General features: G+C 40.2%; 1 protein-coding gene across 1 annotated transcript; it reads left to right on the top strand.

Annotated features, from left to right (window-relative positions):
• The first annotated feature begins 32,096 nt into the window (after positions 1-32,096).
• Positions 32,097-100,851, top strand: PPARGC1A (PPARG coactivator 1 alpha). Its single transcript, XM_059470335.1, has 13 exons — positions 32,097-32,237; positions 37,262-37,441; positions 67,836-68,030; positions 68,993-69,115; positions 70,007-70,211; positions 74,239-74,284; positions 74,393-74,466; positions 82,272-83,184; positions 83,745-83,849; positions 84,260-84,380; positions 93,521-93,642; positions 94,001-94,152; positions 97,035-100,851. Exons 1-13 carry the CDS (start codon positions 32,190-32,192, stop codon positions 97,136-97,138), a joined length of 2,388 nt encoding a protein of 795 aa, XP_059326318.1. The 5' UTR covers positions 32,097-32,189; the 3' UTR covers positions 97,139-100,851.
• The last annotated feature ends 43,328 nt before the right edge of the window (positions 100,852-144,179 follow it).

A 144,179-nucleotide genomic window follows, 5' to 3' on the forward strand; every position in this document is an offset into this window, starting at 1 on the left:
CGGAAAGATATCTTGCAGACTGCAAGTCAGCAGTTGCCCACACAATTGTTTGGCAAAATCTATTTTTAAAAGTCCATAAATTCCCCAACTAGACAAACCGGGATCTAACAAAAAAACATCGTCACTAATGTACTATCCTTTTAAAGAAAGACAATACTCTCTCCTCCCCTCCTTTCCTCCTGTGGAAAACCTGGCTATTTTAAAGTGTGAGTGCCGAGCGCCTGCGAGGAGCGCATCAGGCCAGCTGCCGCCCTGTGCTCTGGTTTCACGGTGGTTTGCAGCCCCCATTGGTGGCCATGGGCTGGAGGTGCTCCCTGTGCTGCTGAGGGTGCAGGAGTGGGTGGCAGGGGACAGATCCCTGCAGTGACACCTCGCAGATCCCTGCGAGCAGCCCTCTTGGGCGTGCGTCAGCAGGGCTGGAAATACAAACCAGGAAATCAGGTTAAGCCTCTTCACGGTCGTCGTTCCTCTGCGCATCCCCTTCTCTCCTGCTCGCTGGAGTGCGCTACGTGGGAAGCTTTAGCTGACTCTGGAATCCACCTCATAATTTTTTTCACTTATTACAGTTGCAGACTCAGAATGAGTTAAAATTGCCTGTTTTTACCCCTGGAAGAACATACTGTGCACATGAGTCACCTACACTAAACACCCTTTGAAAATATAGCCCCGGGCTTTGATCTACAGGCTTGTGTTATTTTTTCTATATTTTAAATCATTCACAAGTGGTTTTCAGGCTGACCTAAAGGTCTTTTATGCAGAAAATTGTACAGACTACCTGAATTGAATCTGTAGTGCAGAAGATTTTTTAACTCTCTAGCTTTACGTGTAAGAATTTCATATGTGAAAGGGTTATTTGTGCATGAATGAGCTTGCACTTCAAACTTAAACTGTTTATGTAAATAGGCAAATCTTACTGTACATCCTCAGTGCAAAAGTCTCCTTTTTGAATTAACAACTTCTCCCCTCCAAAAAACCTCCCCCCCAAACCTAAAACCAACAACACAGAATGAGAAATGATTATGATAGAATTATGGTTTTCAACTTGTATTATTATATGTGCCGACATTTAGATTCCCAAAGGGACCAATTTACTAATATTAAGTATTCTTGCAATAAATGGGATGTGGTAAAGAGAGCTGCATATATTTTATTTTTTTTTTAATTAAGAGTTGAATTTCAAATGAATGATAGTAGCACTGGAGTTCCAAATGAGTGGGACTTTTTCCTAAACCTCTTATTAATTAGGAATTATCATAAGGCAAAATATCTGCATTAATTTGCCAAAGGGAGAATAAAGATTGGTGTATTGCAGTACTCACAAACTTGTTCTGGTGGTGCTGCAATGCACAAAACTTCTAATAAATTGTGGGAAATGATAAATTTGACAACAGGCAATTAATGCTAATCTTTCCCTTTGCAGGGGTACATTTTATGCTGGTGTTATAAGAGCAGAATTATTAGCTCTTCTACTTTGCTTTCAGCCATACTGCATGCAGCTCTCTGCAGTATGTTGTAGTAATCTATAAAATGCCCCCTCAATATAATGCTTGTGGCACACAAGCACCAAATAGATGGATTTGGGGCTGATCCTTTAGATAGCAGACCAAGTAAGGCTGCTTGCTTACTTTTACTGTCCCCTTTGTAAACTCCTTGTCTTCAGCAATGAGAAGATGCTTTGAGAATAGGTTGCATTGTATTCTTGAGCAGCTCATTGTTGTGAGTCTGAATTTTGGAAGGATGTGATTCATTTTCTGAGGAAAAGAGCTAAACACTTACTGAAGTAAATGGCAGCCTTTTATAAAGCTAATTATTCAAATTTTACTTCATATATAATTAAAATAATGTTGAACTATTGCAGGAAAAAAACCCCAAAACACTCTATAATTTCTTATGGTTATAATGGTGTCTGGTTAGTAAACTCTTGTTCTTCTGAATACCCCATGCATGAAATAGAGCATGGGACACATTCAGAGTTATTTGTGAAATTATCTTAATGCAGAGCTGACATATATCATAAAAATAAATAGCTTAATGTGTTTGTGTGCATTGTGAGTGAGGATTTAATTTTTTTAAGTCCCTATTGTTCCTATTTTTAATTTCTGAGCTGTTTCATATTGGAATAGACCCAAGCACAATGGGAAACAACAATAATGTTTAAGCATTGAAAATTTGCAGCTTTGGTTGGATTTCTATTGCGATTTTAGTTGGTAGGAGAAAAGATATGCACACATATGTATCAGACTTTTCCCTTCCCTTCCCTTCCCTTCCCTTCCCTTCCCTTCCCTTCCCAGTACCAATCTCCCTCCCAGTATGAAGCATCTAGTAAACAAATTATATTGTTTGCTTTGTGTGTATATAGATACAAGGTGCAAAGATACAAAACTCTCAGTGAGCTCATACATCAGTGCTGACAAAGCCCAGTGCTTCCCGACCTGAGCCGTGGGATTACCAGAAGACAATAGGCACAATGTTTGGAGCAGAGGTTAAGGAGCTGGTTTAGCATTATTGTCATTCTTTCCTGAAATTAATTTCAAAACTAATTATAGTGCTTGCTTCTACTATTCCTTTTCTTACCTGTGAATCTAGCTGTGTCTTGTGTATTTTTAGATTATTCGCATTTATATGTACATTTTTTTCTTCTCCTGTCTTATCAAACATTTCCAACAAAAGCCATGTCCTGCTTCATTAGTTAGAAGCATCAATATGCCAAAGGCCCATATTTGTGTATTACTTTTATTTGTGGTTTCAGTAGCAAAAAAAAAATCCATCTATATTTGTTTGTTTATCTTTATATGCCACTGTAAAGCAATTGCTCGTGTTGTCTTGTCTGTCTGACACAAAATGATTCAAGTGTTGCATTACTTCCATTGCCTAGTAGTCACTGGACCATCCAGTGGGCACAGCAAATCATGCTCATGGTCTAGCTCAAATAGTTCAGCTGAACCCCGGGGATCTTGGCATGAACAGTGGGAAGAGGAAATTGCCTGTAGCAGGCTGGAGAGCAGGAAAAAATTCTAGATGATATTTCAGATTATGTTGCTTTGTTTGTGGAGTGCTTGCAGGTTTATTGTATATATAAGAAAATACAAAAGTTCTCGTGTACCCACATGCACACAAATGCTCCACGGCATGCATGGGTAATTTCTTCTGTGTTCAAGACATCAGGATATATCCACAGTTCTCAGCCATTATTCTGTTGGATTCTGATGTTCCCAGTCCAGTGGCAAGCTCTGTATAGCACCCTGCCAGATTCTGCTGGAGCAGTGGGGAGCCAGAAGCTGACCTTCTGTAAGCCCAAGTAGTTCCTTAGACCAAAAGCCTCTCTGGAATATTCTAGACATGAGCTTTTCAGTGAGGGAATTAGGAGAGTTATAAAGGTGTAAGAAGCAGATACAGTCCATTAGGTCTCCCTAGATGAGTAGCTCTCCTCACTGAAGTGGCTGAGGGAGGAGAGTGGAGATTTCTGTAGCAAATCAGAGTTTCTCTGCCAGCAGCTAAATCCCATATGGGAGCATCAGCTGCACTTCCAGACAGGAGTGGAGTCCTGTGGCTGTTGGAGAGATAGTGTTAGTTCCAGCCTTAAGATTGCTGCAACTCCCCACAGGGCTTTCCAACCAAGAATAAATCTGTTATTCTCTGACACAAACTGCTGAAGCTGGGTCTTCCCCATCTGCACAGTGCCCCTTTTTCCCCTGAACACAAATAAGGCATCTCTTGCCTTCCAGAGCTCCTGTGGTTCAAGCAGGAACTGGTATTTTCCACTGGGTTAGGTTCTGTGAGCTTTGCATATTCTTTTCCCTGTATTTTGCTCTGCAGACCTGCTCAGGAGATGGGGGATGCTCTTACCACCTGGACATGGCATACGTGTGGTAGGGTCCAGGACTGCTTGTTGAGTTCTCACCTGCAATGTTGCTTTGCATTTTTTAGCAGTCTTATTTGTGCTGCATCTTAAAAGTCACTGCAGTGCTCACTGTGAAGGTGCCCCATAGACGTTGATACTGCAATTTTTAAGGAGCAAAGATCATTACATTTTTAAATGTTCATTTAGGATTCTGATTTAAAGCCAGAACAAAAACCTAAAAGAATCTAAGTTAAAGGAGGAATAGCTCCAAGCTAGAGTAGCTGCAAATAGTAAATTATACACTTAGTTACATTTGATTGAGAGAGTTTATTGCTCATGTGAGCAAAATGTCTAGCCCCAGGCGCTGTGCAGGTAGTTACTGAGCAAGCATACCACCTGCAGTCATGCCAGAATACCCAAACCCCCTGATACCACAGCCTTCTCTGTCCAGAATAGGAATTGGAGGTCATGCCAGATTGCGTTGCAGTGCAGTGAAGTGGACTAGAAAGAGGCCACCCACCTCATTTGCACTTGTGCCTTACAGTAATAGGTGCCTGAATGTCAGTGGGTGGTGATGAAAGGCTAATTTACTCACCCCCAGTGCTGGGTGCACCCCCTTTCTGCACGTGCAGTGAAGATCATAAAGTCTGAGAGATTGCCCACTGTACAGAGGCCTCTCTGTTATTTTTGTATCTTTTTTTAAAAAATTATTATTTAATCTTGTACGCTCCAGTTGAGCTACATTAATGGATTAGAATACAGCGTGATCTTAGGAGAATTCACTACAATAGATAGATAGTTGGATGGACGGACAGACAGATGCAGGTTTAAAGCACAAGAGGATTTGCATATTTAGTTCTGCTTTACAGCCTCCTTTAGAGAGTGGGATTAATGATCTGCTAAATTATCACAGTTGAGAGTCTTCAGCATTAGTGTGAATGCATATCTTGCTAGAGCTAGTTTTACAACTTTTCAAGAGACATTTACAAATCTTACTGGGGGCAAGGCAGGGAGGGGAGCGGGGGATATCTGGTTGTTGACAAAGCAGCTGGTAACTCAAGGAGAAAAGAGAAAAATCAGAAAACCATCCCTTTTCTGGCATGTCTAAGAGCCTTTCCATCACCCACTGCATGCATTTAGAGTGAGAGTAGGAAGAGTGTTCTCCAAGGACTGTTTGAGTACTCGAGATGCTATGTTAAGCACTCAACTGCAAGTTGGCTTAGAGAAATGTCTTCCAAAAGCATTTATTTGAAAAGGGAAAAAAGAGAATAAAGGCAAGTGAACTTAAGATGTCTAGCACACCTTTTGGTCCCTGATTTTAAGGATTTAAAATGTGTGGTTGAGTAAGGTGTGCTGCAGAGGACTAGGGGCAAATGCGACTACTGTCTTAGACAGCACCAGCCTCATAAACTTCCTTTTGATCTAGCCATTAAAAGAAAGAACATTACTTGGCACATTTCTTGGTTACACATATTGCATTCTTTGGTCCCATTAAATAATAATGAATAATAAATGGCATCATTTGGAACAAAATTCTGCACAGCTCAGTAAGAGAATTGGGCAAACATACCTTCTGCCTCTCATGGAGGGAGATGTGAGTGCATCCTAGCACCCTGCCTAGGGTTAGAGGTCTTAAAAAAAAGCAGGGAGCTGTTTCCAGCCATTTCACTGTTGTGTAACAGCGGTTTTGACCTGCATTAGCTGAAGAGAAAACACATACAGGTTTCAGTTAGGTAGGAAAAAAATAGTGCTGGCTTCGGAGATCACATCAGCAAGACTCCCCACAGTATCCCGACTGTATCTGAGACGGGATTGTTCACAAAAACAATGTGGGAACTGAGGCCACCTAATCTTAGGAAACAAATTTATGGCCCTAGATTTGTTCAATTAAATTTAAGGCCTTAAGAGCACAGCTGGTTTTTGTTCCCTGTGCAGAGAGGAGAACAAGACACGTATATGTCCATAAAGTGATTCAAGTTTCAACTGAGCCAAGAGGTGCCAGTTTTTGTCCACTGACTGGATGCAACCCAGCCTCTATATGTAAGTCTTAATGTGAATGCCCCTTTTCCTTAACTCCAGTACGCAGGAGAGAAGGTATTTACGTAATGCTCAAGGGATTTGCAAGTGCCAGGGAAAGTATGTCTTTCTGTTATGCAGTTTTTCTCTCTGCTGAAGGTGTCTCGCTGGATGGGTGAGAGACTGATCATCATTCTTGGCAAGCCAGGGCCTAATCCAGCCACCCCTTGTCTTCAGGACAAGATCTGTATGAGCAGCAGCCTCTGCAGCTGGCCTGAGCTGACTGTTGGCAGATGGGTACCAAACACTTGCCTTTTTCTCCCTTCTGTGTGGAATGCCCTAGCTTCACCAAGCTTTTTTGGCTTAAAGGGGTTTATTGGGAGTGTGTTAGGTGCTCATGGCAGTTTAATGTTAGAGATGAACACTTATTGAACACTTGGCAGTAAGATTCAAAATCCAGATCTCCTCCTCAGGGGGCAAAACTTGCTGGTTTAGGGCGTACAGGTGGAGTGTTTTGCAATTTATAAGGGAAGAGAAATTTCAGGAAAATAAGGCAAAATACATTTTGGCACTGTTTTTCTTTTAGCCTCTCTCTAATGCTGTGCTTCCCTCTCTTTTTTTTTTCTTCACCCAGTTCTTTTCACCCATTTTACCTTTTTCCTTTGAATTCCCTTCCTTCACACAGCAGTTCCTTTCTACATTTCCTTTTCCTCCCCTTGCCCTTTCCCCAGGCTGATCCTGTTTACTAGCCTGCTCAGCTCATTTCTTGGTGGTGCAGCTGTCCCCCTTGCCCTCTCCAGAGAGCTGCTCCATGCCGTGTGGCCGGGCTGGCGGCTGCTGGAGCTTTGCTGTTTACTGAGATGCACCCTAGCAGAGCCTGAGAGTGGAGCCGTAGGACACGAGCAGCCTTGTGCCACTGGAGCTCTGGCAGGATAACGTGATACTTGTCAAGAAAGATGTCTTCACATCTCTTGTAATGCTGCAATGGATTTCCCTTCATCTCTTCTATAAACAGAGTATTTGTACCATTTCCCTGGTTTGCTCAGCACCAATTTATAGCCTGCTGCTGGATTGGGCTTGCTGTTATTAATTATTTGTACCTATTTAGCCTCCTGGTATACCAAGGCATGATTGTGCAGGAAACTTTACACCCACAAACAAAAAAGGCAACTCTCTTGCCTAAAAAAGAAAACAGCAGACAGCTATTTGGAAAGATCACATTAACTCCCCCTGGGCTGACGTGGCAGCTAAGTGATGAGTAGGAGCTGGTTCATAAGGTACAGAGGAAGTTGTTCCTTGTCTCTGGGGCTGGCCGTGGGCACCTTTTCAGTGCTGGAATGCTATTGCATTTTCCTTTTTTTTTTTTTTTTTTGTATGTCTTTAAAGGCATACAACAACCAGTTCTGTTGTTCTGTCGATGTTTTGTTTATTTTTTTTTAAATGCAATTTCTCACACCAATTTCTCTGCTTCTAATATTTCCTTTCCCTATTTTGACTGCTGCAGTTTGCCCACTTTTGCCCTCCCTGCTGCAGAGCCTTACAGCCTTGCTTTTTTTCCTTGTGGCACCTGCACCCCTCCATATTCTTCGGCCCTGCTCTTGCCTCCTTCCTCCTCCCCAGCTCGGGTCCCTCCTGCTGCTGTGCCTCTCTGCTCCTCCGCTTGGCTGCCTGCAACAAAGGAGGCAGGGGAGAGGCAGGAAGTACTCTTAAAAAAAGGAAAAGTCACCCTGCATGCCCTGTGCCAAAAGTGCCTCTCTTACCCTGCAGCCAGCTTAGAAAAAATGAAAGGGGATGTCCAGAGGGTGTCCCAGCAGGAGAACATCCCCTCTGCAGGGATGGCTGAGGGGTGCTTGGGGGCAGGTGATTTCCCCCTGCCTGTGCAGGGAGGGGGCTCTGACGCCAGCACACCTTGTGCTGGTATAAAACTATCTGAGCCAAAGTTCAGGTGAAGGGCAGCCATGTAGCTGGAAAGTCATGTGGCTCTCATGTTGGTTAGTATGTCACTTTGAACAGCTCTTATCTGATATTATTATGACTAACCCAGTGCTGACAGCATGGAACAGATTACAGGAGCCATGTGATGATTATTTAAGGCATCGCTGAGTATAACATGCGGCTAATATTAACCCCTTCTTTCCAGAGCAGCTCTCTCACCCTGTGAGTGACACCTGCAGCAGGCACCTGCCCTGCCTGGGAGCATTCCCTCACCACACTTACCATGGGTGCTGTATTTCAGACAAGGCTATTTTTGAGTCATTCCTCTGTTTCAATGTGGCCTTGCAGTTCAGAGCAGTTCTCTGTGGTTGCTCTTTTATTATATTTTTTAAAATTTTATTTTGTTTGGTTTTTCTCCTTTTTTTTTTTTCAGAATATGAAGGATCAGTTACGACAGGTACCCGTATTTCATATTTCCTGTGTCAGCACGTGCCAGTAAAATTCAGAAGCCTTTTTGTTTTGTTATGGTTGATCTTTAAAGGTATTAAGAATGACGCTGAAGTCATAGCTGGCAAAATAGACCTCACTGTTCTACATAAATGTCAGCAGCGCCAAGGCAATGCGTTCCGAGCGGTAACAATTCGTGTGCTCGCGGTGAAGGCGAGGTGTGCACACAGACTGTACCCTTTAAACAGGCTGACACCTGCACCAGGCATTTCAAAAACAATGCAAAAAGTACAGTGTTATATAAAGCTTGACTGGCCCTGACTGTTCAGCCACTTCAGAGATGTGTTGAAAGCTGTGTTGTGAGGATCCTGGGCGAAAAAGCTTGGGCTCCTGGTGGGGACTGGGGCCTGGTGTCTCCCCCTCATGAAGTAACATCCAAGGTGTGAAAAATTTAAATTCCACACCTGGAAATCCTGGTCACATGAGTGGCATTACTTATGTGGTAACACAGAGGGTAACATTGCACCAGCAGCTTCTGGAGTAAAAAGGGAAACACTGGTGGGATGGGGCTCATGGTGACCTCCCCACGTGGGCCCAGGCGCTGCTGGGCATGAGGCACTCGCTGTCCCCCTTTGGGGGCCACCTGCAGCCGCCCTGTGCCCCTCCAGCAGGACTCGTGAGCAGGGTGGCATAAATGTATCAGCTTTCTTTTGCACAAAGGGAAGATGGCGGATTATGAAATCAGTGTGTGATTTCAGCATTGTGAAAGCCTTTCCGAGGTTGTGAAGCCAGAGGGAGTTTGGCCGCTTGTTTGGTTGGGAGCCGGGAGGAAGGCCAACAGAAAGGTATTGTGTGAAGAAGAAATCGTGCTGCTCCCCTGGCCCTCTGCATGAAAGCATATTTCTCTTCCTCTCCTGTCTGCAAAACCTTGGAAAGAGAAAAGGGAAAAAGGTGGAGAAAGTCTGGAGCAGGAACACCAGGTAGCAACCCTTCCCTCCATTTCACCAAACCCAAGTGTGATCACAAGCACTACCAAACATGATGGAGACTAATTACAACTGAGACTCAAAAGGCCTATAAGCTTTTGGAAAGGGGCTAAAAATTCCTTAGATGGGGCCCTGAGGACTCTTTTTTTGAATTTAAACTAAAAGAAAGAAAGAAAAAAAAAGAGACAAATAAAAGAGAAACAAAAAATCCCCTTGGCTCTACCAACAGCACATGCACAAGTGAGTATGTTGGCAGAGAGCATCCATGTGGGATTTGTATTGCTTGAGAGGTAGGCAGAATGACACACTGTGAAAGTGCAGGAATGCCTGTGCTGATGAGGGCCTTTGTTCCCTCTTCCAGCAAAGCTGCAAGAGACAGAGCCACCGGAGTAGGGAACAAGTGCTTGAACTGTGTAACAGTAATAATCATACTAGCAGTGACAGTGCTGATTCCCTGTGAGCTTTAGTCAGTGCTTGAACCCATGTCTCAACACACTCAGGCATGCTGGTCACTTAACCCTGCCTATGATGTATGGGAGTTGCTTGGTCTGTAAAACATGACTGATAAATTGCTGATGTGCAGATTTGTGATGAGCTCAGATCAGTAATAGTTTGCATTGCTTGGAGATTCTCTATTAGAAAGTGCACACAAGACTAAATCATTATTTGTTTCTTTTCTTGAGCTGAATTACTCACTTTTGGAAAAAAACTATTTTTCTGCAGATGCTCTGTGAAATATTTGTCCTAATGCTCATTTATCGTGACTGGCACTGATGGAACGGGTGCTGGTATGAAGCAGATGTATCTGTGTAATAGTTTACTTTGATGGCTCCTTTAAGAGGGTTCATAATCTTTATATTTTACCACTGGGTTTGGAATTTTATGCTCCTTTAACAGGTGTATTACCTTGATCAGATGTTTTCATTTTAAGCTATTGACTAATGAGCACATGGCCTGCAGGGATTGATGTGCAGAAAATTGATTCCTTTTAAAAGATTTATTCTTATATTCTCTTTTTATTTAGTGTAAGAGTTCACTAGAAAACATAAATGTTTGATAATGACACTTCATGAGTAAAAATGCAATTAAACCCTTTGTTTCCCTTAGTTTAAAAGTAGAAAGAAAACAGTAGGTATGGGAATACACATAGAAAGATCCAATCTAAAATCAGACAGAGTTTTGTTTTCTGGGTTAACATTTAACAAACCCAGCTTTTAAAATGTTTCTTCTCCACTCACAGACACTATTGTTTTTGTGCACTTTTATCATTCAAAGAGCTCAGGCTATTTGAAAAGGATGTGTACAAAGATTACCTTAAAATGACTCATTGTAAAAGCTCCCTACCTGATGAATTTGTCCTATTGGAATGAACATCTATTTTAATAGAATCCACTAAAAAAGCTCAATCTGTTCAGCCTGTGAGATGGAATGCAGTAGCAGAGTCCTGCCATGAAAATAGCTTGTGTAATCAGTGGAATATAAATGGCAACAGCATCTTGTACTCCCTTTTATGATGGTGGAAAGAGAAGGAATTCAGTGGGCAGCCATATGACCAGGTCCTGCATGACTGAGGAGCTCACATTTTTGCATTGCACTGTAGCACAGTATCTCGTGTGTCCAAGAGGAGGTAAATTGTTCCCATGCCTTGTGACCAGAATCTCTGTCTGGAGGAAGAAGTAGAAGAAAGGACCATTATTTTAGCAGAGGCATCAGAAATCTGTGTGACTGCTGGAAGCATTTATTAACAAAATATTTTCTCATAATTTTTCTCATATTTTCTCATTTTACTCTTCTGAAAGTAAGAGTGGGGAAACTGCTTGAAATAAAAAACTGCATATATGTCTAATAGTTACAGTTTTAAAGCACTGCCTATGCTGACAGAAGAGGCAGGGATACGACAATTACTGAAAGCTTAGTACCAGGATAAATTTAAAGCAACTTTATTCTAGAGTGAGCCTTCTGCATGAATGCATGACTTGTGTTGGTGCCAGTGTGGGTGGCATTTGTTAGATTCTGGAGTCCAGTCTGTGTTGCTGCATGAAATGAGTGTGATGGGGTCAGGTCAGTCCTTGCTGAATGATAATCCAAATCATAAAGCTACTGTAAATGATTCAGCATGGTTTAGTATTATTTTCAGCCAGTGCCCAGGAGAGGCCAGGACTGAGCTAGCATTAAGAATGAATTGTCCATGCTTCCCACTCTTATATAACTGAGGGTTCAGGTCACAGAAAAGTACAGCAGGAAAATGAACACAGCCTCTTTTCACAATGTAGATTACTTGTCTTCCTTAAACAAAGGTTGTGAACCAGGGTGGAGGTTTAGTTTTCAGAAAGCATCTCAGAACTTCCTAGAGAAATTGAGTTATGATTCTGCAAATTGACAGAACTTTTAGGGCAGGTGCTCAACACCCATTATTTCAGCAGTGACCAGAGTAATTTGCCCCATTTTTGGGCATGTTGAGGTTGCAGCTTTTAATTTCTAAGTGCATATAATGTGTTAGCTTAAAGCCAAGAATTCCATTGCAGACAGGTTATTTGGTGACTATTGTGATCTTTTTTCTTTGATCTCTTACTAAGGCACCTTTGCAGCATTAATTTAAGTTGTTGTTTGAGGTCATACTAAATTGCTGTGTTCTTTTGTTGTTGCCCGGAAAGGGTTCTGAATAAGTTACTCATGTAGATACTTAGGTAGTTTCTTTTAGGTGTTAGAAGGCTACAAAAGGAAGGCTGGGATACAGAACTTCAAAAAAGGAACAGACCAAAAGGAAAGACAGAATGAAAGAGAGGGAGAAGGAAAGGAAGGAAAGAAGAGAAAGAGAGAGAGAGCAAGAAAGAAAAGAAAGAAAGAAATAGAAAATGTGCAAAAATCAGAAACCATAATTCCTAATTGTCTAAATTAATTTTTTAGCAGCTACAATTAGGCTGGACTGATGGCTGTGTGATTGCTCTACTTCATTCTGTAAAAAGCAGCAATATTGTAGAGTTTTACTTACATACCAGGAAAAAAATAAAGCAAAGCTCTGTGTGCTTCAGACTTGGCTAGCAAGTCCAGCCAAGAACAGATGGAAACTCTGCCAAGCACTTTTTCATTGAAGAGTTTTCTTGAAGCTTTAAGAGGGTAAGATCGGAGTTTGCAGACGAAATTGCTGATTCCTGCTCAGAGTGCTACTCTCTTTCCTGCTTTTAGGGCCATCTTGCAAATGTGGGCTGGACATCTGGCAAACATAGGCTGGGTTCAGTGGCTGTGTTTGTCTGGACTACTCACGCATAAGGACCGTTTGACTTGGGACTGAAATAAGCATTATCTGCTGGGTTTGTACATGTACTAGGGCATTTTAGGGGTTTTGAAATCTTGGTGTTTGCATTGCTGCAAGACCCTTTCAGCCCGCCCCGAGTAGTAGAAGGTCCCATGTGGAAGGCTCAGTATTGTTCATGTTACTATCTCGTGATGGAGCTTACTCTATCAGCTATAGTGTGTACTAGTCCAGGCCCCACACTTGAGCTTTTCTTGACCTACAGAAGGGTCAGTATCTTTTTTCACCCTAGTTCTTCAGCAGTTATATTCTCTTTACATGTACAAATGTGCTCCTTTACTTGCAGACTTTTCTGTCCTTTAGGACTATGCAATCATTTCAGAGGGGACTGTGTCCTAAAAGACTAAAAAAATTGTTTGTTTCTGGTTTGGGTCTTTTTTCACTCTGTCTCATAAAGAAATGCCATGAAAAAGCCATGAAGATGGAGTTCATTATGTTAATCCCATCTCCAAAAGCTCTGCTGTGCTGCGGGCCTTTGTTGTCAATAAAATGTCAAGCAATGGCATGTACAGCATGTTGTGCAGACTTCAAAATGCCGCAGCTGTAGCACTGCACTCTGCTTTCTACACAGAGCTGAGGAGTATGGGAGGGATTAATATCAGGTGCCCAAAGTGTTAACACTGAGAACCAAAGCAAGAAAAAACCCAAACCTTACCGAGAGTTTTCTTCAGTGTACTTGTAAAAATTGGTTGTCATTCTTTGTAGTTTGAAAGGCATCTGTTTACCCCTGGTTTATCCAGGAAAGCTGGTGCAGGGGTTTGCCTTCTCAGAGGGGCAATATCCTTCCAAGTGTTCATGGCAGTGTAGAGCATAGTGGTGCTAAAATATAGCTATAGCCATTAATTTGTCATGCTTGTGATAATATGGGAAGCAGGTGAAATACCAGAAAGCAAATTGCCTATTTTAATTCCCAGAAAAGAGACTTTTCTTCAGCACTGACCCATTTCATGAAATCATGGATTTCATGCTGTAAAGGACCTGATGCTTTTTTGGTACAAATGTGACCAGTTTGTAGGTCTCCACACCTGTTGTGGGAAAGTCTGGCTGCAGGAAGGTCAGCCAAATACATTAATAATATGACCCTCACCAGCAGAAGCCAACAAGGAAAATATTATGTTCCTGGACATGTATTATGTAGGTATGTTACAGAGACTAAAGGACAGCAACCTTTTTGGTTCTCTCAAGCACTGAAACAGGAAAATTTGCCAGTCTGGTCATGGGATAAGAGAGGAAGGAGTGTGAGCCGATAAACTGCTCCTGACCTAATTCTGAAATAAGTATCACACCTTGTTTCTCAGACATAGTATTCTGAAATTTTTCATATTTTCTTTGAGGAGTATCACCATCTCTTCACACATCAGTGGTGTGTTTTATTACCAAGTCTGTGTTACAGATCAGTTACTGCTGATTTTCAAGAAAAATTAGATACATTGGAATGAAGACTGGCCAGAGTGTGCTAGTAAAACTTTTGAGACCAGTGACTTAGTTTAGGATATAAGAGGGATGAGGGTTGTCATGTGGAAGTAAGAGGGATGATGGATGATGGTTGTAATCTCAGGTCATGTAGGAAGGTCTGACCTAATACCTGACCAAAGCATTTTCATCTCCGTGCTGCTTTCCCACTGATTTCAGTGACCGGGTGGCAGAAGGAAGAGACACATCCCTGTTATTATTTTATACATGTGAGCTCCTGTGGCCCTCCCACTGTATTTGCCTGGCCTGAGCTTTGCCATCTGCACTGCAGGCCAGGCCCTCTGCTGTGTGACTCCTTCCACCTCTCCCTGGAGCAGCTTGCTTTGGTTCCATGTAATTACAACTGATGTCTCTCAAAAAATATTGCATGTTATGTTTTATGTTCCTTTTTGACACCTTATGATAGGGTTTCGTACTGCAAATCACCATGTTCAAAATGTGGAAAGATTGCAGCTGTAGAATTAATTTCATTTGTATTTATCCAGGTGTGGGGATTAGGAGTCAACCAAAATCTATCATCATAAATCCTCTTTGAGGAAAAAAAAGAAAAAGTTAGTATCTGCATCCAGGCTTTCTCTTGTCTTCCAGGCTCCTCTTTATTGTTTCCCTCAAAATGCTGGTGCTGCCAGGTTCCTTACAGCTGTTCTCATTTTGTCTGTTGCTGGCTTGTTTGCTGGTTCAGTAACTATAATAGTGTACCCTCCATCCTTTCCTCCTTCTCTCCTTTCTTCCCGTTCTTTCCTACTTTCTTTTTCTCCAGTATGGGGGTAAACAACTTGAAAAGTACTTTCATCAGCACACAGGAAGGTGTTACTCTTGCAACAAGTTCTGCATCCAGAAATACTGTGACAAAGTGTTTTATCCAACATCATTTTTTTCAGTGTGGAGGCATATTTTCTTGTGTGCAGTATCAACAGAGATACTGTCTTTAGGGCTTGGGGGTGTCACAGGTAGCTCTGAAACAACCTGCACTTACAGAAAAGTAATCTTCTTGGAGGAAGATCTGGGGTTAGCACAGGGAGCCAGAGCTGTTGACAGGGCTTTGGTAGGTGGTGTGGTCTGTTGGGCTAAGTTAGGCAGCAGTACAGGACTTTCTAAGAGTAGGTATGAGGATGAAGAGGTGCTACTTTTGCACAGAGCCCTTGTGACTCAACTGACATTTCTACTTGGAAGAATTCCCTTTTTAACGGTGAGAAATATTTTAGTTTGTCTGCTTGGCCCTCTGTGATATGTTCCTACCTCACACTAATGCCAGTCGTATCAGATTGTTCTAATTATAAATGTGACAACTCTGAGAATTTGGATTTTAAAATCCTGGAGGATTTATGGGATATTTTCTAACTCCAAACCAGAAAAAGTTACTAGTAAGACTTAACCAGGTTAGAAGGTGGTGTTTTAGCCACAAAAGTACCCAGCCCACACCTGGATCTGAGCCAGGGTGTACATCTGCTATATATCTGAGAGAGGGAAAGGAAAGTATCCTATGCTGTGAGATTGGTATCAGCAGGGTCCCCTGTTTCCAACCATGCTCATTTGCTCTAAGTCATGAAATTAATTAATGGAGAAAATTTCTTGTAAAATAGAGCAGCAGTTCTGATTTACATGACTTCTGTGCATTTGCAAGTATTTTTGTCCCCCTATGGCTAGAGCTGTATTAACAGGTTTTGTTCCAATAAATGAACTAACACGCACGTATTAGGCAGAGATCTCAGGGAATGCAGTCTGTGCAACAGCTTTGGCATTCTCTCCCGTTTATTTCTTTGTACCAATGGAGATGCCCCCCTGCTCTGTGCCATATTTCTCCTCCCCCAGCTCAGCTACTGAGCCACCTCTTCAGTGGCTGCAGTGAATCAGCACTTCTGGCAGGCTGGTGCTCTGCCTCTGAGCGTGACTCGGTGCGGCACACAGACCCCTCCTGGTCTGCCTGGCTGCCCTGGAACAGGGCTCAGCCCTGCAGGCACAGGCTTTCCTGCAGTTTTAAAAAACAGCAAACAGCAGATCGAAAAGTTGCGCTGGGTGTTATTTCCCTCTAGGAGGGGAAGCTTTTTGCTGATTGTGATCAAGGGGATATTTGCAGCCCCATTTAAAACACTGTGTGGGCATTCAGGTAATTATTAATAAGTGCAATAAATATACTAAGAAATAAAAGAAAGTTAAGCTAGGCACATTTCACTTGGAAAAGGTGAAACTTATAAGATTGCCAGATGTTTGAAAATTTTGAGAAACTCTCTGAAATAGATGCAGAAAATAAACAAAAATCCAATAACTGCAAGATTGCTCTCTCCTCTCCCAGTGTATCTGCAAATCCTTTTTTAGGTCATGTTACCTAAAAAAAACAAGAGAAGAGAAGGGAGTTCTATTTATTTCATTTCAAGCCTGATTTTCAAACTCAGGAAGCTCTCTCACTCCAAAGAAAACCCCACAGAAGATACTGACGTTCCCTCTGAGTCTTTGGTACTGTTCCCCAAATTGTTCATATCTTCTTCAATTTGGCAATACAGAGAAAGAGGGTGTTTGTAGACCCATTGCTCTGAATGAACAACACTTGAAACCACAGCTAATCTCACAGAACAAGTTGGTGAATAAGGTGTTGAATTAAGGACTCAGAGCATGGCCCATGGGAAAGGATAAATCCTGCTTCACTGGAGTTTGTGGTAAGGCTGCTATTGATGGGGTTGCAGAAGGGCAGGATCAGGCTCTGTGTTTTGCTTTGAGTGCATTTTTCTTAAATGGTAAGGGAAATTAAAATAATTTGCTTCCAAAAATTGTTTTCTCATAACAGAGAAAACAAGAGTACAAGAGCAGTATGCAGCAGGACTTGGAGGTCCTGAGCTATATTTTTGTTGTTTTGTTGTTGAATAATTTTTTTCTCCTTACATTCAAATCGAAACTGAAATGTTGGCTGAAATCTTTCATGTGTATTTTCATGTATGGTTCCATAGGCATTGTTTTCCTTGATTTCCATTAACATAAATAGTTAAATAACTGAGTAAACTGGAACTATGTAGTATTACTTCATCAGATAATTGGTGCTTTGCAGGCCTAATATGCAATATGTTGATTAGTGCTTTTGTTCTATTAAGGAGTTTATTTTTACTGTACATCAAATTTACTACAGATTAGGCTCCTGTAAGCAATTCATTAGATGTCTTGCATGTGGTTTTCAAAGTGATGTAAATCTTGCCTCTGCTTGAGAACTGAGTCCTACAGAAAATCATTGTACAATCTGTGCATGCAAAGCCCGTTGTCCTGAGTGAGACACAGATGCTGGGACTTCCAGGGTTCAAAAAGAGCTCCTGGAATTGGCTCTGGAGTGCCAGTGCTCCCAGAGTGGTCCAGAACAGACTCGCCTACTGTGTGGGTGGTGCAGAGGGGGTGCCCCGGAGCAGAGGTGTGCTGGGGTGCTGTCCATCTGAGATGGCATTGCTGTGTGTCCCTGTGAGACTGCATGTGCTGAAGTGTGCTCACCTCAGCTGTACAGCGCGTTGTGTGAAAGGGCACATGCAGGTGTTGGCACATAGAGTCGTGTGTGAATAGAAATGGAGCCTGTAGTTTCAAAAGTGGTCCATGATCCTGGGGATTGATGAGAAACTTGGTCATCCAGTTATTGCCTGCAACTGTGTACCCTGTGAATACAGCACGTATTCCATGTCTGGCAGCAGGGGCGTGTTTTTTAAGGCGATGGTTGTGGAGAGGATTATCTTTTTTTAGGTTTGCTTTATTAAGCCAATCAGAAATGTTCAAAACTAGGAGGTGTTTTTCCAAATCTTATGATCCCATTAGTTAAACAACAGAGGGAGAAGTGAAGCAAGCAAGCAAGCAGACTACAGAATAAAATGTGTAAATAAAATACAGTAACAAACTTTTGGTCAGGTAACATCTTGCTGAGCAGTCAGATTATTGACTACCCAGCCAGTTCTGCTGATATGACTAACATAAATTCATCTTTGCTGCTTTTTTCACTGATGCCAAAAACCAGAGGAGCTCTAGGAAAGGAGAACTGGATTCAATTCTGGTTCATGAATCACATATTGAATTGTCAGGAAAGGAACAAATTCTGCCCCAATTGCCACTATAACTATGATAGGTTGTACTCGTGTGCCTCAGGGCAGAATATGGTCTGAAATGAAATAGATGAGGTCAAAATCTGTTTTCATTGATCACAGAGAAGGCAGTGAAGCTGTAGAGGCAAATGTGACAGGAAAATATTGTCAGAAAGGCCGTTCCTCTTGCCAGTGATGCATCATAGCAAAAAGAAGGCTGTTTGATTTTCAACATCCATGATGTCTTGGTTGGATTGATAAAAAAATAATCATTCTGTAAGCAAGTAAATTGAACTGAAAGTAAGACCCAGTGATTGACACTGAATTGCAAGATGCCATTTATTTAAAGTCTTTTTGCACAAAAATGAAAGGGCCATTTTGTTTTTGCAGCAGAAAGTTTTGGTTTGGTTTGGTTTGAGTTTTTTTACTTATGTTTTTAGGATCTTGCAAAAGGGAGACAAGGAATGTGGTTTCAGGAATAAACTTCTTTTATTCCATCAGATATATTCTGCAGCCCATTCCATAAAGATGACAATAATAAAAAAGCAAGGGACACAATAAAAGAAACAACTTTCTTTCTGTTAGGGCGGATGGCTTTATAGAATAGATACTGAAGCAGCAAAGAACTGAAAGTGGTTTCTGAGAAATGTTGACCTCCTTTCGTGCCACTTACTGTGAATTAAAGCTGTGAGTGAGAACTAGTTTGGGCATGTGGTACAGCACTTACAGCAACTGCTGCCAAGGAACAAGATTTGTGTTTCTAAGGAAATGCAACAAAAGAAAATGGTTTAAGAGGCAGTGGCTGTCACTGTGTAAAAAAAAGTATCTATTTATGTACAGATAGGAAAATAAAGGTCAAATTGGGTTATTCTATATGCAGGCTACCATACATGTAAACTCTTGTAATGTGAGATTCAAAATCAAACTACTGTGGATTGTGCAGGGTTTAGCATATCTCACTCTGTTGGAGTTTACAAAGTTGAGCTAGCTAAAAGCAGTTGTGACCTGCTCTGTGCCTGTGATTGACTGTTGTTTGTCACTCTTACAGGCATTATTAGTAACAGTGATCTGCTATAGGAAAGGGATACATTTAGAGCAAGGAAACTGGGTTTTTGTGGCTTTTTCGGGCTCCTTTCTTACGAAACCAAAAGGCAAATAACTTCAGCACTTCTAAACCAAGGCTGCCAAACAGTATCACTTACCACTACCTTTAAGGCTATAAATATCTTAGGACATGACATCCACTCACTGATTTGTAGCAAAGATGTTATGAGAATTGTTCATGCACTGCAGTTTCATTAAGGGTTGAAAACTGTAGCAAAACACTGAGGAAAAAATATTGCTATATTTACACAGTGTCTTAACTCATTTTTTTCACCCCTCCGGGGTTGGAAAGGGAACCACCTGTCTCCTTTGCTGATGTCAGACTGCTGCCTGGAGACATGGTGCTATTGGAAAGCACACGATCCTGTACATATTTACACCAAGCTTGTATCTGATTGAGATTGTGCTACGAGACCTGTGAGTTCACAAGTTTCTTCATCATACTCTCATGCATTAAACATGTATTTGAACTCTGGCTTGAAATCCGTGTGATCTTATGATAGACGTATTTATGTAATAGTTAAATGAATGATCATGTGCTCTCCAGCTCCTTTTCCATGCAAATGTAGAGGAAATTGAATATTATAATATTTCAGTGAGATGTCCTCAATAACAAATTACTGTTTAAAATAACCAATATTTGTATGTATATAAATTGCCTAGCAGTTATTTTTGTCTGCTATTTGCATGATATGGAAAAGATTTTTTCTAGCAAACGTTTTAAGCTACTTGGTGCTGCTTTCCTTTTGGAATGATCACAAGGGTGCACATTTAGGGACATATTTTCCATCTGTTTTTTTGAAGCTGGCAAAGCACATAATTTGGAATAGAAAAGAAGTCTGAAAGTACCCATATTTGAACTGCTATGTGTTTGAGCCATTCTAGGAATTCTTACTCTGTAGCAGTCGGTAAAAGTGAAGGACTACATTGTGCCCTTGGGATGCAGTATGCAGGCAGGGCTCAAGGCCAGTGGGAGCCCTTGGGGAATGCCCAGGGGCACACCAGGGCCCTCCTGAGACTTTTGCTGCTTGGTTACCAAGGCAAGAACCTGAAATGATCGGGGGAAGTCTTTGAACTCCACCTGTTTGATGCAGTCCTGTGTTGTGGAGGTTTGTTTGAGGTGGTCCTTCTGCAAAGGCCAGGCTTGGGCTTCTCTTCAAACAGCCTTGAGTGATGTGATGTGCCCGTTGGAGATCCTTGAGTGATGTGATGTGCCCGTTGGAGATCCTTGAGTGATGTGATGTGCCTGTTGGAGAGACCCACAGGGTCTTCTGTGTCCTGCACTGGTGGGCGTGGGGCTGACCTTCCATGGAGAGCAGCACTGGCATGATGGTGACTCTTTTCAGAGTGGGGATCAGCACCTGGTGAGCCGCAGCTCACCTTCACTCCCTCTGCCTGTCTGTAAGCATTGCCTTAGCTCCTCACATCAGCTCACCCTTTTGGTGGGACTGCTTGTTGTACATGGTGAATAAGGGTGGCAGAATCTGGCCATGTTGCTCTGTCAGTGATTGGATCAAGTTGGCCACCATTTAGTGCAGTAATTTCTCTTAGTTGGGCATTTTGAAAGCACCAAAATACTTGAGGACACTAGTTCTCCTGGGAATCCATGGGGCTGGGAACAGCTAGGTAAAAAAGGCTCCAAGAAATGTGAACTGTTGCTGTAAAGCTAAGTAAAAGAGCAGATTTTGGGATAGTAGCATGCCTGGGGTATCAGATTGCCCAAATTAAGTTCTGACAAAAGAAATGGATTTCTTCTTGCTGAGGTCTAGAGAAGATCTAGACAGCACCACAGCTGTTGAACTGCTTATGTCTCCTGAGCAGTTCAAGCACAATTCCCGGGGTGTGGAGATAGTTTTCACTATCAGCTGGATGGGTATTTTTGGCTGAAGACTGTTCCAGTGGGAAAACTCGTATCAGTGGGTGTTGCTGAAGACAGTACTTCTGGATTACTGTGGGAACTAATTCATTGCTAGTGTGCACCAAACTCATGGTGGTACAGGGGGAGATGTCACTATCTCATCTTCCAAGATCTCCTTAATCCTTTTCTTTTTTTTAATAATTTGTGATTTGTTTAGTGTAGTTCTTCAGCGATGATCTACACTGTATGTTAGGGATTTTTTTTAATGGAGAATGGAGATTGAAGGGTAAGGAAAACTGGCCTTCCCTATGCTAGAGACAGAGAAGTTACAGATAGAAATGAATGCTTCAGTCTTCTGTTTCATCCTCATGTGCTAGCACCATTTTTTTTTGTATACTAAACAGAGTGTTCTAATGTATGATTCATATTAATTAGCTTTCTGCAAAGTACTGCACACCTCAACTTGAACTGAACCAGAAATAAATATATTGCCATATATTAACATTTTATTAGTTGAGAAGAAGAATAGGATGAAGGCACCTATGTGAAATCCCAAGTATGAGCTTCAGATTGAATTAATGCTAGCAGTTCCTTGAGATTAATTTGGTTACTATGGGTACACAATAAGAAATAGTATACCATAATGTAAATATGTTTACTGATTCATTTTTGGCATTAAAAACTAAAACCACATGCAACAACAGCTTTTTCTTACTTGGAAGAAGGTGGGTACATTTTAGTAATTAAAGTGAATGTTGCCCTCTGGAAAGTGCCAGTACCCCAGTGGAAGATGAGTGCTGTTCCTACAGAGGATCTGCCCCATCACAAGCGGCAGAACTGCAATACACCAAAAGAGTCCTGGAAGAAAAAATACTACCAACCCAGAAAGCTGCCAGTCTTTTACAGCTTCTCATTAAATATCCCTTGTAACATGATAGCATCTGTTTCATGTACCATTCAACTGGTCAAATGGGAGTTTTCCATCCTTGTGCCACTTCCCATTTCATCGGTATGTAAGAAAAGGAACAAGTTTTGCATTCTAAGATGTTGAAAGCTGAGAAATAATAAAATAATGCAATAGAAATACTATATATTCAGAAAGCAATTATTTTAAGGAGTTTCAGTTTTGACATGGCTAGATTAACTATGAAGCTTTTTGTTTTTATACTTAGTGTCAAGAATGTTGTTAAATACTGATACCACCTCCTAAGAGAACAACTTTTAAATACCAAAATGAAAAGGATGAGCATTAAATATTTTGGTAGATATATTGTGCCATAATGTATACTGTCTTGTTCTTAATACAAGGCACAGTAGGGCTTAATTAAAAAGTGATTGTACGATCTATCACAAACCTGCATTAGGGATATGGATGCCAAGAAAATTAAGTTGAATAGGTGGTGATAATGAAATCGATATTTTATTGAATAGCTTTTATTCCTATGCCTTTGTTTGCTATTCTTGCCTTCCTGTCAGCAGGTAAGACATTTTCCATCCAAAATTCTTTGAAGAAATTAATTTAGTCTGATGCTGTTTTATTTCATTATTTTATCAGTGTAAGTTATTTTATTCATTTTTTTGACAGAGTAAAATGCCTTGACAAACTTCTGACTCCATCAGAGCAGAGCATGACAGTAAACAAAGAAAAGCAAGTCCTTACGAGCTCGTTCCTGCTAGGAGTAGCTAGCCAACAACTGGTACAAGGGTGATTTTCTATTTCATGTAAGCAGAAGTCATAGTCACTCAAAGCCTCCAGGGCAGCCCCACAACTGGATTTTAGTACAGCTTTTTCCTATTCCAGCTCCTAGTGTGGCTTTAGAACCTGCTCAGTAAAGTGTTTAGCATTAGAGAACAGTGAAATATAGCATAATACCAAGTGAAGAATATATATAATAAAGGTAAGTATTTGTACAGCCTGGGCCAAAATTCCCCTTGTTATAACTTCATCAACTTAAATGCTATTGATTTTTCAGGTACCACTGACCTGAAATTGCTGGGATTGTGCTTGGGATGAATTTGACCTATGCTGTTAAGGCCAAGCAGAATCACAGTTTTGAAAGTGTAATGCAAAGAAATAGTTACCGAGTATTCCGCTGTCTTGTAATTCTACACCAGTCACTCACTTCAGTGCACTGTTGCAAAATCTCTTCTTTAGATGGGTAGAACTGTGTCTGCAAGCACTGTAGAAAACAATAAAAGAGCTTATTGTTCCCTTTCATATTTTTAAGAGTGGTGTGCTGCAAACCAGACAGCCTGTGCTTTCTGAACAGAGCTGCCGGGGCAGCCGGCACAGCTTCATTTTCACATCCCCACTTCCTAGGTTCAATGTTGTCAGTGTCCTTTTTGTGGCAAAAATCCAATAGCCAAAAGGGGAGGCTGGTTTCCATGATCTTTCTGCTTGTGTGTCTCAAATGGGCACATACTACATACTGCAGTGCACTGCACATTGCAACTTGCAGCTTGTCTCACGCCTGGGTGCAGTAGGCAACATGGGATAATGTGCTAGAGAAGACAGGCACAGCACAAGGCTCCTGAAAGCCATGAGAGGCATTGAAAGCTTGTGTTCATGGTATGCAGCAGTATAGATATTTGAAAGGTTAGGTTCTGTCTATTTTTAGGTAGCCTTCACATTGGAACTGATCTAAAAATGAAGGGGACATAAAAATTGCACTCTCCTGATTTATCAGGGATTTTTGACAAAATGCATTAAAAAAGCTGTCCTCTGAATCGGAGATTTTTTCTGAAGTGTAGTAGTTCTGTGCTTCTTGTTTAGAAGAGGAGTCTTTATGTTCTTGATTAAAATGCCAGTGCTGTCTATTTCACTCCAAGATCAGCATTTTCAGATTTTAGCAAAGTTAAAGAAATATGACTTTCCTACTTATTGTTTGGGAAGATTTATTCACTCGTGTAAATGAATTTTAAAAAATTGGCAAGGCCTTTTATCTCATATAAAATAAATCTGAAGATAAATGATCTATTCCACTAACATCACCTATCATTAAAGTGGCTAAATGAAAATCAAAATGTGTTGCTATTTAGTGCCTGCTCGCCTTTTTACGGGAGATGAAATTGAGCATGTTTACTGGGCAGGAATTGTCAGCGATGCTTCGATTTACAGCATTGTCCAGGATATAAATTAACAACCACCATGTGTTTTCCCCCACTCTCCCTGGAAGATGGTAGCCCTATCTCCCAAAGTGTACAGCTCCAGCTTGCTGTGCATGCTTTGACCCTTTCTTAAGGAAAACCTGCAAACAATATAAAATTGTGCTGCATTGAACTGAAGTGCAAATATTTTTCCACGTCCCTGTAAACCAGAGTGCATGTGAGAATGAAACAGCTGGAGGTCTCCAGAAAACCCCTGGGGTTGTGTCACACTCATTTCTCCAGTCTATGCAATCTTAGTTTAATAAATTGGTAATAATATTGTGATGAAGTGCTCTTTGGTGTTGGTTTGCTCTTTTATCAGAAGTCTTTTTTTACATAACAACTTGCAACAGAAATTAAAATCATCTTCCATTCTGACAGTTTCCTATTTTTACTTGGTTCTTTGTTTCTCAGAGAGAAGGGAGAGGCTGCAGTGGGCAAAAGGGCATGGTGCACTCTGATGAAGTCTCTGTTTCAGGGTGAATCCTACCCAGTCCTTTCAATGCTTTTGGTTAAATGCATTGCCCTGACTTGCACTTCCACATATGGAGTTCAAAAGAGCAGAAACAACAAATAGTGTTTAATTGAGCCAGATTGTTGGGGAGTTTTACAATGGTAGAGATCCATTTGGACAAACATAGAAGTAGCAAACTCGCCTTATTTGTTGATAGACATGAAGTAGTGAAAGTACAGTTACAGCTCTTTTGGGGAGGAAGCATGAATCTTCCTGGTACCCACTCACAAAATAATATATAATCAGTGTCCCAGGGCAAAGATGTTTAGCAAATACTAAAGTTCTTGGGAACAAAGGTGTCTAACATGGTGATAGCTGATGCAATCTATGTGCTTTATTCCTGTTGTATTCACAGGGGAAAGTTAGGAAAGCCTGAATAGTATGAAAATTAAAAAAAAAAAAAAAAAAGTGGAGGAGTGCCTGCTTGGAACTGTCTTGGTCCCACCATCTGTGATAAGGTCTGATTCAAAACCTAAATCCATTTAAAGATTTCCATTCCCTTCCAAAGGATTTAGAGCAGTCACCCCTTCCAGCTACTTTAACTGCCCTTTTACTTTACTGCATTTTCTCATACAGGTATTGAGGCAAGTGATTTGGATAAAATTAAATTAAATTAAAATAAAATAATAACTCACCCATACCTTTCTGTGGCTAGTTCTCCCATTCCATCTCTGCACTGGCATGTTTGGCCCTGAGTCAGAGGTGAAAGTACTGACAAATTTCTTGTCAAAAGCATCACTGGAGGAGGGTCAGCCTCTAAAGGTTTACAGCTGCACTTTGTATAGCTAATAAGCCCTGGGCTAAATGCTTATCTTCTTTTATTTCTGTTATCTGAACTGGGGATGGAGGGAGGATGACATCTCTTGCCATTTGTGCAACTTTTTTAGATTAATACTGCAGCTCCAAGAAAAATGAATAATTGGGCTTTTGAGCAGGGAGTGGAACCACGAAACCCATAGGGATTCCTCTAGCACTAGTCACTAGTTTGCATATTGCAAGTTAACTGCAATTCATGAAGGGTTCTGGCTAAAAATAACTCCAGGGCTCAGTTTTGGCTGGCAAGAACTACTAGTTAAGAGGTCAGGCAACGCCGATCCTTCAGAAGCCTGGTCTGCATGAGACTGTGGGGTGTTGCAATGAGGTGATGCCATCTCTGCTTGGCTTGTCCTTGGCTGACTCAGGAAAACGGGGTGCAGGGGCTGTGGGGACCTGGGGAAGGGAACCTTTGCTGCAGCCTGGGAGCTTCAGAGGCCAAGCAGTGAGTGCTGGCTGCTGCATGACTGGAGCTATGTTCTCCACTGACAGGAGTTTCCACTAAAGCTCACACTCTTCCACAGGCAGGCACCACCCTACAAAGGGTAACTTGATCTGTAAGTGTATTCAAAAAAATCCCACTAGATGTTTTGTGTGATATCTTAATTTTGTTTGCCTAAAATTGTTGCAGAGCAAATCTGTGTCCTGTGTTACTGAAATCCATCAGATTACTACAGTCCAGAATTATTTCTGCATTAGACTTTATTTTAATATGAAAAATGCCAAGAGCTAGGCCCAAGAAAAAAGGCTGACTCAGTTCCACTGAGCTCTGTCTGAAGAAAGTCATATTTGAAGATGAGAGATGTGTTGGTAAGGCTGTCTGTCATCTCTAGTTTATTAAAAAGAATTGCTAGGAGGCACTAAAACTGTCCACTGCCTTTCTCTCTGTTCCTTCACTCAAAGGTGCTTCATTCACATCGACTTTACCACAGCGGTTTTGTGTAAAACAAGATTTGATTTTAGAGTATTTAAAGGTTACTGTTCTCTCCAGTGCTGTGCTGCAGCCTTGTGTGCTCCACTGCAGTTGCCTTGCCAGTCATTTTAGAGGGGAGACAGCCCATGTCATGGAAATGAGAGATTTTTTTTCCTTCCTCTAGCTACTGTGAGCCTCAGCGTGGCAGAGCACACTGAACTCTCTGCACTGCTGTGGCAGCCAGGGCATCACAGCTCCCCTTCAGGCTGGGAGGCCCTGTCTGGGTGCCTAAATGGCCAGATGGCAAAGCAGACCCCAAATGCAATGTGACAGCTGGGTGGCCACCTCAGTGAAGGCTGGTAACTTTGCAGGCTGGTAGCCCCCATGGTCTTCCTTATGGTTGTACCAGGGAATCTTTTCTGTACCCTAAGATAACAAATCCATGGTGGTTGTTTATAGAATCATCCTCTCCAGCTCTCTCTCAGAAAAAGTCAGAAAAAACTAGATTGACATTCTATGAAAAAGTCAGGGAAGAAGAGCTCCAGGGTAATTCTCTTGGTGCTCAGGGGAAAGGGTGCAAGGTGGATGATAATATGTGTAATGAAAAAGGTCTGGGTGGGTTGTTCCAGAGCTCTGCAGAGTGTTCCAAATACAAGGGGTGTTCCTGAAGCTTCCCCATGTTCTGCCCTGTGTGGCTGAAGCTGAAGAAGACAATTGCCTGTCATCAGAAGGGCATGAGCATTTGAGCAAGCCTGGGAGTGGGAGAGGAAGGGCACGACTTCTGAGTGGGGGCAGATGTTCCAGAGCCCTGAACAGGAATGTTCAAAACCAGTTCCTTGGGTCTGATAATATCAGATATGAGCAGGTTTTGGTCTCTTCCCAGGGACTTTTGTGTGGAAGGATAAGGGAATAATAAGAACTTTATGACTTCTTTTGTTCCAAGGAAATATCAGCAGTGAGGTGAGTAAAGGAGAGATGATGAAGATCTGCAATGGTCTGCGATTTTGATGTGGTCCTGCCTGCTCTGCCAACCTGCAAGACAGTGCAAAACTGGAATCTGTCTCCTTGGCTTGCCTGGGTGTCTGTGCTCAGACAGCAGCACAGCCTCCCCAGGAAACGGATGTGTTTACATGGCTCCGTTTCTCAAACATATAGAGGTCATAAATTTAAAGGTAGATACTCTATTACAGATTAGCCCTTCTGAAAAACAGTAACACCCAAGTGAAAGACATTGTTCATATTCCTTTTAGCAAGTCTGACAAGCTGGATTTTCCTGCAAATGAGGGTTCTGGAGAATGCTCCAAATGTTGGAGAGAAACAAGTGACAAATATATTTTTTACATAATCAGCTGGAGTAGGTTAGTTTTTCTTGTTTATAATGAGTAAGTGAAACATGCTTATAAAGAGGCTGATATTCAGGGAGGTATAAGAACAATTATAAAATTTCTTCTAGTGGGTACCTGTGGGTACCTCTTGCTTCACTTGAACACTGCTGGAAGGTTTCACTACAAGCTTCCAGTGAGAGTCACACGTCTGCAAGCTTGGTTAACGCTGATAATCAGGTAATCTGCACTGATAGTAAATAGTCATAGTCAGGTACAACCACATGAACAAGCAAGTGATTTCCCCTGGCATTCAGTGCTCTTTATTTGAGCCCTCAGTCTGTGGAGGCAGGTGTAGCAGAATTCAGCCTGGTGTCAGTAATGTCAGTAACGCATTGCTGTTTGGAGAAAGTTATTTTGGACTCTCGAATATACAGCTCCTCAGACAGCAGCCCGTGACCCAGAGCTGGGCCAGGAATTAACTTGGCCCTTGAGTTTTTCAGAGAGCTGGTACAGAGGGTTTCTCTGTTAAAAAAACCCTCAGATCATAACTGCCCTAACAAAACTAGAAAGAGCAGATGGCTTTATTCCAGTGTAGAATTACTGCATCAATGAACCCAGAAGTTCAAGGAGTTTGATTCACTGGCTTATGTTATTGAGAGTGTATTCTGGGTAGGAAGAACTGGATAAATAAGGAAAAGAAGATGAGAAAAGGGGAAAAAAGAGCAACAAATAGGATAGAAGTGGAACAGAGACAATGGACTGGAGAACAAATACAGGACTGCGCAAAAAATAAGAGTAAAGATGCACAGAAGGATGATTTTTAATAAAAAATTAATAGGGTACATATACTTTATATAGAACACCATTCACACCAACACGTCTTTGGAGTGCAATTTGCTCTTTTGTATACAGCATTGGCTGATCTTTTTCTGTAATTCTTGGAGAGTTGAGCAGAAAGGGTTGAGTTGATGTGAGAACTGACTTGCAAACCTCATCTGTCTGAAACTCCAGCACTATTTTTATGTACAACTTTGCTTTTCCTTACTCCCCTAGGAAAGTAGTAAACTTATCCAAAAATCAGTGAATACCATAGTTTTGGGGGCAAGGAAAGAAAACATTTCTTCCTCAATGCCATAATCAAGGGACTAATTTTTGGTCACAAGGTCTCCAAAATCAGTAGCTTCTTTGAGAAACCTAAATTACAGGGAATAAAAACCTGACCCATAGCTAAAAAATGTGGGTGAAAGAGGAGGATAAAATGATTGCTGAATTCAGGAAAAAGTCAAGGACAGAGGGCTTGAAGATTTTGGTCTTTGATTCGTGTTTCCTGTTGTTGCAGGCAGCCGTACCTTCCAGTCCTGTTAGAAACGTATCCGGATTTGGGAAATAGTGCCCAAATGTTGTTGGAAGGCTTACCAGAACTTTCTTGAATCATGGCCCTTAAAGAAGAAAAGGCAAAATTTGGGGATTGCTGAGACCTGGTACAGACTAACCTGAAAACAGGGGAAATGCAGTGTGTGAAGAGGTGGTCTGATAAAGGACATTTCACCAGGGCAGATTGTGTCCAACAGAGCCACAGACTTTGTCAGCTGAAGGAGGGTTTCTTTGTATGTTTGTTGTGGAACCAAATATCATGTGTGTATGCGCTCAGATATTGCCCCACAAAAGATGTTTGTGCAATTCTTTAGTGTTGTCAAAACAGAGGGAAGAGCATTGCTAAAGCTTCTCGGGAATGTTCAGAAGACAAGGTTTCCTTTGAGGAAGCAGCTTAGGTGCTGGCTGGGTTTCACAGGCTTCATTTGCATATGTGGAGGCTGTGTGCTTCCAAACTACACCGCCACTGCAGCTGTCTTCCTTGCTTTTCTCCTCCTTGGGGCACTATGCTCAAAACCCACAGTAAAACATGAGAAAAAAAGATCCTAGTGGGTAAGTTTATACTATGGGTGGGGTTGCACACTTCAGTTAAAAATAAATAAAAGTCTTCCCAATCAGTGTAGAACCCTTGTTGAAATCTCAGTCTTTTTTAGTTGGAGTTTTGCTTTGTGTCTCTTCTAGGTAATGGTGGAACTGCCAGCAAAGTTCAAGCTATAATGTGGACAGGGCCATAGAAAAGCTCTGGGGCTCTGTAATTATTGCTTTTGGTTGCTCTGTCTGTAGTGCACTAGAAAAGTTCTTCAATCTCTAAAGCTTGTATGGTGAGAGCACCACTAAGGTCACAGTTTATATTTATCACTTAACTTGCTAATTTGAAGGGAAAGCATTCAAGTGGAAATGTAGAAAATAGAAACAACATGAGCAGGTCACAATATCCAAAACAGCAATATGAAATGTTCCAGTGTAAATACATTTCTATAAAAGGTGTGAATGAAACTTTAAAAAAAAAACAACCCAGATGATGGATTCGGCACAGTCAATGAACACAATTATAAGTAGGTATTGAAGGAGAGTATTCCACCAACCATGGATCCACAGATAATAATTAATAAGAACCAACTGTACTCCAGGCAGGCAGGTGCCCAGTATTATTTCACAGTTGACTGTTCAGGGGGTAGAGGTACTCACCTGTGCCACAGATCTTAATAATTTACTGCAGTTTTTATCATTAAATCAGCATATAATTGGGAAGGAAATTAGTTTGAGGGGTTTTTTTTGTTAAGCGCAAAGCAGTACCATTAATTTACTTATTTGTAGGAAAGGCTTTCTGTAGTTATTTGGTATTTTGCTGTCTTTTTTCTTTTAATTAAGTAAAAACAATGCCATTTTTGTCATCAGTGCTTGGTGAAAATATGACAGTGTGATGTGATTTGCAACTTAAGCACAAACTCAGAAAAATGTACATTTTATCAGGACTGGCAATAATGAATTACAAGGAAGCACAAATAAGCTAACAATATATCTGAGACCTCCTACCATTTCTGAAGGTTCCAGTGTCTGTGGGGAAAAGGCTATTTCAAGAATTGTACTTCTTATTTATTTTTTTTCCTCAGCAAAATTGCCATAGCCTTGTATAATAATTCAATTCATTTAGTCTTTAGAATACTCAAGTTTGCAAATAATAATGAAAATGAATATTCCATGGCGTGGAGGATGATAAGCTATAGTTTTGTAACTTTCACTGGTAGCCCAGCACAAGGGAGCCAGCATTTACATTTCACGAGAATTTTTGCACCCAGATAATATAAAGAACTGCTGCTTAAGACAATAAGCAGGCAGGTGGGGATAGTTAAACAAGACCTTTATTTTTGGGCTTTCTTTCCCTATTTTGGACAACAATTTACAGTTCAGCTTTATCCATGGAATTTGTTGTGTACGCAATGCAAAGGAGCATCGTAACCCAGTTGCACCTGCAGCAGCCCCTATTGTCTGGGAAGGGCTCTGACGGGGAGACAGGTGTTAGCAGTGTGTCTGATTTTCCACGACAAGAGATTTTTAATGAATTTATTTTCAGTGAACAAACGCTGTGTTCAGGTCGGGCGGGTGCACAGAGCGCCCCGAGGCAGCTCACGGAGGCGGGCGGGGGTCGCGGCGGCGGTGGGCAGGACGGAGCAGCTCCTTGTCACAGCCACGGTTTGGTGGGGAATGCACGGAGACAGGGCAGCGATTAAAGAGCGGCTCCAAGTACTGTAATCCATCTGGGAACAGGATCAGGCTTCCTCCTCGGAGCAGGTGAGATAACTGTAGCCACATTTTTTATAGATGCTGAGTCCATGTCAGAGAAACGCTGGGCTGGGGGGTGTGTGGGGGGGCGGGTTGCTGAGATATTTACCGTGCAAAAACTAACTTCAGTTGCAATTGTCTACGAGAAAACCATAGCCTGACCAAAATACTCGGGGTGGTGCAAAATCCCTGAGCGCAAAAAAATAAAAAGGTTGGGAGGTGGTGTAACTTTTGCCGAACTCTGGGACAGCCTCTCCCATAGAGGCGGGGGAGCGGTGCGGGCACGGGAGAGGCGCTCGGGCTGCTCAGAGCACGCAGGCTGTGGCTCGGCTCCGAGTCCCTTCACTTTTTCTTTCTTATAAGCGCAGCTCTGCCTATTGTGTGCTGGGCTCTGGGGGGAAGACAAAGGAAGCAAGCTAAGAGATTAAACAAGATGGGGAGGGATAGGAGCTGTGCTACGGCAGGAGCGGCGTTCCGGGGGTGTGGCGTGGAAATGTGCTTTGAATCGCAGCGTGTTGCCGCGGCCGCCGGGGTCTGAGCGGGTTTTGCGAAGATTTACTTCACTTCAGGCTGGGTCTGCCCCTGGCTGACGTCACGGGCTGGAGCAGCGGCTCCAGAAGGCTGGATGAGTGACAGCCCAGCCTACTTTTTAATAGCTTTGTCATGTGACGGGGAACAGTAGTAAGACAGGTGCCTTCGGTTCACTCTCAGAGAGGGTCTCGTTGCCTGCATGAGTGTCTGCTGCCTGCCTGCCTGCCTCTGGACTGTAGTTTGCCAGCTTTCCTGCCGTCGCTCCGCAGCTGGATGGCGTGGGACATGTGCAACCAGGACTCTGTATGGAGCGATCTCGAGGTGAGCGGAGCGCGGCGTGGGCGGCCGTGGGTGCCGGCAGCCGGCGGGGCCGTGGGCTCGGCGGGGCCCCGGCAGGACGGCCGAGGCAGCGCACTTTGCAAACAAGTCCCTATCTTATCTCAACTCCGCTAAGTTTGCTATTTTAAGGTTACTCTGCGATGCCTTGAGCAAATCAAAGCTGAGCTCCTGTCATCAGTATAGTATCTCCTGCAGTTGGAAACTATTTTCATGTGCCTCCGGCTCGCTTTCCCGTCATATGCAATATTTATGCTCTAAGATATTGATATGAATCGGTGTCTGAAGTGGCATTTCCAGTGGCGTTCACTGGCCTGGTTGGAAAAATGCCATGTTTATTTAGAATAAGATGAATATTTCTTAAAAAAAAAAGTTATAATCAACTCATGGATTCATATTTTGATTCCTTTTTTCACTGTGCTCTGTCGAAGGTTTTTTCCTTGTTTATCAGCTGCAGAATGCAAACACGCACACAGGAATGAATACCCTGTTGTTTGGCTTTAGATGCTTTTAAAAGAGATTTCTGGAAGGAGACGTTTCCCTGCTACTTGTGGTGTTGGAATACTGACGCTGTAGCTAATGCCCCGTAGAGCAGGGTTTGCAGTCAATCTGAGTAATCCAAGAAATGGTTAAATTCCATGTACAGCAGAGACAACAGGATGAACCATGAGAATAGAGTTTATGCAGGACTGTGAACTGCTGCTGCTGCTGCCGCTGCTGCTGCTTGTGTAAAAATAGACGGCAATACATCAAATCCACAGCTTCTGCTGGCTACAATTCATAAAGGAAAAAATAAAAAAGGCAAGCAGCCCCGTGGTAATCTCTGGAGTATAATGTGAGGTTTGAGGATTTCTGCATATTTGCATTCAGCAAAATGGAGCATTACCTGAAAGTTTGGGCAACTTGCGAAGCGAGGCAAACTTTCTTTGGACCCCATGAAGAGGAATCCCAAATGCAGACCTGCTCAAAGGAACTAATCCTCTGGATTCAGGCTTGGAATAAGTGCTTAAAATGCTTCCCTTGGGCAATGGGGGAGGGAAAAACAGGTTACAGGCAATGCTTTTTAAATAAAATGTTCATGCTGTAGGGAGCTGAGCTACCCATCTAAAGTGAACCGTTTCTATGCTCTCCAGTAAATTTTTCCTATCTGGCAGAGCATGTGTGTGGATTCTCAAGTAATTTTGTCATGTTTTAAATATTTGCAGCTTGCCATTGTATCCACAAATTTCTGTTTGTCTATTGTAATTGGTCTTATCTTGTTTTGATTTCTTGGTAAAGTGGAATAGATATGGATAATTCATATGTCCTGTAGCTATTATGAGTCAAGGCAGTAAGTGGATGACTTTCTGGCTCCAAAGTCCTAATTGTTTCTGAGTAGCTGGAGTATCCTGTGGGTTGTTGTCTGGCTTGTAGCATGGGTCTCAGCTGCCATAGCTTCATTTTTCCATCGTGTATTATTCTTAATGCTGCTAGGAACTGATTGAAGAACCAGCTTATATGGAAATAGTGAAGATTTATTTTAATCACTAGAGTTCCTGCAGTAATTTCAAGCTAGTAACAGAATAGATAATTTATGTCAATGACTGTTTCATAGTGCAGAGAGAAAAAAAAAAAGAACCAAAAAAAGAGTTTGATCTTAATATTAATTGTGTGGTGGATGGATTAACTGTGGGTAGGATTTTGCCAGTGTGCTCCTGCATTGCACTTCCTGTAGCAACACTAGCGTCTGCGTGCTGCTTTGGCTCAGGGGATCACCTTTACTGAGCTAAAATAATGCAGGCAGCAAGCACTGGAGGCAGCTTTCATTCTTTGAATCATTAATATTTGCTGTCAATGTTAAATGTATTATATTCTCGCTCACATAATGACAGGACGGCGTGTTGTTTAATAAAGGCCTGCATCACTGTAGCTGATCTGCATCCCCAGTGCTTCGCAGCTTAATGAAGGTGATGTACAGTAAGGTTGTGAAGATTGATAGAGAGAATCCACATGACACATATTTTGTAAAGTCTCTCTTTCCTGAGTTCATCCCCTTGGCACTTTGTAAAACTTGTTAAAAATAAAACAAAGATTATATTTTCATTAATATAATTAATATGGCAAAAGTCCAGTCTTCTTCTTATTATTTTTTAATTTACCTTCAAAGGCACAAAAACAGCCAAAAGGTTAATGGAGAATTATACTTAATTATAATGATTCATTACCATCAGTGCAGTTAAGCTAATTTACTGTTTGCATCTGAACTAAGAGAAAAAAGGTCTGTTGGAGTGAAATAACACACAGTAATTAGCCTTTTGTGTTTAGTGACTGCTTTATCCTCCTAAATGTTACTGTAAAATTAGGGCTATAGTTATGGAATAACTATCATATCAAATAACAGTGGGAAGACATTAAAATGTGTGCTACCAATACAGGTGCACCTGTTACATATGTATAGGCAAACAGCAAATATCAGTGTGTCAGATGAGGACAGTTTTAGGACTTGGAGTGTTAAATCTGGCATCATCCAAAGGCCAAATATAAATTAATAACAGGAGCACTTGCTGCTAATGTGTCTCATATTAATGTGCTCTGTGTGCTCAGAAGTATAATGTCATATTCAAAAACATTGATTTTATTATCATGTCAGCATTGGCAAGGCATATATACTTCATTTCAGCAATTACATTTTTAGGTGACATTGCAGTCTCTATAGGTAAATGGAGGCTGCGATAAGCAGGATTTCTTTTAATACCATTGTTTATGTTGCTTCAAAAGCCCACTGTAGGAACTTAAAAATGCAGATTAGCAAAAGTAAACATGTTTAAGTAGGTGGTTCACAGGGTGAAGCTATTTTTATAAATGAAAGCAGTAACAGATCAGCAGGATACTTTAGAAGACTATGGCATCAGTTATAAGCTACTGACCTCCAGAACACAAACCTGACAATGATGCTGAGAATCTACCTTTTCAGTCAAAAACTAGATTATCCTTTAATGAGATCAGAGATTTTGGCCAAGCATCAAAAAAGGTCATCTCTGTATTATAAGATTGCTGCCAGAAGGTTGTGTCTCGCACTAAAGAAGAGGAAACTGTCAAGTTTTGGGGGTTTTTTTTGTGTCTTACACTCAAAATAATGTTAAAAAATTCAGATAAAAGAAAAAAAGTTAACATTACTTAAGTGGGATTTTGACTTCTTATGGTTCTACGGCCCCTTAAATATAGGAAGAAAAGCAACTGCAATTTCAGAGCCTCGTTTTGCAGCCTCTCAGCTTCCTTGCCCCTTGGCCTACTCTATGATTATCTTGTAGTGTCCTGGTAGACGTAGAAGTTGTCTGGTAAATTATAGCTCACACCAGCTGCACCGAGTCTTTGTGCCAACAGACAAAATCTTTGCTCAGGGCTGCGGTGCTGCATCCAGCCCGTGCACTGCAGACCCACGGAGGTTCCAGGGACAAAGCCATCAATGAGGTGCACCTTCAGCAGCTCTCGCTTGCATTGTTGTTCAAGGCGGTCCTTGCAAGAGTGACACAACCAGCACTGAGCGACTCACATCCATGGGCGCTGTTAGTGCCCTGCACACATCTGCCTTCAGAAAGCGGCACTTTCTCCATTGACTTCAGTCCAAACAGAAGTTGGGAAATCATTCAAACCACCCAGACAACTGACGGGAGCTGTGGAGGTGACAGGATCCTGCTGTTGGCCATCCTTAACCCAGTGCTAAAAATCTGGTAGATGCCCTTAGACTCAGTTGACTTTAGATGGCTTTTAACCATTCAGGTGCCTGTGCAGCTCCACGTGTGCTTTGCAGTGTGCCTGTATCGACGTAGATGTTCAGGGATGAGTTACAAGGATCCGCGGAGCAGTGCAGTAGGAATTGCTTAATTGAGCAGCATTGACATATGGGACTCAGCTATTTGCCAAACTGTTACTACATGTTTTCTATAATTAGGAAATAGTTTTGGTGGATACTCTAACATTTCAATTGCTGTGTTGAAGTGGATGTATGTTATTAATTTTTTCTTCCTTAGTAGGTCAGTCAATACCCTATCTTAGCTTCATACTGGCATATAAAAGGATGCTTACTCTAGGTTTGTTTTTATTTATCCTCACTCTCTTCTTAGTTGTGCAGACAAAAACATTTTGCACTGCTGAAGAGGATTCCTGCAGACTAGACTTTGTTTACTGCCTCAACCAAAATGTTTCACAGACCCTCTTTCAGGATTACTGAATCAGAGGCTGCTAGAAGAGGAAAATCCATTTGGTTCTCTGAGTACAGCTTCTTTCTGGGGATATTTAGGAAACCAGCCAGGATAATAGATGTGTTCACACCAAGCAGGTGAAAGGCTGCATGAACTAACTATGCTTATCACTGAGAGGAGAATATAGGGATATTTCCCGCCATACTTTGATTGCTGGGACCTAATGCAAAACTGGGTGGCTGTGGTTTGTGCATCAGGAAAAGATCAGCATCACTAACCCATACTCTTTAATGCCCATATGGTAGCCACCGTCATGAGTGGCTGTAAGGATTACAGTGAGGTTTCTGTAGAAGTGAAAGTGTGACTGTCTCCAGCTTGAGCTAGCCTCCAGGGCTGAAGGCTGTAACAGGCTGTGCCTCTTTAACCTGAATGTATCAGGAAATGCATGACAGACCTTGCCCAGAGGTATTCATCTGTAACTTCTACCTGCACTGGTTCACTCTGAAAGGAGAATAAGGCCATGCTTTGGCCTCTGCTGTTGGATTGAAAGCTTTGAATATGATAATTATCAAATGGTATAGGGAGAAGGAAGGTCATCTTTCCTGGACAGAGATGTGATAGAGAAGGCAGCTTATGCCCTGCTGTTTTCTCTGCCCCTTTACATACCTATGTTAGAGCTAACAGTGACCAAATACTAGGTGTTTCTTTTCTCAGAAAACAAAGTCAAGCCTAGTGACCCTGTGCCGTGGCTTAATTCTTATCACATGATATTAGTTAATAGATTCCTGGTAATTAATGAAACTATTTCTGTGTTGCTGTATCCTGCAGTGCGCTGCTCTGGTTGGTGAAGACCAGCCTCTTTGCCCAGATCTCCCAGAACTTGACCTCTCTGAACTAGATGTGAATGACCTGGATGCAGACAGCTTTCTGGGGGGACTCAAGTGGTACAGCGACCAGTCAGAGATCATCTCCAATCAGTACAGCAATGAACCCGCCAATATATTCGAGGTAAGGCAAGGTGATGCAAGTGCATGTTGCAAAGTCCTTGCTTGCTTTTTTTTTCTGGTTTCAGTTTTCTTCTTTTTTTTTTTTTTTTATTAGCCTGGTGGACAACAGTTTACTATTTTTCCACCATTAAGAGACAAAAAAACTGCTGGTGTATTATGGGTTCTGACTGGTTCTGTTAATCATCATGATCAAAACCAGACCTGAGATCTGAAGGGGGGGAAAGCCTTAAAAAGATTTAAATGAAACTTGTGGTCTTGGAGAGGAAACAGCTAAAGAGTACCTAGAGCATACTGCCCTGTGGTGTCATGATGAGGAGTTGCACTATTGTCAGCTACAGAGCAAAACAGGAGTTGAAGCTTGTTTGTTGTCTTCCACTTGAATTCCTCGGCAAGAAGCAGAGTGCTTCACAGCAGCTAGCTGATGAGTAGCTGGAACATTTCTCGTAAAGATTTTTACCACTCAGAGCCTTACTGTGCAAGTTACCTGCACACAAATTGAGAGGTCTGTGATTTGTTTATGTTCAGGGGAGAGGAAGGGTGAGTGTGGCAGGGAAGGCAGTGAGGGCTGTCAGTAACTCAGGGACCAGCTCTGCGTTCTGATATTTCATAGATCTCCTGGTGGAGAGCAATCTAAAAGTAAAAGTCAGAGGGTGATAGGAGAGATTTAATTGTTTTCTTTCCAATTGTGCATTGGGGGTTAGGGTGTCTGAGAGGAGGGTTACTGTCTCTTTATCTCTGTCTCGGGTCTTCTTTCTTTTGTTGTGTAAAGCTTTCATAATTCTCCACCTTGTGGTTTCGGGCAGCCGTGCCCCTCCTAAACTCTAACCTCCTTCCCTCCTTGTTGATAGGAGAGGCCATAGATCGTTTACTGACTGGGAAATTGAACAATAAATTGATTAGCTGGCAGGAAGACCTTGTACAAAAGCAAGCTATGGGTGCTGTTTCTCACACACCAAGTAGTACAGCTCCAGGAAGTACAGCTAGCCCGCTGGTTCTGGAAAGCCCCAGATTATCATGGTAGAATTTTAAAGGCTGGAAAAAATTAACTGAAATGGTATAGTAAAATGCTTACCTAGGATGTGATGTCCTGAATAAAATTCTCCTTTCTTTATATACAGCTCTAAACTCACAGTGATCTTCCTGATGCAGATGAATTGCTCTGGATTTAAACCAGTGTAACTGATAGCAGAAACTGGTCTTCTCTGTTTAGTTTCTGTAATTTAAATCCAAGTAACTTGGAATTAATTTTATTTTAATCAAATCAGCTCTGCAAAGCCTTGTGCTCAGGCCCTCTTTTTTTCTTTAGTTGTATAATGTTCCACACTTTGTTTTACAAAGTTTCCAAATCCTGTCTGGTTCTTGAATTGCAGTTGTACTGCCTCAGGCAGGGTAGGGCATGTTGGTGGCGGCAGGGGGGCAGGGTCCACGTCTGCAGCAACTGTGATGGAGACTTGTTTTGCTTTTTTCATCACTGAGGACACATATTTTTTCCACATGCATCAAAAACCAAATGCAGAAGCATTTTCCTTTAGGAAAAGTCAGTTGAAGATGCAGACTTTCAAAGTGTAAGTTCGACATAAGTAATGCGATTACGTATTTACCAAATGTAAGCATACAAATTATTCCAGTAAAACCAGTGGAACTTGGCTTCGTTTCTTGTCCCGTGTGTTACTGCCTGTCTGCTCTGATGGCCACAGCTGCTGAGTATAGAGCTGTCTCAGATAGGTAGTGACTGTTCCCCTGCAGACCTTGTGTAGGAAACAATTCCTGTGCTGGAAATCGAAGTGTGTTGCAAACTGCAGGATGACCAGATAGGCTGGAAGTTAACCTCACTGGGAGATGGTGACAGGAGCAACATCTCATGGGCAAGTTTGGGTCTGTCTGAGGATGAGCTGCCCCGGTGTGAAGAAACAGGGGAATATGTGTGGAGAGACAGGGGCAATACAGCTGGGGGAATTAATCTACACAGCAAGTAATAGGTCAGAAATAATAGTTTGGAAATGAAATATGCTGCTTCTTTCCTGACACACAAATTCTGTTGTTTTCTCTCCTCACACTCATTGACTTCAGCTGCAGGCTGCATTGCTGTCTCATCACAGCTTGGCCCATACTTACCTGTAGGGACAAATTGTGCCCTAATGGTATTTTACAATACTGCAGTGCAAAATTAGACTATTTTCAGCTTTTCAGAGTGTTGTATTTACATTTCTTGGTTGCTTGGCCTAGGAAGATGGGAGTGAAACAGTTATTTTCTCCTGCTGTGCATTAACCCTGTCCCCATTCTCCACTGTGCAGCTGGATACTTTGCACTATTTCCTGCCTCTGCCGCTCAGTAATGTGACGACTGGGGGTGCTCAAGATCAGAAGAAGATGTCTTCTTCCTCCAGAGACTATCTCACATACTCTGTGAGGAACTATTTGTTTTAGCTGAGAGAATGGAAGTTTTTTGCAGTTTCTCATTTGGTAATCACTAGATTTTTCCATATTGATCCTCAATAGCTTTATAAAAAAAGAAAATAATATATTTTTTTGCCTTTTAAAATTTTTATTTCTCTCTTGTCATTGTGAGAGTAGTATGTTTCATCTGACTTAAGCTTCCAGATGAGGCATTGTCATACAAAAATAGAAATACAGCCTATTTGGAGTGGAAAGGAAGGAATCAGAATGACAAGCAAATGATGGGAAGTACACGAGCAGCATTACCTGCACAAGCTGTACAGTACATTGCCAAATCTAGCCTTGAATGAAACACACTCTCCTTTGAAGTATTAATGCAGTACATGTGGCATTGTCTATGTGAGGAACAGTGTCCAAAAGCCCTTTACAAAGTTCCTATCTCTGATGCACTTTTTTTTAAAGAAAGGTTTGTTTTTCATAAAGTGAATTTTCAGTCTTTCTGCAAATCATGTTCCTGAAAGCTCACTTGGGCTGAGCACCCACAAGCTTAGTGGCACTGGGAGTCTCACAGACTAGAAATTATTAATAGTTATGGTGGCAACCAGGAGCCAAGTGAGATAAAGGTCCAATTAGTCCAGATAATATGTAAGTGTCAAGTATAAATCCCTGTTCTCATCCGCTTAGGTGTGATGAGATCCTGGCCTTCACTGGAGGATTAGAGCACACCAATATTTTGCAGACACACCCAATTCATCACTGCATCCTCCTGCTCACCTGCCAGTGTCACCGATACGAGTCCCCAGTCAAGTCTGCACTGCCCCAGCACAGAGGCTCTTCTTACCAGTGTTTGTACTTATGTACATTATGAATTAGGTGATTTTTTTTCTATTCACAGCTCAATCACTTCTGTTTTTCACCTAATTTTGTTTGCCTGTTGCTTGAAATGATGAAATGAAGGAGTTTTTGCCCCTCAGGCTGCTGTCTATTGACACAAGTTCATGTAAGTAAATAGTTAACAAGTCACTCAAGACCAGTTGTTTAGATGGCTTGCTGGACCATTCACTTTTATGATTTGTTTTTGTGAAGAACTAGTCTTTAAAAATTTTGTTTTCAAAAAATGTAATTTGGCTACTTTCAGAAAATCAAAATGGTTAAATTTTCATTCTCAAAGCCAATGCTATGTGAAATTGTGCACAAACATACAACTTGGTGAGCCATGAGTGAGAAGGCTTTTTGTTCATGAAAAATGTTGTCCCTTGAGGCTTCTTGAAATATACTGTACCGTATCATGTAAGATTAGTCATATTTAAAATTATTTATGATCCATGCCTAGCATTATGGAGAGGGAAGATAGCTACAGTGGGCGTTTCTCTTTGTTGGTATTTTTTACAAATAACTCAGCTGATGGTAAGAGAAAATTCAGCCTGTAGATAGGCAATAACCTGTTAAACTACAATGAACCTATGTAAAAACATAAATCTTGTCTTGGGCAAAACACTTTTTTTAGCTTTCAAAAAGACTTCAGAAAACCCACATTGCTTGCCCTAATGCAGGTTTAATTTATTTACATAAATCTATGTTCCAAAGCAATGCTTACAGTGTTTGATGACTTTGTTTTTAATTGTTTTATATAGGTGTATCCCACATTACTTCTCAAGGCCATTCTATGTGCCACAAATTTGGAAAGCCTGAAAAGATAACTAGATTTCTTTGTAGACTGCCAAAGAGGGCTGTATTACAAGCAACGAGAATGTGAGGAGAGAAAGAAATACACAATGCAATGCAGACTGTCTTTCCTCTGGCAGCAGGGGAATGCATGGAGATAAATGATTTCTTATTTATTTGGAAGGGGTTGTATCAGGGAGAAGATGAGTGTTGAGGGAAGCCTTAAACATCACCAGGGTAATTTGCATTGGTTCAGATGATAAAATCCCTCATGTTCTGTGGTGCTGCCAGTCTCTTTCACCATAACAGGTTATTCATTCAAGGTGTGCAGCCAGATTGATTAATGAATTACCAGATCTTGCGTAAAATGACTTGGCCTGACTTTTAAACAACCACCAATGTTTTCTTTGCCAGTCTTGTGACTGGTGTTAATGGGTTCCAGAGAACTGAGCCTATATAGACTTTCTGTAGTAGCCTTCCCTAGCATTTTTTCCACTTTTTAATTTTCTCCAAAACTAGTAGCCCAGGGCAGGCAGTTCAAGGAGATACAATCTCAGGGAAAAAAAAAAAAGACGTAGTAGTCAAATCCTTGATGGCTGATGCCCTTCAGTGCCAAATCAGCATGATTTATCATAGCCATCTATTCAGCACAACAGAGGCTGGAGGTGAGCTGCATGGTGTACCTCACACAATATGCATAACTAGAGCTCTGAACTTTGAAGGAAAGCCTCAGAGCTATTTGCAAAGTGCTGGTGCTTAGTGAATACTAAATTACATTTAGGAAATAGTCTACTGCTACCAGTTATACTTCATTTTTATTCTTGACACAGACACCTAAATCAGAGAACAGTAACATTTCAGAGATTATGGTAGCAGTTTGGGTATGTTCCAACACTATAATAGGATCAGAATTTTAAGGCCTTTTTTATTATTACCAATAGTCACTTAGTTTCTACTGCAGCGTACTTTGTAGGGAATTACAGCTTTTACTAAAAAGATTAAAATGCTATTATGCAAATGATTGCAGTATGTTATTATGTTTACAAATTAACATCCATGGCTCAACACACAAATTAACTAACTATTCCATCTATATTATTAAGGATTTAATAAAGTAACTGTTGATAAAAATGAGGAGCTTGGAACAGTTAATAGGAGCTGATCGTGATTTAACATAGAACTTAAACATTGTGTTTAATGTTCTAGATGGCATAATGGCAGAATAAAGCTTATCAAAGTGCTTGAAAGGACTGTGATTGTGTGCACCACATAGCAGCCTGTCTGAGGCCCCGGAGGGCATGAACAAAATAGCTCTGGGCAGGGGTGTAGAGCATACTGGTGAATCTGGAAGCAGCACAGGACCAAGTCGTATCAACATGTACTTTCCTGCTCTAATAAGTAGGCTTTTTTGAAATTCAGATTCATGCAGATTGAATGTTTTACATGATAAGCACATGCATTTGGGTATTTGGGAACTTGTGTCCTTCTAAAATGCAGCCTGTAATGAACTGGTTTTATGGCAAATTGGATTTCATTGCAGAGAGTATCATTGTATGGTAAAAAAAAAAAAAAAAAAGAGGAAGGCTGAGTTCAGTCTGAGATGACTTTACAAACATTCCTGCAAGTTGCTATTCCTAACAGTTCATAAGAGATCATAAAAGTGAGCAGATAAGAGCTACTGAGGTCCTAGAGAAATGAATGTACAGTATGTGGTTATGGGATAGATTTAGTAGTGAAACAGACAACGTCATAGGTTTAATACAACAATAAACATAAAAGGCAAAAGATGCAGATTTGGGTTAGGGAACTTTATAAGGATGATAAAAGGTAACAGTGTATCATAAAGCCTACTTGTGAAACTAGGAGAAGACCTTCATTTCCAGGGAAAGAAAATAGCAGACACTTGACAAAAGTGATGGACTTTTTATATTCCTAATGGAGCAGTGTCACATTTCTTGTGTGTTTGAATGCATTACCTTTACCGGTGTGTCTGGCCTGACTCAGGCTCTACATCTGCTAAAGAGGAGACCAGCACAATGACATCCTGTCTATGTGGGATGATATATGTAAACGATAATCTATGATTAGCTATGCTGACATTTAATAAGGCTCAAGCAGTAAGTGGAATTTATTTTACTCAAACCAGCTGCTATGTAATTGGAAAGAGTTTATGCAAATTCTCTGTATCTAGTGTTACCAAGGTGGGCTGCTGCTCCTTTTTTCATTCCTGCTTGGACAAACTACAATGCTTTAATGCAAGAACTACCTGGCATGTCGGTTGAAACCTTCAGGGAGGAATGAAGTCCCGACAGAGCAAAAAACCAATTGCTTTGAGAGTTTATTGTATGATGTGTGTGGCCATCAAGGCTGTTCCCCAGGCGTGCAATCAAGAAAATGTGACTGATCCACTTCACAGTCCCATTAAGGAGACATTTCACCTAGAGCAGCCATGGCTTGAGATGCTCACTGTGCTGCTGTTCTGTAGAGCACCTGTGCTTTTTCTGAGAGGGAAGAAAGAACAGTAGTAAGCTAATTAGGTCATTAGATGGATGTCTTGGCCTATGTTAAAACCAGCCCTTGAGGACACTGTGTTACACTGTGTTCCCACTAGCTACAGAGCTAAATATGAACTGGTGTCAGCTGCCATACAAACAAAAATGTAATAGCCTCCTTTCACAGAGGTCATCTTAAATCCACTTTGGTCACAGTCACACTCCACATCTGTTTTAGTGAGATGCAGCTTCTTAAGGTGGCGTTTGGACTTCATAAGTGCACAAACAACCGAGCTATAAATTGCTACTGCTGGAGTTATTTTGAATAAGTGTATACTGTTTCATATTTATAATGGTGAGGCTTCATAATATTCACAGTGAATATATAACACAGATCAGTTCAACAAGCATGAAATTGTATGTTGTCAACTTGTCACATAAATAGAGCCATATTCTAGCTTACGATAATGTTGAACTAAATATTTTCTCCCTGGAACTGCAGAGAGGGTCATGAAAATGTGGGACAGTAGCTCTGTCTTTTGTTAGAAAAACAATCCCAGACATATTGCTAGTGGGAAGTAAATATTTCTGATAAGATTTTTCTGTTTTTTTAATTCCCCCTTGGCTTACCAACAGCAACAGAAAGTTTGCCTTTCACAGAAAAATGCTAACTGGTTAAATTAAATTTATTTCCGTTAATGGTTGTGTTTCTAGTATAACTTCTTTTCTTGTTTTTTTCATTGTTGCTATTTTTGCTCAGTGCATCATTGCTAATTGCTACTAAACGGTCCATCTTAACCCTGGCGTGCTCTTCCCCTGCTGCCCCATCCCCCTTAACATTAACTCTGGCCCATGCCATTACAGAAGGATAAAATTATCACAAGTCTTCATTTAGGAATTCTTTTTCCTTAGTGCTGCTAACCTATTGTGCATGTGTAGGTCAGGAGGAGGAAATTGCACAGAGCATATTTGGTGCAGGGAGAAAGTTTTGGTATTGAATCATGATGAACTGTTTTTTTTCCCTGTGAACAGGGAAAAAATACAAAGAAGAGTTTATGTGGGTCTGTGAAAACTTGCCTATTTGTAGCTTTTGTTGTACTACTGTGGGTAATCCTCAGATGCACTGGAAATTTGCAGCCTTTCTGGAGGAGTGCCCCCTGCCAGCTTTATAGGCCTCTTTCTCCAGTGTCTAATTTTTATTTTGGTAGCTTTGTGCAGGTGCGTACAGGATCCCGGTGCCTTTGTAAGTGGGGCTGCAGCCTTGGCAGGCATGGAGCTGTGACTGTGTGCACAGGCACACTCAGCCATGGAGGATGGGTTCAGGTCTCGGTGGAAATCATCCCCTTTGCAACACATAGCTGGTTGCTCTCGCTGAATTTTCCGTTCTGACACAACAGAGCCACAGTCTTGCTTCGTAATGATTGAGAAATTAATTAGCACTTTGTGGCGGTGATGAGTCTGAAGGGCCATGATTGGAGTTTGCTTTTTACCACATGCAGTAATCACAGGGTTTTGTTTATGAAAGCACAAACCCAAAACCTATTGAGATTTTGGTGTTGTCATGAAGCGTGAGCCGTGTGATGCATTAGAATAATACTTCCATTTCCTCACACACATCTGTGCTTTTGTGCTTTACTGTGAGTAACACAATGGGGTGCTGGTCCATAATGGGTACTTCTAATCACTAAGACAATAATCAGAAGAAGAGTATTTTCAGTGAGGAGCCACGGTGGCAGCCTCTGGCAAGTGTTGTTGCCTTGTTGATTTATGACAGGTTTTAGTTGCCTGAAATGCTTGCAGCCATCCAGCTTATCACACAGAGTTTAGGAGGATCATCCCTTCCAGGCATATTATAGGGCTGGAGGTGTCAAATGGGCAGGGAGAACTTCTACTTCTGGCTATTGCCATAGCTGCTCCTTGAAGGCTCAGTAATACAAAATCTTATCAGGGTTTGGAGGGGCCGCCATCAAACAGTGTGAGGGACTGCACATCTCTCCTACAGGAGATAGACTTGAATAAAAATAGAGAAATTGGGTAAAAAATTTCTCGCCTCTTGTCAGGGAGGTGGTGGTAATGATTATCTGGAGGATTGGGTTGGTCAGAGGGACTTCAACATAAGCTGCTAAAAGAAACAATGGGAGTTTTCTCCGGGAAAGGTAGTTTCTCCTGGAGGACAGAAAATTCTTTCTCAAAGTACTCCAAAACCTTTGCAAAAATTCAGCTTTTCTTCTCCCATGTTGCTGTATAAGCAGTTACATAATGACTCAGGAGGTGCATCAGAGACCTTAGGTAATAAATGTTATGGAAGCGAGACATCTCAGTGGAATTTGTGCTTTGGTGAGAATGCTGCAGGTTTGCACATTTCCACAGGGCAGTCAGTGACCAGACGTGAAAAACAGGTATTACAAGAGTTTTAGAACTCTTCTAGTATTAGGGGCTGTTTTTTGGGGTTATTTTGCTTGTAAATATGTATCACTTGGCTAGGTAGATCTAGTAGTGTTATTCTCCACTCTACCAGGCCGTGTGTGTTGAGACCAATGAACAGGATCTTTGGTCTGTTGGTATCTACTTTAAGAGGGCTTCTGGTTGAGGCATAGGCAGCCAGGTAGTGCAGGTGACAGTGTGGGTGGTAAAGGACCAAGAATGAACTTAGAGCAGGGGAGGGCTTTGCAGAATCAGAGTGGATGAAGTGGGAAGGGATCTCGAGGCCATTTGGCCCAACCCAGCCTGTTCAGGAGCTACATGGAACAAGAAGCTGAGGAAATATTTCTGTGTTCCTCTGCTGCTGCTTCTTCCCTCCTTGAAATTACTTTATTAGTACTGGTAAGGAGTTTCTGATCCTATTTTGAAAATCTTAGCCCATAGTCCTAAGCAACTAAGGAATTTCTTTGAGACCTGCTTCTATATAGCTAGAAGCCTGTTATTGCCAAATGCTAGTTTTCAGAGGAAGATGGGTGGCAGTTAAAGGTTCGCAGTCTGGCCTTGATTTTCATGACAAATTTTCATATAAGAAAACCTACTTGGCCTAATCTTAGTTTCCACAGGTATTGAGCTTGTCCATTTTCACAGGCTTATTGTTGGACTAGTGGAACTTTAAGGTTGTCAGGTTGAAATGGATGCATATGCAATTATTTTCATAAACAAAACATAAGTGCATGCTTCCTGACCTCTGCTTGGAGGTGCTCTGTTAGGCATTTGACCCTCCAGGCGTACACAGAGGAGCAATAGACTTTTCACTTGTCTGGGGGAAACATGCATTTTTAAAATTCTTTTTCTGGCTTTGTGTTTGCTTTGCTGTTTTTTCTCTCACCAGGACTGGTGTGGATTTTCTTGGCTGTATTGACTGTCCTTAAAAGCCCAACAATCACTCTTCACATTAGTATGAAGACATCAGGCAAAACATTGGCAATTGTCACATCAATTGCATCTGGGAAAAAGCCAAAAAACTTGTGGATTTTTCGCCTTAGCACTGCAGAAACATTCATCCATTTCCAGTGAAAGGGTGTCAAAGTGCTTCTGCTTGTATGTGATGGGAGTGTTGCCACATCTTGTCATTTTCTTTGCTGTTGATCCCACTGTCCTATAGGAAGGGTCAGGTCAAATGCTTCTCTGAAGACCAAGTCTCCCATTTGCAGCAGGAAATCTCTTGGGTGGAGAGGATAATGTTACAAAACAGAGACTAACATTACAAACAGCTCTGCTGCCTCTGGCGCAGTCTGGAGCATCACAGACCAATAACTCCTATCATGTCACTCTTGCGGCACCTTATTATCTATGTTTTTCTGTAAATCCGATCTGAGACTGTCATTACCAGTTTCAGGTAGGTGAACACCATCTGGGTGAAATAACCATGTACCAGTGATGGGCTGGAGGGGGCTCTTGTTAGTTAATCATCCCTACCTTCCCTTTGATGAGTTAATTTGTCTGTTGAGCCATGGAGGAGCCCCCAAGAGCTCCCAGGAGCCCCTTGTTAAAATTCTGCCGACAAATGGAAAGATAGGGATGATTTCACTCTTTTTGCTGGAGCCTTTGCTATCTATGATATTGCTAAATCATCCATAATGCATAACTTTCTATGCAATCTTTTTGTTACAGTTCTGGAGGCATATTACTTCTTTGTGCATTTACTTTTTAAACATTGTCACTGGATACCTAACCCTCCTGAAAGTCTCATATCATGAATTAAGGGTAATTTCAGTATTTCCATGTGGCCTTTTAGTAGCTGGCATGGGAAGTTCCTTGGTTGTGATGCTGGCGCATACTCTTTTTTTTTTTTTTCCTTTTCTTTCGTTATTAAACACTGTGTTTATTTACTTGTTTTGTGATAATGCCTAAAAAGCCTGTAGTAGGGGGGAAGTCTGTGTGTACTAGTGACCAGCCCATCCCAGTTTTATGGTGTGCACTTTGAAGTCCTTGGAAGGAGCAAAGGTAATGAAAGAAGAAAAGAGCTGGTCCTTGGGGTTTGTGGGTGAAGATAAACCCAACTTACTTTTCCTTTGGAGGACTGTGAGCACTGCTCTTTAGCCAGATTCCTCTTCCTCCCAGGCAGGTGGAGGCAGCTACGGCCTGCTGAGCTTTCCTAGTCCAGGAAACAACACAGGTTCAGAGCTGCAGTTGTGCCAATATGTTGTGGAACTACCAAACCCAAGGAGAGGCTGCCTTAAGTAGTATATCCCAACATGGAGACTTATTTATCTCCAAACCTGAGATGAAGAAGAACATTAAAATTAAAAAAATTTTAAAAACTCAACTGGACAAAAGCCAGACAGAAGACCAGGAAGCTAAGAAATGCTATCATTTGGGGGATGCTCTAGTCCCTTTGTAACTGGTCAGAGAGGGTGTGTTAGCTCTGATACAGTGCTCTTCAGCCAGATCAGGGTGAGCTCTTGCAAGGCCATATGTATGCCTTTGCATAGTGCTGGTGGCTGCTGGGGGGGATTTATTAGCTTTCACTCAGTATTAATGTTCCTCCTAGGCTCTCTTCTGAGAGAGAGCAAACCTCTCTCTCAGAGGAACACAGGCACACAGAGAAAGTGATGAAGGGATACTGGAGCAGATCTGGAAGAGTGAGCTGGGATCCTACTGGGCTATGAGCTCTGGCTGAAGATGACTGTACTGTACCAAAGAAGTTCTTGCAGAGTTAGTTAGCATCTCTGTATTATGTTTTCAGAGCTGGGCTGGGAAGGACTATTTGGCTACGTCCTGTACAGACACAAATGATTTCCAGGAATCTGCACTCCACTGCAACTGGAATCATGTCAGGATCTCCAAATTGGTCAGTTCAAGTCCAGTATGATCAGAGGTAATAGACCACAGGGGGTTAATTCTCTGCTAGACCATCAGCATCACTTTGCAGAACTGTTCCTGGCATGTGCAGCTCTGTGAACACTGTCCAGATGTACTTGAGCTGCCTTTCTGGGCTCCATCTAGACCCAAGAGGGTTTGTTATGGGAAGCCCCATGATGTGCAGAGGTTTTTCTCTTTCAGGATCTCTCACGAGATTAGACTTGTGAAGCTTTGATTTTTAAGCCCACAGCTAAAGAAGGAAAGAGACATGCCCCTAAACTTAAACCTCTAATAGGTCCTATTTCCTAAAGCATGTCTTTGAAAGTGATGGATGTATGTTCTTAAAGATACGCATGTCAGAATCCTACTAATAAATTGCTTTTGTGGGTATTGGTCTTTCCAGCTTGAAGCATCCAGGAATGCTGCTCCAAGTTGCACTATACACATAGCAGGAACTTCATACTGGACCCTTCCTCTTGATCTCCCATTATTCTCTCCTGCAGGATCACTCCAGCTACCCTCCATCACTAGAATGCTATCTGTTTGCCACAGTTTCTGCCAGCTTGGATTTTTCCTCAAACCAAATTCACAGAGATGACAAAAATCCGCTCATGTGTCTTGTCCTACCCTACACCTGCTTCTGGGAGTGCTGTGACAGATACCAGTTTTATTGTGTGCCAATGTTACTGCTGTGTTTACAGCAGATTTAAGAGTTTACATTAGGCGACAGTGTTACCCTCCAGTTTCCCTAATTCTATCTGCTGGCAATCCCAGCTCTGTGGTTGGGGTGGCTGCCCCTGTCCTAAAGGAATTTGTGTCGATTTCTGCAGGGACAAATCCTCCCTGTGCTAAACCGCTTTGCTGTATTTGCTCAAACTCATATTTTGACAGAGGCCTTCTGTCCACATCCACCAGAAGAGATTGCTTGTTTTCAGATGCACTTGGAGGTAGATGTGTTGGAAGCTGCCTGTACGTGGCTGATAACTGAGAGGAAGCATCTATGTAGCACGATCCATGCCCTTTTCTAATTTGTCTTTGAATGTCAAATCTTTCCTCACTGAGTCAGCAAAAGAAGAGATTCTATAGTAGAATTCATTGCCCTTCTATCCCTTTCAGTAGAGTGGCTAGGTTTTCCCAATTCCTCCCCAAAATCCTTCTTTAAAAGAACTCTTACAAAGACATCCCTCAAATGTATTGTACAGAACTCCATTATATTCTCTAGTCATTTCTGATTCAGGCCCATAATGTGCTGTTATTTCTTAGGATCACCCTCAACAATGCTGATGTATTCCAAATAAAAAAGTAAATAAATTAAAAAAAAATTAAATTTTTGTGAAAATCAAAGTTGTAGAGATTTGGAGGTAGTCCACATTCGTCTTTACCACTGTTGTCCCTAGAGAGTCAACTCTTAAGAGCTGAGAGTGAGTGACCTCTAAAGAGAAAAACAAATTTCATTACAGACTTCTGCATTTCACAGACAGTACTGTAGCATAATGACATGTTTTTTTTTTAATAGCAAAGGAGTGAAGGTGCTCATAGACTTGGAGTGGAAACCTAGAAAATATTTAAATATTTTAATCCATTTGAATTGTTTCTGTGCAAAGAAAATGCAATTCCTGGTGCCCAATTTGTACGCTCCAAAATTGCTGGAAATGTCTTCCTCCTGCTGCTTGAATACTTTGAATATGTGCAGGTGTCCTTTCTGGTTTTTACAGATACTCAACTAGTGAAGGATCAGGGCCTCTTCACCTAGTGTTCTCCTCTGAAATTCAGTAATTGTTTTGCATTGGGGGTAATTGTACCTAGAAATATTAGACAAACCCACTGATTCAGACTCCGGAACTCTTGACTATCTTCCCATATTGCATTCCATGATTTGGTTAGATTATATCTTATCTCTAACCTTCTTGCTTCAATAAACACACAATATCTAAATAGTCTTCTTCCACCTTACACACAAGGAAAATCATCAGCGTTTAATCTGTTGCTGGTGTTAATGGCACAATTCCTCATCCTAATTCCAATTCACTCTGCCTGATATCACACAAATGCCTTTGAGAAAGGCATTTTATCCCTGATACTGTGCCAAAGACACTTTCTTCCTTCGTCACTGCTGTTTGACTTTCTTTGGACTTCATAATGACCTTTTGCAGGCTGTGGTAGATGACACAGGCTTACATACGAAAATCTGTGAAGGAGTGCTGCATCCCAGGCTGTCAGCTCCAAAGGTTCCTGGCAGCAGATCCCTGATCTTGAGCTGCTACTGTAGCAAGAAAGTGTAGTCTCTTCACTAGCAAAGAAAAGAATGGAAAGAGTATACAGTAAAAAACAAGGTAGTAACACAACAGCTTTTTTCTTTCTGTCTTTTTCTGTCTGGCACATTGCAGACACCCCATGCTCTGCCCTCCTGTCGGCTCTGCAGCTTGGGAGCCTTATTCAGTACAGCTGCCATCATGGCAGCCTGGTGGGGAGCAACAAGAACTGCTTTTGTGATTATTTTTGATTCCAAGGGCCATCCAAGTCTAAAGTAAAATATTTTCCTACATAGCTTTGTAGTAATTTGGGAATCTTCCAAGATGAAAGCTCTGCCGAATCGTCAGTTCACTTTCTCCTTCATATCCTTCCTTGGGACAAACAAGTGTGTGTGATTATCTTTATAGGTAAAGACTTACCTCACAGGCTTTGGATGTTTTCTGGTGTAATGTAAGTTATGCAAAGAGAAGGCCTCACTCAAGCAATATGTTTGTGGGCCCTTTGTTTTTCCAAGAGACTTACTGAGTTGCTGTTCTATTATAGCCTCTTCCTCCTGCATTTTAGGGGATTGGCCTGGCTCTTCATGTTAAAATGGATGGCCTCCATGCTCACTTTTGAACTCAGTCATGACTGTGTCTTTTCCAGTGGTCCAAACTTGTCTCTTTTGCTGTAGCCCTGATGTTCTCCCTAACATCCACTGCATCATAGAGATACCTTTGTCTTTCTGATAGAGTTATATCTTACCAGCCTTATTCTGTGTGTCTGTTCACTACTCTCTCTGTGTCAACTTTGTCTAGAAATTTCCATTCTGGAATGCTAGTTTTAAGTGACCAAATATTATAGTGTCATTTTCTGTACAAAAAATGGCAAACTCACCAAGTTCTGTGAATGTACAAAATAAACTTCTTCTTAGCTGTGGACTGTGACTCCAACACTCTTGACAACCAGTTTTTCAGTCTTCTTCTGACAACTAGAAGTTCAACTGAAAGTACTTAGGGATGGGGAATGTGTGCATTGTTGTTGTTGGTGAAATGTGCCCTGCTTGGAAGGCAGTGGTAGTGTTGCTCGCTGGAGCCCTGCTCTCCCACCATGACTATGGCCTACAGGCACTGTGGCCTGGAGAAGCTGACTAATCTGTGAGCATCAAATCCCCTTCTGTAAAGCATGGATTATAATCCTCCTTTCTTGATCTTGTCTGTTTGAACTGTGAGTACTTTCTGCAGATACTTTCCCCTGATATGTGACTGGAGATCATTCAGTGCAATGGGGGTGTTTCCTTGGTAGTGCTAGAATACTACTTCAAAATTCAAATTGCAGGAGCTGGATAGTAGTGTTAATCATCATAATGAAGATGGAGCATGATTTTTGCTGCATGACTGCAGAAGGAAAGGCTGAGATAGATCTCTAAAATCACCGAGTGCATACTTTCAAAGACAGGAGTTGCTCAGCAGCCAGGTGACAACAGACATGCTGTTTATTCAGCAGAGAGGCTGTGAACTTAACTCCTTAGTCAAAAAGAAAACTTGCTTCCCAAATGCAGACATATGGAGGGTTTTAATGGCAGTTGCAAGACATGTGGCTGGGTTATACCACTATGTGTGAGCTTATAAAGACACAGGGTGTATATCTGATGAGGGAATCTGTGAATGCCACCACTATTTAAAAGTAAAAACATTCCTCACTCTGAAAAGCAAGTCCAAGAAAAATTGTGTCTGAGGGGACAGGCTTCCAGCTCCAAGGCAGTTGGATGTGATATCTGCCCAGTAAGGCAAGATACTTCTGTTCAGCTGCATGGATGGCTTTTAGCCTGACCATGCCCAGAGTTTCTGTCTAGAAGATGGCCTTACTCAAGTTGAGATTTGTAAATAATGTTAAAAATTACTCATATTAAAGAGCTGCAAGGGAGGGAAGAAGTACTTGAAAACATACTAAAATGTGTGTCTGAATCAGTTTCCATTTGGTGCTCCTGTTACAGCAATCATCTGGCTGCCAAGACTGGTGTAGTACTGGGGGCATCATGTGGAAGGCAGTGGGCAGGAATCAGTGTGCAGGGGCCCTTGCTGCTTCAATCCTGTGATGTTCTGATCTGAGCTCGTACACTGAGTACCCACAGTGGTGTTATCTGCAGAAGTGCAAAGTCGAGGCAACAGCAGCAGCAGGGGTGTTACACCGCATGACTGGTTTCTGTGGTGATGTCTTTCAGACTGGCTGTAGCACGAGTGAGATGTATGTAAGGACAGAGAACATTTGTGCTTTGCTTTGGAGTTTCTTTTTTTTTATTTGATACCTTGTCATGGTTTTCAGTGAGGAGCAGATGAATGGGTATCCTGCTTAACAGAGCTTAAAGAGAAACTGCTTGTAGCCTAAAAAACACGCCAAAATATCAATTTATGTGTTTTAAAGATGAGGTGGCTTCATTAAAAATTGTAGGATCTTGCAGTTTTACTCCAAAGAAAATACTGCTAACTCCACAGTTCAGCTGGCGGGTATCCATGTCAGACTGTGGAGCTTTAGTCATATGCAGAAGTCTTCTTATGGTACTAAAAATCATTTTGTTTTCTTCTAAAGTCACGGACAAGGAGCTAAAATTGTCTCACTCGAATATGCATTTTTGAATTTCAGAATTAAATGTAATAAAGGAGATTTTTTATTTTTGTTCTCTTTTGATGAGACATGCAATGAGAGAGTCCGGATGCTGCGTTAGAGTATCTTTTGATTTGCTATTTGCTGTGTGTTAAACTTTTATATTTCAAAGAAGCGTTTGTACCTATACTGGGTGTTTGGCAAATCCAACAGCTCATTAGATGTTAACAATAGCAACACTGCTAAATACAAAGGATTCATAGGCAAAGTACCCCTCAGGCTATATCTCTGAGAGAAAAAGTAGCAAATAGAATCAGAAACTAATTAAATAGTCAGCTAAAGCGAGCATAACTTAAAAAAGCTCTAAAACTGCCAAAAATGGAAACATATTACAGTTATCTGCGTTCACAGTGCAGAACAAGTTTGGTAGTATTTAAGATAATTCTCTAGTGCCTGCTATTTTTAGTCCAAGGGTAAGCTTCTCTAAGAGCCTTTCAGCGTTGCATCCCTTTAACCTGGCCTAACAAGCTAAGCCAGTAAGCTGTCTGATTTCCGCCTAACAGGAGGCAAAGAGATAGCTGAAACAAACCATTTGTGGTGCAAACGCTCAGCCTATCTTGTCTTAAGAGCTTTCTTTGTATGGATTTTTTTTTTTCCAAACGTCTCCGTATTAAGCTTGCTTGTCAGAGACTTAAATTGTCAGGCTTTGCTGTTTGGGAATGGTAGAAGCGCAGGAATGAAAGGAAGATTTTATAGACTCAGCCTAATGGAAATAAACATTTCTGCATTGCCAATGGTGAAACCTGATTAGGGCAGTTTAAGCTATTGCTATTGACGTGTCTGAAGAAAAAGGAATGTATGTAGTTTTTCTCAAGGAAGGAGGGGCAGAAATAAAGAGCCTGATTTCCTTCTCACTTACAATTAATCTGTCCTTGTTTAACTCCACCGGCTTTGCCGGGTGATGCTTGGTTTGTGCTGCTCTAATCCAAGGGAGCCAAGCTGGAGTTGGCGTTGTGCTCCCTGTGCCCCCAGCACTCAGATTTACAGCACTCTTTGCCATCAAAACGGGGCAAGGCCAGAGGCATCTGTAAACATTGTGGTGCTCATTGCACTCCGGTGTTTTGGTGCTTCAGGTGAGTAAGACTTGGCAGTATTGCTCATTTACAGGTAGCTAGCTCTTTTTTACTTAAAATACTTTGTGGCGGGGTGTTCTTTCCCCTACTCCTTCATGTGTAGAATCAAGTGCAACCATGTTTACTTTCTTGTCTCCCTGTTTTCTCTTCCTCTCTCCCCTTCTTTCCCCTCCTTACCCCCTGGTCGTGTGTGTAATCCCCATGTATGTTTACAAAACAGGATTTCATTGCTTCCTAAACATGAGTGGTCCCACCCACTCCTCTGAGCCAGCTGAGCAAGGCTTGGACACTCATCCCGGGCTCTTTCCAATCTACAGCTCCCTTCCCCTCTCTATTTGCCATCAATTTGAGTGCTGAAAGAGCAGAGAAAAACATCTCAATACAAAGGGAGACTATTTTAGCCAGGAAAATGTAAGCCATGTTGAACCCAGTGATCTGCAGGATCCCATCTCTGGTTTAGTATTCAAATGGTTTCAATTTTCTTATTATTCTTGGGGTTATGCACATCCTGTGGGGTTTTGGCTGTGCATTTAGCTGCTACACAGGCTCAGGGTATAACTTGTGTTAACTTCAGCGGGGATAACTTTTAAACTGAAGGTGCACTTGACATGGACAAATAATGTCAGTGTATATAGGGAATGCAAGCTCAGCATGTACCACATTGTAGGCAAGATGAGCCCAAGCCACTTTTAAACAGTGTCTAAGTCATAGCAATGTAGTGCTCAGCTGCAAAACTCACTTGGTAAGGAGGAACAATTAGCCCTTGCTGGGCTGTGGCTGGACTGCTCTTAGTCCTGGGACAGGGTGGTGCAGACACACTATGTAGGAGCTGCTGTTCTCATCTTAAGCATCAAAATACATTAAGAGCAGAGGACCAGGTCCCTAGCTAGCATAAATCTGTATAGCTCTGTTAAAACCTGTGGAGAGGCCTTAATTTACTGCAGCTGAACATCTGGGTCTAAGTTCTTTGTCTTTTGGTTACCAGCAGGATTAAATAGAAGTACCCCAAATTATTTATTTTGGGTGCTGTGGCAGCATCTCAAAGCCCAATGGTAAAACAGGACATAGATATAAAAGGGGTTGTGTGAACAAATAAAGAAAAGTCCCTGTCTAAAGGAACTTACGGCCTAATTAACAATGTTATGTAGGGCATTGGTAAGTAAGTACATCTGGACTTGACTGCTAAGTGTCATCTTTTAAGAGGATAAAAAAAATATGCCCAGTTTGATTTTTGCCATTTCTGGTGGAAAAGGGACTGGACAACATGAGTGCCTCACTAAAAAAAATTGCAGTCTTTTACATCACACAGATAGAGAGCTCATGATCAGGGACATGCAGACTTTTAAAAAACTAGCAGAGAATGAGCAATAAATTCAGTCTTGACTAAGGAGTAAATAGAAGAGAGGCAACTGCAGTGGGAACTGTAGTGTGCACCACAGTATGCATGCACTACATAACTCTGCCAGACTGGCTGGGGGAAATGGACATGGTAATGTAAACTAGCAAATTAGTTTTACATTTTATTGTCAACTCCATTTTATTAATAGGATCTGTGAAGACTAGTTGGGAAACTTAGGAAACTTAGTCCAGGAAACTTAGAAATAAGCCAAGGGTGGACACGACCTAGAGGAGACTGCAACAGATAGCTCTTCTGTGATTTTTTTTTTTTTTTAATGTTTCCTGTTTTAAAATCCATCTCTACTTTACCATTCTATTTGCATATACAAAATTGGGTTAAAAGAACAATAAAGTCTTAGCACTGAATGAAACATTGAGGAGATATGTAACTGATATGTAACATAGCCAAGTGTTTAACCAGTAGGAAATTCAGATGCCTCTCCTCATCCTGAAGAGTATTCTTGGTGGTTGTAGAGGTTTACCAGGTTGCGCTGTTCAATCACTGCTTTTTGAGGTGAGGGCTTATTTGCTTGCTGAGAGAGGCTTTCTTTCTATATTTGTGGGACTGTGAAGGTGCTCTGAAGAGCCTGACAAAAGTCACCTGTGGTCTGTGCTGTTGTCCCTATACCTGCTAGGGTGTTTCTTAGTGTGGAATCTGCGCATTCTCATTTGGTGCTTCATTATAAAGGAGTCTTTATTGCTTTCAGCCCAGGACATTTAGAGTACAGGTACCTGAGGTTTATTTTATCTATCTAAACCACCTCTCTAAGTGCCGTGTGTGTGTCAGTCAACACGTCTGCTAGTATATACAAACAAGGAGGACACTGAAGGACGTTGCTGTGCCACCTGAAAATAATGTAGAGCTACACAGGTAAAATATACAGAGAAAATGAATCTTTAGGCTTGTAAACAAATTTTTGTGTTGTATCTGAGTAAACTCTTCTGACCATCTCAAACCAGGTAGCTGCCATCCAGTTAAATTACAATAAAAAATGATGGGCAGTCCAGATGTATTAATGATGTACTCATCCACTCATGATTCAACTGTAAGGAAAACCAGTGCTTTTCTTCCTGTGAGACGTGACTTGTGTTTATCATACCTGTTCAATGGGCATGTGTTAGGCTTGATGAAGCTGAACACGCTGAGAAATTAAAACATCATAAAAAGCGTTTAATGAATTTGATACTTTACAAATGCTAATTTCCTGGTCAAATTAAATTCCAATTTTCTAACAGTAAAAGCACCAGATAGGAGTGTTATTTTGTAGCTTAAAAATGAATTTTTGAGTGTGTGTTTCATTTATACAAAACTAGTCTCCCCGTAAATGAACGAAATTTAAAAATCTGTGTAAAACTCTTCTCTGCTATATTATGTACAATTTTACCTTTAAATTTGTATCTCTTTAGAGTCATAAATCTCAAGATAGAAGTAGGGATGATAATAGACATCCTGACATATCCAATATAATTAAAAGTCAAGGAAATGCAACACTGAGATAAAGAATGAAAAAAAGCGACAAGATAGTGCTTCTTGTTGGCAAAGGAAGAGTCCATACTGACACTCAAGTGCAGTTCTTAGAGATATTTGTCATGATAAAGAGGACAAACAAGTTTTTACATCAGTTACATGTGTGAAATTATCACTGCAAAATATATATAGCTTTTTTTTCCTCCAGGATATGCTATGCTGCCTTACAAAGGTATATGAATGTTGAAAAATCTTATGTCAGTGCATAGAGAGATTAGTGTGGGCATGGACTATAAATCAAGTAAATAAATAAATCTGAGCAAGCAGTGCTTGACTATTTGGACTGAAATATTGCTGACACTGTTGTTGAAAGCTCTGCAACAGGAGAGTACCAAATGTCTTCCCTACCTTATGCGGTACCCTGCCTTCCCCTTCTTCCTTCTTCCTACAGTACCCACTCCGTATTAGAGCTTGTTCAGACTGGGGCCCCAGCTTCTTTAACTCTCTACCCTCCTCTATATTATTTAGGTGCATAATAATAATTAAAAATCCCTGTCTGGGTTGTTGCTCAGGACCTTGTTACAAGCCTGAGCCACTGTCTCTGTGTGAGGAAGGGAGGATGGGTAAGAGGTGCCGTTTGCTGCTCCAAATAGCGAATCTTCTGGGTGCTGAGCTCAGAGACAGCCTGCCCAACCTCTTGCATGCTGGGCTGAGCTACTCATGCAGGTCAGGCTACCTGTCCTGCATCCCCTTGCCCAGATCACTCACTCCTCTGCCCACCCATGCGGCCCCAGCAGTTCTGGCAGACAGGAAACTTCACCTCCAGACCAGCTTCTCTGGCTTCACTCTTGTGCTGTGAAATAAAACTTACAGCCTTTCTTTTCATTGTGGCTCTTCATCAGGCACTTTCTTTCCTTTGCACTTCTGCACTTTCCCTGCTCTTGGTTTTGCCCACCAGAAACACAGAGAGAGTTTTGTGCTTCATTGTGGAGCTCAGCCCAAACCTAGCCCATTGTGGGCTGGACAAGACATGCCAGATCTTTTCGTGCTGCATTTCCTCACCCATAAAGACCAGGTGGACTTTGCTAGCACGGGGCAAAGCAGCACAATAGTAAGTCCATGGTGTGCCTCAGTGCTACAAACGTGAAGGTCCTTTACAGTGTCAAGTCCTGTAGAAATTAAAAAGCTCCCCTGATGAGCTAACTCAGTAAGAAACATGGTTAGAGCATTTATTTAGTAATCAGCAAATTAGTCTATATAGTCAGAAAATGTTGAGGTCCAAACTGATGATAAGATGATTTTTTTTCAAGTGTTTTCTCAATATTGTGCTCAGGATCCAGTATAAATTGAAGAGTGACCTTTTGATATTGAGTTAAATTGACTGTGTTTGCAAAGATTCTGTGGTTTCACTTAGTATAAATTTTGGATATTTGGTATACCACTGAAGTGGAATCCAGCACAATATCTTGTCATTGGTCCCCTTAATATAGTCAATAGCACAGCAGCTTGCTTACAGATTGTTTTTTGTTTTATCTTCTCTCCAGAATCAAAGATTATTATGATAGAGGGGAAGGATGCAGTTTACACAAATCAAATTGAAATGGCTTGCAAAATGTGGATGAATTTTGGTCAAAAGATGTAAAGCATGGGTTGCTAGCTTGATCCTCAAGTTCATGAGATGAGTAAGTCAATTAGTAGCTGTTCAGTTTATTATAAACTTAATTTCCAGGCTGTAATGGAAACTTCTGAACTGCAACAACTTGTTTGAAGTAATAAGAATAAGGTGACTTTGTGGTAGAGGAATATTCAGTAGGCTTTTTTAAACTGGCATGTTTAGGTTAGAGCAGAAAAGTTAGATTTTTCACTTGTAAACGTAGTTATCTTACTGGAACTATGGCAGCATTACTTCCAGTGATCCAAGGACATGATCTTAAAGAAAAGCCTATTTGCAAGTGGTCTGTACTGTGGTTTTGAGTTGTGATGCTTTAATACCAAGTGCTTGACACAGTTTTACAGTGTCAGGAGAGCATTTCACAGAGAGAAAGCAATCTGAGTTCAGTTACCAAGTTGCACATAAGAACTTTGTGAGAAATAAACAACATGCTGATAATGACGAAAATTATTTCTTTTATTTTATTTTACTTTATTTTATTTTATTTTATTTTATTTTATTTTATTTTATTTTATTTTATTTTATTTTATTTTATTTCCATTTTTATACTCTGAAGAGAGGAGGGGGAAAAATGGATGCTACTGGTGCTCCCATCTCCTTCAGCCTGTGGACATTTAGCAGGTCCCTCCAGTGATGCCCTAATGTTCCTAGGAGTGATGCTGGGGATTTGTGCCCCTTTGGGACCTAGCTCTGCAAATTAGGCATTGCAGTACATGAATCGTAATTGTTTAATATTTATATTTATATTATACCTAGAATCACAATATTTATTTAATATCATTTTTGGGGGAAACATTTTGTAGTTGTACAGCTCATTACTTCAAGTCTATATGTAGAGAAATCCAACTGGAGTGAAGCTTTTATGTAAATGTTGGCAAGTGGTTGGTCCTACAATTGAGATATATATTAACATTCCATATGAAGGGTAGTGGGGCTGTTGAAATCAGAAGGCAGGCTCTGGAGTCAAGTGGTCTTTGCCTGCAGGTGCATGTGAGGAGTATGAATATAGCTGCCTCCTTCAAGAAAAGAAAATATCTTGTTTCCTTTCCATACCCTAAAGGCATTTGCACAGGGGTGGTGATAATTAATCCCCATATTTCTACTTCATATAAAGAAATCTGGCTGTAATTTTCTCCTAGTGGGACTCCATTTTGTTTTTAAAGATAATTGATAGCTCTGGACTTAAGCATTTCAATTATGGGAGTGTCTCTTGGGGACCAGACTAACAGACCTTGGAAAAATGTTCTTATGCAAATGCATCATGTGAATTTGTACTGTAAGACAACGCAGGATGCCTAAGCATTTGCAAAGCAATTGAACAGTAAAATAGAAGCTGAGAAAGTTCTTCATATATATAAGGGCATGGGACTCATTGTGAGCAGGTAAGGTGGAGCAAGTGATTCACCACTTGGACCACTAATTCATCTTTGGCCCTGGGTACAGCCAGCTCTAAGTTGAGGGAAAGGTGGCGCTTGCCTTGGACAAGGCAAGGGCATGGAAAAGGCAGCAAAATCAACATGAGAGATCTGTCTGTGCCATGCCATGGCAGGTTGACTGCTTCTGTGCCAGAAGAGGGGAAACTTGGGCTGTAGTTCTTCCCTTTCATGGTCCTTGACTTACATTCTCATTTTTCTCTGTCAGGAGTAGGAATACCAACCAACCTGCATCCTAATCCCTGTACACCTCCTACCCTCCCAATGCTTCTGTGCCGCCTGTGGCTCCTTATCCTCTTGTGCCAAAGCTTGGTTTGTGGGGCTAGTGCTGAGACAGCATCTGCCCCTACTCGTGCATGTTTGTTGACAGGAGGTGTTCAGGGCCTGAGTGGTGTTAATGAGCTTTTCGTGCCTCTGCATCCTTATGTGCAAAAAAGGGTGAATCTGTACCCCTCGTTTCTTAAGGAAAAGACAATCTTAAGGACATCCTTACTCCAAAATTTGTAATTAAGGAATTAAGTCCTGTTGGAAATCCCTGGTGTGCTCACAAGTCAATTTTGTTTGTTTGAAGGTAGAGCCATAATGTATTAGTATTTTTAGATCACTCATATTTTCACCTGGAGGAAAAAAAATATTTTCTTTGTTAATTGTGCTATAAATAGTTCTTAGGCTGATGAGGAGAAATGAGTCAATATGTTGAAATGGTGATCCCTTGTGAGTTCTGGTGTGCACCTGGCTGCTCTGAATTGCTTACCAAGCTGGGCTGCTGGAGTGGTGACAGCTTCTGCCAGCTGTGGATCTGTCCCAAAGTTTCCTGGGCTTTTTACAAAGATGTGGCCAGCTGCCACTGCTCCCAGCTCCTTGGGGCTGTGGATTAATAATGCAGCTTAGACCCTGATCTTTCAGTATGAATCACAGTGGGCCTATATGCTATTCAAATTGTCAGTAAAGAAGCTTCAGAGCATCATCATTCATTAGCTGATTTCATTCTTTGAGATACAGTCAGCAAAAGTTGTGCACGCACTAATCACAATTGAAAGGGAGAGGAGAAGTCACTCAAAGGGAAGATGTTGGAGATACTATTAATATGTCAAAAATATTTTCTAAAAGATGGGCTTGATAATCTTCTGGAATGGATCAGCATACCTGTGCTGATGAAAAGAGCTACAGGATAATCCTGACTCAGGACATCTGCACACTGGCTTCAGGGTTTTCAAGAAGAGATCACAGAAACACAGATAGATGGGTTGGAAGGGACCACAGAGGGTCAGCTGGACCAATCTCCCTGCTCAAGCAGGGCCATCCTGGAGCATGTGGCACAGGATTGTGTCCAGACAGCTCTTGAATGTCTCCAGTGACAGAAACTAAACTACACCGCCTCTCTGGGCAACCTGTTCCAGTACTCTGTCCTTCACAGAGTAAAGAAGTTCTTCCTCATGTTCAGGTAGAAAGTTTTGGCATCAGTTTCTGCCTGTTCCCTCTTGTCCTGTTGCTTGGCCCCCCTGAGCAGAGCCTGGCTCCGTGCTCCTGCCACCCTCCCTCAGGTACTGACAGACATTGATGAGCTCCCCTCCCAGCTGTGTCTTCTCAAGGCTGAACAGGCCCAGCTCCCTCAGCCTGTCCTCACAACAGAGCTGTTCCAGTCCCTTCAGCATCTTTGTCACCCTCCTCTGGGCCTGTTCCAGGAGCTCCATGTCTCTCTGGTCCTGAGGAGCCCAGAACTGGGCACAGAACTCCAGATGAGCTTCACCAGGGCTGAGTAGAGGGGAAGGATCACCTCCCTCAGCCTGCTGGCAATGCTCTCCCTAATGCACCCCAGGGCACCACTGGCCCTCCTGGCCACAAGGGCACTGCTGGCTCATGGACACTTGGTGTCCACCAGGTCCTTCTTTGCAGAGCTGCTTTCCAGCAGTTTGGCCCCAGGCATGTGCTGGTCCCTGGGGTTTTTCTTCCCCAGCTGCAGGGTCCTGCATTTGCCTTTGTTGAATTTCAAATGGCCCCTTCCTGCCCATCTCCCAAACCTGCCCAGGTCCTCCTGAAGGGCTGCACAGCACTCAGGGGGATCAGTCCAAAGCTTCTACCCAGTTTATGTCATCTATGAGGAGGCATCTGAACATTCATCCAAGTCACTGATGAATAAATTAAACAGTACTGGGCCCAGTGTTGAATCCTGGGGGACACCACTTGTGACAGGCCTCAAATCAGGCCCATGCCACTGATTACCACCCTCTGGGTTCTGCTGTTCAGCCAGTTCTCAATCCACCTCATTGTCCACTCATCCAGCCCATACTTCCTGAGTTTCCCTATGAGGATGTTGTGAGAGACAGTGTCAAAGCCTTCCTGAGGTCAAGGTAGACAATATCCACTTGCTCTCCCTTTATCCATCCAGGTAGTTTTTCCATCATGGAAGGCAGTCAGGTTGGTCAATCACGATTTACTTATCTTTAGTGAAATCATGCTTGACTACCTCTGATTGCCTTTGTGTCATCCATGTGGATATAGGTGGCCTCCAAAATGAGGTGCTCCATCACCTTTTTAGGGATCGAGGCGAGGCTGACTGGCCTCGTTGTTGTTGAGTGGGCCAATACTGGGCCCCATATTGAACCTTGTGGAGCACCACTCATGATGCCACTCATGACTCCTTGCCATTTTTGAAGACTGGGGTGACATTTGCTTTCTTGCAGTCCTCAGACACCTCTCCTGATCTCCATGACCTTTCAGATGACCAGAAGCAGTCTCACTATGATGTCTGCCAGCTCTCTCCAGCATTCATTGGTGTGTTGTGTCAGGGCCTATGGACTTTTGGATTTCAGGTTTTCCTAGGTTTTCTCTAACCCAATCTGATGGTAATGACAGAGATTTTAAAATGTTGCATGATTTTTTAAAGGAAGAAAATTTAAGGATAAATTACAGCATTGCTCCCTATATACACCCTAAAGGGATGCCTGTGAGTGACAGCATGGACAAGCTTCTGTTACAGCTCAATCTTTGGCCTCTGTGGATTGCTGACAAGTAACAGGTATTACAGACATAAAATGCTAACCACAGGGTGAGCCCAGCTCCATCAATAGTCAGAATAAGCAAAAGAGAAGGAATCATCAGGGGTAGAGGATTTAAATACCTTTGCGTGGGTAAATTATCAACTCATTTCACTGACCAAAGAGAGAATATCTCTGGAGACATTTTACTGAAGGCAGAAATGCAATTAGATTGTTACACAACTATTACAGTGTTTTCAGACAAAGAATTATTTTTAGTGCTGTAGAAGTATTAAATTATTAGAGCAAAACATGTAAAAGCAGAGAAGAGCACAGTTAAAAACTTTCCATGGTCTTTGGACTCCCAGATGGACTCATGTTTGAGGATTGGTTGATGTTCTTGCAGTTTACCTCTGTTGAATTCACCCATAAAGAGTGACATAAATGCCAGATTTTATTTCCTTTCAGAGCTAACGGCATTCTGGATATGCTGGAAATTTCTGTTGTCAGAAACACAGAAGTGCGTGCATTCATTGGCATACTTGTGTTCCTTGCCTCCTTCGTCTGGGTGAAAATTATAGGGATCAAAACATATCTGGCCCTAATGTCTTCATGCTAACATAACAGTGTGATTTGGAAGTGATGCATAACTGCTTCTGCATTTAAAAGGCAAGTTAGCAACATGGAGTCATTATGCATTGTTTTCATAAAAGTTTAATAATTGCATTTGCCATGCAGCTTTACATTTGAGATTATCCTCTGGTCCTTCTTACACACTGTAGTTCATTTAGGTGGTCTAAATACCTAGGATCTGCTTCTATAAGAGAAGCAAATCCTTCTTGTGAGATCCTGCTTGAAGTTAAGGACGTGGTGTAGTCAGTTCCAGGGAGCACGCAGCACATCCTCTGGCCTTGGCAGAGGTGGGGGTGCTCGGCTCCTCCTGTTCCACCGAGCCCATGCAGCAAGCAGGTTGGATGCCAGTCTGAAATGTGAACTTCTGCAGTGACACTGCTGAAACTGTGAAAGAGCCTGCATTTGGCTATGGTGTTGCTTCTCCCCAGTGCTGTCAACACCAAGACTCAGACTGCAACAGCAAAAGAGGAAGCTGCTGCTTCAGTGATTATTGTTCAGACATTGATGTACCCAACCATCTCTCCCTCTGCATCTCTCCACAGCACCATTTCTGCTGTATCTAATAATTGTGTTTCTTTATAAACAATGATTTAGGACAAATATTTAGCAATAGCATAGTTAAATCTTTAAGAGGTTATCTAGCAATGTCATTTTCTTGACTAATGTGTTCCTGCTGCCATGTCGTTTGTGAATAGACATGTGTTAGCCAGCTAGTGTGCTTCATCTGTGGTGACTTTGATTTATTTGCTCTGTAAATTGGGACTGAAGCAATAATGGAAAGTGACATTAATTGTTTAACAGAGTCCTCTTTGTCACATCCTCTGCTTTCTCTGGGGTGTTTGAATGTTGAAACTTGTACAAAACTAATTGAAATTGCTGTGATGAGGACCAGTGTCCGCTCAACTTTCTGTTCTTGAATGTCAGCGCACTTGAATGTCTGTTTAAAGCATGAGAGTGGAGCAGCTAACAGCAAATATCAGGTTTTCTTCTGGCATGCTATTATTAAAGGAGGCATTCCCTGTTAGAAATAGCAACACTTCCAGCTTCATTGTCAGCTTTATAAGCTGCAAGGCTCAGCAGTGTGCCCCACCAGATGGACTTGCTGAAAACTTTCCTGGTGTAGGGCTGGGGTCAGGCAGCCAAACCAGCCCATGGACACCCTTAGGCTCAAGGGCTGGCTCTCACACCATTCATCCCACCACCTTGGGATGGGGACTTGAAATGCCATTGGGAAAAAGCACTGGTACACACTTTCTTGCCCAGTGTGCCTTTTCTTACTATTCTAGAAGTGACACAGTAATTTTTCTCTTTTCCTCTCAGAAAGTGGCTGTGAAAAGCTGAATTCGGAGCATGGTTTCATTTGGCTCCCTTCTGCCAATTTCATTCTCTACACACTGAATTATCACAGCTGTGTGCACGTCTCCCTAGTATGGTGGAAATCACCTGATACCAAATTTTGGATACTTTTTCTCAGTGGATAAGTGCCTTTTGGCCTTTCAAGTAAATGCTTCTCCTTAGCATTAGCTTGCCTGAGTATTTATTTGTTTCTTGGAGATGATGCCGTAAGCACCAGAACAGTGCTCTGCCTTAGCTTTCTAGCTCAAAGACAGCTTTTATGTTAGAAGCTGTGAGGTGTGATTTGGCAGAGAAGCCTAGCAGGAGCAATTATCTGCGTGGTTTATGATCATCTCTGTTCAGAGTCTGCTAGATAAAAGTATTACTGAAAAAAGTCATGCTAAGGGGATACCCAGATTCACTTGATTATTTTTTTTCCAAAGTGTAACTTGGCAATGTTTTGCTGTTGCTTTTTTTAACTTCTTTTTTTTGCTTGTTTGTTTGTCTTGCTGGTATTATTTGTCCTGCTAGTTCACTTTCTTACTTTGAGATTTGAACTTAGCTGAAATTTTTTCACAGTGGGGACCTGGAGCATGATGAGCTGCTCTGAAGCCGGTGCAGAAACTCCCAATTTGATATCACTTGAATCAGTGAAAGGCTTTTCATTTACTTCAATAGCACTAGGACCAGCCTAGGAGTCCTAGATAATTGATCTGTCAAGATCAATTTCCAATCTCTCTGAAAAATAAATATAATGATTTTTACACAGTTCTATTTCTCAGTTCTAACTCTCAGCACTCAAAAAATCTGTATCTTAATATACAGTAGGGACTATATTTCATTAAAAATCAGGAGGCGCTTAAATTTACTCAATTTGACAAAAAGAACTCTTGCTGCTGAAATAAGATATAAATTAACATTACAGGCACTTCTGATTAGAAATTAATCTATTTTTTATAATTGCAGTCAGAATTTGATAAATGCATACAATAGTGTATTGAGCACTCAAAAGACACAATTTGAAAGGACAACTTCAAAGGCAACCTCCCTAATATGTTTCTTTAAAAGAAACCCAAACAACCTGTCATTTACCATATGAGTGCTGCTGGCTATTCTTACACCAGAATACTCAGGAATAAGAAGCTGTTTTATTTTGGAGCAAGGATTTGCAGAAATGTGGAAGGGAAACCCTTTCTTGCTTACACTGGACCGTATATGTGAATGAAGTTTTCAGTGTTTTTCTGGTGATTCGTTTTGGTGTCCTGATTAGCTGTCTGATTCCTGTAATTTTGTCATGTCAGTTAGCTGGTGTTCAGTGTTGAAGAGCAAAAGAAAAGGACAGCCTGGGCTGACACCATCATTAGGTGTCAGCATCTTAGGCTCATCCTGTAATACAATCCCTGAGTGATCACTTACCATTCCTAACACCTGACAGAAGAAAGAATTGTGGAAGAAAAGTAAACTCGCATTATGCCATGAGTGCAAAGAGATTTCTTTTGAACAGAAATGGATCATTTTATTGTACCTAATTACATTGTCTGAGATTCTGTTGCAGGTTGCTGTTCCAAGGGCCAGTTTAACTACGTGTTGTCTGCTTGTTCACACACAGAGGCATCGTTTTGTTCCTTTTCTCACCTGGTTCCTCTTTTTATTTCGTCCTCTCCCACAGAAACTAGATGAAGAGAGCGAGGCAAACTTGCTAGCAGTTCTTACAGAAACGCTGGACAGCATCCCTGTGGATGAGGATGGATTGCCTTCCTTTGATGCACTGACAGATGGAGATGTGACCAATGAAAATGCCGCTAGCCCCTCCCCAGTGCCCGACGGCGCCCCTCCGACCCAGGAGGCAGAAGAGCCGTCTCTAGTAAGAACCCTTCCTACTGTTTAACAGGAATTGGATGTGCCTCTGGCCACCCGCTGCATGGGTATGATGTAGTCACAGTAAGGTCTGGACTTTTCATTTAGACTGGAGAGGAAAATTGAGTAAAGAACTGAGAATTAAGTGGGGGAAACCACCCCCCACCAAATAGCCATAGGATGATTAATATGGCAGTCTATTAAAAAGTTGTAGAAAAGGTTGTTTTTGAAACTCTTAAGCTAATGGGGCTGACATTTTTGCTTATCATTCTGTTCAGATGAGTCGGGGTAATGGTTCTTAACTCATATTTCATTTCTCGGGGCTCTTTTTGTTGTGTGTGTTTAGACATTATTTTTGGTGATCTCTGAAGAAAGGCCCAATGAGTCTGTTGGGATGCAGGGCTGATTTTGTGTCTTTAACATCGATTTGACCAGTAAGCACCAGCTTAATGCTAACCAGGGCAAAACTGAATCTTGGATGAGGATGTGGGTGAAACATTATATGCATTTTGCTTAGTAAATCTGGTCTGTGATGTGATTCTGTTTCTGCTGAAAGCCTCTTATCACTGGCTTCAGTGGGAACAGAGCCAGATACCTGAATCTTGACACCATATCCATTACTCTGGTAAAGTTTATGTCTCTGTATAGATCAGAGGCCTCTTCATGTCAAACAGATCACTGAGAATTTCATTTTGCCCTGGATTCAGAGATCCATGATCCCTGTCAGTTCTGCTTGCCGCTCAGCATACTGCAGTAAAGGGAGCAGAAATGTGCTGCCAAGCCAGAAGGAAATGAAATCTGTTTACTCTGAGGAATATCAAGTCCTACTTTTTATTTTATTGTACTTTGCTTGCTGAAATTGATATAACTAACTTTAAGTAACTATGCAAAAATGTAGATAAGTCACTTTACTTGATAAAGATGTTTAACTCTTTTCTTTCTACTTCCCTTTCCCTGATGTGTTTGTAGCTTAAGAAGCTCTTGCTGGCTCCAGCCAACACTCAGCTAAATTACAATGAATGCAGTGGTCTCAGCACACAAAACCATGCAAACACTAATCACAGGATCAGAACAAGCCCTGTGGTTGTTAAGGTACAAACTTAATTTTTATAATAAGAGGAAAAAAAAGAAAATGTAACAAGGTCTTTTATGCTTTTAGCAATCAAGCAAGAAGTAGATCTGAATGTATTGTATGTGCTTACTATTTTCTAACTAATTTTTAAAAAATGTGAGTTGTAGACTGGGTTCCAGAAAATCATCTGAGCTCTTTTATGCTCTGAATATTTCATTTATGCCCCTTCTTTTGGCAGAGTTCAGTTGTAGTCACACCGTCTGTTACTCTTACCTACTTTACTGATACACAGAGTAGGATGGGATGTGATAAAATTTGCTGATGGTCTGGTGTTGTTTATGGGTGACTCCAGGATGTGGGACTGCCATTTCCCCAGCTGTCTGAGCTAAGACAAATGACACTGGATTCTTGGCAAAAGATGTATATTAGACATTGGTTGATGGAATGGGGGGCTTGGACGTAATTCTGTTAGCAGACAGTATTAAACAATGTTTGTCTTGCCGTTCAGTGTAACTGAAAACGGGCCATTTAGGAGTACTTAAGAGAGTTGTGAATACTGGGCCCAAGCAATCAGCGGCAAATTAAGGTTTAAACCAGCTTATTTTTTGTTCACACTAAAGGCGCTGTAGGGTCTTGTTAGTTACATGTTGCTGAGTAGGAACATTGCAATGTAGGAGAAATGAAATAAAAAGCTGCATAAATGTAATTTAGGAATTTTAAATGTAATTTTCTTTCCTTGTTCTGCAAACAGTTATTCACAGCTCATAGATCTAGTACACTTAGGCTGAACACTTCATTGAAAATCTCATCTCTTCAGAAAACCTATATCCATTCTGATAAGGTTCAGCTCACTAATTTTAGCTTTACTTTATTTTATTTTATTTTATTGTTTTATTTTACCCTGTTTTAAGACTGAGAATTCATGGAGCAATAAAGCGAAGAGCATTTGTCAACAGCAAAAGCCTCAGAGACGCCCCTGCTCTGAACTTCTCAAATATCTGACTACGAATGATGATCCTCCTCAGACCAAACCAGCAGAGAACAGGAACAGCAGCAAAGAGAAATGCACCTCCAAAAGGAAGCCCCATCTGCAGTCTCAGACAAATCATCTGCAGGGTAGGTGTGGGACTGCAGAATACAGCTTTGGTACCAGCAGTAACCCTGGGAAGCTGAAGTACCATGGTTGGGAATACCCTCAGTACTTCTTCCGTTCTTTGGATTGGTATTGGAAACCCGGCATCACTTCTGTGTAAAGAAAATTTTTAAACTGTATTATGAAGTTAGAATTAGTTAGCTAGATTTAGCTTTTAGACATATATGATCATTTTGTTTATTTCCCCAAGCCTCAGAAAAGGATCTCAGGAAAAGTTTAGCAAATACCACATGGCAATATACCAAGCTAGCTGGAGACAAGTGTAGCACTAAGAAATCATTACGCCTCTAAACAAGTTCGGCAGGTCAGTTCATTAGTGAGCTTCTTTCTCTGTTGCTGGAGTAAAACTGAGGGCATTGTTAACCTGCCACCTAGCCCTTAAGAGACAATAAATAGTGCTCTCACTGCTACAGAGAAAACAATAAATGTGTCATTCCTGTTAAAGCTGGAATGCTGGTTTGTAATTTTATTTTGTAAATAGTTGAAAGTTTAGATGCTATCCTGATCTTTCTCTCTTGTTTTTGGATTTTTTATGGTCAAAACTAAACACTTCTGTTGACTTTTAGTATCCCCTGATGTGTAAAAAACTGGTCTATATTACAAGTAGCTTCTGTGACAGAGATTCAAGAACTTAAAGCTTCCTCTCTCACTTTCTCTCCCTCTCTTTCCCTCTGTTTTCCCACGATAAAGGAAAGCTGTAAAAGCTTACGAACCCAAAGGGAGCTTTTTTAAGTTATTGCTACTTTAAAATACATCTATGTATTGATGTTGGCCTGGCATCTGAAAGGCTTTGTGCCTGCCTCAGACACATCAGTGCCAATCCTGGATGCCTCCACTAAAGTCAGCGGAAGTTACCTGTCTGCAACAGAGATCAGGATGTGACCTTAAATGTGGTGTTTGGTATTTTCAAAGCAACAGCTGTAAACTGTATGTTCTTTCTTCTTTTCCCCTCCCTCTTTCTTGCATTTCAACCTCTATCAAATCTGTTTTCTCATTCTGCACTAGGAAGTATAAGCAAACTTAATAAAAGTAATCTTCCCTTCCTGTCAGTTAATATTGTTCTTGCAGCTGTACATTCTGACATTCTGAGTAAGGGTTTTCTCCATTACGGGCCCAAATTATCTGAACAATATTTCTCATATGAAGGAAATCCAACTGCTCCTAAAGCTTCTTAATGCCAACTGCCACTTCTTCTGGGTGGCTTTATCAGTCTGCTTTCACAGCAGAATCCAGACTGAACTCTACCTGTGAAACCTGGGTCTGTTACTGCAATGGTACTGAAAAACAGAACTGCCAGAAGTTACAGGGGGCTTTATTAACACTGTTGGATGTTAAGGTGGCAGGTGATAAGGTGCATCATGTATAACATGCTCTATGCACGTGTGTGTTATACCCATACAGAGATATATGTGCACACAAGCATGCATGCAGATTATAAAGTCCTTCTATTCAGATCAGAGCTGCTTTTTTTCCCCCAGCTGAGCAATTGTGTAGATTCAGTTCAAAGAGTCAGGGCACACTGAGCTGTGGAAACAACACGGAGGAGAGGTTAGGAAAGTCCAAAGGGACATATAGCTAACAACTGTGCTTAACAGATGACTGTGATTTTAGTGGTCTTGCAGGTGAATTTGCAGGCACAGAGAAATTACCTTCTTTAATTTTCCTGTGCTTTAATTTACAGGCTTCTGAAATGTTTTTTGAGCAAATTTGCCTCATGCACCAATATACAACTTCAATATCAATGGATTTGCATATAATACAAATACAAGAATATAATGCTTTCAGCTTGGACAGTCAATTCATGCAGAATCAACCTTGCAAATTTAACTGATATTTGCAGACCTGCAGTCATTGGTTCAAACATTTAATCAAAGGTACAAGAAAATTGGCTTCTTCTGTTTTAAAAAACTATCACAGTCTGAGATTTTCTTTCAGAGTTAGGGAAAGCTCACAAAGGATAAGTCAAATGTTATTTTCCTTTAGGGTTACTGTTGCAAACATATTGCAAACCCACGGGAATGTCCACAAACACATTCATGCCAAAGATCATCTGTGGTTTTGCACTGAAATTTGCCCATGAGGAAATGTAGTTCTTTTGAACCTTAATGTTTTCAATTTACAGGGACAGGCAACTTGATGTGAACTCTTTTTAATAAAAAAAAAAATAAACCCCACTACAGTAGACCTTGAAACTCTAATAAACAGGCACCATGTAAAATGACAGTGTCTTGGCTAAATATTTACACTATCAATAGCTGTATGTGAGTATGAATCCTTTGCAGAAAGAATGTTTGGTCAAGCTCTTGCCTAGCAATAAGAAAACTGATGGATGTTCTGGTATGTGAACTTCTCAGTGGGAGAGCTCAGTGATATCTGCCTAAAATTAATACATGGGAGTGTGAGATAATGCCTTGGTTCTGTGCCCATCTCTGGCAGATTTGCACTGTACCTCAGTGCTTCAGAATTTAATAAGAGTATACTCTGATATGCAACTATTCTGTGGGACTAATAAGAGCTAGAAAGAGACTTTTAAGAGACGTAAATGGCTCTTACACATTCAGCTTCCTTAGCCTAAATTGGTTAAGAGTGTGCCAATTTTTATTTCAAAATAAAAAAAAAAAAAAGGAAGGACTTTGTATAAAACTTTATTCCAGAGCCTTACTGCAAAATCTGTTTTTTTAAGCCAATTTTACCTCCAGGTAGCCACAGGCAAACATTAGTATTCCTAGATGTATATAAATTGCACACAAAGATGTGTCAGGTTACATTCAGTTTTACTGCACCTGCTGTAATGCACAGATCTGTGACTGTGCTGGACCAGACAAATTACTCGTTGAGGTGCATCTCCTCACTCCAGCAGTGACTTCTGAGGAAGGTGAACCTGAGGTGAACACCTGAGCTTCCTTTTCTCATATGGGGAGGAGAAGAAACAATATGCAGCTTTTGAGAATTAATTTTTTAAAATGTTATATTACTTCAGGAATGCTCTAGAGCATATAAAAGTAATCAATTTGCATATAAAATCCCTTAATGTTGATGGGAGCTCCAAGCCTGTAATGAATATGAAATATGCAGTAGTGACACTCTGGACAAAAGATCTGCAGTGCAGGAGTGTTCAAGGGGAACATTTTGTCTTAAGTAATTAATCTGCAGAAGAGATCCCCTGCTGTTGTTCCTGCTACAATGCTCTCTGTGTTTAAAACATCAATCTAACTTCTGAAAAGTAAAATTTGCAAGTACTATAATTTTTAATTTTAAAGGCATCTTAGTTGTATTACAACATCCTATTTCTTGGCTTGCTCTGAGAAAATACAATTTTGCATGAGGAAAAGCTGCAAAGACTTACATTTTTATAGCCAGAGCTTTGTTTTTTGCGTATGTCGGGATTATAGTGCTGAGAGCTTCAACCCCATTTTTAACCATCTGTGACTATGTCCATGGTTTGTCGTAGTTTGCAGCATAATTTGCAAAAATTTGGACTATAACTGGTTGGACTCTGGCCTCATAGAAACAACCTATTCTCAGTACTGTATATGAAATTGTATCTTGTAAAATTAACTGAATATTCATAACGTTCTGTTACTTTGTAGTTATTCTGCTGCTCTTGTTTCCAAATAAAACGTGAACTGTAGTCTAAATTAACACTGAGAGAAGTAACATTTTCACAGTGTATCCTGTAGAGTTCTTCATTGATTTTTAACATGTACCACTCTTCTTCTGAAAGGTTCTTGTCATTTGGGTTGTGTACTGTATTTCAGAGGTACAGTAATTGATGTAAATAATTGTTGAAATTTAGGTGCCCTTTTAGTGCTAGTGAATAAGGAATTGGGATGAGTCTCTTTATTTATCTATCTGAGATACTCTGAAATGGCAATTGCACTATTAGAGCTTGACTTCCACACGATTCCAATGCCAAAGTATAAAGAAATGTTTGCAGTATACTTTACAGAGTGTTTAAATATTGCATAATTGTTTTCTTTTTTCCTTTAGCCAAACCAACAAGTTTATCACTTCCATTGACACCCGAGTCACCAAAGTAAGTACTAAAAAGTGCAAACATTTATAAAAGGGAGGGGGCTTCAGTAGATTTTGGCTACAGCAACTCCATTTCAGCTTGTTTTTATAAATGTGCCCTGTCTTCCAGTGATCCCAAGGGTTCCCCATTTGAGAACAAGACTATTGAACAAACCTTAAGTGTGGAACTCTCTGGAACTGCAGGTGAGAAATGCAAAATGACTGCTCTTTCTTTAAGCATGGCTTGTGTGTGTTTGTTTACTTTAATATAGCACAAATGTGCTGAGATCTCACAGAAGTCTCCAGTAGATTCACTTCAGTGCAGTTCAGCGTTACATTTTTATCCAGCTACCTGAGAAGAAACATGTTTGAAAATACGGTTCCAAACCATGACAACAGGAGAGCATAATTTCTGAGAAAATATGAATGAAACAATTTTTCTGTTATATTTCTCCATTTCCCCATAGATTTGTGTACAGCTGAGCACCATCTTTCAAAGACAAACCCCACAGCACAGTGTAATAGATGTTACAGATGTAAAAGTTATGTCATTCAGTCTGTCTCCAGGCCAGTCTAGGGCTGTACATGACTGCATGTTTCAGTGCTTTGTCATTTCTAGATTAATACATCACAAATAACAGCTCTCTCCTCTACCACTGAACAACTAATTGTCCCATAGTTTAGAGGTAATTTTTAAAAGTGGTATTCATTTTGTATTCCTGCTTTTTCTTTTTCTTCCATTAACACACTTCACACAACCTCCCTTTATCTTCCTCCTCCTTTCTGATCCCTGGATTTGTACCTTTTGAAGATTTGTAGGATTTTTTAATCATGTAGTGGTTTAGTTCGTGCATCACCCATTTAATCATTTGTTTAATTCGTCTGCTCTTCTTTCTGCTGAAGTCAATTCCTTCAGACTCAGATCTGTTTTATGGCATTCCTCTGAACTCTCTTTTGCCTCTGTTTTCTTCAAGTGTCCTGAGCTGAGCACAAAAGAACACATTGAGCTCCACCTGAGCTATTGCCAAGACCATTTTCTTTCTCAGTTGTGTAATATTGAAAAATAAGAGATGTACTTGGCACGGTGCTTCTCTCAGGATAGCAGTAGGTCGTAAACTATCTGATCTCTAGCATTGTGGGGGAAGGGGTGTATTGCAAAAAAGGTCTTCAGGTACCACAAATTAGCTTGGTGCTCCTGAATTCAGTGGCAGCAGGCCCAGGCTGGGTTTGGGTAGGTACACTGGGCTATCACCTTCTTAAAACCATCATTGTACTTTTTCAGAAATTTTTTCATTAGTTCACCACTAAAACATGAACAGTTTTCCCTGCTGTCTCCTGGGAGCCTGCAGTCTTGCTGCATTCCTCTTACAGCAAAAGGAAGCATTCTTCCTACACATCTTCATTTTGCAAGACCAACATAAACATGGCAAAATTCACTGTATGCAGGAGGATAATCCTATTCAGTGCCAGTAAGTGAAGTGGAGTGGAGTGAAGTGAAGCATGGAGAAGCCTCTTCCATCACTACAGGACAGCAAGTCTGCACAAGGGTGCCCATTTGTAAGCACATGGATAAGTCAGTGCTTAGTGCTGCCAACAGAAAGGGGCAGATGAGGTGACTACAGCAGAGTGGTACAAGCAGCCGTTGAAATCACTGAAGGAAGCAGTGTTTTCTCCCAGCCAAAAAGTCAGCAGCCTGCTTTTCCATCAGCTGACTAGACAGAAATTGGGAGTCAGTCTGACCCCTGGACAATCCTCTGGTATTTTGTCCATAGTGGCAACAGGAATGGTCTTGGTATTGCCAGATTCATTCCGCTCCATCAGCCGTGCACAGAGGAGGAAACAAAACAGCTCTGTAGGTGCTTGGAAAACATAATCAGAACTGGTGCATTAAAAAAGCAACAGAAGCTGGGAAGCAGCACAACTGGCCACATGTGTAAACAGGAATGCTCTACTATGATTCTGTGATTTCTTTTCCCCGCTAGAAATAAAAGAAGTTAGCTAGGAAATAACCTGATGATATTCAGGAATAATAAGAATTGGAGTGTTGTGTGGCCAGGGAGCTGGGCAGTGTTACCAAGCAGTGTACATAATGGTGGCTCTTGGACTTTATGTTGCGCTTCACAAGATTTCAGGAGATGATGCAGTAACTATTTTAATCTCTGCCTATGTGTATTAGTTTTTATTTTTATATTCATGTATATATGTAAACCTCTAAAAATATGCATGTCTTGCTTTTTAAGTAATTTGTACTGCAGTAGTTTTGTATCCTGAGTCTGCTTGTGCTGGAAGCAAAGTATGTAATAGAAACAGCCTGGAGTACTGAAGAACTTACAGCATATTGTGTGTGTGCATGTGTGTGTAAATCATGGCAGAATTGGGACCCATTTCAGTTTAAAAAACAACCAAAACTAAAATAAGGAAAAAAGTAGTGGTAGTAGTGATTAATAATACCTTGAAGTTTTTTAGTGAGAACCCTGGCAACTCCAAATTATATCCAGATAACCGCATTGCTCATTGTCCTTATATAGGGCAGCTTGCACCATACAAGCACTATTTATTATAATTTAAATAGGAGTTACCTTGATCTCACTACTGAATTGAAAAGACCATTAGCAGTGCTGCTTGCACTCTCGAAGCACAAAGTATTTTAATATAAATAGCAACTCCCTTGATCTTTCTGCTGAAAACAACATTGCTTCCCTCACTGATGAATTAACTATAGACCAGAAAAATAAATAAATAAAAACATTTCCCACATGAGCCATCAATCTTCGTCACACACACATTTTGGATTCATGTATCTAAAGTTAAACTGAAGCCATTCTCTTGCCAGTGCTATATCTTGCTTTACAACAGATTTGTTAGTAGTCATGAGTGTAACTTTGTCCTCCCTAAAACTGTCAAAACATCGAATTGTCAAATTACAAGGAACAAATATTTGAAGTGTTTTCATGCCACACATAAGAATGCTTTCAATGCACTGTAAGTGTCCTAAGTCCATTGCTGTATAAAGTCCTATCTCTTGAAGTTGATTATTCTAGTGTTATTCTGAGGAAGCTGGACCAGAACATCATGGTATAGAGGGAGTCCTAGGAAATGATAATGCAGTGAAATGAAATTCCTGTGTCAGATGAGTCTTCTGAGTGAGGGACTCAGAAGATGTGCATCTCTTTTTCCACAGCCATCTGCATTGCCAGTGCCCTCCTTAAAGAGGCTGTGGGCTTGAACCTCTCCAGTGTCTCCCAGATATCTGGGATGGCTCTGTGTCACCTCTTGCCTCTTTGTTAGCAGTCAGAATGAGGGGGCAGGGTGGGGCAGGGACGGAGGGACTGTGCAAACAGACTCACCAGGATGACTCACCTTCTGGAGGTGGCAATGTTTCTCTTGGCAGTCAAGGGCTTCTCATTGTTTTAGACTTTCGATTGTCTTAGACAAACGTCTGAATGCCAGATGTTAGATAGCATGGCTTCTAATTAATCTCTCTCTGTTCCCTGTGTCTTAAACCTTCACACCTAAATACTCAAAGCCACCATTTATGTACACGAAGTTGGTTTAAGTGCTTATGGCTCAATCAGTAACTAGAGGGCTATTTCCACCCTCTTGGTGAAAAGTCTCTAATTTGATACAGATCCCTATAATTTATTGTAGTGTAAAACTGCTCACTGGTCTTGGGGGAAAAACTTGACTTTTCTGAAAAATGGCAGAAAAAGCTATATTTTCTGTCATCAGAAAAGCTGATGTGCACAATCAAGTTGAAGAGTGATTTGGAATTTGTGACCATGGTTGAGGATACTGATAACCTGCTATTTGCCCACCTCTAGATTTGTGTTGCCTCTTACTTGTCAGAAAAAATACTTAAAAATCTGTCATCTAAGAACTTCTTTGACCTCAGAATGATTTCCGGTAAAATGAGATGTGAGATGGAGAGAGTTGTCTAGAAGGACTAAAATCTAGTGAAATATTTGATGTTTTCAGGCATCTGTGTTTATTCTCTCCAGCACTGACAACAGGATTAAACTGAATATTCAACAAGCATGTAGTTTTATATGATGACTGTTTAATTTTATTACATTTTCCGAGCTTCTGCAATTTAGTGCCATAAAAACACTCTTCTACTGAACAGAGCTGTTATCTTGTGGTCAGTTTTTAAAGTGGCCTTAAATAATGTTTCTCTTGACAATCCATTTTCAAAATCATAGGTATCAAATAATTCATTTTCAATGCCTCTCAAAAGCCCAGTGCACATGTAGAAAGGTTCCAGGGCTGTGTTCCCCAAAAGACATTAATTATCAGCCCCCTCAAAACACAGCAAACATCATCAAACATAGGAATGCTGAGATACCGTAGAGATTTAGAAATATCTGTGTCTATGTAAAACAGTAGTGAAAATCAGTCCTAAGAAGTCCAGATGTCACTTTTAATGCAAAGGCAAAGGCACTCCCCCCCCCAATTTCTGCTTATCAACCTAGCTAAGCTAAATGAGTAACACTTTTTTTTTACAAGTTTTTTTTAAAGGGGAGTTTTGGAATGTATCGAAAGTAGTTTCACCCTCCCAGAGACTTTCTGGAAGGAAGTTGCTTGGCCAAGGTGGCAGAGTTGGCACATATGCAAACAGCTTTTGTTGCACAGACACAGGGAGGATGGTGCTGCTTTGGCAGCAGTGCTGGCAATTTGATATATACTGTTTTCTAGCACAAGATCACAGAGTGAGTTCGTAGTGTATAGACAGAGCAAGGCAAAGTGCAAACGTACCATTTACCAAAGCTATTCAATTAAGGAAAAGTCCCTACAAAGAAAATGGTTTTATAGCATGTCATGAAAAAATACTTGCCTTTTACTTTAAAAAGAAAAAAGACTATTTAAGGGGGATGATTGTAGAGTATGTACCACTTCTAACAGATTTGCTGTGCAGAAGTACGTAAGTGTGAGTGATGTAGAGGTACTTGTTTATTATAGAGCACATTTCAATGCAGTAATCATAAATATTGCTAAGGTTGTGCTCTGTTGAAATATGACCTACATACTCTTGATTGTTTGTGTTACGTGATTTGTCTGACACCCATTACATTCTGGGTAATGGCAGCCATTTGTTGCTGTGCACAGCAGGCTCTTTTGACAAAAGAAAATAGGCAGCAATAAAAAAGCTATAGTCTGAATTACATTCTGCACAGCGCTGCACTGCTGAGAGTTTGTGCAAGTGTGTTAACAATGCTCTGAACTGCCTCTTGTCAGCCTTCAGCCTGTAATGGCCATCTGTCCTTCCATAAATCTGTCAAAACCTGCTAAGTTCAAGAGAGAGTACAGAATATACCTTGTACTGTCAATGCCTAAATGTACGCATTGGGGAGAAATCAGTGCGTGTGAAATAATCCAGTGGTTACAGAATATTGTAATGCCACTGATGTGGGATGGTGGCCCTCGGTGGGGATTACCAGGGATTAGGGTGAAGATGAACAAGTGTGCAGCCAGCTGGTTTTCTCAGAATTCTCCATTTGGAGATGGGTCAGGGGGCACTCTGGAGAAGCACTTGGAATGGTGACGTGTGATCAAAACTTCACTCCCTCCTCCATCCCCCAGTGTAGGTTTGTTCAAAAGTTAAATGAACATTTTCCATCTTTTATCTGTTTCTACTTGCCTGTGCACTTCCTGCTTCTGCTGAAATCCAGGAAAAAAGCCAGAATGCCATGAGGAAGCCCTTTCTTAGGCTGTCCCAGCCCTGTTCTGCCAGCAAGGGAAGTGCCAGTAAATTTAGCTCAGGCTGTACTTTCGTGAGGGTTTTTTTGGTACTTCCCCCCCACTTTTCTGAAGATTATTGGGCTCTTTGTCAGGTTTCTGGAAATGTTGACTATATGTTTTACTTGCTTATTTCCAGAACAAGCTTTAAAGAAGTGGAATTTGAAATAAGATTTTATTTTGAATATTGGATTATGTCTGAGGTTTCTTTGCCTGAAATTCTTAAATATACATGTTCATTGTGGAGTGTTTGTATTTTTGTTTAATTCTTTCTTTAAAACTACATCCAAAAACCCAGTAACTAACCCCAGAATTTCTTATAAAATGTACAATTTCACAAGTAAAACTGTAATTTTAAAATTTTGTTTCTAGAAAGTTGTTTACTGAAGTATTTGTTCAATCTGAGCCTGAAGCTTTAACTTTGAAATTATTACTGCAGATTTTTGAATAGGACTGTTCTCTTATTTTAGCAAAAATTCACTTGGTAGTCAAAAATATTTGTCAGTGAGGAGGTGCATAAGGTAAGAAATAGTTAGGCCTGTCTCAAGTGAATTTTTGGGAAGAAGAAAGAGAAATTTGAGGACTTAGAGGAAATAATTTAACCGTGATGACTGCACAAAATTTTTTTAGTATTAAATTTAAATTTGGGGTAACTAATATTTTAGGTGCCATAAACTTTGCCTCAGTTTCCTTGAATTTTGTGGCATTAGGCAAAGTCTTTGCATAGCCATGGGTAGCTCATAACCATTTTTTCCAAACAGAAAATCAAGTGTGTCTCTCACATTAAGTATTCATGCCTTGGTACTTCTATTTTCTTATTTTCTGAAAGAAATTCATTGCAGATAATGCAGTGGGACTCCCAGTCTCCATTTATGCTCCTTAGGGAGCACTGTGCATTGATGGACACTTTTCCTTCTTTACAGCAAAACACTATAAAACTTGTTCCATTTGCATTGATCTGCCGAGCTGTGCTGCATGTTTAAAAATACAAACCAGAGCTCTATGACCATGTTTGAAACACACATTTCCTGTAACTCGTCTGCCCTCTGTTTTCATTCTTGCTTAAGTACTAATGGAAAGCTCATTGCTTGGGCTAAAAGTATTCTTGGACAGCATGAGCATCTGGATTGCTTAGGGATGGTCTGGATTACCTTGGAGAACTCCCTAATCTCTGTCTATTTTGTTACATTTTAAGCCTACATTACTAAATTATATTAGTGTCAATTGGACAGAAGCAAATTTTTGAAACCTAACATACTAAGTACCTTCCTGAGGAGAAATGATTTCCTGAACAGTGTCTGCTTTTTGCTGTTACTCTGCCCTGATGTCTGGGATTATCCTTCGGTAAAGTCTGAAGAAATTCTATTATTTCTGTAGAAAATATTGAAAGTTATATTCTACCCTTGTAAAAATAATGGCAAGATGCTGCTTCAGTTCCCAGGCATTACTAAAATGTACTGTAGTTCTTCCTACAATTTTGTCTCATCACAGTGATACAATCTCTTACAGTTACGTAAATAATCCTGTTAGTTAGCAGAATATTTAGTCATTGAATACTAATCTAATACTAACCTAATAACTAATACTAAGACTTACCTGTTTCATTTTGACTCCCTACTGCATGATTCTCACTGTGATTTAGTTCTAAATGCAAAGGTTCAGTACACTTGTGGTTGTATTATTGTGCATTTGGGTTTCAGTTGCAGAACCACATTTCAGGCAAAATGTATTAATTACACTCAACAAGTGTGTTAGACATACATTCTCAATGGTTAATGAACTCTGGAAACAAAGAGTCATTGCCACTGAGTTACAATGGCTCTATTTCATTGCATTTAGGTTCTGCATCCTTTGGTACCCCTCATTTATTTCTCTTGGCTGTGCTTTTATCCAGGTTCTTCTTTGCTAGGTTCTTTATGTTTTTGATGGTGACAGTCTTTTGACTTTTCATTTTTACATCAAAATCTGTTTTGTATTTAACAAAAAGTCTTTGGAATTTTATCTCTTGATCTTTTCTATCAAAACCTACAGAGAGAGGGGCGGATGTCGTAGAGGAAGGGGAGGGACAGAAATTATGCTGGAGATCGATGGCGATGCATTAGTATTGTTTCTATTGTTGTTACCAGACCTTTGGTATTTTATTCTCAGTATTGGCAGTGTTGAAGTGACATAAAATGGGTCTTGCTTTGTATCTATTTTAAGAAGCACATGAGCCACCTTTATAAACATTGTATGTGTGTTTAAAAGCATTCTGTACCTCCTTTTACTCCCTGTAGGCCTAACTCCACCTACGACCCCTCCTCATAAAGCCAGCCAAGATAATCCTTTTAGGACTTCACCTAAACTGAAGTCATCATGCAAGACTGTTGTACCACCTTCAAAAAAGCCCCGCTGTAGTGAGTCTTCCGGTTCTCCAGGAAATAACCCAACCAAGAAGGGTCCAGACCAGTCTGAGCTGTACACACAGTTTAACAAGACTACCGTACTGTCCAGTGGACATGAGGAGAGAAAGACAAAACGGCCCAGTTTGCGGCTGTTTGGTGACCATGACTACTGTCAATCTGTGAATTCAAAATCGGAAATACACATTAAAATATCCCAGGAACTTCAGGACTCCAGACAACCAGAATTTAAGGATTCTTCACCTGGGTGGCAGTGTCAGATTTGTTCTTCTTTAGAACAAGACCAGTATTTCAAGAAAGAGACTTTACAGACAAATAAGCAGGGATCCCATGGTAATAACAGAAAACAGCTCCAAGACCAGGAAATTCGGGCTGAACTGAATAAGCATTTTGGTCACCCCAGCCAAGCTGTTTTTGATGAAGAAGCAGATAAGAGCAGAGAACTAAGGGACAGTGATTACAGTAATGAACAATTCTCCAAACTACCTATGTTTATAAATTCAGGACTAGCAATGGATGGTCTGTTTGATGACAGTGAAGATGAAAGTGATAAACTATGCTACCCTTGGGATGGGACACAAGCCTATTCATTATTTGATGTATCACCTTCTTGCTCTTCTTTTAACTCTCCATGCAGAGATTCAGTGTCTCCACCCAAATCCTTATTTTCTCAAAGATCCCAAAGGACACGCTCTAGATCAAGGTCCTTTCCTCAACGCAGGTCTTGTTCCCGTTCTCCATATTCCCGATCGAGATCAAGGTCGCCCTGTAGTAGATCCTCTTCAAGGTAGGTACCGCAAATTTGTGTATGATCATTGTAGCTAATAAGACAAACAGGAAAATCAATAAGAAACTTATGGGAAAGAAAGAAAAAAAAGCAAGAAGTAACCTAATCCAGTGCAACTCATTCTATTGCTCCTGAGCTCATTAACTCTGAAGGTTACAGGTTTGCTACAGAAACACTTGTTTCCAATATCCTTTGAATTTGCCAGGTTTACACCTGAGCGGAGGCAGTCAGGTCAGAGGCAGAGCAATTGGTGAGAGATGTACACAACTAACCTTCCCCATTATCTGTGAGCTGCCTGGTGCCAATCTTGCTACAGCCTCTATCAGATGGACTTGACAATGGCTGACTGTCTGCTCTGTGTTAGCCTCAATAAGGAAAATTACTGAAGGGCCAGGAGGGGAGAAATAACTTGAGGCCCCTTAGTTGACTAGGAGATTGCAAACTGTCACTGGAAAATCCCACCGGTAGCTTAGAAGAAATTGTAAGTTCAGGGAAGAGGTAGAAAATGGTGTCAGTAGACTCGAATGGAATGACAGAGGTGAATGTGTTTCTTCCTGCAGATCTTGTTGCTATTGTGAGTCCAGCCACTGTAGACACCGAGCACACAGAAGTTCTCCCTTAGGTGGAAGATCGCGGTCCAGATCGCCGTGCAGTCGCAGACCCAGGTAGTGCCTTCACCCTGCATTTGGTGCGCTTTGCAGCTGTTCCTCAGGGGAGAATTGTAGAATCATAGAATCATTAAGGCTGGAAAAGACCTCTGAGTTCGTTGAGTCCAGCCTTTGGCTAAACACCACCACATCACCTAAACCGTAGCATGACCACTCATTTCTTGATCACTTCCAGGGATGGTGACTCCACCACTTCCCTGGGCAGCCCTTTCCAATCTCTAACAACCCTGACAGCGAAGAAATTCTTCCTGGTGTCCAACCTGAACTTCCTCTGGTGGAATTTGAGGCCATTTCCTCTTGTCCTTTCTCTAACTGCCTGGGATAGTAAAGCATTCAAGAAATTGTGTTTCTAATTTTACATTCACAAATACAGGTGCTTGATTTGATGACTAAGTTGTGTTTCCTAGATATGACAGCTATGAGGAATATCAGCATGAAAGGCTGAAGAGGGAAGAATACCGCAAAGAGTATGAAAAACGGGAATCTGAAAGGGCCAAGCAAAGGGAGAGACAGAGGCAGAAAGCAATTGTAAGCACTGTAAAGATAACTTTCATATTGAAATAGATCTCTGTTTCTTTTCATGGATTCTAATGCTACAATTCAGACTTTATTTCTTTTTTATAAAAATACAAAAATTTGCTTACATGTATTTCTTATATATTTTTCATTTTAAGCAAATATGTATTTTCATAATAATTTCTGCTTTGGTGTTACACTACTAATTTTTTCAGGTTCTATAAATTGCAACTCTCCAAGTTTTTCACCCTAAACAGATCAGAGAACTTACTAGACAAGGGGTCATCCCAGACAGGACATTAATAGAAGAGAACTAATCTATTTCTTATACAGATAAATGAGTGAACCTGCCTTTTATACTGTATTTCACTTACCAGACATACATGAAATAAGGAGTCAGGTGATGTACCAGTTGCTGAACTCTCAGAGTGGCTGTAATTGTCTATACAGAGGGTGGAGACAACAGAACTCAAAACTGGGATCCAAAGACTTGGCTTGAATTATAACTTTTTCAATGTCTGTGATTTGGTTAATTTTTTTAAGTTATTTTTAGCAAAATAGTCTGAAGACAAGATGCAATTTGAAAATGTCACTTAGCACTGGCCCTCTCATAATGAATATGTATTATTTAATTATTTATCAGTGTTCTCTATGAAACAGCTAAAATACCTGAAGCAACGAAAATAACCCATGTGGGGATAAGCAACTGTCTTGGCTGCTGTAGCAGTAGGACAGAAGGAAGAATGGCTATTAAATGGATGGGTGGCTTTTTCCCCTTTTGACTTCCCCAGTGGCAACTGCATTTTGATAAATTAAATTGGGAGCTGCTGTAAATCTGTTGCTGTAAAAGTTGCTAAGCCCATTTGGTGTCTCACCTTCACATTTTGATTTTCTGTGTCCTGCTCTTTCCATTGGGTTGTACCTACACAGCTCTTCTGGCTGTGCTCTGGCTCTTGCATGACCTGGTACAGACCAGGATACTTCATCTTCGTTCCCAGGTTTTCCATTAGTGCTCTGTCCAGAGGTCACCAAAATTAATAGGACTTTTTCCCAGTGACATTAGTGGACTTTGCAGCAAAAGGTGATTTGTCACACGTTTGGCAGCATTTCTCCTAATGCACCTACAGAACCAGGAGTGTGTAGAGATTGACAGAGACTGGCATAGTCTACAGCAATGAGAAGTTCTGTGAGTGAACAGACAACTTTATGGCCTGCTTTTTTTCTCTGCTGCTGTTGTTCTTTGTGAGCTTCAGCAAATCATTTCACTTTTCTCCATTTCAGGTGTCCTATCTGCAAAGTGTGGGTGATCGGTGTATTTTGTATTTTGTAAAGCACAAGATTTAGAGCTGTAACATGCTCTGCTGTGAAATGCAGTGATGGCAGTGGAATAATTTTGTTTGGCTTCAGACAGGGCCATATTTAAGTCAATTGTTGCAGTTAGTTTTAAAATATCTGGCTTCCATCTGCTTAGAGATGAACACTACCTTCCAGCAATTGTAACTTACACTTGCTGTTCTCTCTTAGACCTACCACAAATTAGAGATTCAAGTAGACTTCTGTCATGGGTGTATCTTGCTACTTCTCAATTACTGTACCTTACCCATATAAATAAACATGAATCTTGCTGAGGAGGTAGAAAATTTGATTTAGTTTAAAACAAACAAATATTTGGCAAGTAGCTAATCAAGAGAAAAGGAAAACGAAGGAAAAGAAACTTAAAAAGCTCCAGATATGCTGCATCATGCTGCATTAAAAATTCTAGACAATTCAAAACCAAGATTGAATTTATTTTCTTTCTAAAGTGATCATTTTGATTATAATTAACTTAATTAATTGAATTATTTATTAATAGGCATAAATAAATCAAAACTAAAAATAAATATCAATAAAGAGAACATGGCAAAAAATCTAAAATCCAGTCATCTGTGTGAGTTCTGCAGGAATTGTAGATTAAGTCCAATTAACTCCTTTATCCAAAGTCTATCAGCACTTATACTTTAAAAGTCTGTATTGAATTGTGCCATTTTATACCCTGTGAAAACAGGTAAGGATTAGGAGACAGCAGAGAAAGGGGATCTCTGATCTCATTAATTCAGTGACAAAATCTGTATCTATAATTTCTAGCATTCTCTGCTCTTTTTCTTATGCCTTTTGGTTTATGGGTCTCTTTTGTGGTACTCTTTTCAGTCTTGAGGGACTCAACTCATTGTTCAGCCACAAGAATGTCCTCTCTTTCTTTCCTTGAGCTCTTTCTACAGTCCCATAAATTTAGATTTCTTTGCTCTCTGTATTGGGGAATTTTTTATTTTCTTTCTAGCCCATTCTCGTGCTGCTGGATCTGATTTATGGCCGCATACTTGCAGATGCTGTTAGAAGAGTGGCCCAAAGATTGGGCACTACTAATGCCTCAGTTATTACACAGGGCAGGTGACTTTCTTCATGAGAAGCACTGCTCTGAGATCTCAAGAGTTAGTTGTAGAAAGGATGCACAGTAAAAAAGGAGCAGAAGTTGTGACAGAGCCAAAAGTCATTCGGTATTGTGGGAGTAGTATCTAGAATTAGTCTCTGGGACAATAGGCATGGGAAATCTTGGAAAAAGAAATGAGAAAAAAAAATATTTTAACATATTTTAATCTGTGAAAACCATGTTTGAAGCAATGCCCTCTGATTGTGCAGGCAGCTTGTATTTTGGCAGATGTGAAGACATATTGACAGAATACTGAGGAGAATTAGAAGCACAGGCTTAGATTTTAGAAGCCTGTGCTCCTGCTGGATGGCACAAGCATGTTTGAACACTGCCCCTGCAATCTCACACACAGCACCTTGACTGTAGAACATTCAGAGCTAGAGGCCTGGAATAGTATTTTCCTGTATAGATTCCTGAATTCCTGTCCAGACTTATAACTGTGTACAGGTGGTTTGACTTCAAAAGGTGCTGTGATATTCTTCTCATCTTCTTTTTCTTCTTTCCCCCTCTCCAGTTACTGGAGATTCATTGCCTTTTTTGTGGATTGAGGTCTTAATTTTGAACAGGCATGCCTGAAAAATATGGACTGAGTCTACAAAGTACTTAGAGAATTTAAAAAAATATTTTTCTCATTCATTCATTCATTCATTCATTCATTCATTCATTCATTTATTCATTCACTTATTTATACTTTTGATTGTGATTCCTTTCCTAACTGACCCAATGTTAGCACAGTTTAGTTTGATCTTTTCTTGTTTTATTTCACTGGGTCATGGGGGTTTTTTTAGAATGGATCCTCACTGAACATAAGAATGATGTGCCACCAAGACCTGCTTAACCATGTCAGCCAGATCCTAGTGGGGACACATGGACTATGACTTGAGGAGCATTGCAGGGCAGCAGAATCTGCTTAGTGCTTTGTGGAAACTGGGATCCAACCCCCAACCAAGGCAGACCACAGTGATTTGCTAAGAGGCTTGAAGACCCCTTTTTTCCCCTGATACACTCCAGGAGATTTCTGAATTGTGTGGGCTTTTACCCCAGCAGTTCATCATTAGGCCATGTGGCGAATACGTTTCAAAGCATGGCACTAGACATAGCACATTCCAGTTCTGGAGTCACTAGTTGGTGATTCCTCGGTGATATGGTGCACCAGGGCTGGAGGTTAAGCTGTCTGATGAGCAGCTTGGTGTTGTGGCTCTTTGCTACTGTGCCACTCTGGCCATGATACTGTCTTACAGCACATCCTTCATGCAGTTCATTTACTGTGTGCTCTGGCTGCTGCCAAGAGGTATAGCAAAATCAGGTTATACTCAAGTATAAAATTACAATTAACATTACCAATTTTCATTCCTAAATGCTGGCAGCCTTTATGAGACAAGTATCAAGAGTCCCAGTCCCAGGGAGCTTACAGACATAAAAAGATAAATGTGCTGTGAGGCCACTGTATCAGAAAGAAACACATGGTTTCAAAGAAAATAAATTGCTCTAAAACAGGATGTCAGGAGAAAGGTGGTTTCATAAATGAGTGCTTGCCTTCTCGAAAGTCTAAAACCAGAGTTAGCCTGTAATAGAATGCATTTCCACTTATGAAACATTCAATGTATGTTGTATATTTAGTTTGGATTTTTTTGTTGTTGTTGCTCATCTTGATGGCCTAGATCCCAGATACTCTAATTTTACTGTATATGTTTCTACCTAAATTTTGAGTTTTACTGGTCCATCATTATTTTTCTAGCAGTCACCATGTGGAATTTCTCTGAACTGTTCTGAACAAGATAATAATCTTGTTTGGGTTTTTTTCCCCAGTTTTTGTGATTTTTACTTTTGCCATTCATACTTACTCACAGGCCATACTAATTTTTCTTTTCTCAGTTTGAAGAATTTTTTTCTCATTATTGTTACATCAGAAGCTTAAGCTTTAATGGCTTATCTCCACCCATAGCATTTCTGGTTTTGCAACTCTGTCCAACCGATCCCATTACGTTTTCAAAATGGTATTTGGCCTTCAGCTCCAAGGATAAAAGTCTTCATGGCTTAAAGTCTCTACTGGCAGAGAGGTCATTTGGCATGGGAGACAGCACAGACATGGAGTGTGTACCCAGCCAGACACCTGTGCTGGAGTGAGCAGCAGAGCCTCTACAAGCCCATAACAGAACCCAGCTTTCAAATGCTCACAGATTTCTTCTCTCAGCTTCACATAAAGCATTACCTGGCTCTTGGAGAACTAGGTATGCCCCACAGACATGCAGGCAAAAAATGGTAGGAAAAATGGAAACAGCAGCACCACAGGCAGGCAAAGATAACAACTGTTGGGGCAAGTAGGAAAAAAGACCAAGGGAAAACTAATACATCTAATGGTCTGTGTTTAGTGAAATAATTATGAAATAAAGACTTATGAATAAGGAAGCAGAAAGAAAATAGTTTTGGAGGAATCCTTTGCAAGACAAAAAGATCCTTAGCATCAGTGAAAATTTAGAAGATGAGCAGTTCCTTTTTTGACCCTTAGATGTGTAAGGTGTATCCCAGTCTTGCTTTCTCATATTTTGTTATTCTAATGCTTCAGGATTTTCATTTGACACTTAAAATACTGCTTGTCAGTCCAAGATTTTCTGCCACATCTTTCTATCAATTTTTTTTTGCTGCCATGAAGAACGAGCAAGATTGTGAAACAAGACAGAGATGGTAGGCCTGAGGGAGTTGGCTGGACTTATTCTCTTTTTTCTAACCTGGCAGATCAAGGAGCCACACTTAATGCTTATGATACAAAATAAATAATGTGCACTTTTGGGAGGGAAATATGAACAGGTAGCTTCTGGTGTTTCCTGCAGGTTCCCTCTGCCCATATGTAATTGAAAACAAAAGCTTCTCTCTGCCCTTCTCTAGGTTTTCAAGTCATCAATCATATCCTCTAACAACTGCAGTAAACATTTTACTTATATGCCTATATAGACTTACACATGTACTTTATTATTAAAAAAAAAGGTCCTTAACATTTAGGGATGTGTTGCTATTCTGTTAGGCTTCTATAGCTCTTATTATTAATGGGAATAAAAGGAAGGCATCTCTATGAATATTAATATTCATAGTTGCTTTAAATAATCCAGAGTTAACCAAGGCAAAGACAATTCTGTGTGAATCCTGCATTCTTGGGTATCTTATTCTATCATGGTATTCTGCTTAAAAAAATACTTGAACCCATCTCCTCATATGTGCACACTGGAGGACATATGGTGCATTTCAGCTTTAAATTTGAATTTCCTTGATTTTGCAGGTTTAACTTATTCCCTTAACAGTACTTTAACAGGCTTTTTTTTTTAATTGTTCAGTTTTGGTTTATTACAGTTGTCTTAAAGGGATATTAGAGATATAAAGGTTATTAGAGGGATAGAAGAAGGAAAAATTGCACAGGCATGCAGATAGACTTATGGAAGAGTGTGCAATAGATATTTCCATCACACTGTAATATAACAATCTCCATGTCAGTGAGTGAAACATTATGTTTTTTTCAGTTGAGATGTATTATCTCAGCTAAAGTATATTAGGCAGTCTGCTGTGTTATGTTCTGCTCCATCTGGTCAGTCATTTAGGTTCAATAGCAAGTATCAATGGAATTGTTTCTTATCAAGTGTTTCAGTGCAGTTAAATCCTTGATTTGGTAAAACAGTCTGAAAAAGTAATTACTCTGCATATGCAGATTTTCCTGGTTTTGAAGTTTATGGCACCCAACCATAGTGAAAGTAAGCAGAATTAGAATGTGGAAATGGAAGAAATGCAGATTTCTGTAGCTTGCACTCTGCAGTCCCTGGTTCACAGAAGCCCTGCCCAAACTCCTCTGTCAGGAAGGTCAGGGCTGTGGACTGGGACACAGTGGAGACAGAGATAAAAAGCAGCAGCTGTCTGGAAAGTACCCTTGTGCCCTAAATTATGGCTGCCCATGAGCACAAGTGCTTCTTTTAGCCATGCCAGCTTCTCCAAACTGCACTGTTGTGGCAGAGAGCAAGGGCAGCTTTTGGACCCTGTGTTTTGGAAGGTGTAGCATTTAAAAGTGGATGTGTCTGTCCCAGCATGGTTACAGAGGACTATCAAGGCACTCACCTTGGTTCCTTACATCATCAAAAGAGGCAGTAGTTTCAAGTGTCTAAATTAGATCCTTACCAGGTCCCCCTGATTAAGGAGAGCCGATACATATTTTGGTAAAGCAACCAAGGACTCCTCTGGGCTGACCAGGGACCTATAAGGGACACAGGTAATTCTTTGTGCCATGCCTTAGTGGGTAGGGCTTTTGGGTAGGAATGTTTCATGCTTGAATCTCTGTTTTCTGCAGTTCTAAACTTTCATTTCTCAGGAGCTTCGATTAACTGGATCTTAGCCCCTGAGATTTGTGAGGCCAGGAAAAGAGTCAGTGGAAATAGTTTACTGAATGTGCTAGTAAGAGTTTCTGTTGGGAGACAGATATTTTAGTATTGGCTTCCTGCCGCAGGAATTGTTTATTTATTTTGCATTAAATAGTTCCTGAGAGCAAAGTGCTCTCCTGGGAACAGGAAGACAAGATTTCCAGCACCCCAAACTAAGAATTCTGATGGTCTCTTTATCTCAAATGAATACTCAAACAAGTAAAGAAGTGACATCAATATAATTTCTGATTTTACCTGTGTTTTGGTCTGATCTCAATTGTATTGTCCATGGTCCAAGAGTGACTGGTGCTTTAAGCCTCTGTGGGGACTCATGGAAAAGATACATTTCATGCTGTATCTGAATTGTAACACTATAAACTACCTGTCTCTTCAGGCTAGAATGTTTCTGAGCAGGAATGCAAGTCTATATTTAGGTCCCTAGTTCCTTTTGCATTGCACAGTTGAGGTGCCATTAGCCTTTAGGCACCTCCAGGTTACGATAGTCATGAATTCTCAGCAGTCAGTCAGTGTAGCTCCTTCGGCATTCGGCACCTAAATTCTGCACAAGTCTCAGGTGCCAAAGCTGATGGTTTAAACTGACATTGCTGCGCTGACTGACAGATTTATGCCAGCTGAGAATGTGCTGGTGGTGGATTTATGGGGCTGCTGTGTGGGTGTGTAAGGGATGAGCAGCAGGGCCAGTAGTGCCCGGCCAGAGGCAATCGGAGATAGGAAGGCTGAGCACCCAAGCCTTGTATAGCTGGTGCTTCTTTGCCCTGGTTACCTTAAGGTCAGTGTTTTAAAGATCTCATTTTTCCATTTTATTTTCTTGCAGCTCACTAAATGGCTCTGCCCTCAGAAGTGTTTATCCTAAAATTCATTAAGTGGCTCTTAAAGAGTTTTATAGTCCTTCCCTCATTTCACTGAGCATTTGCACTAAGGAAGGAATGATACCACCACAGCTTGATTGTTATAAAAGTATCTGATGCTTTGTTCCAGGTGCTGAAAGAACATGCAGAAGAGACCCTAGCCTAGGGTCTTCGGTCAGGTGTTTTTTATTCTGAATAAACCAAAAGGCAGTGGTAACTGTGGGATATATTTTACTTCCTGCCATTCCCCCTGAAATGTTTCTTTTAATAAAAGGCATATTTTGGACCCAGTCCTGGTTTCTGCTGGCATAGAGTTAATTTTCTTATTAGTAGCTACAGTAGGTACAGCACAGTATTTTGGATTTAGTATTAATGTTGATAAGACATTGATGTTATAATTGTTGTTAAGTAGTGCTTACTCTGAATGAAGGACTTTCCAGTTTCCCATGCTCTGCCAGGGAGCAGGTGCAGAAGATGCTTGCAGGGAGTGTGGTCAGGACAGCTGACCTGAGGTGGCCAAAGGGATATTCCATACCATGTGGCATCATGCCCATATATAAACCAGGGGGAGTTGGCTGGGAGAGGCAGAGCACTGCTCGTGGATGGGCTGGGTGTTGCTCAGAAGGTGCTGCACTGGTTTCTTTTGGGTTTTATTCCTCTCTCTCCCGTTTTCATTACAATTACTGTCATTATGATTATTACTATTATTATGTCTGTCTTTGTTTCATTTATTAAGCTGATCTTATTGCAGATGTTTCTCCTTTTTCTGGTTTTTCTCCCCATCCCACCAATGAGCAGGGAATGAGCTAGGGGCTGCGTAGTGCTTAGTTTTTGGCAGGGGTGACAATCTTAAAAAGTTTTCCCTCTGTTTAAAAGTATGGATTATGGTGAAACAGGATTGGAGGATGAATCAGCCATTGAGTTTATGAGCTTGTAATGTTATGCTTGTGATGTATTTTGTTATGTCTGTGGTACACTTATGCAATTATTGTGTTACTTTATGCTACTCTGCAAGAAAGATGAGTTTTGCTTGGTATTCTATACATGGCAAGAGAAAGGGAGTTCCTAGTTTGGAAGAGTTTGCAGTCCTGGAGGGGAACAGGTAGAAGGGGTGAGAGGGAAGAAGGTGCAGTAGGATACAAAGGGAAGCATCTGTCAGTGTACAGAGCAGTAACAGCAATCAGTGAACCCTTCCCACACCACCTGACAAATGTAGGGTCACTTAAATACCTTAGATGCTTTCCAGGAGGGAACTATTTCATGTTCGTGCAAGATGCAGTAGGCCTTCCACAAAAGAATGCTTCTATAATTATGCATCCTCTGCACATCTGTGTGTGTCTTTGCATGCATGTATGTAAAGGTTCATCTCTATTACACGTTTGTTAAAAGAACACCTTCCCGGTTGCTCTCTATCAACAGGAAGAACGTCGTGTGATTTATCTGGGTAAAATCAGACCTGACACAACCCGAACTGAACTGAGGGACCGGTTTGAAGTTTTTGGTGAAATTGAGGAGTGCACAGTAAATTTGCAGGATGATGGGTAGGAACTTTTGAGATTACTTCTTGTTTGAGAACTGCCATATGTAAAAAATTATGGCAGTGAGATTACTGGTATGGGAGTTACCAGTATAAGTAAGTCCTGTGACAGATGACATGCTGAGTTCAAAACCTTACTTATTTTCTTTCATCCTTATTTATTAATCTTGCTAGTTGAAATTTCCTGTCCCAGAAATAAGTATTTAGCTGCATGACAGGACAATCATGCTGATAAATGGATGCAGTACCTCTGGCATTTCCACTGCCGGGTCTCCGGCAAGTTCTTGCTTTCAGGAAGGGGTTACACTAATGTGTGTTAACTCTTCTCAGCTTTTGTTCACAACTGTATTTTTCAATGGCAGAGACAGCTATGGTTTCATCACCTACCGCTATACTTGTGACGCCTTCGCTGCTCTTGAGAATGGATACACTTTACGCAGGTCAAATGAGCCTGATTTTGAGCTGTACTTCTGTGGACGCAAGCAGCTTTGCAAGTCTAACTATGCAGACCTAGGTAGGTATTTTGCTCTATGTGAATTGAAATACCTAACAGGAGTCTTGTAACTCATGAGAATTTAGGGTTTGCTTCTTTTTTGTTTACTGCTGATACCCTTTAAATGATTGGAGGGGTGTTGAAGAAAGTGGTTTTCTTCTTACCTGCTGTAAGAAGTTTAAAAGTCTACTAATCTGAGCTGGCTTCTTTCAAATATTCCAAACTGAATATTCTTTTAAAGCCCATTTCCATCATTATCAAAAATAAGTGCCCAATATTCAATAATACATTTCTAAGTTGAAAAGATGGCACTGCAGAAACCTCCCACATGCTTTACTGTTTATTGCTGTAACTGTTTGATTCCAGTACCTCACTTATGTATATGAGAGATAAGCAGAGGATAAAGTAGATGCCCCAACCCAAAATCTTCATTATGATTCTTACTTCGCTATGAGTTCTGTTGTAGATAGGCAGTATTTGCCAGGGGCACTCATTAAACACAATTCATAGTTGCTCAAGTTTGAAAGCTAGAAGAGCTTGTGGCCAAATCTGACCCTTAGTGTGGCAAAAGCCACTGATCTCAACTGGTGATTCTAAAATTGTGCATAAGCATCTATGTGTATGAAGGTGTCTCCTTGCAGGGCCTTCCAGTTGTGATGTCAGAGGCTCCAGCCTGTGGAAAGCTTTGCAATTCTCTTGGTGTTTGAAGTTCCACTGATGTGGGGCTTTATGCATAGCAGTCTCCAGCCCCCAGTATGCTGTGATAACTCCAGTCCCAAGTGTGCATGCTGGCTGTGACAACACACTTGGGTCTGTGTGAGTCTTGCCTGGGCAAAAATCTGTGATTCTGTCCTGTGCTCCAAGTCAGGGTGTGGTGCTTCCCCTTGCAAGGATTTCTGGAGAAGTTCAAAGTCTTCCAGCAGGAATACTGATGTTAAGTATATGTGTAAAGAGACTATGCAGACTACCAAAACAGCCTCTGTAATGTTACAATATAGGATAAACTCACCTCGTATTTAATTACCTTTTAAAATGTAAAGTATTCATTAAATGTTAAACCTTTCCTAATGCCTGTATAAATAGACTAAAGGCATGGAAAATACTCTTTTCTGAATTACATAGCAAGGCACATTTTTGCTGTTGAATCTGTATTAATCAGATATTGTAGATTTTTTAATGAATAAATGACCACAGTCATTAAAATCTCTCATAACCCTGTAACACAGTGCTAATGAAATCTTGTATGTGCTGCCCTCGGCTTTGTACAATGCAGGAAGTGAATGCAGATATATTTTTCCTAACCAATTGATGTCTTTTCAAAATAAATTATGAAGATTGTATGCATTGTTCACAATGAATATGCTATAATTCACTTCAGTGGCTAAACAGATAATATAAAGCTAAGAAAAGGCAATTGACTGCTGAAGAGATACAGGGTTGATGTAGAAAATATAAAAGGTAGCAAGGCATTTGTTGAAATGTAGGCTGATAAAAACAGTAAAACCAGATTAAAGTCTTGCCTTGATTTGACTTATCTTCAGCAATGGAAGCCAAGGTCATCTCTGTATCTCAGAAAATCTGGGGTTTAAAGTAAGTTGTCTGAAGGGAACCCTCTTGAACATTATTCATCACTGGGAGTATTCCCTGTCAACTCTCTCCATTGTGAGAGGGATTCCCAGAGTAGCTGTGAGCAGACTGTTTTCACTTTGTCCTGCTGACAGCTTGAGCTTCTGTACTTCAGACTGCATTCCCTGTATTTCGCCGAGTATTGGATAGAGCAACATAAGGAAATGGCAGGATGAACTTTAAAATTCATGAGCTGGTACCAGGACAGAGAGAATTAATCAGCTTTGGGTTGAGTACAGAAGAAAGAAAACACTTGAAATAGTAGTCAGAAGTTTAACACCTCTCCTCTGTGAGAAGATATTGTCTTAGCAGAACTTGTAATGAACATTTAATGCGCAGTGTGTCTTACAGCGGTAGATGGGGAGTTCTGATTAATTCAACACAAGAAATGGTAAGAAAAGGGCACTCACATAAAGGAGCTGTGACACAGGAACTGGTGAGAGTCAGTGTTAAGCAGGGTTGACTCCAAAACGAAATTCATTGCTTGCAGCCATGTCAATAATTGTACTGGAGTTGTGTGGCCCCAAATGTACAATCCCTCCTCTGTGCTGGGAACAGACTGACGTCCGTGCCTGAGCAGCTGACAAGGCTGGAACAGGTATCCTAGGCGGCAGGAGCGAGCTGGGCTGTTGTTGCTGCTGTGGCTTATCACACACATGTGATGCAGAAAGCTGAGGAGCCCACCTGAGACTGCTCATGCAGCCTTGCAGAGGCCCTGCCCAGAATTGCTCACACTCTAAACAAGCAAACCCAAAAAGATAAATGGAAGCAAACCCAGAGATTCTGGCAGGCGTAAAGCATTCCATAAGACCCCAAGGGAAGGTGGGCTCTGTCCTCTGTATGCTGCTCACAGACTGCTCTGGCTTTCTTAATTTTCTTAGGAAAATTAAGTCTTGGACATGTTATGAAACAGCAGTTGGAAGACAAAGGTGGAGTTTTGATTAAGGTATCTGTCAAGACTATCTGGACTACTTTGAGACCTATATACAAGTGTCTTGGTGCTCAAGTCCTTGAGGAAACTGTTCTGAGTTAACCTGCTCTAAATGTATATGCAATTAATGGTTCTTCCCCACTACTGATGATGGGTACCATTTTTGTTAGGTGCTGCTTCTTACCAGGAATGTCTAAAGCTTCTGTGATGGTCATTGCTAAGCTTTTTCATCCCATAAAGTTGTGGTTGTAAGTGGATTGTTTCTTCAGTGTCTTGTTTGTACTGATACACAGAGAAAAAAAGTAGTTCTTGCCTCTTACCTAAACTTGCATCTTTTGGGTTTCAGATTCAAACTCAGATGATTTTGATCCTGCTTCTACTAAAAGCAAGTATGACTCCATGGATTTTGATAGTTTACTCAAAGAGGCACAGCGGAGCCTGCGTAGGTAACAAGCATGTCATCCGAGGAAAACAAAGGGATGGCGAATACCTCACGGACATCACGTCCTTCAATAATGGACAACTGCAAAGTCGTACTTAGGAATTTCTCCTACTTTACACTCTCTGTTCAAAACCATGGTTTACATGAACACAGCTGCTCGAGGAGTGGAGGGGCAGGGTGCTGCCCAGCAAGCACACGCGTGGCCATGGGTGTCAGCCGCGCTCTGGCGGGGGAGCCGGGCGTCCCTGGCGAGTTCAATGCAAATCACGAGACATGGCAGCAGTTCCACAGAGATACACGTACAACGATGAACTGCAAAATCTGTACATAGTGCATTTTAACAAAAAAAGAACAAAAACAAACAGAGAAAAAAACCCCAGTGTGAGAACTACGGCTGCTGATGTCTGGGGATCAGACACTGCATATTTTTTTTTGTAAAGAAGCTTCTTCTCACGGTGATAATATGACAATCCAGAAGAAACCACAGGTCCCAGAAGCCTGCAATCTGTCTTAGCTTTGTTTTAAGATTGTTCTTTTTTTGGTTGGTTTGTTTTTTGGGTTTTTTTGTGGATTTTATTTTGCAGAAAAGAAAATTAAAAGGCTCAAGCTTCCCTAACATTTTGAAGTTTCATCTTTTAATTCTGACACCCATGTAAATGTCTACAACATTGATCTTCCACAGCAGAATTTTCAAAGCCTTGTTAATGGTCAAATGTGCAGCTTGTTCAGCGATTTATTCTAATGAGCGGACGTGGTGTTACATTATTAATGAGAGTTGGATATAACTATCTGGGTGTGTGCACAGATAGTTTATTTGCTACATTCTCTAAAGTAGTTGAGTATTTACAAATGTTAAATGGAGTATTTTTATTTATGTACATACTGTATGACGATGTTCTTTTTTGTTACAGCTATGCACTGTAAATGCAGCCTTCTTTTCAAAAAACTGCTGAATTTTTCTTAATCAAGAATACTCAAATGTAATTATATGAGGTGAAACAATTATTGTACACTAACATATGTAGAAAGCTGAACTTACGCTTATATATATTTGATTGTAAAAAAAAAAGAGAAAAGCGTGTGGGTGAGGGTGTGAGTGTGTATATGTGTGCATGTGTGTCTGAGTGCAAAAATGCATTATACACATTCATCCCTTCTTTGGTGAGCTTATATAAGAATTTTGTCAAGAATTATCCTAGCCCAAAAGATATTAACCACCTTCTGCAGTATTTTTCCACATTTTTCTCATTGCTTGATTTTCCTTTGCAGTTTTATACACTGAATTTGTTAGGGGAATGAAATTTTCTCATCTAAATTTTTCTAGAAAATATCATAATTTTATGTAAAGTCTCTCAAATGGGTAATCATTAAGAAATGTTTTTATTTTATGTATTAACAGTAGTTTTGGAAATAGAGGTCAAAAATCTTTTTAAAATGCTATTTTGTTTTAATTTTTGTGATTTTAGTTTGATAAAAATATGCTGTGGTACTAAGTACAGTATGATTTTTACTGTAATTCTGTGTCTAAACACTGTTCTTGAAGCCAGTAATCTTTTCATTGGCAGAGTTTAATGATGGTATTTATCTATATTTTTTACAGTTATGCATCCTGTATAAATACCAATCCTTCATTCCTTTGTTTACTAAAGAGACATATTTATCAGTTATAATTATCCTATTTATTATAAATTATGAGATGACTAAAAGAATAAAAAGGCCAGTGGAAATTTTATACCTAGGATGCATGATGGTTGTCAGTTTGGAGTAAGCAAGTGCTTTGTTTGAAAATTCCGCTTTTGCAGAAGCAGTGGGTTGGTTTTGGTTTTTTTCCTTTTTTTTTTACTATGCACTAGCATGGCCTCAAATGTGCCCATGACATTGTTGCTGATGACATTGCTTCTGTTAAATTAAATAGAAATTTCAGGAAAGAAAAAAACCACAAGAGTATAAACTACTGCTATTCTGAGCATCAGAATTTCATCTGAACTCGGAGTCTCTACTGAATCAGCAAAGTTTGGAATTTGCTTGTGAATGTATAGATTTCTTATTCTATTACTCTTTGGCATTCATGACTCTTCTTAAAGGTATGGCACACCTAACTATTTAATCTACCTTCCCACTCCAAATCTTAGAAAACTGATTCTACCCCCATATCAGTGCAGTTGATTCTGATGGCTGCATTCATTTTATCACCAGCATATTGTGTTCTGAGAGATTCCACTGTCTGTCCTGTCGGATGCTTGCTTGATTTTTTGGCTTCTTATTTCTCAGTAGATAGATAGCAATAAAACAAAAAAAAAAAAAGAAAAGAACTTTTCTGGAAGTTCTGTGTTACAAATGTAACATCCTTTACTCTGCATAATTCTTGTTGTTGCTCTGTAGGTTAAAAATGCAGGTATTTTAACTTTGTGTGAATGCCAAACTAAAAGTTTACAATTTTCCTTTCTGGATTTTGAGTATCTTCTGTTGTAAAGAAAAATATTAAAAGCAATAAATTATTTTTAAGAAATCAATATTTAGTATATCATATTATGTGTTCAAGGACCAGATGCATTACCTATTTTGCCTTTACATTTCTGTCATTAAATTTTAAAATGTTCTCTTTTGCCCTAGATTGCTGACGTTAAGAAATTGGTGTGGGGTTTGTGTGGGGGCATTATTTATTTTTCACCAAGCACGCATAATGAAGTGAGTCAAATTTTTTTTTTCACTGGCCTGGCAAACATTTTCATCTTGAAGATGGCTTTCCTCTGTGGATTTACAAATTACATGTGAAATTAATAGAGCTAGGATTGCTGAATAAAGCTATTTGGATCTTTCATAGACACTGTGGTAGAAAATCCATCAAAATATAAACTCAGTGTTTACTTTTCTTTTTTTCTTCCCCTAGAACATTTCAAATTAGCACATGTACCACATTGTCACCAGAGGCAAATTGCAGTATAGCTGTGTGTGTTTTTTATAAGAAGACTGTACTGTTGCTTTCATGCTGTGGTAAGTACCACATCCACAATACAGGTAACAGAACTGGTACTTAGGAACTGTGGTCTTTCCTAGAGCTGTAACTGAGGAATTCCTACAGAATGGAAAATTGTCTAAATACTAATCCAAGCAGAGGGAGCCTGAAGTTGAAGAAAAATATCTGTGCTAAACTACTCTGAAAAGCAGTTAGGCTGCCATCACCAAGAGCAGCCCTGAGAGGAAAGTTTGTGCCTCTGGGATAATAATACTTGGGTCAGTTAAAAAAAAAAAACAACAAACCAACAAACACAACCACACCTCCTTCTCATCCCTTTAGATGTAAGCCTACAGTAGGTAATAATTATGTGTCCTTCTTAATGGCTGTAATGAGAACTTCAATCACTATAGTATAAGATCTGATCTATAAATGAACTAGAATAGCCATGTAATATAATGTGATGATTCTAAATTTGTACCTATGTGACAGACATTTTCAATAATGTGAACCACTGACCTGATGGAGCTACTGTAAGATTTGTACAGTAGGTGAACATATAAAGTTGTGGGTTGGACTATGCTGAACAGGGGAAGTGAGATAGTAGTTAAGCCCAAGCTGGGCTGTTTTCCACCTGCCGATTCTACGTGTACTTTTGTGGTTTAATTCATTGTATGAAAATTCCTGTGATTTTTTTTTTTTTTTCTTTAATGTGCAGTACACATCAGCCTCACTGAGAAAATAAAGGGAAACGAATGTTTCAAATCCATTTCTGTTTCTCATTCTTATTACAGGTTTCCCCCCCCCACAATTGGTTATGTTGTGGGTTTTCTGTTGTTCTTTCTAGTGGACTTCAGATTATTGGCCAGAGCATGCCTGCATTACTGCACTTTGTACAGGGGACAGCATCACCAGTTTTGATATATTTAATGGTAGAAAGTGGTACCTTTCTGCCATGAGTACCCAAGTGCATTGAAGACCTGTGCCATATACCATGTACGAAAACTTTCAAAACATTCTCAGTGAGTTTAAGAGTTATGGTTTGAGTTAGAAGGAGGTGGGTAATGTAAGGACTTTTCTGTCTGTCCATGCTGGATCCCCATGCAGGTAGTAGGGACTGAGAAGTGCGAAATGGTTGGCATCTTCCAACCTAAGACAATAAACACCTGTTCTGGAAATAAGCCTGTCATGAGAGTTTTTCACCAGCCCCTGTCTCAGCAGACAGATCAGGAGGACCAGACAGGTAGGTGACAAGTGTGGCTGTCCTGACTCCTTTGAGGATGACACGGTGTGCACCACATGGGCTTCCACGGCAGCATTGCCACTGGGCAGGCAACTGGTAGGCTTAGGGATGGCAGAGGGTATTTGCACCCCTCTCCTTTACATGCACAGAAATAGGGGAAGAATGGCTGTTGTTTGGTTTGCCCAGGGCTCATTCACAGGTAGCCATTTTACAGCTGCAGGCCTGTTCTGCTGTGACAGCAGCCTTCTCTGGGGACTCACAGCACAGCACCATGGGGCTGAGTCTTCTCACCAAATGTCACCTCAGCAGGGACCCAGCTGCCATGTGAGGAGCAGGTGCTGGACAGCCTGGCTGTGCTTTTTAAGGAGATAACTACTGAATTCACTTGAAAAAATTGCTTTTCTCAAAACAATCAGCCTCCACCTCATCTCTCTTCCTAGCATTGCTATTTAATTTATGCTCCATAACTTGCAAAAATGTTTAGCTTTTGCATTTTTACCGTTTGCTAATCCAAGCTGTTCTGCTTGGCTCTCGCAAGGGTGGTAGAGGGAAGTTCCTCACCCTGCGGGATTTGCGTTGTTGACTCTCTGATCAAATTAATGCTCAAAACGTAGTAGGCCAAATCATTCCTGATGTATTTCATCAGTCTTGCTGCTGCTCCTCAAGGAATGAATTTAGTCCAATATTTCTCCAGTTACTAGGCTTTCTAATTTCATTTGTTTATTCATTTCATATTTTTGCATAGCACTTTTCATGCTTGCCAAAAAAAGCACTCGACATTAGATTTCCAGGAAACTATTGCCTCCCATCTCTTTTTACATTATTAAAGTTTATTGCGTAAAATCAGGGCTTTCCATTGCCTGTTATCCTGGGTCACCATTGTTTCCCACAGTGAATATTTCAAGCTGAGCACCTGAAATCAGATTCAGGCACCTCAATGAGTGGCCTGATTTTCAGAAATGCTGAGCATCTCGCAGCTCCCATCTACTTCAATTAGACCTGCTGTCTCTCAGCACTTTCAAAAATCAAGCCACATATATAGAGCCCCAATTCAGCACAGCATTTACATTTGTGCTTAAGTCTGTCCTGATTCAGCAAAGCACTTAAGCATGAGTGGTTTTACATCCATTGAAGTCAAGTGCTCGGCTGCTTTGAATAAAAATAGATTCCTGGATTGGGGCCTAAGATTCCAAATACAGAAACTAACACCTAATTTTAGGCTCCATTTGGAAAACTGCCTCTCCTACCACCTTTAACCTTTAAAGCTTACAGAAAACAAAAATGGCCATCAGGTCTTAAGGGGAAGAGAGAGAGGTTTAGAGGAGAGAAGTGGAAGCAATGGACAAAATTATTCCTTGAGGAAAATGTTTTGAAAACTTTCTATTCAATTCTTGCAAGATGCCTTGATTCATAGCTATTATTTCACATTGTGCTTCCAGGATCTCTTTGAAGATTAATGTGCAGTTATTCTGTTGTCCTTCACCATTAATTAATAAATTGCTATATTAAACTTCAACCAATGCCAACTTCTCCTGCTTTTCTGCGAATCACATTCTCACCATTGATATTCAATGTTCACAAGCAAACTAATCTATAAATCAATTTTCTCTACTTTATCAAACAGCAGAAAGTAATAAAGAAGGTCACAAATAGTACAGTAGTTCCTTGGAGGTTTGTAACATCATAATTTAAAGCTCAGAAAGATTGAATCAAAAGTTGAATTAATCCCTAAGGGAAAAGATTCTATATAGATTCTATTGATAGATATAGGGCAGCCTGTCTTCATTGGGAGCTGGTGTATTTGTTAATACTTCAGGGCAAAGGAGACTAGTCTTCTCAGCAAAGAAGAAAATGAAATCCTCCATGAGAGGAAGTGAGTGTGTCCTCTGCTTCCCATCGCTGTGCTCCCCTCACACGGCTCTGCTGGGAAAAAGAGAAAGCCAACTCATCCTTTGCTATGTGATGTGCTCTGCTGAACGGCTGGTGTCTGTGCAATGCAATTATGGAAACCAGCTGGAATACATATATAAATCTTAAATGTTGCTCTTGATTGGTGTTCATTCCTCAAATGATGCTCTTATTGTCAAACAACCTCAACCCAAAATCTTAGCAGCCTATGAACACAAAGCAAAGTGAAAGGTTGTTTTCTTCAATGACAAATTTTGGTGAAGTTACACATACTTATTCTGCAGCTGGAAACATATTCCTCAAAGCATGTTTAGATTTTGAGATTCCTTTGCATTATTGCAGCTTCCTTTCAACACTCTTCTGGAATAATAGTTTTGCAAAGGCATTTCTGATTCTCTTTTATAAAAATTGTATATAATCTTTATGATGTGCCTGGACCTGGTGAATTAAGCTCTTCCTAATTCAAATGGAATTAATTGGGAAGAAAATGCTCTCATATAAAAGGGAATATTCTTGTAAAAAATACCAATGGTTCAGTTGAAAAAATTATATTCATGGGTTTGGTAAACAGTGAGATCTGAGATGAAATGCACCTTTGTTAGGCATGCATGGTGAAGTACAGGATGATAGAATGATTTTTGCTTTCATACTGACTTCTGCTATTTGCTAGTAGAAAGGAACTGAGCTGCCCTGAGAAAAGGCAACAGAAGAGAAAACAGGTACTATTCCAGCCTCTCCAAAATCAGTGATTAAACTTTAATCCTCATCAGCCTTTTGCATTAACCCTGGCTTATGTAAATAGTGGGCAGTGATCAAAGGTAAATAATCTCATGTGCCTTATTTGCGTCATGGTAGATTGTCCACCAGGTGTAATGTAAATGAAAGCCAAAGCTAAGTATGAAGTAAAACATGTCCTAAAGAGCAGAATATGCAAATTTCTCTTAGGACTTTTCATCAAATAAAATATTTGCTGCAGTTTATTTTTGACAATATGTTTCATTCTCTACTAAATTAGTACTTGATAAAGTAATAAAATTATTACAGCCATAAAGTTACTGCACTATATCTTCAAGAGATCTTATCATCCTCCGATTATTGACTTTGGCATTGTGAAAAACACACATTGGTGCCTTATGCTAATTCTTTCCTACTGCATTTGCAACTCAGGCCTATGCTTTTTTATGCAATGTGTTTGCAGTAAATTTGTTAAAAAAATAAAATCAACCCCACACTTGATAAACTAACGAAGTACTTTCTTGTTTTAACCATTTACTGGAACAATACCACCGCTAACTAGTTTTCTATTGCATGAATAATTTATTGTCATAGCTAAGCATGCCCTGGGTTATACACTCCTGCCAGCAAGTGTGGAGTGGTGAGTGCTGTTGCTGAATAATGATTAATTACTCGCCCTTCTGAAGGAGCCCTGCTTTGTAAACTGGTCACACAGCATGTTACGTGGATTGTATCTGCTATACAAAAGGTTACTTGCAAACACATAATGAGACATAATGATGCACATCACAACAATTCTTTGGTACAAATCTGCACACAATGGAATTTAGACAGAAACCCATTTATTTGCATACCTTGTGTGTCAGAGGGTACAAAACATCACTGCAGTGCTCAAATGCTGCCATTGCTCTTCTGCAGTGCTGACATTTTGGATGAAAATACTGTGATGGCTTCTTCAGGAACCTCCAGCCTCAACTTCAGAGTTGTCTTGTGACAACCTGCTGGCAAACTCTTGAGGAACTTGGCTCCCACTGTGTGTGGACTCTAGGAGTGCAATTGTTTGCTGACACCTGTCCTCCCTCTTGGGTTCCTCCCTGCAAGGTGAGGAGTTCACTTGCTGTATGGAGTGAGCATCCCTGCCTGTGTCTGTAGCTCTCTCACTTAGAAAGGGTGCACAGGGAATCAAAGTTTTGCCATACTTTGTGTGGTCCAAGGAAGAAGAGCATTTAGAAGTACTGTTCTAAAACCTAGAGCCACAACTCTTCTGAATCCTAGAGGGGAAAAGAAAAATATCTAGGTTTTCCCAGCTCCAGCTATCTGGAAAAGAAGAAGTGTTTGGCCACACCTGTCCCAGGGTTCTTGGGGTCACAGCTGGCAGAGCAGTGACATCTAGTCCTTCTTGGTCCCTGATGGAGTCATTTGACTGTCCAGGCAGGATCTCTACTATTTTTGTTTGTGTGATACAAAGGCCCTGCTGATCAAGTTCATCTACCAAGCTGTGGAATTTGAGGTGCTAGAGGGTTAGGGTGACATGGAGTTGGGTAGGCAATAGGCCTTTTCTTGCTCTAAGAGAAGATGGAAAGTCCTGGGTTTGCATCTTCGTCCCACGACAACATGTCAAAGCTGGCTGCAGCAGCCCATGAGATTTTTCTTTTCAGGGAGCATGAGGCTACTGTGAGGCACTTGTGGGTTTCCAGGGGCCCGGTGGAGTTTCCAGCACCCTGGCAGGAGGGTGGCCATACAACTACAGTGGACACCATGGAATGACTGTTCTATGCCCAATGAACAGCTGGAATAATTCTGTGGCAAAAAAAAAAAATTATTTTTCTTCCACAAGTAGTTCCTTGAAAGGTAGATCATGTGCAGGCTCATTTACTGCAGCACTGTCCTGTGTGGATCCTCTGCTCTGTAACAATCTGAGGTGGTTTTGTAGCAGCAATAATGGAGAGTGCTTCTGCCTCTTCCTCTTCCCTTGATTTCCCGAAATAAAATGTGCTGTGCTAGATAGCTCTATGCTGAGGTCTTCTACCCTACTACCAAACTTTGCTTTAAGTGGGTTAACATGGTCAGACAACACTGGAGAATGGGGGCCAGGAGGAAACAACACAGGCAGGAAGCAGAAGCACCTGAGTGTCCATCCTCTCTGGAAATGAGAGAAAAAACCTCCACTGTGATGGCTCAATAGTATTGGTATTATTTCCTAGCCCTCAGATATTGTTTATCTAACAAATGCAGTGTCAGTAGTTTCAGATTTGGACCTTTGCATATTTGCATCTGGGAAACTGTAGAGAGATTTATGTGGAAACATTAATGACGGTAGATAGAGAATGGACATCAAGCATGAAGTCTCACAGCTCTGAAACTGCATGGAGAGCCATATCAGACATGCATCACAATCCCACCAGCTTTTGCTTGTTCTGGTACTCAGCTGTTGACATTGTACAGAAGCTGATTTATAATTGAAGAAATTACATACTCATTTAAAAATGGAAAAGGCATAGCAATAAAAAGTACTTGGTAGTGAGACTCCTAGAATGCCTCTTCCTTGCAGAAGCAGCTTGGGAGGTAGAATTTGTGCTTTTACTCCAAGTCTCATGGCACTGGTCTTGCTACACAATGTTGGGTTGGATGAGATTGGATGGGGTTAAGCTGCCTCAAATAGCTGCTGACTGGCAGTTTATTCCCTCACTTTCTCAACAATGCCAGACTCACTATATGTCTGGGAGGCAAAGAGTACAGTTAGACTAGACAAATGGAATAGAAACCAACAATAAAGTGAATCCTGTGCTGTCCTATACATTTTTTATTCACATTGCACATAAATCTCATCCAAGCTCATGGGAGAACTTTAGCATCCCCTTAAACTCCCATTTATTCTCCATTCTTCTCATTCTTTGCACTATTAAGAAAAAGATTTATTTTCTGAAAACTACTCTTAATCATTGTGCAAATAGCAATGGAACATTTATACACAAAGTAATAAATAGATGATTTACATCTTAATACGAGACTGGAGATTCTTCTGACTTATTTGCATTTATCGTATCTAACACAGATGATATTCTTATTCTCTAATAGTAATGTTAATTAAGGGATTTCATTATTCTGATTTAGATTTAGGGTTGGGTTTTTTTCTCTGACACAGTGTATGTGGGACAGTTCTACAAGACAGGAAATCACTATGTTCAGCACTCCAAAATGCTTATGATAGAGAAAAAAAAAAATTGGGTTTAACTGGTCAAGGCAATAATCTGAAGCTCTGAAAGATGCAGAGTAATGGAGAGCATGGAAATGCATCTGTTATTATGCTGAATAGTGGAGTAGCTAAAGGAATCAGTCATAGCTATTGATGATAATGAGGACATAGTGAAGCAGGAGGGTGGTCAGTGCCAGAGTTCATGTCCTTTGCCACAGAAAGGTAATATTGCTAATTCAAGCACCCCGAATGTGGGAAAGTGGATTGTCAAGTTCTTTTAAAGTGGCTCTTCTCAGAGGAACAGAAGATGTTTTCTCTCTCTATCCTGGTTATATCTGTCTCTATTATATTATACTGCCAAGGGCAATATCTGGTCCTTGAAACTATTTATTTCTTGTGTGCAGAGGGAAACATTGAGCAATATTTTCATTGTTCTGTTTTGCTCACACAGGTTCAGGTAATGCCAAGGAAAATATTCCTTTAGTCAAACTGAAAGTCTTATGGATCTTTGGTTCCTTTAAAAGGACTGTAAGGCTTGTTTAACATTTAATCTTCTTTTAAGGTATGTTTAATCTTCAGAAACCTTCTGTCATGCCTGCTCTTCAGCCAATATACGCACATGTCTGCATACATATCAAATTAGCAGGATTATATATATGCACATATACATATCATTACCCTGATATATAAAATATATATATATGCATGTAGAACCCCTCATCTGGGACTTGTCGCCTACAAGCCATAAAACATAGACTGCATGGACTGCAATAATAGTTTTCTTTCCAAACAAGGACTAGGCTATATCTGCATCCTTATGTTGCAGAAGAATCATCCTGCAGGCCAACAAGAAGTTCTGATTTCACTTGTGCTCTGCCTGAGAGTGTTGCAAAAAGCCTTCCTGACTGGGCAACCATCATGAGTGGAGCCAAAGGGAATGCCTTGGGCTCTGTGGTCATGGCTGCTCACTGTGTCCACACCATTGTTCATAAACTGCTAGGAAATACACAGTACTGGCTTAGCTCAGGGTAATTTGAGGATTTCTAATAATTTGTCTCAAAACAGTTTCCTGTAGCTTTGCAGTCACAGTAACTGAACTCAGGGCTGCCTGAAAAAGAAATAATTGTTCTTTAAGACGTTATTTAGAAACAGATTTGTGTGTTCTTTGAAATATTAGTAATGGGCAGACTGAGACCCCCAGAATTCAACCCAATGAGCCCATGGCCAGCTAAAAGCTGGAAAGCAACAGTGCCTGGTTTTCACTCACACTGAACTAGCATCCACTGAAATTGCTCTGCAAATATCCTTAGCCCCCAAGGGCTGCAGAGTCCAAAGCGCTTCTACACCACCTTGGCTTCTTCTGAGGAGTGGAAACTGGCCTGGGGATCCAGCAAGTCCCAGGCTTGGCATCATGCTGGTATAAACAGGGATTACTTCAACATGAAGGAAATTGTTGTACACCTAAGATGGTGCATCAGCCAGTCCAAGATATGTGAACTGGTAAGAGGAACTTTTAACTAACAAACTGCTATGAATCCCTTTCTCTATTCATATCTGACAACTGAAAATGGGGTTGATTTTTTTCTCCCCATTTTCATATGTTCACTTTGTGATTAAATTTATAGCTGTCTGCGGTATTTTAAATGCCATTTCCAGTCCCTGGTCTTAAACCAGTACATGGTCTCCTTCAACCCGTTCAGTTAAAACTGATGACATTTTAAGACTTTGTTTCATCTCCTTTATTCAAGAATGTATTTATTTGTTTGATTGTTTGTTTTCAATAGTGAAATAGTTCACATTATGTGTAGCAACACTGGGTGAGTTCTCAGCACAGCCTTCCTAGGTCACCTAAAATCAGTACAGCTTTGGAGAAAGTGGTGGGAGCAGGTTGGGTTGTGCAGGAGGGCCCAGGGCACCCACAGTAACACTAACACTTACTCTAAAGTCGAAGTTTTGTACTGTGTTGCATACAGGCTCTGCACTGAAAATTCCCTGTCTATTTTTGGGTGTCAGTAGCATGGCCCTTCAGGGGTAAGTAGCATATGTCATTTCTGTTGATGTCTGACTTTGCATTTACAATATGTGACACTATAGTATTTATTTAATAAGATCGATCTACTTCCATTTAAGAAATCTTTTTATGCAGATCTGTAAAGGGAGATAATTGCTCAGCTCTACTGATTGTCTATTATTAAGGAAGAAAGTATTTAAAGATTTGAAGATACCCCTGCTGCACTCTTCAATGGCTTTACAATTTCTTCCTTGTGTTTTTATCACTTCAACATTGCACTAGCTTTCCTTCAGCTTTTGATGAAATCACCTCCTTGATGAAATCGCTGAAAAACCGGCTCTGGGAAAGTGCTTTATCTGAGATCCCAAAGACAAGTTTGTTCCAAAGATGTTCTTGCTTTGCAGTCTACAAATTTAGACCTCTCTGATGATACTACAAAATCTTTGCAAATGCTCATATTGTTTTTCAAGGCTTTGGGTTACTTTGCTAGAGAGATGTTCCTTTGTGAATTAAGTGCTCTTTGAGGATAAAATGTTCATCAGAAGTATTCAGAGTTACAATATCATCATTTTCATCATATTATTTTGAAAAGACATAATTTATATCATTTTTTTAAAACATACTTTCCTAGGACATATGTAACAAAAGACTTTTCCTGCCTCCTCATTGAACTTCACAGCAATTTTGTGCTGGGGCAAAGCACAGTCTCCTGCCAGACCATTTGGCTGGATATCTGAAATTAAAAACCTCTTCTGGATTTATTTTTGGCATCCTTTTTTATTGTTTTATATAACATTGTTTATATTGTTTATAAAACAATACTTTTTTTTACTTTCCCTCTCTTTGTACTTTCCTTTTTATGCAGTGCTCCCTTCCAATAATATCTATTGCAGATATATAAATGGAGGCAATTAACAAAGTAAATAAAAATAAAACTGTTGGTGTCTAGTGGGAGATACCAACAGTATGTAAATATATATACACACACACATAGGTATATATAAATACATGCCTATGTTTGAATATATGTGCATGTATTTGTAAATTGAAAATATTTGTAAATACTGAAAATATTCCCAACTTGAATAAGAAGAACAAATTCTGGAAGGAGCTGCTTAATACCTTTCACAGGAACAACCCCAGATGACCCTTGAGGATGGTCTGATAGATAAGAATGGTGACTGGCATTATGCAATTGGAGAAACAGGGCGACTGTGCCAAAAAAAATGAATCCATTTAGTCATAAACACTATAGCTAAGTTGATGCAGGGTTTATCTAAAAAAGCCCAGCAGGTTTGGTGTAAAATGAAACGCAGAATTTTAATTTGGATGGCAATTGTTTTTCAATAATGCTAATTTGTACTAAACATCCTGATTTACATAAGAAAACAAAGGCCAAATATTAGGCCAAGGAGCACAATCAAAACCTGAGTTCACCTATGGGAGAAAGCAGGCTGCTGGAACATAATTCATTAAAGCCTTTGTTTTTTAGCTTTTGCCAGCTTTCAGACCCTAAGAATTTTCCAGGGGAGGAGTGGGCACCTCTAACCAAATGTAACCCACTACATGTATACTTAATATCCTTAATTATCCCCCAGAGTTCTGGTGAAAGTAACTTGAGAGGCTCCAGGACCACAGGGTGAGAAAACTCTGCTCATTGCTTCCTCTCTTTCTCCTTGTCTTTTGTTTCCAGTGTGACATCTGTCTTCATCTTTGGGGTCACAAGAGCTTCTTATTCATCAGGTATTTTCTTGAATTTATCTACAGGCACTTCATTGCTCTCATTTAGTGGTCCTCTTTTGACCCATCTTGTAATACAGCCCCTGATGAAACTGGTGGGGCTACTTCTCTTGAAGAATGGACAGGTTTCTCAGTCTGGTCCAAGTTAGGTCACTGCTCCTGGATTTGTTGACTTCTGGATTAATTTTGTGCTTGAGCTGGGAACTGAACTGATACCATTGTCAGGTGAAAGTTTTCAGTGTGAGCTTGTGCATTTGGGTATGTCTGTGTGGACAGTTATGCAAAGTCTCCCCAAGAAGAAGAAGCAGCTCCCTCCATTGCTGATGGACCCATGGGCCCATCTCTGCTCCTCCCCAGCCCTGCAGCTCCAGTTACCAGAAGCCCACTTCTCTCAGTCTCGCTGTCAAAACCATCACCTAAAGGCAGCCCGCCAACAGATTTTTTTGAATCTTTCTCTTATCACAGAAAAAAAAAAATTAAAAAGGTAAACTTTCAATTTTTCCTTGAGAGTCATCTCAACTTTTTCTTCAATGAATAAAAAGAGAAATAATCTCTAAAACAATATCCAAAATAATGTTACTACTATTTTAGTTAAATTCATCAGATGTAGATGCAACCTACAGCTAATACCTATTGACAGTGAAGTTTCTTAATTAATTTTCTTGAATTAAGAAACTGTGATATCCGTTTATTGAATTTATCACTCTTGGTAGTGAATTAAATATACATACTGTATAATCCTCATTTTCCAAGCTTATTTAGTAGAGATTTGAGTTTATCCTGCATCATTTATTATACCACGTCTTTACAACATTACATCATTGTCATCTATTAACATACTATCTGAAAGCCTAGAGTATGCCTAACTTTTGATTATGGTAACAATATTGGTTCCTTTTTTTGTCAAGATGTCCTCTCACTTAAAGGAATGACTGGCTGTATACTTGCAGTGTATAGCCTATGCACTTCCAGAATGTAGAGCTGTACACTGGCTGTGGTTCACCTAGTCTGTACAAGAACTAGTCTAGTTGGGTTCCAAGCCTTGCCCCCAGTCAGGGGACTTTCTGTGCCATTTCCCAGCTCTCACAGCCCATGCAGTTTTACAGTGCTTAGCGGGGAATGGTTGTCACTTGAGGTGCTGATTTTATGACGTAGGAAGGACAGGGGCTGATTTAGAGACCTAAAATTCAGATGGATGAAATCAGATGTAATGGCACCAGCTCCCGTGGTGTACCTTACCTCAGCCCCTGGCAGTAGATGTGTTTGTCATTACCTAAAGTGGAGAACACATGCTCATTTATCTAATAAACATACGTATGAGTCCTCTGTCTGCTGAATAAATGGCACTCAGTAACTTGCCCATTCTTAAAGTAGCAAAGGAAGTTTTGACAAGTAGAGTCCCCACCCCATAGAGAAGGACCTTACTCTTTCTCCTCCTTCCCCTGATCTCAGGGAGGAATGACATCACTTCTTCCTTGTAGCAATGTGGGCACAGTCAGTGCTCTGAGCAAGCTGCAGCCGGATTACTGCAGCAAAAAGCTTGCGGCTGAAAGAGTTTGAAATACAGAAATGCAGCCCCAAGTCCTCTCCTCTGCCCGGAATCCAGCACAGACATTCATTATTTCATTGCACTGAGCTATGATGCAGGTTTGTGAGAGAAAGAAAGTTCTAAAATCTCACCAAAATTTTAGTCACTCCTTTGCAGTGATAGAGAGGTTTCCATGCAGTTTTTTTCCTTATTCAACTGTAACAGAAGAGAATTAATGTTCATAGTGATTTACTATCTCTGAAGAGTCATGTCCTTTTTATTTTTAAACCTAAGCAAAAAAAAGCTTCAAAGTGCAAATCCTTTCCAAAATATATCTCTGGCTCTAGCAAAATAAAAGTCAGACTTTCAAAAGAAAAGCAGATATTTCTTTAAATTAATTGGACAAACACTTCCTGACATTGGCACATCGCAATGTCCTGTAAATCACACTACTATATTATTTTACCTTATTTTTGTACTTACTTCTTGGATCAAGGTTTAAATATATGATTTATATAATGAACTATTAAGATTTTGTAACCTTGTTGTGCTCTACCATTCTTGCCTATTAAACAGTAAAAACATTAGCCAAAGGGAGCTGAGGTTATGCCAGTAACTATGTCAAAGAAAAACAGTAGCTGAGAGGTCCATTTCTTGCTCAGGCTACGTGTCCTTTTCCCACTGGCAATCATAGACTGCACTGTGGCCCCAAAGACTGTTTGCTCTTTCTTTTTCACACATGCCTATGCAGGAACATGGATTCTCTAGAGTGGGCTTTACTTTGCCCCTGGCCTTTTAGGCATTCTTTCAAAACCTATTCTTGCAATAGTAACCAATTAAACTAGTTACTAAGAAAGAAGCATGTTTCAGCACTTACGTTAATTGAACTGTTACAAACTAAATATGATTCCAAATTGTTTCTGTATTCCAAATCACTTCATGCATGCAGATAAAATGAAAAAATTACTAAATCGTTTTGAAATGTGCAAATCAGGCATACAATACTGACATTTAGATCTGTGACCTGATCACAATGTAGTAAGTACCTCTGAAAACTTTGCAGATTTTAAAGCTGTCATATGAAACCCTTGAACCACTGCCTGATGTGATATTCAATAAGTGGAAGTCAGGCTGCAATCAAATTGTGGAACTGTCTGCATCAGGGTTTTACTACCAATTTACCCAGAAAATAATCTTTCCCTGATTCATTTCACGGGCCAAGTAAGAAAGGAGGAATGACTTAATGTATAAAACACATGCTTTATTCTTTGGGACCTTGGTTTGAGTTCAATTTGTGGTCCTAACTAAAATGAGCAGCTCAATCCCCAATGAACAGTAGTTCATATCACTGAACTACCACACACGATTAGGCACAATTGGCTGTCTATGCTTAGGAGAAGTTGACGAGTGATTTAGCATGGAAACTAAATCACTTCTTTCATCTGTAAAGTGGAGTGGCCCTTTCTGGGACTCTGTGACCAAAAAAAATACACAAACCATATTGTTTCTTTTTTTCAGCATTTCTTCAGTACAATAAAAATAAGGGATAGAAAAAGACTCATTCTCTAGTAATGAAAGCCATATGGCAGCCCTAATTTGCAGCTATTCTCTTTTATTAAGAAATTAGTAACTACCATAACTGGCAGAGTGATGGTGAAAATACTGGTACATGGAACAAATGGATGCTGCTAAAAAGAGAAGGGGGAAAATATGCCAAAGAAGAAAAGCAATGATGTTGGCAGCTGGCAAAAGCTTTTCTCTCTGAATCCTAGGGCAGGAGAAATGCTTGCTGGGTAATACATCCATCTAGTTACATGTCATACATGACCACACTATTGAAGGGTTTAACTGTCCTGGGATTTAAACCTGTCACTACTGGGATAAGCTGCACTTGTACACAACAGAGTAGTGTAAACTGTTTTGCCAGTGGTAGAGTGGTGAAGCTGTAGCAGAGAAGTGATTTGAGAATACCAAGGCTTGCACAGGAGTGTGGGAAGGAGAGGGCAATAGCTGGATGGGCTGTGTGGGCACAACAAGCTCAGTGAGGGGTGAAGGGAGCTGCAGAACCACTAAGCAGGGGATTAGAGGGAAGCTGAAGGGGAAAAAAGAAACTACATCAGGGTGGTGTAAAGAGAGATTAAATTAAGTCACTGAATCTATTTCACAATACTACATCAGAGGATATTGGCTAGTACTAAGGAAAAGAGAGATTAGGTATCTGTACCTAGAACCTTCCTAAAACAAATGCTCAGAATAAGACTCTACTATAATATTAGGTATAAACAGGCTCTATGAAGTGCTGGAAAAGTCTTAAGTGTCTGGAAAAGTCTTCTGCACTTTGAGGAATGTGACATGGTACCTTGGCAGTGGGATGCACAGGCATGGCATTCAGCACCTGCGTGGGGCAGCCAGGGTGATCTCCTGAGCACTCCTATGGAACAGCTGTCCATGGCATACAGCCAGGAGGCAAAGGGGGCAGTGGAGTAAACTCTCAGCCCTTACACTGCAAACTTCTGTTCAACTCTGTTACTAACATTAGACCTCAAATTCACAAGCTTTTATTTTTAACTGTGGGTTTTTGGTTTTTTTTTTCTCAGGGATTCCATTAATTTTCATTATGAACTATACTTGCCTCTTTCATCTCAGGAAGAAAAGACTAAGACTGCAGGTACGTGACAGCTTCCCTTTTTAGTTGCTGGAAATAAGTTAATAAATGCAGTCACAATCCAGGATACCATTCTCATTCCTTATTGATACCAACTATACTCTAACAATTAATTTCAAAGTGCTGCTGATGTAAACTCTACCTGAAGCCTGTTTGATCTCAGATAAGCATCTTCATCCTATTCTTCATTTCAAGAAAAGAAAATCTTACTGCACAGAAACATATTCATGTGCTTTGGGTTCAGTTCAAGATAAGCCGTGCTTTGCAGAAAACCTAATTAATATCAATCACAAGGAAAACAGAAATTGGAAGGAAATGTTCTTTCATTTTTTGATAAACAGATCACCTGTGATACATACACAAATGGACATACCAATTTGCTTTATTGTGAAAGTATCTCCCTGCAGGGAGGATTTTTTAAGGAATAAAGAGGTAGTTGCACTTTTGCTCTTGTGTCCATGACAGTAACTTTGTTCTGTTAAATTAAAGTTGAATAGTGCAAATCAGACCAGAATTACATGCTGCAAATGTGGGTTTAGTGGCATTTAAAAGAGTGTTTACTCCCAACACTCAAAATAATAATTATTAATGATCACTCATAAATACATCTTTTAATGTTCCTATAATGCATTTGAGACATTTCTTTTCTCCTTTATCTTACCCCCTGCCAAAGGGAAAGCCACAGCTTATGACCTAAGAGACCTTATGGGCTTAGAATAGAACCTTTAGTGATAAATATTCATAGTTGGAAAAATCTTGCAAAATCAGAGCAGCCAACTTCTGTCGCAGGCCTGCATCACATAATAACATTTCAAGTGACCTTTAAGGAATTTTGCTATTGACCAGCACCCTTTCCCATCCAGTCTTGGAGGCAGCCATATAGCACTGGCTATGTAGCTACTTCCAAATGAATGTAGGAGTTAGTTTAGATCTGATTAATAAAATTTTCATGCACAAAGCAGAGTTCTGCTCCTATGAGTGCTCTAGGTCATATTGTGAAAGGGAGGGTTGGAGGAAAGGTCACTAATCTTTAGAGAAGTCCCTACCTTGACTATCAAACCACCTTTAAAGTCCTTGATGTCAACATTTGAAGTGACAGTACGGTATATACCAAGCTTGTGAAGAGACACAAGCATCCAACATTTTTGCTTCATCATGGCATTGACTTAACAATGAATTTATGTGTATGAATTATCATTCTATTTGGCCCCAAGTGAATATTAAATAAAAAAAGGATAAATATTCAATTTTATTACTTCCTTTGATCTTTCCAGTACCTTCAGCTTTGCTCTAGCTTGCTCTCATCTGTCTTTGTATGATGCAACATTTTTAGCTGCAACATTTAGAGTTTGCTCCCACACAAGACTATCCAAAAACCCAAAAAACCAACCAAAGGACTCAGCTGTTAATAAACTAAATGTTTAAAGGAAAGGTCAGAACAATGGATCATTGGAATGGCTGGTACAGGACAGCTGAGGAAGCCCCTCTTTTTTCTCTTAACATCTATGGGCACACAGTCTTTAATATATTTCAGATAATGTCCCTTCAAAGCCTCTCCTCTCCTCTCCTCTCCTCTCCTCTCCTCTCCTCTCCTCTCCTCTCCTCTCCTCTCCTCTCCTCTCCTCTCCTCTCCTCTCCTCTCCTCTCCTCTCCTCTCCTCTCCTCTCCTCTCCTCTCCTCTCCTCTCCTCTCCTCTCCTCTCCTCTCCTCTCCTCTCCTCTCCTCTCCTCTCCTCTCCTCTCCTCTCCTCTCCTCTCCTCTCCTCTCCTCTCCTCTCCTCTCCTCTCCTCTCCTCTCCTCTCCTCTCCTCTCCTCTCCTCTCCTCTCCTCTCCTCTCCTCGTGTAGTGATATGCCATGTTTGCCTTTGAGAATTATTTATCTTTGGCATCCTGTGGCACTACTGGGGGAGCTTCTGATGCAATGGGTCACTTTAAGGACACAGAATCTGCTGCCCATGCTGAAAGGACCAATATTTTCATTTCAAGAGAAAAAAGTAAGAGGAAATAAAAGGGTTGGAAAAGATTCCCTCAACAGCTTTGAAGGAGATATAAACATGAAGAACAGAAAGCATTGGCTAAAGATGAAGCTCCAGACCTTGGAGTAGTTCCTGATTCAGCATGTGTTCACTGCTATTTAGGTACTGGTCTGTAAGTTCTTGGTGGTCCATACAAACAATTCTTGTCATTGGCAGGTGCCATTGGCAGCCTGTAAGCCAGTGCTTAGATATTTCTGAATATCAATGCATCTCTAACGGAAAAAAAAATATTAAGAGCTACCCCACTAGTCAATCCTTCTTTCTCCTCCCTTTTATTTTAATTTCTTAGTGTTTATCTGCACTGACATTAAGATAAAACCTACTCAGTCTACCTTTAACTGCAGAGTCTGCCTAACAGTCTGCTGCATCAATGCCATTTTACTGTCAAAATACATCCTCAGATATTTGTTTCCTTGAACCCCTGCACACATATTTTCTGCTGAATCTTCCCTCCCTGAAAGATAGCTGGGGTATGCCCATGTGGTATATCTGTAATAATAAACCTTAGCTACGCCATGGACCTACTTCACAGAATGCATTTGGGTATTGTATTAAGCTGTAAATAATATGGGAAGTATTCAGAGGGATGGATTTATGTTGCTATTTTTCAACTAACAGTGGCTTTGAGGCATAGTATATGTATCTGTCAAAATAATACACACAGCTCTGCGGTTAACTATTTACAAAGGATTAAAGTTTAGCTCCTAATAAGATGTTCTCTCTGATGCTTTTGCATTTGCTACCTAATACCATGAGAAAAGTCTGTACAAATTATAAAGAAAATGTAGTAATTCATGCAGATCCAAAATATTCTGTTCAAAGGTAGATATAGTGAAAATCCGGGAGAGAAAAAGCAGTCCAGAGAAAAGAATTTCTTGCACATTGTAAGAAGGAAAATGGAAACAAACCTTTACTGAAGTTTGGGAATGATTTAGACACATTCCTTGATTTTCGTTGAGTTTCTGTAAGGCAAAAGAACCATAAAGCTGCTGTAGTAGAACTCACATTCCTACTAGCACTTCAGATGAAACCCTCCTGCCCTGTCGAAAAACTCAATAAGCCTTTGAAAGAGAAAAGTATTTTTGAGGATTTTGAATACATGAAAGCCACAAGGAATCAGTATGAAATTTACAGGTACGTATTTCGATTTGCTATTTTTTTAAATTTTTCTCTCCATTATTTTGAATGTTTATCATCCTCAGCCTCCTTTTGGCAGCATGTCATTCTTTGAATAAGGGAAAGCAGATACTTCATGGCTACTCCTCTGCAGCTGTGTTTCTAAGTTAGCTGCTCTTTATTTTCTAATTGGGAACCATGCAAGCATATGGGCTCACCACTGGTAAAAAATATTATCATTCTGCACATATCCACTGAATAACTAAGATTTTGGAAGCAATAACGACTTCATCAAAAACAAAATTAAAACAGTGAAATGGCATTTAAAATTAGAAAAATGACTGGGAAATTTTTAAAATAAAGACAAAAAAATGTAAAAGTTGTAGAAAATTACAGGTTTCTGGATATGTTCTTCCAGTTGAAATCATAGAGATGCGGTAATCTCAAAGCTAGAATATATTAAAAGCTGAAAAAAATTAAACCAGCTCATAGTATGGTCAGATGACCAAATAATTTCCTATTTAAATACATCCCAGAAGAGTGGCAGCTGAACTAATGACTGTCACTGCTTTACAAATACTAGACGCCAAAAAAGAGGAATTTGTTGCTTCAAACATGAATTGGGCATATTATAAACTTTATAGAAGAATGATAAATAGAATTTTAGCATCATAACTCATTTAGATTGAAAAATACCTTTAGCATCATTGAGTCCAACTGTAAACCCAACACTGCCAAGCCCCCTGCTGCATGTTTCCCCAAGTGCCACACCTACACACCTACATGTCTTTTAAATACCTCCAGCAGTGGTGACCCAACCATTTCCCTGGGGAGCCTGCTCCAATGTTTGGTGACCCCTTCCATGAAGCAATTTTGCCTGATGTCCAATCTAAACCTCCCCTGGTGCAATCTGAGGCCATTTCCTGTCATCCTCTTACCTGGGAGCAGAGACTCACCCCCACCTGGCTAAAATCTCCTTTCAGGTAGTTGTAGAGAGTGATAAGGTCTTCTCTGAGCCTCCTTTTCTCCAGCCTAAACAAACCCAAATCCCTCAGCTGCTCCTCATAAGACTTGTGCTCCAACCATGTATTGTCAGGGGGCAAAGTCTGCAGGAAAGATAAAGCATTTTCTGGAGAGCAAGCAGTGGTACAGCATGTGACAGCATTCAAAGAGTTAAATTTTCTGATTAATTTAAGCAGATAGTATGGATTATAATATAAACAGATAGTATGGATTCTGTGCAGATATTCACCCTGCACCAACACAGAAAAATGCCTGCACTGCCTGTTGACATCAGCCACCTGTTCAAGTTAGTTATAATACCTCATTGTGACAAACAGCAAGATCCAAGAGGCTATTATGAGAGGATACTTCAGTAGTAAATTAGGATGTAAATTAAGATGTCACGGACACAATATGATGCCAAGGTTAAGTTTTTTGATGTTATGAATGATTGTTTAGTGGAGAGAAAGCCAGACATCCCAGAGGAGAAAAGCAGCTCTGTTCTACCAGAAAATCTGGTTCAAAATTTTGCTACCAGTAAACCAGCACAGAAGCCTCTGATGTATTTATATTCAAAAACCTCATTTGAACTGCAAAATGCAACAGAAATTGAATAATAAAATTGAATATTTAAAAGATGGAAACTTCACATTTTTCTCATTTATCCTTTTACTATTTTAACCATGAATGCAACATTAGGAACTCTTCCTGCCCTTGATGTGCCTTGTAAGCATCAGCTCCAGGTGAGCTTTGACTCTCCTAACACCATCTTTATGCTCACAGGCATTTCATAGTCCTTCCATGGACTGAGAAACAAAGAGAAATAAGAAAAAAGCAGGGCTCACAAGTGAATCTGTGTCAAAAAGGGAAAATTGCCTATGATTCATAGCATATGCATAAAAAGCTCTAGAAATTAACTTAAATTTGCTGAGGATTTTAAGCTATTCAGTTTAAGGAAGACCAGAATAATGGCAGGCTGTTGCCAAGGGATTCTACTGAGTCAATTCCACCCAGCAATTAAAATTACAGATATATTTGAAGTTTATAAATGCAATTTGACATGTGTTTCAAAAAATATCTAGACATTATATAATAATGTTAGCTCAATTCTCTGTACTGGTTGAACAAATGAGATGGATGGCAGGGAGCACTAAAAGGAAGACAGTAGCAGCAAACTTCTTTATATCATTGTTTAAACTATTGTGACCACAACTTTAATATTACACACAGTTCTCTGGCCTCAGTTTTGAAAACATTAAAAAGGATGGAAAGAGAAAAGATTATGGGACAACCAATTTCTCCATGAAAAATGACTAAAATTGGCAATAACAGTTTAGCCTGGAGACCTAATGAGGACAGATGTGATGGATATAGAGATAAAAATAAATGGAAAGAGGAGACAGGTAGAAAATTGTTATTCACTGAGTAATATAATACCAAAATAAATGACATAAAATTTAACTGTCTAGGATGTCTCGGACACAAAAAGAGGAAATTTTGGGATGCTGTGAACAGTCAAACTGTGGACTTCATTGTCACAGGTGGTCCATGTGGTTACTGCCAAATTTTGCATATGTTCAGAAAGCACCTGACAAACTCATGGAAAGAAATCATCCAGGATTTTTAACTCAAGAGTAGTCTTGAAAAGTCCAAGCTGCAGGTCACAGGAAGGTGAATGACTTTACCACAAGGAAACACCACAGTCTCGATATTTGCATTTAGCTTATCCTGTCCTGACACTCCTCACTAGGTTTTGTATTATTTATTAAACCCAGGGCACACACATATGCAGAGGATATGATCAGCTCTGTTTCTTTGTGGTGCCCTTATTCCATGGAACAGGAGCTGTGCTCAGTCTTTTCAGATGGCCCTAGTTGGTCCATTGTGCCATAGAAGCATCCACTGATCTTATAACCTGAAAGAGGCTAAATCAGGCACTAGGATAAAGAAAGATGAGTCCCTAATGGGCATTGGGCTGTCCATCTTGAAATCATCCCAGGAGTGCCAAATATATGGCTGGAGAGAAACAGAAATAAATAATAGAGGGAAATTAGTTTTCAATTGCTCATTTAGAATTGCTAGTTTCAATCAATGACAATTTTAAGGCATTAAACACATTCCAGAGTAACTTGTCAAAAAACCCCACCCTGCAATTGCTGACATTCTCTGAGGCTTTTTAATAAGATCAGGGTCAGTGATGGGAAATAAGAGGGAAGATGAATAGGATGTCAAAATTAAATTGAGTTCCAGAAGAGTTATCTTAAGTTCCCAGAAAAATAGAAACTCATGAAACTTTGTCTGAAACAAAGTGGGAAATGTGCGTTTTAGCTTAGAGGGAACAAGAAGGCTGATGACTGTCTTTAGCAGTAATAACAACCCATGCAATTTTAGCAGCTTGAAAAACAACCTCATCCTTTGAAATCTGAAACAGAGAAGGTGCTACTTACTTTAAATCCTAATGATTTCTGGTGCATCAGGCTCTTTCATTTTTATACAGGGAACCCAGATTAATTGTTTCAACCATCTGACTATCCATTACAATCAGAGGATGTACTTCTTGTTAAAGTATTAGAACTGTTGAATAAAATACCATTTTAACAACCCATATGTCTGTGGATTTGTTTTGTTCTCTTTTGCTAGATGTTGTGGCACTTAATCTTCTGGAGTGTAAGTACTCTATTGGCCAGGCTGTTATTAATCATCATTGTTGTCAATGAACAAAAATCCAGTGAAAGAAAACAATTGAATACCTAGTAGTACAGAGCAGCTCCTGTTTCAGAATGACCACACTGAATAATAATATTACTTTTATTTGGGAATTTGTCTCTTCATTTATAAATCCTGTCCTAGTCTGTGGTCTTGCAACATAATTGCACCATTGTTTAAAATACCCTTTCTGCTTCCTCCCTGGGATCAAGGAGGCAGGATAGTGAGTTTGAATATGAACATTAAAAGTGTTATTAAAAATTATTCTTCTCCAACCTGAACCATGCCATGGGTTCATCACAGCAAAAAAGGTTTTTTCTAGTTGTCTGCAGATGACAATCTAGAGTTTTAAGGAACTTGAAACAAATAAAGAGAACATTTGAAGGCAAGGCTCAGTTAAAAAAAGAGGTTTGAGAAGCAGGGAATCACACAGGAATCGATTTAGTTAAGGACTTTCAAGATAACAGAAACACTGGAGAAAGTGAAAGAAATAAAGCACAGCATTTAAAAGACTCGATCTGGGTAATGCATTCCAGCAGGAGGAAACTGGTACTCAAAGGTCAGGAAGATTTTTGGGATTCTGAGGAAGAGGGTAGAGATGTTGCATGTTTTGCATATCTCTTGGTCTATGTAAAATACATAAAAATCATGTGGTGAGTACTGTGTATTTGCTTCCAGTAGCTTGAAGACTAAAAGTGAAATGACTTTCAAGAACAAAGGTATGGGAAGGGAGGCTTTTAATCTGTTTAGGAGCTCTCTTTTGTAAGACTGTCTCCTATTTACAAGTAAAGCAAGAAGTCCATAATGTTCTACTTAACAGAATGAATTAGACCCAGAAATGATGGCTGGGGGCAATCCTGGCACAAAGGAAAGCTTAAAAATCCAGAGACCCAACTTGGAGGTACATCATAGCAGACGGGTAGAATCCAATGAAGTGACTGGATGAGCTTCATAAAAAACCATTTGAGTTCATTTCTTAACCAAGTTCACAATATAAATGCTAGGTCTTTTATGCCTTCTGCCATATTCCAACTACTAGCTTGACTGCAGTGTTGCTATAAGTACCTAGTGGATTGGTTTTATAGTTACATTTATATATATCAAATTAGTGCTGTTTTCTCCCCTGCAAACTTGGGATTTTAATTTAGATTCTGTTCTTAGCTGAAAACCAGCACTTTAATGTCTCTTTAATCTACACTACAGTCTCTTAACTAAATGTCATTTCACACCTTCTTGGTTCTCCAATAAGGTGTTCTTGCCTTACTACTCTCTAAAAAGCACTGTTGTAGGGACTTACAGCATCATTAGTTTCTATGCTTAAACATGGAAAATGATATATAAGAACTAAGCTTTATCATTCTTAATGTTTTCATATGCTTGCAGGGAACTGAAAGCCCAAAGGGGATAGAAATAAAAATGGAAATATAGCAGCATTGTACTAATATAGCAGTGGCTGTGAGAGAATGAATGTTATGCTCTTGAGCTCAAGGAACGCTGATGCAGGAAAAGATTGACTCATCTGAAACTCAGAAACCAGAGACCACCTACAAGCACATGCTGGACAGGAAGGAAAAGGCCGGACACACGCATTATGCCCTCTTATATCTCTGAACTAGAATCCCAGGACATGGGGCTATTTGATAATGCAGAACAACCTGGATGTACCAGGCTGTATGGCAGGAGGGGGGTAGGGGGGCCATGTGTGCCAGGTGTGTAATGGATGGGAGTCCCTGTGTGTCCTGTCCCACAGTGGGGATTGGGCTGCGTGAGAAATGCACCAGTGCAAGGTGCAGACTCATCCACGATCATTCTGGTCACTGACTGCAGCACGCAGTCCTCCTTTTTCCCATGGAATGGGCCACTGCTCTTCTCTTCCAGACTGAATGCAATGGCACAGTGACAACTGTGCAAATTTCTATATATATAAATATATATGTATATATGTGAATGAGTCTCTGAATCACAGCTGTAGGCACCAGGCTGCTGCACTTGGTGTTTACTCTAAGCCTGATGGAAGAAAGTATTAAAATGACTGATAAGTTTTCTGTGTTAACAGTTTTTAAGGAAAAGTTAGATATTCTGGGTCACAGTGTGGGAAGTTTATTTACTTGAGTAATTTAAAACCTAATGACTTTCATGGTTAATCCTGTTTCCTTTGCTGCTGCCTTATCTCTTTTGATAATGATGTAAGCTTGAATGCAAGTGTGAAGGGCATAGGTTTATACCTGGAAAATCACTGAGGTACTCTATTTGATCATGCAGATCTGTCTCACAAAGACCTGAAACCTTGTGAGGGGCTATGTGCTGCATTTATTAAAGTGACAACACCCATTTCTTTCCTGATATTCTCATTGAAAATGAAAATTGCCTGCTTCCTAGTCCTAGAAATACATAATTTTCTGTATATTTCTTTCCCCTTACTTACTTCAATCTCTTCTTCTAATCTAACTCAGCATTACATGTATCTGCACTGGTGACAACTCAAGCAAGTGAATTCAGAGTGGTTCACTTCACTGAAGGTCTGACTCCTTCGCTGTTGATATCAGAGACAAAATTCAATTATTTCATTAGTGCACAGAATCTGCTAAATAACTAAAGTCAGAATACAGGGAACAGGAATGGCCAGACTTTTGAAAGAAATAATTCAAGATGCCAGGTTACAAATTTAAAAGGAAGTCCCAAGAAGAGTACATAACTATGGAGAAAACTGAAGTTTTGCAGGGTAGGTATATATTGATTTCCCAGGAAGTGTTCTCAGTGAAACACTGGTGGGATGAAGAGTTTCTCCATATTTCAGTATTGTCTTTGGCTTGTGAATGTCAAGGGCAATTTGTATTTCTTTCTGGAACTGAGATGTCCTCAGAAGTAGCTGAGCCATATGACACAGCCATGACTCATTTCTTGACTCAGCTGAGTTCAGAAAGAGTAATGGAGGAGGATTGATAAAGCTTGGTCACATAACAGCTCACCCTTTCTGGCAGTTTTTTTGGTCTCTAAATGAAGTGGGCAAAATTCTGAATCTCAAAGAAAAAGTAGAATATGATAGCAACTTGAAAAAAACATTGCAAACCCAAAATTTCTCTGTAAAGCTGTAAATTTAAGGAAAAAAGATTAATATTTCACCCACTTACTAGCTTGCACGTAAATGAACAGCATTCCATTTTTGGTTTTGTATTGTATTGCTTCTCTATTGAATTAAGTCTTTGTCCCATTTAAAAGCCCCATCTTGTTCTGTCAATCTCTAAAGCAGCTATTCAGCAGCCAACTAACACAACAGAAATTGCCTATGCTGAATTTTCTTTTCCATTTTTGCATTGTATCCTAGTCTTTTATTATAATGGCACTGCCAGCAGAACTATAGTCAAGCGTGTGTCAATATTTCTATGCCAAACACTGTTTTATTAGTAGATGTTTGTAACAAGACCATTCTAATTTGTATAATCAAGATGAAGCTAAATACAATTATTCTCCATCCTGACACTAATTTTCTCTAAAAATATGCTTTTTTTCTCAATATCTTTTAAAAGATGGACAATCAATAGGTTAAAAAGTGCTGAGGTTGAAAATTCCATATTGCTGGTTATTCCTCCTCAGGTAGAAAGGGACAAGAAAGAGCATAAGAAACCATGTAAGTATTTAACTCGTGTTTTGATACAATATGCTGGAAACCAAGGGAGTCCTTCTCATGGCTGAAAGAATGATTTTTCTTCAGAATGTTTATTTTTGACCTTGGTCTAAAAAGTAAGAGACTATTTGAAGCTGCAGATGTATTTTATCTTTCATTTAAATAAATATGTATGTAATTTGTATTTTCCATCGCACACTGGTTTGTCATTTTGGGTTTTTTCCCCTTTTCCTCCTCATGAGTGCAGAGAACACTAACAATACTTGTGTCTATACCATGGTTATTTTCAGGAAAAGTGTTTGCTACTGACCACAGCTACGAGTGTGAAAGGAAAAGATAAGCTTGTAGGAAGCACTGCCTCATTTGCATTCTATTTTTAGTACAGACCAATTCTTTCATCTTTGTAATGACTTCACTTCTTGCACAAGGTGAACTAAAAATAGAACTTGTTTCTCCCCTGGTAGTATAAGGCAACAAACTGTACTGCAGATGTCCAGCTTTCAGATCTGCTGAGTTTTGAAGTCCGGAGCTTTTGACATTTACAGACTCATAGGCTCTCTTAAAATAGTCTTGAAAGTTCAACCAATGACCAAAAGATTGTTTGAATTCCATCTAATACCATGGTAGATTTTCATATAACCAGGCATTTCTTTCAATATTGGTATTAGTAATCTGAGGTAAATAATTATTATGGTTTTAGCTTACAGTGAAGACAACAGATGTGAGCCTAACCATGTAGGGCTACAAGAGCTCTCACTTGTTCTCTCTTTTGTCTCCTTGTCCCTCTTCTGTACCCACCTGCATTCATCCTGACCTCTCCCTTTCACTGGGTCCGGTGGGTTTTGGTCTTTCCTGTGGGTGGGTTCATCCACTTGCAGGCAAGGCAGACAACTCCATTACTTAGTCTTTCTCTTGAGCCAGTGAGCTGAGTCTGTTCAGACAAGCTCTGGTGGTAAATGGTGGCCACACACAGCCAGGAGCCTCAAGACAGAAGGGGTGTGAGTGTGTCTAGGGAGGATCTCCCCTTTCTGCTGGTCATACATTGAGGGTCTGTCTAAAACTATTCCAATGAGTTGTACCCTGTGCAATTTGCAATATAGCAAAAGCAATATAGCAAAATTTGCAATACAGCAAAAGCTCCTGCAATTTACCCTACATGCTGCACCAGAATTGAGGCTCAGTGATTTTCTGTGATGGTTATTTGAAATATTTTCTTGCTCAACATCGTAGTTAAAGTTCATAGCCTGCTTGTGGAAGTGGCTTGTTGGTATTGCTTCCCAGGGGAGCACTGGGGCTGTTGGATTATCACCATGCCATGCAAGCTGGATGATACAGCTGATGCTGCTCCTGCACCCACATAGCTTAGCATCACATGCTAGGAACACTTATAGGCAGCTTGTTATAAAGCCCTCAAATGGCTGCTCAAATCCATGAGCTGAAGGAGCACATTACATCTGCCAGACTAAAGATTCACTGTGGTGTGACCATGGTCACAGAGGTTTTTGGAGGAGGCAAGAGATGAGAATGTTGACTCCATGATTAGAAGGTTTGATTTATTATTTTATGATAAATATATATTACATTACATTTTATGATAAATATATATTGCTATACTAAAAAGAAATAGAAAGGAAAAGGTTTTTCAGAAGGCTAAGCTAAGAATAGAAAAGAGAAGAATGATAACAAAAGGCAGCTCTCTCAGACTCTGTCTGAGATAGCTCCATCTTGATTGGCCATTAATTATAAACATTCAAGATGGCCCAATCAAATATCCACCTGTTGCATTCCACAGCAGCAGATAATCAGTGTTTACATTCTTTTTCTGGGGCCTCAGCTTCCCAGAAGGGAAAATCCTAAAGAAAGGATTTTTAGTGAAAAAGATGTCTGCGACACTGTGGGAACTTTTTTAAGTGGGCAGAAGAGGAGCAGTCTTATCCGTGAAATTTTACCTCTGTATAAATGCATATCAGGTGAAATTTGTATTTATTCATATTTTTATCTGAATTTTGCACGAAAAATCCCCAAATGAATAAGAGTATCAGCTCCGTTCACAGACTTTCTACTTTCCCATGATAGTAAATCTGACCCCTGCTAAGAGGTGAAAACGCTTTTCACGGAATAAGAGATGCCTTAAAATCTTTTCACTTCTTTTTTGACGGATTGGTGCAGCCATTTGGGTATACATATAGTGGAAGTTTCATTTACATTTTTAATTCATAATGTTATGAGATTTTTTAGTATATGTTGTTGCTTTACCACAAATAAATAAATAAAGCACTCACTTTGGTACACCGATGAGAATGAATCATCCCAGTCCCCTGATGATGTCAGTGACTCTTTTTTGCACCTGTTGCTATATAACCTTATTTTCTTGGCCATGGGTGTCTTGAAATGTACCTCACTTTCTGGATGACAACTTTCCGGGATTACAGTTTGCATAAAATAAGGAAACAACTTTAAATAATGAAAACTTTCTTATTCTTGACTTTGTGTCTTTCTTTATGTCAGTTCTGAAATACATCTCAGTTTATGAAGATGTATATTCAACACAATCTTCCTCTCCAGGTTTTGCTCCTTCTTTCTCCAAGAAACAAAATCAGAATTGTGCATGAGTTCATGCAGTAGAGCACAGATCTGTGGTAGTTTGTGATTTCTGCTGGTCCCCGATTTCTGTGCTTATATTTCTCAGTGGGTTGTCATGTTCTGCCACTGCCTATGAAAGTGATTAAAAGAGGAGGGTGCATGGCACAAGGTCCTGGTGTTCCCTGCAGGCTTGACAGTGCAAAACATTACTAAAATACCAAACAGAATCCATAGCATCTGTAAATCCTTACCTTTTACAAGCAGTTGTTTGTTTTGTGTTTATCAATATTTCCAGTTGTCTCGTACAATCTTCTTTAATGCTTAATGTCTCAGTAAATATGATTATCTTTCAAGGAGTTATGGTCCTCTCTTTTAAGTCAACATTCAGTGGTATATTGTTTTAACTGTTCATTGCTGCTTGGAAAATCAAATCAACCAACCACTGTCTCTATTCTGTCATTGTACTTTATTCCAGTGGAAAAGTTTAAGTACACATTATTTTTGGGTTGAAAATTTGAGGATATAAACACTACAGAAGCAACCAATTGATTGAAATGGTGGAATGCTCTGTAACAGACGAGTTTTTCCCAGGAAAAACCTGCTTGACCTAAAATCACAAAATACATAACTAAAAAAAATAAAAAGGAAGTAAATTAATTAAGTTGATTATGACACTATTACAATAATGGAAAGATAAAAAACTAATCAGACATGAAGAGCAGCTTGTATAAACATTAACCAGGCTATGGTTAACCATTCCTTAACCCTGACTTAAGAGATCCATTATGGGATTCATGGCAGACCGTTAACTAATGCCTAAACCATTCCACAGTAATTTAAAGCTGTGGTGAATGGCATCACTCAACCAAGCAATCACTCTCAGTTCCAACAGTTATTTTTAACTGGTATGAAGTTATGCTAACTCTCTCTGCCCTTTCCCTGCCTAAACTCCACAGGCTAAGCTGTCTTCACTAGCTGTCCTGTTGCTGAAGCCCAGGCCAATGACATTGATTGTTTGGGGTTCCTTTCCTGGAAAAAAAACAATTCCACTGAAGAGCGGTGTCAAATGAATTTGGAGCAATCTCCCTTGGCTGAAGCTACATTTAATCTCTTTATAAATATATTTATTTCCTCATCATCAATTATTTTTACTTCAAAAACTGTGTATTAAACTGTGTGTTATAAAGACCAATCTAACAGCTAGTAGCTATTCAACTACTTTTTTTTCTGCATTCTCACTGACTAATGATCAGTCAAACTAGGGGAAGGAGCCGAGTTTACACAAAAGGTAAAAATTGACTGGAGTGAACGTGTCCCCACTGAGTGTTGAAGAGGTACTGACAGGAAGGAGTGAGGTTACTTCTGGAAGGTTATGTGGCTAAAAAAAACAAGGCTCTGTATTTGTTTAGTATTTTTACTTCTAAATTGAGGATCAAAAGTGGCAGTGAACTAAAAGTTGTGCTGGTGACACAATGCTGGGTGGCACTGCCTGTGTAGAGGAGGATCAAAATATCATGTGAATGAGATGGATAACTGAGGACTGAAGTAAAAAGAAATGGAAGAAATTTAATAGCAAAAAGTTCAAGGTCATGCAGTCACAGCCCAACAGGAACTTCTGCCAAGGACGTCAGCCTTTATTTTGGAAACAACTGAAGAGAAGGAAAAGACTTGGGGCTATTCTCTGGCTGTTGGTGAGTAGGAAAATGAAATTCCTTCTGAGCTTTGTTTGTCAGTAATTCCTCTTTCTGTCCCTCTTTTCCCATGTCTCACAAGGCACACATTCCTGTCTCCACACCACAGATTACTGCTTTCTCTCTGGTAGTGGTGCAGCAGGATCACTCAACAGGAACACTCTGTAAAGTATGTGAGGAAAAGAGTTGGAAGCTGTTTGAGGTGAAGTAATTGCAAAATGTCAGTGCATATATGGAGGCCATGTCATGGGGGGTGTGTGCACAGCCCTGGTAAAACATGCTCGAGAAAGATTAATGCAAAGTGGAAGAGGTGCCAGGTCAGTAAGTTGGGGGCTCTATTCCAGAACCATCTGTCTGATGGGAAAAAATATCTGTTAGTGTCAGACTGGAGATTGATTTGCTATGAAAAATTGTTTGCTATGAAGCCTGTAATAGCAGGGACATGAACTGTGTCTTTGGGGGCTTTCAGTCTCATGTTCCTGGGCAGCAGCAAGTATCTGATTTAGGCAACATGCAGAGGATTGACCTGTAACAAGTACCTAAAAAGAGCATTTGTGCTTTAAAAATTTAGAATAGTTTTTTTGCTTTCAAATACATATATTTTTCTGCAGACATTGTTTTATGAAGTCCAGGGAACAAGAAATGACTTTGTGAGAACCAGATGAAATGTTTAATATATGGTTTATAGGTAAAACACATAAATATTGATGCAATAATTTTCTATAATCCATTCACTTCTGAGTTATTTTTTCCCTACAACATCAGGTGTTTAGGAAATCTGGACAAGCAGTCAATTTAAACAAACTCTCTTCTACAGCTGGGAAGGAAGAACAATAGAGCTTAGAGAAAATGAGATCTCTTGATCTGATTCTGACACCCTGCTGCCTCACTCCCAGCCCCAGCCAGTGACCAGTGTCAGCACTAATGAGGGGGAGACTGCAGCATGCCTGGCTGTAGCTGCTCTTTCTTCTTGTAGCAGAGGGGGTGACCTCCCCAGAGCACACCTCTGAATATGCAAGCTATTAGCTCATGCAGCACTTCTGGGGATTGCAGCCCCAGATAATTTCCTCAGACACTGTGCTCCTGCAGATGAGAAACAAAGTGGTAGACTGGGCCACCATGGCACATGGAAATGTGGCTGGGAGGAGAGAGCTGGAGAGGAAGATGACAGTCTGGTGTTATTCCAGGAGGCGTGGGGCGCTGAGGGTCAGCGTGTGCACTTGTCTTCTTGCATCTCATGATTAAAGCATTTGAAAATTAGTTAAAGACCAGCTATTGAATAGGAAAGGCTGCAAGGGGAAAAGCGTCATTCTTCATTACATAGGCTTGAGATGAGATCCAAATCCAACCTGCCACATGTATTCACTCAGCTGCACATGCTTGCAGCCAGAAGAATGACAGCTTGATACCCACCTACATGTCACTCAGTCTCTTTACCCCAAATAAACTTTTGCTTCTATGGTATCCTTTGCTTCAAAGCAATGCTGACAAGGATTTATTGAATTAACCTAAATGGCTTTAAGCCCCAATTCATGCTGGTGCAGCATGTCTCTATCAGGGGTTTGCACTGGTATAACTAATTGATTTAGCTACAGATGGGAAAATTTTCTTAACAAGAGAAGGCCTAAACTGCTGGCCAGGCTGCCTTTGTTGTTTGCAAGTAATCTCCCTCAGCCTGTTGTTAGCATAAATCTGCTCTATTTTGGATTCCCATAGAGCTAATTTACACAGGAACCACACAATAGCATGGTTTACATTTCTTGCTCCTATTCAAAATGGACTGCAGGATCTGAAAGAAAAAGACTTTTCATGAGTTGTCTGCATTTCTGTGAATATTTCATTTCCTCTGTTTCAGTCCTCAAGTACGCTGTGGAAAAGCAATTCATTTGACAAATGAGATTTTTCTAATTGAGCACAGAGAGCAGAGGAATCTGTTCTGCTCCCAAAGTGACTGGACACACAGCACCCTTTGAATCCCATTTCTGATACATAGTGTTATATTAACAAATCTGAGAGCTGCTTCCTGTGGCTATCCTGTAATACTCAACATGAATTTTCTTTCATTGATCTCAGGGCTAAGCTTATCTGCTACTGTGTCTGTGTGAGCTCAACTGAAAACCTGTGCACATGTGTGAAACCAACGTGATGAAATCCAACTTGATGTTCACAGAAAATGTGTGTGTTCTCACCTGATTGAAACTAAATTGAAAATGAAAACAACCTTTTTGGTGGGGAATTAGATATGAGTTCCAGCTTCACATAAAGTTTGGAGTCTTGTTATATATGGGTATAGAACGTGTGACAACTGGATCTTGTTCTTATTTATTTATTTATTGCACACCATATTGATAAACTTTCTTATTTAGTTTTAAAAACACTGATTTCCTCCTTTTTAGACCATTTATGCACTTTCAGACCTAATAACATTTTCAGAGGAACAGTGCTGAAATCTGGATACAGTGATACAATGATCTTCAGCAATTGCTATCATTCCTCAAGCTGGGAAACGTCTTAGGAAACATTGTACATGGAATATATGGAACACTGACAGCACATATGCCTCCATTTGCTACTTCTCCAGACATTCTAGTTTTTTCATTATCAGCTTGAGTGCTCTTCAGTTCTAGTTTTTTTTTTATTGTTCCACTAATTGTGAAGTAGAGGTACAACTTAATGGGCCCAAATGATTCACTTTAATGTAAGGAGTATATAAACATTGCAGTCTTTGCACAGCAAGAACCATATTTTCCTTGAGAACATTTGTGCTCTTCACATATTTGAATAATATCCATTTTGCAGTCTAATCCTACAAAGAAATGGTTGGAATGTGAGGCATTACAGAAATTGATAAAGAGAGATTTGTAGGTGAGTACATCATAATGATATTTTATTTGCCAATATTGTTAACTTATGTGTCTAAAATAGTTTTAAACTGTTCATAGTATTGAAGAATAAAGGGTTTTGTAAAGAAAATAAACATAGGTAGGCTTTACCATACTAAGTAATCTTGTTGCTGCCTTTAGCTCAAACCAATTCAAAAGAAAACAGTTTCCATAACAGGAACAAATAATTCCTCTCTTTAAATTATATTGTTATGGCCAACTATTTTTCCTTTTTTACTGTGAAAAGATAGACATGAATAAGTAATGCAATTTTCAAGGAGAGATGTTGCTGCAGCCCAGAAATGTGAACTTATAACACACAATTTTGTGTATGGCAAAGACTTTTGAAAATTAGCTAGGGAACAGTTGCTGGAGAAGGAATTGGGATGTACCTTGACTTACCAGATTGTAACTAAAAGCCCACATATATCTTTTCCAGACATAGTTTCCACACTACTGTTAAATTTTCACACTGCTTTTCCAAAATATTTTTTAAATTTTTTTCGAAGTAGATAATTAAATTAGCTCTGCAATATCAGTCAATAATGGCGGATATTGGCTCACTTATATGATTGGGATATAAATATCTATTTTATTTTCCATTGCAGGAAGTGTCCTAACATTTCCAACAATGCTGATAATTTTTCAATGGTTGTGTCATTTGTAGCACAGTTTTTTCTCTGTATTAGGAAAGTTTCTGGCTACTTGACAAAGTGCAAGGCTTAGTTGTGCAACAACCAGAATTCCAGCATGAAGGAACAGAATTCATGGTAACAGGCATTGATGTTCCTTATAGACTAAACGGTGCAGTTAGGCTCCAAGGATGGGATTTATGGCAATCACCACGGTGGTGGAAGATTTAAGGCAGGAACAATATTAGTTGTCAGTTTTCCATCCATCTTTTATGATACCGTGCCCTTTTCAGATTTCCTGCATCTCAGCTGCTTTTGTTTGTTCTCACTTTCTTAATTTCTCCTAATTTCCACATTCTTTGTTTTCCTTAAGCCTCTGCTTTATATACTCAGTGCTGAGTAACACAATGAGGAGACATTCCTGTACATCTTCCACTCTCCCCCTAAGCACCCCAAACTCTATTAAACAGTAGTTTAGTCTCATGTGAGTAACAGCTATGTCCTTGAGCAGCCAATACTGATTATACTGATAAAGATTAGTCCGTAAATAAAATCAAAAGAATCCAGACTCATAAAGCAAAGAGGCTGGAGAGTGGCCCACTCAGTCTGAACTCACCTGCCTCTTTCTCAATTATGATCTCAGTTAATATGAATTAAACAGGTTGCTGCTTTTCTTCATGTTTTATGCCAATGTCAAGAACTATTAACAATCTCTCTGACCACATCTTTTAGAAGAAATAAGTGACCAATGTAGAAAGGTCACCAAAAGGACCCTTTTGGCACCTTAGGCATTTGTGGAGGGAGAGCACGAGATTATACAAGGGTATAAGCAGATCAGCTGGAAAGTAAGAAGTTGGCTGAGCAGCTGATGTGAGAAGAAGGCATCACAAGAGCAACAACAGGTTCTGGATGCCTGTGAAATGAGATGAGAAAGCAATTTTCCTCATATATATACTCTCATCCTATGAAGACTTTATGTATTAATTTCATGTCAATGAGTAGCCCTACTGACTTCATTAGACCTACTAAAGTGTTCAAGATTAATCACATGCTTAGATTCTTCCCTACTGAAGATATATTTTCAGGAAAAATGTTCTTAGATCACTTTTCACCTTGCATTAAGGTACTGCCTCAGATGTGACACCTATAATATTGCTTACCAGGGTAAACACTGGTGACCCACAAATCACACAAAGGTCACCCAGCATTCGACCTGTCTTTGTAGGAACCAGGCCAACAGATGGATTGGCAGCCCTTGGCTGAAGATGCAGCAGCATCACATTGGAGCCAGGGAATAGCAGGAGAGGAAGGGGAAAATAGCACAAAACTGAAAAACTGACTATTTTCAGTAATAAAAATATCTATAGATGATGCCTATATAATGCCTCACTTCTGAGCAGAGCCTAACTGCCCCTCACATTTATCTAAATTTCTTGTTGTTCTTGATGAAGCCAAGCTGAAGCAGGTAGGAGGTGACACCTGGGAGTGTGACCACTTCCCTCCTCTGGCACCCACAGCTGCACTCCAGGTAATGGGCATGTGCCCTCTTGCACTGGGGATCACAAATCTGGAATCCTCTCCTGACAGAAGTCTTCTGTAACTATTTCTTCAAAGAATTGACCCAGGTCTCTCTTTCCCTCAATGTTCAGGCAGGGAGAGGTGGTTTCCTCAATTCCTGTTAGAGATCAGAGCGCTCTCTGAGGAAGAAAGACCCCCAGGCTCAATACCTTCCTCAGCATGGAGAGGTTCAAACACACCTCTCTCTAATTAGTGGGGAATGTGCAAGGAAGCCTCTTGAAATTCCTTTAGAACTTCAGGGCTTGGCTGAAACTCTGTGCCACACTTACCAGAGGTGGTGTGGGCTGCCCTCCCCACAGGTGCTGTGCACTGGCTGAGTGCTGAGTGCTTTAACCAGTGGGCTGGTTTGCAAATCTTCCTAAGGACAGGTGGGTGTAGCTGGTGCCTTGGATTGCAGTGGAGTACTTGATAGGAGACAAACATTCATCGCCCCAGGAGAAGCACTTACAAGAGAACCTGGGAAAAGAAATGCTTTGGGAATTTGCAGATGAAGTGGGGATATGACTGATAATTCTTCAGCAGACCTTTGGTAGGTTTAGAGCCCCTAATTTAGAGATGTTGTTGCAGTGGATCTCCCCAACATAAAGCTCAGATGGTCAGAAAAACTGGAAAACTTTGTTTAAATGAAAATGTTTTTAATTCATTCCCCCCTCTTCTTCTTTACTTTTTACATCTTCTTATGAATTTGAATTCTTTCACAGAATTTGTCTCTGGAGAGTTTCTCTATCTCTCTCCTTAGGTTTCTCAGATTCAGAGAGAAACATAAAGACTGTTTTAACTTCTACCCTGGGATTAATAGAATCAAGCCTGTCTAGCTGCTGGGTAAATCAGAACAATTTCCCTCTCTGCCAAAAGCCAGTGGCTTGTCACAGACCTGCCCAAGCCCCTTCATTAAATGTGGCTTGCAGTTCATGCTGTGTACTGGTAGCAGTTAGCTGAGGGAAGAGAGATACAAATAATGACCAAAAGGCTAAGTAAGACCCCTTCCAAATATCTTTCAACCTCATCCCCAAACTGAGAGCAGATCTGGTTTGCTGATTGTAAATGTTACATTATTTGGATGGACTCTTTAAACCCTGCCATTTTTGGCATTTAAAAGTAAAACAATAAACAGAAACACATCTGGTTTGCAAATGTGCGTGCCGTGTTTGAGCTTTATGCAATTTCAAATTAGTTTTTAAACATTGAAAATCAGGGTTCATAAGGGAAATGCCTACTCAGCTGATTGTAGTGCAACTGGTGCAGCTATAACAGGCACCAGACACTCCTGGAATAGCAGATCCCTGTGTATGGCTGCACAGACACAGGCAGAAAGAAAAGGCAGATGGTGTACTTAACTGCACTTAAAATGATTGTGTGTGTGTCAATAACAAATGCCCAAATTGGATTGTGCCATAAAAATCAACTATATGTGCATGCTGGTAGAACAAATGCAGTCCTATAGGAAAAAAAAAGTGGATTCCAGAACTCTACTGATGCTTACTAGGATGATCAGTTATTTTCTACTTGCTGTAGGTTTTTAAAGCCTTAAACATTAAATAATTAATGACACAATAACAAAAATAAATAAATCATAAGGATAATTCTTACAAATAAAAACTCTTTTGCTATTATTTATAGCAAATATTCTTAAAAATACAAATTATGTCTCCTGCTCAGATTGCTAGCAAAAGTTGCTGCCTCCTACATTCTCAAAATACCTGCCTTCCTTTAACTCCATGATGAAATTTTGGCAGGGTCAGCTGAGTTCATTATTTCAAGGTAGATTAAGTTGTTTATGGGTGAAAGTTAGGCCTTGTAGTAATCGATGGAGTCTTTACTGTCAACCACAGCATCATACATATAAATAGACATTTCATATAAGACTTTAAAATAAATAAATTTTACTTTTCTGTATGCAATTTAATGTTCTAACAGTTTCTCAGTTTTTGGGAATGAATTTGCTCAACTTAGTTAAATAACACCACTCACTAAAGAATGTAATTCCTTGTAATTCCTCTGTATGTTCACTCCTCTCTATTCCCCTCTCTCTGAAATGTAGAGAGTGTGAACCCCTTACATTGAATTTTATTCACTGTTAGCAACCTTACCAATTTCAACAGGAAAGCTGTTGGTATATTCCAAAAATCAGTTTGAGTAAAGTTAGCAAAACTTGGCTGTAAATCAGCAGCAAATTCTGTCAAGCTCAATTGTATTAATCAAATTTGTGTTGATACCGTACTTGTTCACACTGAGTTGCTCAGTATGCAAGGGTACTACCCCAAACACGTTGGCTAAGGACAATTTATGATGTGCTTCCTCTCTGGTGTTTCTCTCCACATGGAGAGCCATGCTGACATATCATCCTAATACATCCATTTCTGGAACGAGCAGAGCTTCCTCTAGCAGGAGTAATAGCAGCTTAGGTTTATGATGACACTCATAGAGTTTAGGCTCTCAAATCTCTAAAGTACTTTTGAAAATTGTATGCAATATTTATTACCCCTCCAAAATTGCAATTCAGTGGAGTAGCAGAAGAGAATTGGACTGCCTTTCATTACAGTTTCCTGACCTTTTGTCTAATGTAAAACCCTATTTTTAATGGCTGGTGTCTTTGCCAAACCCTAAGAATTGCCTTGTACAGCCCTAAATATGCCCCAGTGGGTGTGAGCATTATGACATTGTCTAATTACACAGTCACATTTGAATTTAGTTCTAAACTATTTGTGCTTCGGTCTGTGCATAGGACAGAAGGAGCTTAACTGAAAAGCAAATATTCAATTTTAGTTCTCTTCCTATAGCTCAATATGTCCCTCATGCCTTATTTACTGCACAGTATCCAAACCTTGCTATGAAGATAATTACTGTGTCCCTTCCAGGTTTTTCTATGGTGCCTGTTGCTATAGTACCTGAACATTTTACAAACTTTAATGAATTTATATGCACAAAACCCCTCTGAGGTGAGGAGTAACATTATTCCATTTTGCGAGTGCTGAACTGAGACACAGAGAGTTGAGAATAATCCCCCCAGTCCTCTAAGATTTGAGGTTATGAGTTGTGAATTTTTGGTGTGCCACTTTATACATTCTAAATTGCACTGCACTGCTTGTGTACGAGAGTTATCAAATCAGTCACTCAGGAAATCAGGGGCGCACAAATAACGCAAACAGAGGGCTGGAATAAATCACTTGCTCACTTCATATGACAGTGACATAAATCCAGCTTTCCAGACCATTGTTCCATTGTCTTAACTGGAGACCACCTTTCTCTTCCTGAAATCCTTGCCCAAGTAACCACTTTTTATAGCCAATATGCATAGGATCTATAGGCAATATGTTTCTCTCTACATCAAGGCAGGTTTAATCCTTCTCCCAGCAGAGCAGAAGGAAACAGTGCCAGCTCTGCAGGTCAGCCAGTGATGGCATTATTTGAGGAGAGCTCAGCAAGGACAAGGCTGTGGCAGAGATGGTAAATAAGTGTTTTGCTCTGATGCTCACTGTAGGAAGACTGAGGGGAGCCCCAAACCCTCTGAGAGGACTCAGCAAGAGATTGCCTGAAACAGAAGAAACTGTGGAAGAAGTAATTCAATAAAGAGTTAGAATAAACACTAAGAAATCACTGAGACTCTATGATATCCCCCCAAGAGCCTTTAGAGAATTAAAGGATGAAATAGTTGAATTATTGATGGCGGTGTGTAAACTTTACCATAAGGTTTCACTCATTTTTGAGAACGGGAGAGTGGTAAATGTGGCACAAAATTTTAAAGAGCTTTCTAGGGAAGATCTCCAACCCTGTGAGCCTGATGCCTTCACTTGATAAATTAGCAGAAGACATGATTAAAGATGGAATTAGCGTAAATCAGGATAAATGTGACTTACGGGAAAGACAAAGCATGGTTTCTATAAAGGCTAGTCCTGGTCTTTAAACACAATGCAAAACACTTGAGAGGACAATGAGCACATGGTTAAGGATGACCCTGAATTTTTGGACTAAGGAGATTTTTGGACGAAATCCCTCACCATAGAATTTTAAAGAATGAAATTGCCATGGCATAAGAGACAAGGTCCTATCTTGGATGGATACTAATCACAGAAACCTAAACAGAAGGCAGGACTAAATCTTTGGTTTTCAGGAATGAAATGAGGGCTCTTCTAAGAACTGTGCTATACAACATGTCTATGAGTGACCTGGCCCAGCAAACATGGAGGTGACAAAAATAGCTGAGCTGGGGGAGTCAGTGTCCAGGATGATTCTAAAAAATTGCAGAATGGCCTTATGAGACTAGAAACCAGATGGAAAGATGGAAGTAAAAATTCTATACAGATAAAGTGGTGCAGACAGAAAATAATAATCCTAAATTTGCATACTAAATAATGTCCTCTGACATGCCTATTATTACTAAAGAGTGAGACCTTGGGTCTTGTCACAAAGAGTTCCAGAAAAACACCAGCTCACTGCTCAGCAGCTGTCAGAGAAAAAGGATGGATTTCAAGGGGAAATTAGAAAAGGGGTGAAAAGCAAACAGGAAAACAACACTACAGTTCTTTGGCTATGGTCCAGCTGCCCCCTGAGTACTCTGTACCATTCTTGTCCTCTTCTTCTAGAAGCGTATGGTGAGACAGAGAAAAATCTGAAGAAGGGAATTATGAGTGACAAGTATTGTGTGGCAGTGTCTGTACCAGGAAAAGTAAAACACAGTGGTCTTCTTACTGAAAAGAGAGGACCTACATGTGGGGAAAGAGGCACCTTGAAAGTTCATGAATGCTGTAGGAAAGGTACAACCAGGGATTGAGTGCTCACTCTCTCTTCCTGTACAGGGATCAAGGGGTCATGACATGTTTTCACCTGTTGGTAACAGACCTGTAAAACTCCTCAGTGAACAATGCTGTGTGCCTCAGCAGCCTCAAGAGAAGACTGGGGAAGCACTTGGAAGAGGCTTGTGCTGTGGGTGAGAGGAAAGCTACATCAGGTGTAGGATTGACCCTTGCTGAGGATTCCAGAGGTGAGAGAGTGCTGTGGGAGAGGCAGGCTGTGCTCACCCTGCCTGGGGCTCCTCCAGCCCCAGCACCCTCAGCTGGAAGCAGGGAACCAGGCTGGCAGGACCCTGCTCCACAGCTGCACCCCTGCTCTGGTGCCTTGTCTTGCTGTGAAGACTCAATAGCTATGTGGTCAGGTACTATAATGCAAGGAAGGTGAATTAGGTCATATCCTCTCTTCTGATTATAGGACAGATTGCAGCATCTTGGGACTGTTACAAAACAGGCTTGCAAAATCAATGCCTCGTTTTATTTTGAAAATGAGCTGAAGCTGAGAAATGAAACCCACACAGAGATAGAGCTGATGAGAGCATTTTGAATTTCTCTGTTTGAATGAAATACAAAGAAAGTTGGGGATCTGTTTAGGGGTACTACTGCGTTTGGGAAATTCTCACATCCACACTGTGCACAAGGCACAGTGGGAACAGACACAGAGCCAAGAGAGAAAGTAGGCATCAATCATTAGCAGTAAGTAAATTGGACCTGGCACCTTAAGTGCCTTAAATGTTAGAAGTTACCCCTGAAATAGTATCCTGATTCTTAAAGAAAGATAGTGAATTACTTGCTGAGCAAATGGATGACAAAATCAAAATGATGAACGTAGCCAAATCCTGAAGAAAGGGTAGAGCCTGGGAATAGAGAGTTACGAGACAGGGCAGGAGTGAATTGCCAGTTTACAAACAAACATCATACAAAACACAAGCAATGTAAGCACAGTTGTAAAGAACAGTCCTTATTTTGGGACAGTCTTAGTTGAGCATAGTAAGTGAAATCACATTTCTCAGGCAATTCACCTTATATAAATGTTGCTGTTATCACTTGTGTATGCATGGACAGACATGAACCCAAATAACTAATAATATAGAACAATCCTCCCTCTTAAAATGGAGATGAAATTAAACTAGATATGTTTTCCTTTAAAAGAATCTCTTGCTATTATCTTCAGAGTGCTTTTCTGATAGTGAAATGAGTGATAAGATGGTTCTAGAGGAAAAGGGAAGCCTTTTAATTTACTAAGGAAAAACACCAGAAGGCTGCTGTGACTGACAATATTAAAACTTACTCTTCTGTAATTGACTTGTGTCTAATCTAAGTTATTTTCTCAGTATTAATGTTCGTCCTGACAGTGAAACAATATTACTGATTCCAAGAAATATCAAAGATCTGATTTTTTAAAAATAAAATAAACCGGATGGCTGGGAGGCAAAAAAAGAATTTTTCTTTTACCATGAGTAAGCCAGTATGGATATTTTAAAGTCACTTTTGAGACTGACCTCAGGTTGCCCCACAGGAGTGTGATTGACCTCAATTTGAAGATTGACCTCAGGCTGCTGTCCTGTTCTATTTAACAGTGCATGGCTGCACCAAAACAATTAATTTGCAATGCAGAGGTCTAACAAGAACTGGTCTGCAGATAACTCATCTCTTCTGGGTTTATTCCTCCTTCTTGCACTAAAAATGAGGGGAGGAAAAGAGCAAAATGGCCTTGTGTTGGAAGCAGGGAATTTTGGCACAGGAGTAGACAGATATCTGCCAAACACTTTGAAATATTTGAGGTAGAGCAAGTTGATGAAGAGCTGGCTTTGCAGTCCCTTGCTGGTCACTGTGAAATGGTGAAGCTGTTGTAGATAACTGGCTTTTCCAGATGGTTAACAAGTCCTAAGACTGAGAGTCATTAGACATAGAACAATAATATCTTGTAGAGGAGATCATGTTTTGTCAGATATATTGACCAGGAAGACTGCTTTTTCTCACACCCACCATTATGAAAATCATATTGATTTATTTTGCATTCATCAAAGGAAGCTAAGGTTTTTAAATTACTAAAATTAGATATTTATGCTAATTTCACACACAGGCCTGAGAGTTACATTTTTTGAAGCTGAAATTTTGATAGCAGTGAATTTCAAACTTCCCACAGGTAGTATAACTAGCTCAAATTAATACTCTTTTTCCACTCAGTAAGGAGTCTGTACACTCATGATGGTGGTCAACATTGCTTTACAATGTAGATAAACAAAAACAGAAGAGTAGGCAGAGCATCAATTTTCATTGCACTGATTCAGGGCTGTGTGAAAGTTCTGCAAGCACTTCTGGTTTTAATAATTGTGGCATTTATGAAGTGGATATCCACCTGCAGCAACCTTCAGATAGTTTTTGTTACTTCTTCTTGCCACTGTTATTCTATAGAATGCCAAAATTAGGCTAAGTAGTCCCTTTGCTGAATGTTGCAAACTCAAGTATAAAACTTATGCATTGTATCTTTATGCAAAGTGGAAGCTAATTTGCTCTTACACTCTGAAAAGCATTATCCTCAATACTTTTAGTTTAACAAAAGTTTCAGATTTCAGGGTTTTTTTAGATACCTATTTTTAGATGCCTGATTTTCTTGTTTGGTAGAATTTTAAATTTTTTTTTCCTGACCTAAAATAATATATCTCTGGGAAGAAAAGTTTTTACATATTAATGAGGATTATACTGTTTTAGACCTTGCACGGAAGCCTTCAACCACCATTAAGGTGTTGCAGGATGAATGTGGCTTTTTAAAATCAATGAGTGGTTCTTATTCACCTTCTACATGATGCTTTTGCAAAATGTAAGAGTTCTTTTAGAGGACAAGACCTTAAAGTTAAGATCTTTACAGCCTGATCAAAACTTACAGTTTCCACTGTGTAGAAAAATCAACAGCTTGAACAGTATTTAAGTTCCATTTTAGAATGAAAATTTGCATTTCACAAAATTTCTTTTTCTAATATGACACTCTCTTGAAAAACTTCTCATGTTACTCATCTCTACCTTGTTAGACTATCGTGACACTGTTTGCAAGTGTCCTAATTATTCTTTCATTCAGGTGCAGTGTGCTAATTGAGAGGGAGAAAGACAGTGAGGGAACAGTGAGGTTGCCTCTATGCACCAGTAGTGGAATTGTGAAATGGTTGCTCTGAGAGGAATTAGATATTTAATGCAAAGAAAGGGCCTATATCTGAGGATTGAAGTGGAGATCATCAACTTCCATCATCACAGAATCATGCACAAAAGCACTCAGGCAGCTAGACCTTAGATTTTGCTTTTTCCTTGACATAAACTATGGTTTGGACAGCCTGATGGAACTGAGCAGGCTGGTGTAAATTTATTCCTTTATGTTTTACAGGGAACTTCGAAGTAATAGCTGAAAACTAAAGGTTACAAAACCTGTTATAGAAAAAGCCCTACATAATTTAGGTGTTTCTTGCACCTTCTGAAGTAACTTGGGCAGATCTTTAAAGGGATTTAAATGTTGACAATGTTAAGGGATTTTCATACCAAGGCATTTAAAAAATTCTTCCAAGTACTCCTCTGTATCTTTAGCAATGGAAATGGTATCACAGAAACTCTTAAAGACATAATTAGCTTGCACAGCAGGTAGGTGAGATTCATTCACTTCTGAAAGTGGACTCAAGTTTTCTAATTCACACACTTTTGAAATGTGATTTATTTTTTCCTTCAACTGTCCCTTGTACTTATCATGGTCTATGTATAAACTTAAAAATGAAAGAATTTATAGCAGTTATAGCACAAATCCAACTTGTTTGATTTCTAGCCTCTGTGTAAAAGCTGAATAACATTCTAACATTTGGAAGTTGGGATATAGGGATCACATTTTATTTATCTACCTGTGCCTTTTGAAAACCAGCTATTCCTTTTTATTGAAATACATAATCTTTGTATACCAGACATCAGCACTGTGGAATGTCATCTGTCCCCATTCCTTTGTATTATAAATCCTTGTGCATTGCAAAACCAGTTAGATTAAAGTGCAGAAGCAGCAAAAGACAATGAAGAAATTGTAAATTTGTATCTCTGTGTGTGGGCCTGATTCTCTCTTGTTTATAGTGGCAGAAAAACATGATTCTGATGATGAAAAATGAGAGCATTTTGCAGTAAGTTCTGTGTCACTGAAAACTTGTTATGAGCCTGGCCTGATGCTGCTGCCGGCTCTGGGATCATGGTTTTGGGCTCTTTGTATCATTGCAATTATTTGTATCATTGTTACCATTAACACCAGTTGTTAATTGCTACAATGACACAAATATAAAAGAAATTTAGATCTGTAAGCCCCTGTAAAATGTACAAAGGGACCATATACTTTCTTACATCAGAAGTTCGTGTACAAGGTAGTCTGTAGGCGGGTAAGAACTCTTTCATACATTGTTCTCTTTAT

This window comes from Ammospiza nelsoni, chromosome 4 (genome assembly GCF_027579445.1).
Source record: "Ammospiza nelsoni isolate bAmmNel1 chromosome 4, bAmmNel1.pri, whole genome shotgun sequence".
Taxonomy (NCBI): domain Eukaryota; kingdom Metazoa; phylum Chordata; class Aves; order Passeriformes; family Passerellidae; genus Ammospiza; species Ammospiza nelsoni.

Excerpts from the sequence above, each read along its gene's own strand:
- PPARGC1A (XM_059470335.1), top strand. The coding sequence starts at position 32,190 with ATGGCGTGGGACATGTGCAACCAGGACTCTGTATGGAGCGATCTCGAG. Across the intron at positions 83,850-84,259 it reads CCGTGCAGTCGCAGACCCAG|ATATGACAGCTATGAGGAAT; the intron begins GTAGTGCCTTCA and ends TGTGTTTCCTAG. Across the intron at positions 93,643-94,000 it reads GTAAATTTGCAGGATGATGG|AGACAGCTATGGTTTCATCA; the intron begins GTAGGAACTTTT and ends TTTCAATGGCAG.